Source organism: Diplotaxodon limnothrissa, linkage group LG14 (assembly GCF_057381915.1).
Source record: "Diplotaxodon limnothrissa isolate DT_005_m linkage group LG14, D_limnothrissa_male_GT1.1, whole genome shotgun sequence".
NCBI classification, from domain to species: Eukaryota; Metazoa; Chordata; class Actinopteri; order Cichliformes; family Cichlidae; genus Diplotaxodon; species Diplotaxodon limnothrissa.
Window position 1 is genome coordinate 38,193,835 of NC_140609.1, and position 121,896 is coordinate 38,315,730.

Here is a 121,896-nt window from a genome sequence, read left to right on the forward strand (position 1 = left end):
CTTCTGCCAAACGTCTTCTTTACCACCACAGCATCTCCTCTAATGTAAAACAGAGACACACAAAATCACCACAGACATTCAAGTCTTGTTGCTACACACAACTGTCATTAAACTGTGTCTAAGGTGTTTACCATTACACAAGAGAACTGAAGTGGTTGAGGCAGGCACAAAAAAACAGCAAATAGACATTTTTATACTTTTACATAGTAGCTTCAGCGTTTGACCTACTTCATTCCTTCAAATTGTGATGCACTGCAGTGTGAGGAAATATTTCTACAAGCAACAGACGTGCAAATCAGCATGAGCTTACAGTTAGGCCCATATGTATTTGGACACTGACAAAAGTTTTGTTCTTTTACGTTTATGTTTACGTAAACAAATTCCAATTATAGTTATATATTGGACATGGACATAATGTGTAGACTCTCAGCTTTCTTTTGAGGGTATCCACATTCGAATTTATGGTGGCCTCTAGAGACAAAGCACGTACCAACTGCAAAACACGTACAAAACTCAAAAACACTTACAAACTCAAAAACACTTACAAACTCTGAAGCGCATACAAACTGCAAAGCACGACGTACAAATTCCAAAGCACGTACAAGCTCCGAAGCACGCGCAAACTCCAAAACACAACGGAAGTGCTCCAGGACGCAGAATCATTTTCATGGTGATGAGAATCCCTTTCACAACAGTCAACCAAGTGAACAGCACTCTTCAGGAGGTGAAGAAAGAGACTGCATGAAAGTAAATACAGAGATTTCACTGCAAGGTGCAAACCACTGATAAGCCTCAAGAATAGAAAGGCTAAAAAACATCTAAAAAAAAGCCAGCACAGTTCTGGAAAAACATATTTTGGACAGATGAAACCAAGATCAACCTCTACTAGAATGATGGCAAGAAAAGTGCATGGAGAAGGTGTGGAACAGCTTATGATGCAAAGCATACAACAGGCAGTGTGATGGTTTGGGCGTGCATGGCTGCCAGTGGCACTGGGACACTAGTATTTATTGATGATGTGACACAGGACAGAAACAGCCGGATGAACTCAGAGACTTACTGTCTGCTCAAATCTGGCTAAATCCAGTCAAATTGATTGGGCGGAGTTTCATAATACAGATGGACAATGACCCAAACCATACAGCCAAAGAGTTTATTAAAGCAAAGAAGTGAGATATACTTGAATGGTCAAATCAGTCCCTGATCTTAACCCAACTTCAAACAGAAAGGCCCACAAACAAACAGCAACTGAAAGCCGCTGCAGTAAAGGCCTGCAGAGCATCAAAAAGGAGGAAACCCAGCATGTGGTGATGTTCATGAGTTCAAGACTTCAGGCTGTCATTGCCAGCAAAGGGTTTTCAACCAAGTATTAGAAATGAACATTTTATTTTCAGTTATGTAATTTGTCCAATTACTTTGAGCCCCTGAAATGAAGGAATAGTGTTAATTTTTTTTAGTTCATCACATTTTTATGCAATCTTTTTGTTAAACCAACTGAATTAAAACTGAAAGTCTGCACTTCAAATGCATCTGATTTGTTTCATTTAAAATTTATTGTAGTAATGTACAGAACCATAATAAGAAAGAAAGAGTTGTCTCTGTCCAAATATTTATGGACCTACATGTACATCGGTTTAAGAAACATATCCATCACAGTGTTAGTCTAAAGATGTTTTCATACGGAATGTATATTCATTTTGTAGTATTTGAGTTCATTTTCAACCTTTTGACACTCTAATGCAGCCTCTGACTTAACAGTAATAGAGACAAGAACATTTTGTCCACTTATTTTAGAATATACTACCAGACTTTTTAGCAGAGGAGCATGGTACTCAGGGAATCCTGAATTTAAATGTAGTGGAGAACTGTAACTTCCACTGGGTTTTAAGAAGCATTTAAAATCACAGTTTGGGGCAAAATCAGCAAACTTTTTAAGGTCCTTTTTTTCTTATTAGATTGGAATGACGATTGTTACGGAAGAAGATTAGGGCCAATGGAAAAAGAAAAAAAAAGTGGGGACACCTTTTTTTCAGAGTTTTGTCTTTAATCCCAGAATTCTGAGGAAAAAGTTGGGAAATCCATCTTACAGCAACCAAAACAGTAACATCAACCCATAAGATCATATTTTATTGCAGAGTAGTTAAATGAAATGCAATATCACAAAATAAAAGCTCAACAATGTAAATATTACACAAAACTCACGTGCTCAATTGAATTTAATAAACAGGTAAATAAAGCAGCCCAATAAGTGAACATCTAAATAAATTAGAATAAACAATTAAGTAAAACCCTGATATAATACAATAAAGCGGCTGTATAAAGACAAAAGCTCTATGTCCAAACAGGCCGATATTTCTACTTGAACGAGCCTTAAAAATGCATTTATCAGGTATTTAAATGGTTGCGATTGATTTTCACTCAGGCGATTAGCTCCAAAGTGAGCAAAAAGCTCAGCACCTGTGTGGCGTTTACTGGAACAATGTGAACGTATCCATGGAGAGCGCTGTCGTGACGTAAGCAACAGGTTGAACGGAGCCCCTCGCGGACGCCCAGTGCCCGCACTTCTGTTGTTTCCCTGTCCGGAGCTCGCGCGGCATCATCATCATCAGCGGCACACGCGGAGCCGACTGCGTGCATGTGTGTGAGGCTGCGCTGCTGCACGAGACCACTGCAGCATTCGGCTGGTGCCTCAGAACCCATTTTAAAAACTAAAGGCTCAAAACGAGACGGAGAAAACGGACAGCGGCGGGAAAACTGACGTCCTTCAGGTAGGAAAACCTTAATTTATTTGGGTTTGTTTTTTTTTTACACCGTCATTGGGATTTTACTGCGTTCTGTCATGTCTGTCATGTCATGTCAGTACTGGTCACACACAGTGAATAACGGTTTTTATGTCACGAGCCGCGTCCGTGTAACAGCGACTTTATGTTCTGGCCAGCTGAACGATGTCGCGGTGATTGAGCACCGCACTAAATAGGCTGCGTGGTTCTTCTGTCTGCATAATCCTTACATTGAAAGAGCGAAGAAGACCAGTCATAATATTTATAATTTAAGGTATCTATGACTGTGTACATCTAAGCTATGTTTTAATGGGTTTTAATTTCCCACCATGGACTGGGTGTTTCTTGTTGGGTAAGTTCTAGTTTTATTAATTAGAGTAAAACTGGGAACAATGTGGGCAAGAGTAGACCTTCATTTGACTTTAAGTTGTACAGATTATGCAGCACACTTTGTATTTCACGAGTTACAGTCACAAAAATGCATTTCTTTAGTGTGTTTTAGTCAATTTATTCACACATGTCCAGCAGAGACTGCAGGCGAGTCTGAACAGTGCTGTCACATGTTAGTGGTTACCGTCAGTGTTGATCTTCAGCTGCTTTTCTTCAGTTTGATGGTTGATTTAGTGGCACATGTCGTGATTGATGGCTGTCAGGCTCTCTCATTGCTATCCCATAGTTCAATACAACTCAGTGCAGTGGCAGGTTCCATTTTTTCTTTGAGGACTAATATTTAAAGTTGAAATTAAAGCCTAACAGGTAGAAAAGAAGCTGACTGGTCAAAATAAGTTGTAAAAATCTTTTTTTTAGGACATGATTTATGCATCGATGATTTGCTATTAGAACACTCTCTGGTTAAAGATTTTCACTTATGACTGCAAATCTTTTAACTGTGACTGCAGATGTGTCATGAGGACATTTTGAAATGTCACAGGATTATTGAAGATTTGTTTCGTCCTGTACCAGCAGCCTGCACTACAAAGCACCTTCAGCATACCCAGGATGTGTTTCAGATATCTCACTCTGACATCAGCAGTCAGGCTAAACAGTCACACGAAGGTAGGTATCAACTCAGGGTTTATCAATCTAGCTGCGAGCGTGTTCACATCAAAGCGGCGGCGTTGGCAGCATCTGACCAATTACAAACATCAGTGAGTACACAGGAAGCGATGCGGCTGATTCATAAAGGTAAACTGGAATATTAGACACATATGAAGAGGTTAAACTCACAATACAGATGAAAGCAACACAGCTGCTGCAGAATAAGCAACAGTGTGAGAGAGGAAATGTTTATTATCAGAGCTGCATGAATGTGTGTGCTTTCAGGGCTTTGGCCAGTATGACTGGAAAGGACTTACCATATTAATAAAGTCTAGCCAATTTGAAGCCGGTAAGGAAATGCAGCAGAACTGCTGATTGTGTAAATTGATACTCATCAGCGTTACGGCTCTGTCATTAACACACAAACAAAACTGAGAGATTACATTAAAATGATGTTTAGATGCGTGTAGGGCAGCTTTATTGTTTCAGCTGCTGCACCAGTGGTGTTAATGGTCTGAGAGCGGGCATATAAATGTTAAATAAAGTGGTTTCTAATAATCAGTTTCTTGTTGATGCTTTTCTCATTGAAGACTTTAGATGATATTGAAAAACTGATGTTGAAAGACTTCAGACCCGCATTCAGCTTCTTCTGGGAATATTGGTGCTATTTTCCAGCGGATTGATCGGTCTGTAGGAGGCGGTTTCGTACCTTCTGGTCTCTTACCCAGAGCGTTATCTGTGGCAGAGTGGGTTAGGTCTGCAGCATAAGTTGCTGTGTTGAACTAGGATCTTAAACCTGAAAAGCCAGGGTTAAACCTGTACTTGCTTCAATAAGCACCTTATCGTACTCCGTGGTCAGGCCTCAGGTGTGTGCACTCTGTGGTTGTTTGTGTATTATATAAAGATTTGTTCTATCATCTCTTATTGCTTTGTGAAAATATAAGAAGCAAAGGGTCGCGTCCTCTTAACACTACTGAAGAGAGAAGTATTAGCCTCTGTTTCTCTCTCAGGCGTCTGCAGGTTGATGTGAGGATCCTGCCTGAAGCCATCTCATACTCGGAGTGTCTGGGGAGTAAAATTGGCCTCCATCAATGCTCATCCCACTCTGACCTTTCAGCTTCATATTTCTGTACGGGTTTGTGCTGTTTTATCGCAGATTTTTCTTTTAAGCAGCATACCAAGCTTTAATACTGAAATTTTAAGCAGTTTTCCAGTTATACAGTTGGAATTAGAAGTTCCCCCTGTGCATTGTGTTTTATGAGGTAATGTGGTGCTTGCTGCAGTGTTATTACTGTAATTTTCAGTACACTTTAATCAGATGGGTTTTATTACAGCTGATGAATATTCCCACAGCATAGCAGTAAAAACAATTAAAACATTGTGATATCTTTTTCTCACTGAAGGTGTTCAGTGGACGTGGTGATCATTCTCTCAGCAAAATGTGTAACAGATACGATGGTCCGTGTTTTTTAATATGACACTAACACTGCTGGAGCTGTGGACCAGCACAGCTCTTAACCTTTTTAAAATAAATCTACTTTTTTTCCATCTTATATTCGTGTTTTATCAAAGTTCAACACACATTTACCGTTGCCCATCCAAACATTCATCAGGAATTGTTGAATTTCTGTCTTTGACAGATGCACCAATGAGTGCTCTACATGCGCTTTCATACACGCATTAAACAAACTGGGCTTCCTGTACAGATCGGTGAGTGGATTGGATCTTTCTATAACAGGAAGATGTAAATGTGAGGTGGAAGATGGAGGGTGCTATAGTAGGGCTCGGCCATATCATACCGTTCACAGTAATACCGCTATAATGTTGGGCAACGATAAGAAAATTAAATATCGTGATAGAATATGGGTAAAACACGCATGCGCAGTGCCTTTGTTTTCATACGCACATGGCGGCAAAAGCATGGCGGCGATGGAGAATGAGAAGGGAGAAAGCGGATCGTTGAATGAAACGGATGAACCAGAACTGGTTTGTAAAAATGCTGCAGCTTCAGTGGTGTGGTCAGTCAGATACACAACAAAGCACTATTTTTGGTAGCGCATGCTAGCGGGCCGTCGTTATTACCGTGTTTTTTTGGAAAATACGGCACACTTAAAATCAATCCTTTGATTTTTCTGAAAATCGACAGAGCCCCTTATAATCCCGTGTGCCTTATGTATGAATTCTGGTTGTGTTTACTGACCTCAAAACGATTTTATGTGGTACAAATCTGTCAAATGTTTCAGTACGACTTTGCAAAGCTACGAAGCCGCACCGCTCAATGAATTGTCGGAGCATTACGGCTATCGTAGGCAGGAGCCTCGCGGAGTGATACGTACTGTGCTTCAACATAATGTTACCGTATTGTGTGTGTATAACCTCTCTTTAAGTTTTGTGGATATTATGCTGAGGATATGTCGGCCAGTTTCCGCTGGAAATGCCTTTTGGTTAAACTGTCAGCGAGGAATTTGCATTTTCACTGTTAAATGTTTATATAACTTTAATGCACATAAAAAACAGCTGCTTGTTAAGTGGAAATACATTGATGTTTTGGGGTTTTTTTGCACTAATAAAGTTGTGGAGTTGTAAAGTGTTTTGTCTAGTGTCAATTATATCATCAGTTATATTGTTATCGCAAATTTTCAAATGTATATCGTGATAAATATTTTTGGTCATATCGCCCTGCTCTATCCTGCAGTATTTTGATGTAGAAGATGATAATCTGCAGGCACTCAACCCAGAGTGTGTGTTTAACCACACTCTGGCAAGCATGCAGGTACTAACATCCAAAAAAGAAAGCTTAATGATGACATTAATGTTATTCAAAATATTTGCTCTAGAATAATTTCTGCAATTTTAACCACAAATTTTTGACTGTTAAGCTTTGACAGCAGAAGCCTGATGGTTGTAGCTGTTGCTGTTGAGCTGTGCTGTGATGGTGTTTGGACAATGAGTGAACAGCTGATTGTGCTGGATACAGAGGGCTGCTTTGTCTTAGCTGTACAGTCTCTCCTGCTCACTCATCTGCTGAGCTACAGTGTCTTCTTTTTCTGTGTGGCACACACAGAGGCTTTAAAGATTGATATACTGTATTTGTGCAGCTTTACTGTTGACATTTTGGTTTTTTGGTGCTTATTTTAGTATGTTTAGTATGTTTTTGTTTGAATTTGCTATGTACTAGTTAAAAACAAAACTGGCAAAAGTATACAAAAGAAATGGAAACATTTATATGAAATCTGGCAGATTAACAAGAAAAACACATTTATGAAAATGGAAAATTACACAAAAAAACCTGACATTTACAAGCCAACTTGCAAATTTACAAGGAAATTTACAGAGTTGAGAAAACATGACGAATATATGAGAGGAAAAAAAATGTTGTCTTGTAAAATTGCCAGTTTTTCTCCTAAATTTCCATCTGAGGGCTTTACTCTTTTTTTTTTTTTTTTTTTCTCTCTCCATTTTTATCCCCTTGAATTCTTTTCCTTAAATTTCCCTAATATAACATTGTAAAATTTTTAACTTTACATAAAATAAATATTACATTTAAAAAATCACCTGAGTTATAGGGGTGAGCCTCAAAACCATGTCATGGTATTTCAAAAGAGTTTATGATAATGATATTTCTGATGGTATATAAAAAAAATTTAATGATGTTTTATGGATGCTCGCGGGCAGTAGCATGTGTAAGTGTACGAAAAGCATTTTCCTTCTTTTCCGATGAGCTACTGTCACTGATGACACACTTCCTAATTTGAGGTGTGAATCGAGGTGCCAGCAGCAGCGCTGTAGTGCAGTAGTATTGACACAGCATTATATCCAGTAACACAGCATAAGTCAAATGTAAGCACAAAAGCAGCCTAGTTGGTGTTTTCCCAGGAACATTTCTGTATAAAAGAACTCCTTTAAACGCTTCAGTTCAACAATAACAAAACTATGTTCACTTTGTAACACTTCAGGAGTTGCACAACACTGTCACATAATAAAATCTGGGATGTTGTGTCTTGGGTTGAGCTTTTTAATCAGCTGCTTAGAGCCCTGCTTTTCCACCACGTGACCACATTGGTAATTTGCACAGTTTGGTCCTCCTGTTATATGAAGTGCACTTAGCAAAGCTCAGTGGACTTATGTGTTACCCTTCGGGTCACACATCGCCAGCTGCTTGTATCTCCTCCATCGTCGTCTGGCTTTAGTCTGTGTTGTGCTTTTTCATCCCCAAGTGGTGAAACAGCAGAAACTGTTTTCTTACATTTTTTTTTATTTTTTAATCAATTTGTAGGTGCTGAATTGTCATTAGAGGCTCATGCGGCCCTTGCTGTCAGACATACTTGGGCTTGTCTTGTTGTGCGCACTTTGGAACATGAATACATGCCATTGCTATAGCAACAATATTTTATTAAGTCAGTGTTATCGCAGAAGATATCATGGAAGGGCACAGCCCTACTAAAGCACCAACTGCTGTACAGAGACATAAAACAGCCTTTTTCTTTCACATATTTGAAGTGTCAGTCACAGGCTGCGTGAGAGAAATCAGGAAGGAAGGAAATGAAAATCTAGAAAGAACAAGATGTGCAGATGTCTCTATCAGGAACATGTTGACATTCGCCTCCACACTGTCTGCACATTTAGTCGCAATGTTTTTCCTCCACCTCCACCTTTTCCTCCTCCTCCTCCAGTCTTGTGTGTTTTGCTGCATCATGTTTTACAGATGAAGTCACTCTGTACAGGCAGCCTTCAGCTCTGTGATTGCATTTTTCATCCCCAGCAGGCCTCTCTTCGACTTTACCCCCAGTCTTGGACCACTTGCAGTCAGCTCTACTGCTGGGTGTCTCCAGCAAAAAGAGCTGTGCATTGGGACTGCTGTAACGCATTTGTTTTCTCTTAGCCTGTGTCATTAAACAGGAACAACAAAAAGAAGACACGATTTCCTTGTTTGACTTTTGTGAAACACTTTTTTTTAAATCTATTAAATATTCTTTTATTGCCAATATTTGAACTAATGGCAGTAGTTTAAACATTTAGTCTCTTGGGTGTCTCTAGCAGCTGTCAACTGATTTATATGTCAGAAACTTAAATTGTATTTCCTTATGCCTGCATGTGAATGCTTTAGCTCAGTGAGTAAAGTTGTTAGCGTAGAAATGAAGTCTACAAATCACTACGTTAACAAATGACTAGCCCCCAGCACAGCTGTTTGGACAGCCAGATGCTACATATGGTACCAAGATATTTGTCAGTGTTTGTGGGTAATCTGACATTAGCCAGGAGAAAGCGAGGTTTGTCTAATGAAACCTGTCTGAGAAAACAGGAGTTTGACCTGGCTAATAATTAGTTTCATGTTACATTACTCACACGAATACAGCTGCACTGAAAACCCACAAATATGTGCCCCTATCTGCAAACAAGACGAGGACGACAAACAGAAATGTTACAATAACATTTTCAGAAGCTATTATGACGTTTTGCAATTTTTCCCACTGCCTTTGAAGAGAATCACTAAGCTTGTCTTCCATTTCCGATGGTCAGCAGCATCACAAAATCCCAGCTTTTGTAACTAAAGTAACAAATAAAAAATCCAAATATAGTCTGACAAAACTTCAACTCGTGCAAAAACACATTTCGTGTTGTCACTTCGGTATCTGAGTTTGCATGACCGGAATGGAAACGCAGGTCATCCATCCATCCATTCGCTTCCGCTTGTCCTTTTCAGGGTCGTGGGGGGCGCTGGAGCCTATCCCAGCTGTCATAGGGCGAGAGGCGGGGTACACCCTGGACAGGTCGCCAGTCTGTCGCAGGGCTAACACACAAGGACAGACAACCATTCACACTCACATTCACTCGCACATTCACACCTAGTGGCAATTTAGATTATCCAATTAACCTATCCCCACAAGCTGCATGTCTTTGGACGGTGGGAGGAAGCCGGAGTACCCGGAGAGAACCCACGCAAGCACGGGGAGAACATGCAAACTCCACACAGAAAGACCCCGGCCTGATGTTGGAATTGAACTCAGGACCTTCTTGCTGTGCGGCAACAGTGCTAACCACCGTGCCACCGTGCTGCCCGGAAACGCAGGTTCCAAAAGTAAATACACAGCCTTTACTTGCAAGAATACAAAAGTTCATAGAAGAAGGCAGCTAAATACATTTCAGGCAGAGAGCACACAAGAAGACAAACAAACTTTGACAAAGACTAAAGGGAAGAACATGGCTGTAAATACACAAACACAAGGTAATCAAAAGGTCGCACACAGGAGAACACAGCTCAAACTAATAATACATTAACTTCTGGGAACTAAAATTAATAGAAAAGCACAAGAGACCAAATAAAACAGGAACTAAAGTAACAGGGGTGCAGGAAATTGTCACGGTCCTGGGCCGGTGACCCAGTGTTTTGAGTTTCTTGTGTCTGAGTTTTTGTATTATGCTCTTAGTTCTTTGTTGCCCCAGTTTATTCTATAGTCTAGCGTCTTGGTTTGGCTTTCTTGTATTCTGTTTAGTTTTCTGAGTATTTAGTAGCTGCCCTCTGTGTCTCTTTGTTGTTGTTCTGTTTCTTAGTTGCTCTGTCTCCCCTAGTCAAGTCTGCGTCTGTGCTACTTCCTGTTTTACTTTGAAGGTCTGTGTCTCATGTGAGTGTATCCTACTTTGCTTCCTTGTCTCGTCAGTTCTGATTTCCCCCAGCTGTGCTCTCCTTCTGTGTCTCATTCCCCTTGTTATTTCCCAGTGTATTTAAGCCCTGTGTTTCTGTGTCAGTGTCATGATCTCCCTCATGCTGTGTGTTTCTCCCTGTGGCGCCCTGTTTTGTTAAGGATACTCAACCAAATACAAAGAAAATTCAGAGAATCAAATATAAATAAAATCCATAAACACTAACCAAAAACTAGAATTCTAGAAAAATAAAACATCAGAATACAGAAATAATAATGTAAAATGGTAAATGGCCTGTATTTGTATAGCTTTACTTGGTCCCTAAGGACCCCAAAGCGCTTTACATATCCAGTCATCCACCCATTCACACACTGGTGATGGCAGCTACATTGTAGCCACAGCCACCCTGGGGCGCACTGACAGAGGCGAGGCTGCCGGACACTGGTGCCACCGGGCCCTCTGACCACCACCAGTAGGCAACGGGTGAAGTGTCTTGCCCGAGGACACAACGACCGAGACTGTGGGAGCCGGGGCTCGAACCGGCAACCTTCCGATTACAAGACGAACTCTCAACTCTTGAGCCCCGATCGCCCATTTACAGTCATTTAATGTAAATGAAAAGAAATCCAAATCAATCTAACACTCTTCAGTAAACAGTAAATAAAACCAAAGTCTCTAAAAACATAAAAATACATAAAACTCATTAGAACATATGATTCTCAACAATAATACCAAAATACACAAAAGCTCTGAATGATATAACGTAAGGCATCAAAACAACAAAGTCACAGAGCGTGACAGCCACCTCGTTGCATAGACTTTGTATGCAATCGCCTCTTCCTGAAAACTAAACTTCAAATCAACCTACAGGAGGTTCATGCACTCCAAAGCACGATTGGTTGGTTTGCATTTAGTTAACACAATGATCCCGGGCAATCACACTTAACAGAGGTGTTTATATCTTCCTGGTATTTCTGGCTATATAGTAAACAAAACTGGGTTTACAGAAAATGAACCACATTGGTGATTTTCACGTCAAAATATTTTCTATGCAGGAAAAATCCCAACAATATTGACTTCAGTAAAGCAGCTGTTTTATTAATAAAAGTGGTTCTGTGGTTTTCTGATAATCTCAGCTGACCTGCTTTACATTTCCACTTCTAATATTCCCTAAAGGGACCACTGAAGTTTAGCCTGATGCATATTAACGCCCTGAAATCAGTTGTTTGTTTACAGGAGCAACAAGCATTAACTGGTTTAGAGGACACTTCAGATTAAACAGAAGATCCATGTTGTGTTTTTATCTAATAACTCTTTGTTCTCAGTAATGCAATGCATGCTTTTTAAATAATATATCAGGTTAGTTTATAATCGTTTCATTTTTGATTCAGCTCACACAATATATTCCTCAGTGTTTTGGTGCCCCAGGCAGGTTATGATTTGTCCTCATTAACCATTTGCCCCACCTGTGGCACCTCCAGTCAAAGACACATGGCTCAAGTCGCTGCATTAAATTACGTTTGGCACTGGAAAGGAAATCCAAACATCATGGCTAAGCAGTAAATCTGTCTCACTGGTTTCACTGCATTCATCCTCATCTGTTAGAGCATGCCTCCTGTGAATAGGCTACATATTTCCAGTGTTACCAGAGGTAATAGTGTAATTTTTGGGAGCAGCCAAAAATCTGGTCAGATGTATTGACGGCAAGCAGCAAAGTGAAATACAACAGATTACTAACCTCTTCTTTTTCCAGCAACCTCAGTTCCCCACATGATCTTGAGATTAACCGATATATGCACTCCACTCTAGCAAACCTGCTTTGGTGTCAAAGATGCTACTTAAATGCTAAATTATTCTTGGGTACCCAAATTTTTCTCACATAGCTGTTATAGAGATGCTCAGGGAACCGTCTGAGCAGGAGAGTTGCTTTAACATTAAAATGTATCTTTAAATTTTGAAGAAACTAAAAAGAGACACAAGGACGCAAACCTGCCAGGACTAAGGTTTGCAGGATTGCTGAGAAAATTATACAGACCCACATGTATTAGCACTGGAGCACATTTGACACAATTGATATGTGGAAAAAAGTTGGCACTTAATGACTGTTTGCAAGTTATGATGCCTACATTTGCATGTGGCAAAAATGGTCAGAAACATGTGGCAAGCTTGATATTCATAGATATTCATGTTATCATCATTTTATGGGGTAAACTCCTACAATCACTGATTATTTTTCTATGGTCAGTATCAGTTTTTTTGGAACACCTCAGAGGTAAATACTCTGCACTCAGCAGCTGGAAACAACAAAACAATCAGTACGACACAATGACTGTGTGTCAGCATAATGCCAATACTAATGAAGCTGTAAGTAAAGAGATCTCTAATGGAAAACAAAGCTGTGACTCTCATAAATGTCCTGGTGTCATAGTAAATCTACACACAGCTGCAAAACATTTAAATACGCATGTTAAATTATTTTAGCAGCATACTATCCACAGAGTAAATTTCTTATTGATCACACTTTAGATAAATTTAGACTCTTGTGTACAACATGAGAGCAATTGTTAGAAGTCTAAGTACAAGTAAGAAGGTCCTTGAGTGATAACTTTGTCCTTTGTGTTTGCCCTAAATATCAGGCCTTTTGTCTCAGCAGAGGAGAAGGCCGACCTTGTTTGCTAAACTCTTTCAATGATTTGTCCTTTTGGGAAACTGGAGCAAAGTTTTTTTTTTTTTTTTTTATGTTTTGAAAACTGGAACACTCGTGTAAATCATAAGAATGCTTCCTGATGTTTTTCTGGGTCAGTAGGATCTGCTGTAACTGCAAGGTTTATATATAATTAATAAGTCCTTATTTAATGATGTGCAATGTTGATGATGACGTATAGTTTCTACTGGTGGTGCTTTGCAAAGGTTCTCTGTAGTAACAAAATGTGTGTCGATTGAATGTGATTTGTATACGTTATGGTCACTTTAAAAATGCTTTTTATTATGCGTTTAAAATATCACGAGGAAATCATGGTTAGATATGCTAAGATGATGTGTTCTAGGTTTTCCAGCTAATTGGAAAACCATTAGGTGTAAAAATTTAGGCTATAGTGAAAAATGCGCACCAGAATTTCTTCTCCATTCACTGGTTTTCTGCAGTTCATTGCTGCTGATTTGGTCTAAGGCCTGCTGTTAAACACCTGCTGCTTAAACTGTATTATTATAACATCCACATCAGATCCTAAGCCATCTTCATCCTTAACGTTAAAGCATTTCTCCATCATTAACATCATTAACCTGGGCACACACTATGCATTTTTTGGGGGGGGCGGGTTCAGTCGCGTTATTCAGCTCCAGCTCAAACTGTACGACTGAATGGCAGGGGTTAGAAGTTTGTAGGTCACGATGCATGTTCTCACACTATACAGCCCGATGCTCTGATGTGACTTGAGTGCTCACATTGTGCATTTATACACAACTGCACACACGCTGAAATGGCGTGCTGCTCCGTCTTTTTCACTTCCATTTCTGTGTTTGCGTATGCGCAGTGTGAAAGGTTGCGTTAAATCGGCCCGTGGCACTGCTTCCACAGTGCGATACCCTCACGAGGGGCGACCAGGATTTCAAACAGGTTTGATTTTCTTGTCACCATACGATTGCTGATTGGGAGCTGGTCGTGAGGTGTTAATCGCTTCTCATTACCCCATGTATACTACACGATGCACAACACACGATTAAGGCGAAACTCGGGCCGATCCCCAAAATGGTCACATGACTGGAAAATCGTCTCAAAATGGGCCCAAACTCTCACAGTGTATGCCCAGCTTTATTTATTTCCGGGTCTGAATGCGGTTTCATTTTCTAAAGCCAAGCAAACATGAGGCACCGCTGAGAGGTAAAAATGGTCCAGGCTTTTTCAGCTCCAATAAAATGTAGTGTAGCTGTTCTAACAGGTGTTACAGTAAAATTTAACGTCCAGGCATCCATAAAGATTAATACCCACACTGAAATTTCAATCAGCCTGAGAGGGATTGAATTCTTAGGCTTACGAATATTTGATATCTGGGATCCAGTGAGCCTTCTGGCTGTAGTGTACACCTCGTGTTTTAAAAACTTACAGATCTGCGACTGAGAATGGCCACTAACTCGTTTTGGTAGGAGCTCATGACAAGATAAAAAAACAAGAGCCTCATCCAACCTGAAGCAGGATTAATACATCATCACTTAATATGTATTAAGTGTGTGTAGGGTAGAGTATTAACCCCTTTGTTCACGCTTTAATGCCTGAACATTAGATCTAAAATGAAGCCTGACAAGGCATTCGAAAGGCATCACAACATCAACCATATCAACAAAATAGAAACCACATTTCTTTGCTGTACAGAACTGTGCTGACGGGTTTTAGGTGTGTAACTTGTGTCGGAGCGTCTTAGTTAAAAACTGTTGTTTAGAGACGCTCAGTCCCCTTCAGACAGCAGCACATATGGTGAGGTTCCCACCTTTCCTGCTGTCACTGGGATCAGAGCAGTGCTGCATGTCTGAAGCTGTGTCAAACACAGACTCTTTACCTGCGTTGTGTTGTTCCTGTGGCGCTGCAGCAGTTCAGTGATTACAGCTGTTTCAGGGTTCGACGTGACCGTGACCAGGTGCATTAGGCTGACATTTAAAATGAAAATGGCAGACAGAAACACCCTCCTTCTGTTCTCTCTCATTTTGACCAAAAAAGGCAGTGTTGGTTGTCTGCAAGGATGATAAATGTGAAACTATAGAAGGTTATAGTCAAATGTTATGGAAACTATGCTAAACTTCTAAATCTTCCATGTTAAATAAGATTTAAAATAAGTTAACAAGGAAATAATTCAGACATACCATAGTGTGACAGAGTGATCTGGGATGTTTAAGGAGCGAGAAAAGTAAAGAGCTGCAGGACTAAATAACGAAACGAGAGCGTCGTTGTGAAACAAAACGCACAGCTCTAAGAACTTTATCTGACTTACCTGTCTTTACACATCAAACTACAGCCTTACTGACAAACACAGTTTTTTACAACACCTGAAAGTAAAAAGTTGGTGCTGTAGTGTCGTTGTTGATATAGTGTGCATAAATATAAATAGAAAAGTGTGTGGGCAGGTGAGGTGACCTCAGCTGAAGTTTTTTTTGCCTGTGGCCAAATAAAGTGCTGTCCATGCGTGCAGTTGGATGTCCTGCAGCTAAGGCACTGGCCACAATCCAAAATCTGCACTGAGACAAAGAGGAACTGACAGATGGATAGGTGATGGGGGAGAATGTGGAAGGAAGACTGTGTCAAGACAAAGAAAGAGAGCCAAGGAAGGAGAGGTTGACATAAAGATTGAAAAACCTCAGCAGCACATTTCCCCGTGATCCACTTTTGTGCGTCCTCACTCGTTGGGCAGCGAATTTATCCTCCTAAATTTAACAAGTGCACCCTACTTTTTACCTCAGGAGCTCAGGTAGTGCTCTCTTCACGTCACAACCTGCCTCACATCTGACGCACTTTAGGTCCTAAACCCAGCAACAGACAGAAGAAAAAAACACTTTTATCGGGTGTTAAAACTTTCTGACAGGCTGTGGGTTGAGAGTAACTTTAGACAACAATGGTTTAGTTATGTAAGCCTATAGAAACAGAGCTGTCTGCAGAGTGAAGGGAGACAGTCTGTGGACTAAAATACCAATTAATCCTTCTGCAATTTAACTGTTAGCAGTAAGCCGGTCCAGATAAACAGCTGCTGGTGTGAATCCATTGCGGTGCCTGTAGACGATTAGTTGTTTATTTATTTATACTTTTTATTATTACTCCCATTGGCTGTGACACAAAGCTCACAAGTCATTGGTTACTCAGAAGGTTGGAGGTCTGATCCCTGGCTGCTTCAGTCTGCATGTCAAATATTCTTGAGCAAGTTACAAACCCCAAGTTGTCCTCCGATACGTCCGTCAGAGTATGAATGTGTGTCAATGTTAGATAGAAAGCACTTAAGTAAAAAAAGCAAAGAAAAAAGTGCTTGTATGAATGGGTGTGAAATGATATAAAGCACTGTGAGTGCTCAAGTAGAGTAGGAAAGCGCTATATAAGAACCAGCCCATTTACCACACTTTAAAACAACTAAACTAAAAATAATAAAAGATGGTACAAAAAGGGTCATTTGAAAGTGATGTCTAAATTTCTGCAGTTCCACACATACATGTTTGATCCATGTACACGTGTTGCATGGATTTCCTGTGTTGGCACAAACCTCCCAGTTAAGGCAACCACACTTATAAATGAATGAGTCATAAAACATGTGCTCCCCGGACAGTTGATGAATAATGGCCAAAACCATTTAGTTGTTCTAGGCCAGGGGTGGGCAATTCCAGCACAACACATTCAGTATCTCAGGTTTTGCTTGAATGACAGCATGTGGGTGCTGACTCCCTCGCCAGATATTTACATTTCCTGTTTTTATATTCCGCGTCTCTCTGAATGTACTATGTGCTCACTGTGAACTGCACAATTCACTGAGTGTGGGACAGAGGACTCTGTGTGCTTTTATGTTCTGTACATAACAGCTTTGATGACGCCTAATCGTGGTTTCCCTCTCACACTTTCACCCTGTCATTTCCTCACTCTCCCCTTTATCACTCCATCTGGTCCTTTCTTGTTTGCCCCACCTTCCATCATCCTCTTCACTGCAGTAATAATATCTGATGTCACAGTTGCCATGGGAGCTGTGCGATAAGTTTGCTGGTCGTCTAGTAACAGACTTCAGTCACAAAAATTAAAATGGAAATGACAAACAACACACTGAACTGTGCACATTTTAAGATGGGGATGTATGTAGTATAAAATATATTGCTTATGTTAGCACGTTTTAATAAAGTACTGTCATCTTATTTCACCTATTTCCATTTTGCAAGCAAAATGTAAAGAAATGAAGGGTGCTCAGTGCTTACTGCACATTACTGTGTGGTATAGAGCAGAATAGTTTTGGCTGAAATGAATTGCACATCAGGAATTTCAAACCTGGTTGTAAATTTCTTGAGCTACTGTTTTCATTCTTGTGGAAGAAGCTGTCTTATCAGATCCAGGAACAAATCTAATTTTTAAATAAATCCATCAATTATGTCCACATTAGGGCTGCAGTATCACCAGGTGAAATGGGATTTTCTAGATGTCCTTCACCACAAAACATTTTCTTCTGGGAAATCCCAGCTGCACTTCAATGCCATATTTAATCTATTGAACGAGGTTTACATCGGGTTTCCTGCAACTTTTTGGGTGCCCAGAAAACCTCCAAAGGCAGGTGTCAAGAATCACCCTTATAAGACATATGAACCACCTCACCTGGCTCTATTTGAGATGAAGGAGCAATGTCTCTGCTCCAAACTCCTCAGCTATCTGTGGAGGGCTGTCCACACAGAAGTGATGCAGGAAGCGACTTCCAGAAACTTGAAGTAATGTCATGTGAAATAACAGCTTGCAGTGTGAAGTGAGTCCATTCTTGTGTTTATATGTTAAGGCTGAGGAAACTGTCACTTCATTCTTTTCAGTTGCTACTCACAGCTCGTGACTGTGAACGAGGTGCAGCTTTACAGCGATGCTACTCCAATCCCCCTGAAAAATTGCTGCCATTACTCTGTCTTTAGGGGTAGATGGAGAGAGAGAGACTTGTTCTTCTTCTGTGGGTGTAGTTCAGTCGTTCTGCTCCAGATGTGGCGTGATAGATTAGCTGAGCATGTAGGACATTTGATTATCATAAATCACATGTTTGAGCTGTAGATCAAATACAGGTCAGTGTGTATTTCTGTGAGCTGATCTGCATCTTCTGGGTTACTTTAAGCAGGCCACAGTAATGAAACCAGGACACTCACATGCTGTCTTGCTGAGTCTACTCTTCCTGTGAATACATTTTAAATTGAGATTTCTTTTCTCCCCCTTAGGTAAAGAGTTTGGTGGCCAAAAATCCAGCTTTTCCCCTCTCGCTGTCCTACATGTCTTCTCTCCTTTTCTGTCTCTCCCTGTGATGCTGGGCTGGGGCTGACTGTATGCCCGTGACCAGACTGAAGCTGGGGAAGCTAAAGGTGGTGCGGCGGCAGCTGCTGCAAAGGTACAAAATACCATCACCATTACACTCACTGTGGTACATACAGACTGTAGTTGAATAGTCCAAAAAATGGCCTCTAACCTCTTTTTTTTCTTAGTCATTTTTCCTTGATCTTGAAGGAAACATTGTAAGTTAATATAGCTTCTAATCATTATTTACCAAGGTCCGGTGGATTTAGAGAAAGCATATAATGGAAGCCAAGAGGTGAACTGTGGTACTTCATGAGGAAGTCATGGAAAAAGTTAGGGCAGAGAAGTGTGTGATGGTGATGCAGGACATGTATGAGGACAGTGGTGACAGGACAGGCTGACTGATGAGGTCAGGTCTCTGAAATATGATGTTTGCAGAGATCAGGTGGAAGAGAGCCTGGAGAGGTGGAGGTGTGCACAGGAGAGACGCTGGGCAGAAGATGTTTAAATGAGAAGGAGACAGATGGAAAAGTGAAGATGCGAGGAGCAGAGATGGTGAAGGAAGATGAGTTTAAATAGCTTGGGTCAACCATGCAGAGCAACTGACAGTAAACAAGTAAGGCGAACAGGCAGGGTGGAGACATGGTGGGGACACATGTTAGAGGCAATTTTTGACACAGGAATATCAGCAAGTGTGAATGGGAAGGTTTACAAGATGGTAGTGAGACTTGCTATGATGTTTGGGACTGACAAAAAGACAGGAAGTGGAGAGCAGGGCTCGCAAAATCACCAGCCCGACGTCCCGGGGCTAGCGATTTTGCAAGCCCTGGAGAGGCTGAATATGTTAAGATTTTCATTGGGAGTGACCAGGATAACATTAGAGTACATCAGAGAGACAGCTAAAGCTGAGCAGTTTAGAGATGAAGAAAGAGAGGCAAGGCAACCTCAGCAGCAGATTTTGTTACAGCTGCACTTTTTATGAGGGTTTAACAGAGCCTGCAAAGTTAAAAATAAAACACATCCAGAAAATGTAAACAGCAGACAGGGTTAGCCTAAAGTAGCTTGAATGGAGTGTCCTGAATTATTTTTACACACTGGTACAAAGAGGCATTCAATAAAACAAAATACACCCTGATTTCAAATCTAGAATTTAGACCATTTTAATTGTCATTGGTTCCTCGGGGCTGAACTTAATTTGTTTTAAAGTATCAGAAAATAACTTTTCAAACATCCTGTCTGTACACGATGAGCTTTACACTGTTTTCATGGAGGACTGTTCGATCTAAAGTATGACCATCTGTACAGGATGAGTCACACAGCTTATTTATGTACCGAGATAACCTGAATGCATCATCTAAACTGTGCTATTTTCCTGTGTGTTTACTGTAGGAAATGTTTGTTGCTGGCAGTTCGTTGATTTCAGTAAAATCTCGAGCAACCAGCACATTGTCATGCAAAGATTTATTAATTTTAGATGTTAGTGAATCTGGGTTTTCACTCAACATTATTTTGATTAGATTATTTCACACCCTGCACTATTCTTTGCTCATTTCCAGCTCAGTATTTTCATGTTGGAGTACCTTTGTATGAATCCTAGATTAAACTAATGCTTTTTCATCATATCAGTTGGACACAGTATAACACAGTGGTCACAGGATCATTAAACATGCTGTCACGATTTGAAATACTGTGTACATCCTCACGTTTATGTGCTTTTCTTTTCTGGTTTTTCTTTTTTGAGTCGATGCTCTTGTGTTTTTAGTTTTCTTTTACTCTTTATGCTGTAAGGGCCATCGACTTGTCAGGGGCTGCAGATGTAAAGCTAAATCTGGCACATTTATACATTGACCCTTACTGTGCATGATCCCTTTTTTTTTAAACATTTGAAAACAAACCTTCTGGGCCTCGATGCTTCAAAGACGAGCCCTTTTAGCTCCTGTCTTGTCCTTCCTGACTCTCTTCTGTCCCTTCCGGCAAACACAGGTTTGAACAGTAGGTGGGTGGAAGGCCAAGATTTGGGGTGGGGGGCCAAAGAGACCAGTCTGAAGCCTGTTCCTTTGGATAGCAGAGGTTACCTGCCCATAGGCTTTGTCCATGTTCTATATGAAGATTCACCCCTGTAATAGTACATGACAGAAAAAACATAAATGTCCAGTTTAACACTTCTCAGAAATGACAGTAAAGTGTGTTGCTCAAAGCCTATTTGTAATAAAATTGTAGGACTACAGTTCATTCATAACATGTATTTAATATGTTGAATGCTGTATTTAGGAAAGTGTCATCCTGAGTGTTTTTGTATCTGTATCAGGTATGAACACCAGCCATTTGTCTCCTGCCTGGCTGGCCTCTACGGCTGCCAATGGAGACGATACCAAAGAGCCCGGGCACAGCCGGGAGAGTGCTGCTGCAGCAAGGTACACACACACACACACACACACACACACACACACACACACACACCGTCTGCAACAAGCAGATTGTTGGTTAGTTTGCTGATTGTGCAAAGAGTATTGATTACCCAGCCGGTTCTCCTCAGTCTGGCCTGCTGACTCTGACTGCTTTTTCTATGAAAAAATATCAGTATGTGCATACGCTCTGTCAGCTGGTTTTAATATTTAGTGGTTCTATTTGCACCTGGTAATAAAATACGTCCTCAGCATCAGGGAGTTTGTGCTCCAAATATGAATGTAAACCTTTTTTACCCCGAGAAAACAAGTTCGCCTTTAAACTGTTTAACATCTTCACCAGGAGCTAGCGGAGTATGATACAAATATATTTGATTTTTTTCTTTTGTGGAGTAGAAATGGGATGTTTGATTGAACTTCTGTGTGTTTTACAGGTGGAGTGTGGCAGCTTTGGTCTCCTGATCCTCACCTTTTTCCTGAGTTTTGTGTTCCTCTATTTCTGGAGTGAAGCCCAGAACGACTACATTGACTTTGACTGGTTCGTACTGAGCACACTGACAAACACTGACAAGTGCTCACACATTAATGTTTTGCCTCTGGCACATATGTCTGGAGAGGAAACCTTTACTCTCTATTTTCCAACTGATTGGCAAATGGTTGCTGAAGGTTGCTGGCTGTTGCTGGGTGAAATCAGTCCCAAACAAGGTTCTGGACCAAAAACCTTTGCAATGTCTTTGGTCGCTAGAAGATTGTCACTTTTGCCCATAGTTTGCATTAAAAACACAGATGACATGTCTGCAAACACTCAAGCAGTAGAGAAAATGCAAACTAGTAACTGAGAATGTTTGCCTTCAAAGTAAAAGTTGTCCCTTATTGCTGAAAGAAAAATGTCACAAAAGATGCAACTTTTACTTTGAAGACGTCTCCATTTCTGGGTTGCATTGTACGCTTCAGTTTCACAACCGCTCATTAAGTGTTTGTTGTAATTTTTAGTGCATCCATTGTTTTATGTGATGGAGTTGGGATGTAGCCATAAGAGTAGAGCTGTTTGGAGGAAATAAAGTTGAAAATCAATCGTCAGTGAAACGTTTTTCAGAGTCAGAAAAAGACAACTTGAGCAGCTGTAACTGTCATAAAGCATTTGAATCTCCCACAACATTTGTTCATAAGTCTAAGTACACTCATATGCACTGATTCATGAGCAAGACACACATCTTGGGAGTTCATTCAATCGTCACTGATTTTCACACTTTGAACTTGTATTGAAAAATGCAACACAATACTACATTAACTGGTTATTTTTTTTGTAACAAAACCTAGCTGGTTAGGACTCAAAGAAAACATTGTTTAAGTAAAAAATACAACTGTTGCTGCTTTTAAAGAGCTTTTCTGTTCCAGCTTTATCTGGTTAAACATGTGCTCCACACAAAATATGCATAAAACACATCACTTACAGATTCATGACAACTGTCTCCAGGAAATGTTGCAGTTTTTGTCCACAGGTATAAATGTCCACAGTTGATGACTGTTTGATGTTTTGTTCAGAGTTGGTGTGGATTAAACTGACCAAACACACCATGAAGCACACTTTAAACAGACATGAAGCTGCTGCTACAGTTTTGTTTCTGTCCTTTTGTATCTTCAGGTTTAACTTTGGGAATCTTGGGTTCTGGTTCCCCTGGTCTCTGGTCCTGCTGATTGTTGCTGCGGCTCTCTTCACATACATCGCTCTGCTATTGGTATGAACACCGATTTCAGATTTCAACCCGTCTGGAACCTGGAAATGTAATAGAAAACCAATTTAAAAAAGAAAGAAAGAAAATAGTGGTTGCCACTTTAATTCCCTGGAGCTGCCAAGAAAGCCTTTGTATTACAGCTACAACAATGTTCTTATTAAAGTTCAGCAAGTTTTCAGCAACACCTTATTGGGACCTACTTGACTGTTTGTTTGCTCTCCTGTTACCAACCTGTGCCCTCCTGCAGTTATGCAATAACAGCAAAGCATTGAAACATCACAGATTACTTGTTTGTTTTTTTCACTTTAACTGGAGTTCTTCAAAGCGTTTTATTAGACACAAGTGTGCACTGTGCCTCGGGCTCCATCAGCAGGTCGTTTGACATTTAGGAGCTTGTCTTCTTCTCTAGAGTGACAAACTTATGTAAGACTTTTATATAAAACATGTGAAAGAAAAATCTGTATTAACAGTTGACTTTCTGCTTTGAAGATTGGCTTTGATCAAATCCGTAGAGATTTGACTGTTTTTATTGGACACATGAAAGAAATGTAATAATAAGAAAAAAATCAGGACAAAATAAATTTTTATTTTTATTTTTTTTTAAAGTTCTTGAAGTTAAAGGTTTAACAGATGGTTGCTTTAATCAGCTTTATAAAACGCTAATATTAATAGATAGTGGATATTAAGAATATTAATGTCTGACACTCTAAGCCTGTTCTGCACCTGTTGTTTAGGTGCTGGCGGTGTGTTTGCTTTCTGAGGGCCAGAGGTTGTACCTTCACTGGAGCCACAAGGTATAAATACAGAAATGTAAAAGAGCATGAAGTGTTGGTTTTTCAGGTCTCCGTTGGTGTGCACTCACATACGTTGTATTTTCTCGTCTTCCTCTCTTTGTCAGTCTGGTATTGTGGTGACGCTGGCGTTCTCCGTCACAGCCACCGCCATCCTCTCTGACCTCTGGAGCAAAGAATGGAAGACTCTCCTCCTCTCTCTGCAGGTGAGCCACACCAGCCAATCACAGCAAGGAGTGATTCGTTGTTTGGTTTTGTTTTTTTCAAATAATTAACCACAGTTTATTAAACATTGTACAGTTATTATTGTAGTCATAAATATTAGCAGAGAGATTTGTACAGTTATGTTTATTACGTGCTGTCGCTTTCTTTTTATATTTAGGTCACAGCACCTTACCTACATGTGGCTGCAGTGTCATTGATGGCGATTCTTTCCTGGCCAATAGCATTACATTTCTTTCGCATGAACAAGAAAGGTAAGGCATGTTTTGCACTTTAAAAATAACACTGAAAGTTGGGTGGGGCATAGACGGTGTAAAACATGGGTTCAACCGTCTTAGGGTGAAGACAAAATGGAAATGTCTCAAATCTGCCATCTTTTAATGGCCAGCAGGGGGCGACTCCTCTGGTTGTGAAAAGACTTCGGGTGTTCGTTACTTTACAAAGTTTCAGGTCAAACTGAATAAAGCATGAAGTTAATTTAGTAATTTATTCATTCATCACTTGAGTTACTGACTAATGACTCATTCCTGGAGCTTGCAGTGTCTTCAGTTTCTCAGTCTGATCTGCTGAAGTTTATCATATTTGATTTTTTTTTGTTATTATTTTATTTCACATTTTCAAAATATAAACCAACACAAATCCCAAAACAAACAAAAACAGACCGTCTCAGATGTGTTCCAGAAAAAACAATTAATTCAAGCAAACATGCACTTCACAGAACACCACAGGATAGAGCACCAAAAGCTGGAGTTGATGAGAGTTTACAAATCTGGGTCCAGTTTAGTCCAATCTGGCCCTCGCAAAGTGTTCCAAGAAGGGTTTCCAGACACTCAGAAGAGAATCTTTTGAGTCTTTGCTGAACTTTTCCATTTGTATTATGGACACCATGTCTGTTACCCACAACTGAAAGACACAACATTCCCTCGTCATATCTGATTTTTAAACACCAACATGAGGACAGTGCAAACACTCAGGTCGATGCTTTAAAACAGAACCTGGGTGATGTCTTTGTGCATGTCTTTCATACTGTGGGTGATTGTGCATTTGCAACACTGAACCTTTCTTAAGCATCTGATTCAGTTTTTACAGTGGGGCAAAAAAGTAGTTAGTCAGCCACCGATTGTGCAAGTTCCCCCACCTAAAATGATGACAGAGGTCAGTAATTTGCACCAGAGGTACACTTCAACTGTGAGAGACAGAATCCACATGGTAGGATTTGTAAAGAATTTATTCGTAAATCAGGGTGGAAAATAAGTATTCGGTCAATAACAAAAATACAACTCAATACTTTGTAACATAACCTTTGTTGGCAATAACAGAGGTCAAACGTTTACTATAGGTCTTTACCAGGTTTGCACACACAGTAGCTGGTATTTTGGCCCATTCCTCCATGCAGATCTTCTCGAGAGCAGTGATGTTTTGGGGCTGTCGCCGAGCAACACAGACTTTCAACTCCCGCCACAGATTTTCTATGGGGTTGAGGTCTGGAGACTGGCTAGGCCACTCCAGGACTTTCAAATGCTTCTTACGGAGCCACTCCTTTGTTGCCCGGGCGGTGTGTTTTGGATCATTGTCATGTTGGAAGACCCAGCCTCGTTTCATCTTCAAAGTTCTCACTGATGGAAGGAGGTTTTGGCTCAAAATCTCACGATACATGGCCCCATTCATTCTGTCCTTAACACGGATCAGTCGTCCTGTCCCCTTGGCAGAAAAACAGCCCCATAGCATGATGTTTCCACCCCCATGCTTCACAGTAGGTATGGTGTTCTTGGGATGCAACTCAGTATTCTTCTTCCTCCAAACACGACGAGTTGAGTTTATACCAAAAAGTTCTACTTTGTCATCTGGTCAGATGAAACCAAAGTAGAACTTTTTGTTGAAAGTCCGTGTTGCTCGGCGACAGCCCCAAAACATCACTGCTCTCGAGAAGATCTGCATGGAGGAATGGGCCAAAACACCAGCTACTGTGTGTGCAAACCTGGTAAAGACCTATAGTAAACGTTTGACCTCTGTTATTGCCAACAAAGGTTATGTTACAAAGTATTGAGTTGTATTTTTGTTATTGACCAAATACTTATTTTCCACCCTGATTTACGAATAAATTCTTTACAAATCCTACCATGTGGATTCATGGATTTTTTTTTCACATTCTGTCTCTCACAGTTGAAGTGTACCTCTGGTGCAAATTACTGACCTCTGTCATCATTTTAAGTGGGGGAACTTGCACAATCGGTGGCTGACTAAATACTTTTTTGCCCCACTGTATATGCTTGATTTTATAGGTTTTTAATCATATCTCGTATGTAGATCTACATGGAAGAACTCGTGAATCAAAATCACATGAAAAGTAGTTAAATATTTGATAATGCTACACCAGAACTACACCCTTTAAAAAAAACTATGTTTTTATGTTTTATTATAATAAAGGGAACAAAAAGCACATTTTTGTCTCAGTTTAGAACTTGTTCTCTTTTAAAAGCCAGAGTATCAGATAGTTGGGAAAGAGAGAAGAATAGAAATAGGTATATGCAGCCTATCAGTACAGTAACTGAAAGAGAAAAAAGGCTGAAGGATCTTAGGGAATTTCTTTATTGGCTTTTTGGCTGCAAAAGTTGTACTCCTGAGCAAATCCTTCCTTTTCTGTCAAAGCTTATCAACCTGTAGATCTCCCTCCAGCCACCGTTAGGCACAAAAGGGTTTTCATTTGAGTAATTTTCCTACAAACTGAGTCTGTTTTTATTGGTCTCGAGGTCATTCTGATCTCGTGCCCTGCCAGCTCTGCCCCTTTAGCTGCCATCTGTTTCTTTTAACCTGTCTTCAGGTTGCTTTCTGTCTTGTGTCATGTCCTTTCCTCTCTGCTGAATGGCTTTGACCTCCGTGTCTCTTCTCTCTCTCTTCTCTCTGTTGGTACTTTCTCTTGTTGCTATGGTGATTTAGCGGGCAGAAGGATGCAGACTCGTGTCAGGGGTCTGTGCTAGCAGAAGCAGATTGTGTAATATGGCTTAGTCCTCTTTAATGTTTTGAGATAAACATCTGGACAAAGTTAAACTGGATACTGGGAGAACTATTAAAGCTATTAAAACCTGTAAAATGAGCCATGTGCCATACGTAATAATTTCCAACTAGCGATTAAGCCCAACAACTTATCAGGAAACTGGATGTCCCATAGTCATTGCCTCCTGTTGGTCATTAGAAAATAATCCAGACTTTGAAGCTATGTGCGTTTATTATACTCGATTAAATCTATGACTTTATTTAATTTAGGATTGGTTTAAACATTGGTAAGGATTCCTGTGAAAGAAAAGCAAAATGTCTGTCCTCTATTTTGATGATGTTTGTAACAGTAGCTGATGGTTTCTGATGGTTTTGGGCAGGTTGTTCAAAGAGGAGACAGACGGGGCAGCAGTAGGAGTGTCTGTGCTTAGTCATGCTGAGACTCTTTAGTGGGAGGCTGACAAAGGAGCACCTGTTGACATTTCCCAAAAGGGCAGAATTTCTCTCTCTATTAATGCCACAATGACCACAAAAAGTCCCACTTAAATCTGGCTTTTATCTGTAGCAGGGAAGTGTAAAATTGGCCTTCCTTCCTTGGTCAAATGACTCAGCAGTAGTCATAGCTCTCGTGCATAGATATATATACACATAGAGGCCACAGCAGGGCTTGCCAACGCTGTCTTGCTCGGGGCATTAATCCTGTTCCTGTGCAAAATACCAAACCTTTGTTCTGCTTTTTGATGCTCTAATGAAAGACATGGAGTAGCAGCACTGGTGTGAGGATTTTGTGCAACATTTTAATTATATATTTTACTAATTTGATGCAATACTTACACTGTGACCCAGTGTGGTATCAACACATAACTGACAACTTAGAAAGATCACATTTTAAATTGAATTTTTAGGCACTTTCTTATTAGCGGTGGGTCACAAAAAACACAACATGTTCCCTTTTTTTTAGTTTAATGTACAAAAAACATGCACACGGCAACACGGTGTGGCAAAGAGGCATTAGCTGAAAATGTAGCATAGCTCGGTATGGTTGAGGACACTTGACAAATGGAGGGCAAAAGAGGTGGTAGGTCTTTAAAGCTTAAAAACTATCAACAGCAGATGAAGAAATGGGGGAAAAAAACCCATCAGAGACTTGACACAGAGAGATGCATTTGTTCTTCAGTTGAGCCAAGTCTCCTGAAGTCTCTGAAAACTACTTAAACAAACTAGAAGAAAGCTACCAGAGTGGGCTCGGGCTTTATAAAGGCAGCCATACCAAATATTGAAGCTTCTTAGAATCGTGCAAACTCTGCTGTGTACATGTATGGCTGCACTCATTTCCATCTTCCTAGCAAATTATAAAGAAATGTGGGGTCACTCAAGATTTGTGCACAGTAATGTATAACCAAAGATTTTTTTTAAATATTTTCTTTCCCTTGTTAACCTGACTCAATAATAAGTGATATTCTTGATACTAATAAATTGATATATTAAATACAGGCAGTCCTCACACAGTTACAGATTTATTGTTTTTGCTGCAACCGTCTAAATAGTCCTTATTCTGGTCTCACCTTTTAATTTGACCTGCACAGAATAAACCGGTGCTGCCTGCAGAGTTTCTCTAAATGAAACAAACTCAGAGCCTCGTTTATTAGTGAAGACGTGATTTGTTTCAGCCTAGTTGGAGGCAACTTACCCCTCATTAAAATCTTAGTCCTGCTGACCTCTGGTGCTTTATTTGTCAGCTTTCTGTGTCGAACAGACGAATTCTGGGGTAACATGGTGTTCGGGGTGGATTCAGAGGGTGGGGTGATGAGTGGGGTAAGATATCTTTTATTCATCAGGGAAGACAATTAAAAAAGGCTATTCTGCCTGTTGTAAAGTTTAAACTATACACAGTCTTGCATGAAGTTACTATAAAAACTCATAGAATAGTCTTATTATTATTATCTGTATTTAAGAGGCTACAATTCAGGTCTTTGTATTTGCTCTCTGTCCAGACTTCCCTGTGTTGCCCATATGGCTGCTGTTGTTAAGCACTATGTTGATCCTATCAAGAAAGATTTACTCCATATTATCCTGATTAAGTTCCAGTTTCTACTGCATAGCACTCCTGTAACTGTGAAGTTTTATGCTTGTTAGTATTAGGATTTGTTTACATGTGAATTGCACAAATTACAGCAGAATGCGTGTATTTTATGTGCAGAATATTTGGACAGTAGTATGCAGTAGTACGCTCCTGTTTCATGACCGTTTATTTATTTTTGTGGCATTTAGTCCGTCAGGTGGCCGTCCTGGGACTCTTTCTGTCCGTGCTGTTCTCGCTCTACTTGGTTCCTCTGGGAATGTACTCGCCCTGCATCAAAGAGGCGGGAACTCTGGGACCTGCCCCTACTCTCATTGGGCACAGAGGAGCTCCAATGGTGAGGCTGAATTAAACCATTATCATCTGATCTGATTTTGTTTATTCCTAAAGTAAGTTTGCAAAATATTTTAACTTGTGTGATTGTGGATTAGCCTCCCTTTGGGTAATGTACGCATCATAACGCTGACATCATCACATCAAGAATCGCAGTGCAGTTATGTAAAAATAGAAAACAATGATCCACGCTGCAGTTTCACACCTTGCATTTCCATCCACTGGGACAAATTGGACCCTTTGCCATCCTACTTATGGGGCATTTAAAAAATAAACTGCCAAACAGTTTTTTGACTTTGCCCTAAAATAAAGTCATTAAAAAAATTTCCACTTGGAGTTAAAGTGGACATTAAACACCACGTGTACAAAGATTAATTTGCACCATGAAGCCCTGCTCTCACAAACTTGCATAGATGTAACATAGCAGCTCATAGACTTACATTATATTAGAAAACCAGTGAACCTCAGTGGAAAACAAGATTAAAACTAACAAGTCTAAGAGGGTCACTTTGGTGCTCCCCCTGGCTACAGCAAAGAGTTTCATGTTAAGAAAACAAAGATGTACTGTCCACTTTCACTCTGTGTCTCCTAAACAGTCAGTGTTTCCTCGTTGTTTGGCTAGCTGTGAAACGGGAAAATCCACCTGTTGGCTGTAATGTTCATGCAGGTGGCAGCAGGGAAAGTGGATATTTGTTATTCAACATGCGTCTGAGCTTATTAACATCATAGGAGGTCAATTCTGTCGTGGAAGTAGGTTTCCATCTAAGTTAATGTCAGCTGTGACAGTTCTAACAGTTGTGCTGCTTGTTGTAGATCAGAAATAAATATAAACAGCTTATATTAAGTTGTGCCCAGTAGCTCAGCAGATACTCTAAAGCTCATGATGTAATGAGGAAAAGAAAACAGGCTGATATCCAGATTGACGTTTTGGAAACTGATTTTGCTTCTGCAGCATCCTGTGTGCAATCCTGTTAGAATATGTCTGATCAGGGCGATGGTTGGATCCTGTTAAATACCCCAATTCTTTGATCTTTGGGCTGAAAGAAGAACAACACTTGGTGTTTAATGCTCAATCAACAATCTCTTTATACCATACAACCCTTTAGGCATAAACGTCCGGATGGGAGATTTGCACAGGAGGGTGTCCGGCAAAATCTCGAAGTGTCTGACTGTTTCTCACATTCTTATAGCTTCGGCCCCCTTCCAGACTAAGCCTAAGTTATGACCTTGGCTTCCTGTGCAGTATGTTTTGTTCTTTCTAATCAGACAAATAAGGCCATGATTCTCTGCAAACAGTATTTCTTATAAATCAGTAGTATCATGCATCATAAAACAGTGCAATATCCCCTTTGAGTTTTTCATCTCGGAATAAACAATCAGTTACAATCAAACAATCAATCTGCTGGTCCCTCTCTAGTCTAAACAAGTGTTTCAGTAACTTTCCACTAGAAGATGGTCCCCTCTTATCTACTTTCTCCCAGGCAAGCGTGAGCAAGAGTCTACAGCTTTCTACCCCCAAGGACACGTAGTCTAATGCCTTTATTTTCAGGGCCGTGTCGACTTAATACGGCACTTTATGGTTATATGGCATTTTAGTTAATATAAAGCATAGCATGGAATTCCATTCCAACAATCCCTTCTGAAATTGTTGCTTGTTTTTCTGTAGCTCGCTCCGGAGAACACTGTGATGTCTTTTGAGAAGGCAGTGGAAGCTGGAGGAGAAGGACTGGAGACTGATGTCACCATCAGGTGTGTCATCCTGCTGATTTTTTTTATCTCACTCTTTTATTTATGGAGCATGTGAATTGCACACAGTAATGTCACTGCTGTAAAAACAGATAGATCTTGAATTTAATCTACAAAATTCATTATAAACTTGACTTCCTGGTTACAAGGACCAGTCTCAGTGTTACAGAGTTACTTAAAGTAAAATGTCCCAGCAGGTCTGATGGTGCTCAGGATAACTGCTGGTTCAAGCTAGTTCAGATGCACCACTTGAGCTGCGTCGTATTGTATGCCCATAACAAGCGTAGCAGTCTTTCTTTCTTAACCCTCCTGTTATGTTGGTTTCCAGGAACACCGATTATGCTCCTGGGTTAATTTGACCCGGGGCAAATTTACTCATCCAAAAGTGTCAGAAACACTGGCATTGATTATTTTACAATTTTCTTTTATAATTTTGATTTTTTTCGTTTTCTGTAATGATGCAGATGACATGTGACATCTCTTCTGTTCTGGGTCAATCTGACCCGCAACATAACAGGAGGGTTAAGCTGAAAATTTCCCATCTTTCACTCTAATATGTCAGTACTACTGCTACCTCAACCCCTCCACCACCCCAGCATCCACCTATAACCTCTGACAGGATGTGTTCTCACCAGTCATATATGCTGGCATATGCTTTATTTATCTCAGAGGCTTATTTGGTGGGTTATTTGTTTGCTGACAATAGGAAGAATCAGTGAATAAGTGTGTCTCACACCAAAAGTGTGAAAGTTTGGAACCTGGCATGTAACTTAAAATCCAGACTGCAGATGGCACGAAAAGATTGCTCATCTAAAGCCAGCCTCACATTACAGGATTACAAAAACTCATGACTGCAATCGGTGCATCCTTTGACACTGACTGTTACCTCTGGGCGTTTCTTTAATGGTAAAATGATCAGATCAATCAGATCAGGTGATCAGTGAACTACAGCCGAGTCTCTTGAATTACACAGATCAGATGCTAGCACGCTTCTCTCATTGCTGAGGTGATTACTGCCATGCTAATCCAATTAGCGGTGAGCACTCCCGTGAGCCTACAACCAAACGTTTAGCGCCATTTTACAACCTGAAAACAGGAGGATCAGCTGCATGGCTCAACATCAGCGGGTTAGCTTAATCCAGTGCTGTTGAGTCTGGTGGTGCTTTCATAAGAATGAGTTGTATTTCTATGTTGTGCATGATACTGGGCTCCTGTTGTGTAACTACACTATATAATGTCTTTCATAAGGTGAGCTTTCTGGTAGGAGTGCAGCGATTTCTTTTTTTTTTTTTTTTTTTTTTTTTATTCCTTCGGCCACATCAACAGATTTGTGAAAGAGGATTGAAGCTCAATAAGTGCAACTTACTGAGAGTCTGCAGGGCAGATTCTGGGGTTCAGTTTGTATCATAAATCTACATATTGTTGTTATGAAGTCATATTATCAGTGCTGACCAGTGAATCTGGTCATCCTTACTGCCTCTTCACTTCCTCTTCCCTTGTATCACTTACCCTTCATCTTGGAGTCCTACTTTTCCTTCTTGAATCCTCGTGTTGTGACTCACTGAATATTTCTTTCTGTCTGTAGTTTTGATGGTGTTCCCTTCCTGATGCACGACTCCACCCTGAAGAGGACCACTAACATCGCGGAGGTTTTCCCAAACAGGACACACCTCGACGCCTCCATGTTCACTTGGACCGAGCTGCAGCAGTTGAACGCTGGTGATTGGTTCTTATCGGTATGACCAGCACGCACGCAGCTCAACACAGAGCAACAGCAGCATGTTGTTGGCTTAGAAATGCATCATCTGTACAGAAACTACTGAAGAAACACATTCCTACAGATATTTAGAATTCACAAATGTTGTTTGAGTTCCTGCTGGCAGTGACTGACAGATAAACAACTAAGCCAAAGAAAAAGACAGAAAATGTCCCTCTAAGTTAAGAGCAGGTGAAATTCAACCTGATTTTTTTTCCTCTCACCATCACTCTGCTTCTCACTTGCAGAGGGATCCGTTTGGCACCGTGTCATCCCTCTCTGCGGCAGACCGCTCCCAGGCCCAGAACCAGTCTATTCCCTCACTGGTCCAGTTCCTGGAGGTAGCAGCCCGAAGTGGTAGACTCGTACTGTTCGACCTGCGCAGGCCACCGCTTGGACACCCATACAGTCTGTCATACATCAACACCACTCTACAGGTGGTACAGGCCCACATCAACTCCTCGCAGGTAACTGATCAGGATTAATGTATCTGCACTTTGATTTAAAGATAACGTTAAATTGGTTTAATGGGGATATTTTTGGTTTCAGTCTAGTGCCGTTCTGCAAACACAATCAGTGCATTTATTTTTCCTATTGTTAATTTTTCCTGGTGTTGTTTGCTCACTGTGTTATGTGTGGCTGTAGGTCCTGTGGCTGCCATCTGAAGACAGGGACCAGGTCCAGGCTGTGGACCCACACCTGCAGCAGACCTCTGGAGAAAAGGCTTCTATCCAGGAGTTGACAGACGGACACATCACCAGACTGAACCTGCACTACAGCACCATGTCTCAGCAACAGATCCGGTACAGAGCTGATAAACGGCATACATTAAACGTCTGTCTTAGGCAGTTTTAATTAAAGATTGTTAATCACTGCAGCGGTAATTATTTCAGAGTTTCTTCAGATTTAGGTTGTATTCGTGTCAGGAGAGGCCACATGCTCACACTCATGAATTATTAACCAATACCAGGGCTGTTAATGATTTGAATTGTCATTTTAACTTGCATAAATTACTCAAACAACACATTAAAGATAAAACAAATATTAACCAACACAATTTTAATTGTGAGTTTAATTATAATCAAGCAGATATAAATAATAGCATTCATTTGAATGTATTGGCTGTCATCTTTGTGACAAACAAACAGCAACACAATCAGCTGCTTCTTCAGGTTTTGCCTGACCCGATGTCCTGGTGATGGAAGTTCTGCTCTGTGTTTCTTCTTTTTATGCACTGCAGAAAAACTATTCATGCAAAATCTGATTTCTAAAATACAAATTAAACATAGTTATTTGTACAAGTCTGTAAGTTCAGACTAGAAAAACAACAACAGATATAATGGCCTGCACATAGTTCAAACATTCAATTATGCAATCACATCCATCTAGTGGCAAAACAACCCTATTTATACCAACTGGGAGAAACTTGACATTTTGAATTGGTCTCTTGTGTTTGTGCATGTGTGCAGTTATGTAACCCAGATACAGATGGACGCAGCTTCCTCAGTGACTCCATCTCGGTGCTTGTAGAACAACCTCAGGGAAGTGAGAGGGAGATAAAGGGCAGGTGTGAGAGATGCTCATCGCCGAAGTGAGGAGAGGAAAGTGTGGATAAAGAGGAATTTGTTCAGTAGAGGCATGAAGGAAGCAGTGGAGGAGGTACAGACGGGTCCAGCTGAGAGGAGAATAAGAGAGGGAAAGAAAGATGGTGGAGTGACTCACATACAGACAGTTTTCAACACAACTTACACAGGCGACTGAAATAATCTTCCACTGTTACAACTGATTCATCTTCATGAAAACGTTTCAACTGTTATTTGTCACCAACGGTGACGGGTGGAATGAGTCATACTGTTATTGCCTGATAGGTTTTAATCAGAGCATAAAGCATGCGGTCAAACTTTTACAAGTCTTTTACAGGCCACTGACTCACTGGAAAAACTGCAGTAGAATGTATGAATACCAGAGTTAAACTTAACAGCTTTCTTTTTCATCAGTAACAGTCTTTCATTAAATTTAAGGCTGCAAATGTGTGGAAAAGTTAATCCCTCAGAAGCCCACGTCTTTGTTGGTATGAGCGTGCATTAGTGCAGATGGAATTGGCAGCTTGCACATTTGGAAAAGCCCGATCAATGCTAACAGGTTTCAGAGCAGCATGCGCTCCCATCCAGGCGATGTCTCTTTGTCAGAGAAGGCTTGGCATGCTAAACTGCATCTCTCTCTCTCTCTCTCCCCCCCCCAGAAAGTACCAGTCAGTGAACATCAGCACTAACCTGTATGTGATCAGCCAGCCTTGGCTCTACACACTGGCCTGGTGTGCTGGAGCGCAGTCCGTGACCACCAACTCCATCCACATCCTGTCCAACATCAACAAGCCGCTGTTCCTGATGGTGAGCAGATTCAAACCTCCAATTCTTTTATGAGACAGTCATATTAGACTTTATTAACCTCCTAGGACCTGGCGTCCACATATGTGGACATCAAATGTTGGTTGTCTAGGCCAAAATACTACATTTTGCTCTACAAGGGCCTGATATCTAGGGATGGGTATCGTTTAGGTTTTATCTGATACCGGTGCCAAACCGGTAGTTTTGAAACGGTGCCGGTGCTTAAAGAATGGAGAACACAAACTTTGTCCAAAAACCTCTCATGTTCAGCTGTTTGGTTTTTTTTTGGTTTTTTTTTTGTAAAAAGATAGCAATGTTAGCCTTTTCTGCAGCTATAGGGCATATATGGTATCACTCTTGGCTGGAAGCAGTGCTTAAACAATGGAAAAAACACAAAACTTGTCCTAAACCTCTCATGTTCAGCTGTTTTCCACTTTTTCTTTGGTCATTTTAGTCTTTTTGGCCAGGGTGAAGGGAGTATCTGCCATCAAACAAGAAGACGGCCGCATGTAACTACGACGGTGTTTGCTAGTTCACCTTACATGCATTAATTTAATAAATAAAATAAATTACACACGAACAACATTAAGCTACTCACGCAGAGAAGAACGGCTGCTGCTGCATCATCATCCGTCATCATTTCTGCTACACTGGCAGGGCTAGGGGCCAGGACTCTCCTCTTCAGGTTCTTGGGGGATGTTGCTAACTCTGGGTCCGATAACAGGCAACCCACCTGCAGTAGATGTGCTCGCTGTGAGGTCTGGCAGCAAGCTATCAAATACGGGTGCATTTCTCGGCTTTTAAAAAAACGCTATGCGTCGCCAGGTATTTCATCGGATTTGAGGTGTTGCCTCCTTTGACAGTATCACAGTATCAGCTTAAAGCACTTGTTGCAGGCTGCTGAGTTTGCATCTTTTGCTGTGAAGTACAGCCAGACTTTTGACCGCTTGGCCTTGGGCATTTTTAATCTGTAGCTCTGCCCTAAAAGAACGTATGTACCTAGGCCCGCCTACTATCCTTGGAAAGGTAAAATGATTGGCTAGAATCCAAAGTGTATGACATCTCAAGAAAAAAAGCACCGAAATGTGCGCTGCTTTTTGGTCTGGTTACTACCGTTCATGTCAGAACCAGTGCCATCATGGCACCGGATACGGTACCCATCCCTACTGATATCCACTTACGAGGACATTATACTACCACTGTTCTATCAAAATTTAAAATGAATGTACTCATATGTGGATGTCAGACCCTTGTAGAGCAAAATAAGGTAAAAAGATAATTCTTTGTTTTTCCATTCATCGGGTCCCAATCAGCCCAAATAGAAAAGATAAATTAAAAATGCATGCCGTGAAAGAGTTCGGGTCTTAGGAGGTTAAAGAAACCAGAAGGCTCTTAGAACTTAGAAACTGTTAAAAGTAATAGGATTGGTTACAAGCATTTACATGTAATATATTTCATGCTTCATTAAAGAGTTATTCACAAGCTGGCACCACATACTCTGTTAGATATGAAAGCATTTGTAGAAGATAATGGCAGATTGTGTAAGGATGAACTGAGGCTGCGGTTTGGTGAAGGCCTGTGAGGGGACTGGCAGCAGCTCCCGAGGAGACAGATCCCCATGTGCTAATGACAGAGAAGCAGAAGGGAAGTGTCTGAGCTGTGGTCCCTCTCCTTAGTTTCAGATAATTACCTCCCATTATGTCTGATGAAAACAGTTTTTAGGCTTGTGTCAGCAAGCTTCAGGTAGGGCTCTGAGTAATTCACTAAAAACGTCTAAAATTTGTTGTTATCCACTGAAGCTTGTGCAGCAGGTGTCGTGTGTGTTTGGAGATTGTACCTGTGAGCATTTGATTACATAAACCTTCTCTCCTGCTCCAGCTCCAGTGTAATTATTATTTTAATAAGAGTGTTCAGTCCGTTTACCATCACTGTGCTGAATAATCGTATTAATGCTCAGTCTCCTCCATCTGTGACCCAACAAATCTCAGAACTCTTTGTTTAATAAATGTAATAAATCCTTTTATTGTGTCTCTCTAGACCCCAGAGGAATATAGTCTGATGTGGATTCTTACTGATGTGGTGTCAGCCTTCCTCATCACTGCAATTTTCATATTCCACTGGTAGGAACACACACACACACACACACACACACGAGCCCGTTCAGCTATCTTAGTGAGGACCTTCATTGACATATTAATGGTTTCCCTAACCCTAACCATTAAAAATGAATGCCTAACCCTAACCCTAAACCTAACCATAACCTGTGCATAAGCTGTGCTGGGCTGAGTCGGTGTGGCTCACTTTTGTGGAAGCAAACATTTTGTTTCTTCACACAAAAATAATATCGGAATATTTTTTCGTTCAGCTTCAAGAGATCCTAAAATTATGTTTTAATATTCTGCGTCTAATTATTTACTTTAATCTCTTCTTCAAATAATAATTATCTTCAAGTATAATATTTTTAAAATATTATAAAAATGACAATAAAGCCACATTGATTATATTTATTGATATTTGCACACATTTCACAGTATGTGACGCTCGGCGGGTTTTCTCTTGATGTAAGATGTCAGTTTCATTTAAAGATTTATTAACTTTGATTATCTGTCTAGTCATACATTACGAAGTAATGAGCTACTAAGAACAGCATTAATAATGATAAATGCTCCTTTTTATCTAAAGAAGCTGCCTTTTTTGTGCTTTCAAATATTCAGCCACGATTTGTTTTATCAACTCAAACTGAATTTGTCATGAGATTGTGTTCACAGCGAGATCACGAGGGGTTAATTTAGATCTGAACTCAAGCACAGCTTTTTCAGGTTAGCTATTTGTGACTATAACTAGCAGCCCTTAGACTGAGGATATGAAGAGAGTTGGAGTCTTTCCTGTCACACAGACGATGCTCTTCACCACAAAGAAAATCCTCTGTGGTTTTATTTGTACTTTTTTTTCTGCGTTGCCCCTTTCATCATCTGCTCCTTCCTTCACTCTTTGTATAGGCGGGCTTCAGTTGAGGCTCGCCCAGACCTCCTCTCACATGTGTACACATCAAAGCTGCTACACGCAGCAGCCTCAAAGCACAGTGGTAAACACAGCAGCACACCAGGTTACGCTCTGCTGCTCTGATCTCTGTTTGCGGTGTGTGTGTGACAGGTGGAGAGAGCGAGGCCTGCCCTTCTGGTCCGGCAGCCGGCAGACTCACGAGAATGGACCATACAGCAAGTTCAGGACAGGTATAACAACGTTTTTCTTGTACACAGTGCTGGATAAATGTGAAACATCAACTTTCAGCAGATTACACACGTGTTCCAGTAACTTTGTCATGCTTTGTCCCCGTCATGGCTGATATTACCTGTTTTCTGTGATACGTTGAAGTGTCCTTGGGCAAATACTGAACGCTTTATTTCCCCTGATGCTTCCATTATTGTGTGACTCTGTGAGTGAACGTTAAGGTTCAAAGGTCAAAGTTCTGCATGATTGGTGAATCTGCAACTAGACAAGACAAACTGATGAAAACAGATGTAAACATCTGTGTCACTTTCATCCCGGCTGAGGTTTAGCTTAGACTTTAAAGGTGCTGCTAGTCTGCATTCATTGAAGACTGTGTTACATATTCAGGGGTTTTTACTACATGGAAATTAAATGTTTGGTGATGTTGTCATAAAATTAGGTTGTCCTTTTTAAAAAAAAATTAAATTTGGTATTTCATTGATTTACACGTCATACTCATATTTGGTTGGTGAACGGTCAGAAATGTGAGGAAAACACTCAGATTTCTGCCAGTAGTGATAGTCTCACAGCCTTCACTTTGTTCAGTGATCGTGCTTAACGGCTGAAATAGTCACCCACACAGTGCTGTTGTAGCTTCTTATGTAGCAGGCTAGCCACCAAGACTGTAGCTATTTCATGAAAACATCTGTGCATGCAGTGATCTCCTGCTGTGTGTCGTATGTGTCATGTGTGTCAGACTCCGCCGAGATCATCTGTGTTCGCTGGAGCGCTCTTCACTCTGACCCTCCTCCTGGAGCCCTTGTCTCCCTCCCCCTGGTCTTCAACCCATGACCCCCCGCATGTCAGCCCTGCATGTCGTCCCTCCAAGAACCTTGTATGAGTCATGAACCCTGTTTTTAATGTGCATCTTTCTATGTTTCCTGCTGAAAAACTGCTTTCCATCATCCATGGAAATCATATGAAACTCTGTGAAACTACAAAGATCATTAGCTGTTATGAAAGTTTTTAAAAAGTTCAAGAACATAGCCCCTTAAAATTAAAAAGACAGTTCAAGATCATCTTGTCGTGGCGATCGTGGCTCAAGAGTTGGGAGTTCGCCTTGTAATCGGAAGGTTGCCGGTTCGAGCCCCGGCTTGGACAGTCTCGGTCGTTGTATCCTTGGGCAAGACACTTCACCCGTTGCCTACTGGTGGTGGTCAGAGGGCCCGGTGGCGCTAGTGTCCGGCAGCCTCGCCTCTGTCAGTGCGCCCCAGGGTGGCTGTGGCTACAATGTAGCTTGCCATCACCAGTGTGTGAATGTGTGTGTGAATGGGTGGATGACTGGATATGTAAAGCGCTTTGGGGTCCTTAGGGACTAGTAAAGCGCTATATAAATACAGGCCATTTACCATTTACATTTACCTCCGAACTGTTTCAGTGCAGCTGCTGTTTTTAGATCACTCTGCAGATTCAGTCCTTCTCTGTGAGCGCTGCCACGTTAAAACAGCACTCCTTCAATTTTGGTTTTTATTCTAAGGAAGTGCCTGAAGTTTCACTGAGGCAGAGCTGGTGAAAAGGGTGGAAGAGGAGGAATAAACATCGCCTCTGTTCTGTTCTCCCTCAAACACCTCAGGATGTTAGACTACAGTCTTTTTTGGAGGGGCGGTGCCTCTGATCTCTGTTTACACCTGATCTAGTGCCTTTACGTTTGCACACTGTGGACTTGTCAGTTTAAAAAAATGTTGACAATGGCTCGGTCATATCTGGACACCCAGCTCTTATGATAACGATCTTTCACTGACAGTGTCAGTCTGAAACAGAAGTTGTCTGCTCTCTCCGTCCTCGCTGACATTGCAGACTGCCGAGGTGGTCACAATAAGGATAATTTGAAGCATTAGCATTTTTTAGGTGGTAGTTATATCTGAAAAAGATCCTCACTACCATTTGTCACATCAGCAGTTCTTTTGACTTCACTGTCAGATGAAGACTCTTCATGATGTGACACAAAATTTCTTTTCTTCGCAAAAAGTTCCACGAGCACATCTCCTCCATCCCCTCATCACACTCTGGAGTTTTTAATGTGTGACACTGAAACGGCCCAAACAGGATGTGGTTCCCTTTGAAAGAATTTTGTTTTGTGACTTTATGTTCTGCAGTAAATGACTTCCTACTGAAAGGACTGGAAATAAGAAAAAAGTAATTTATTACTCATTGTGCAGCTGCATATGGCAGTAATATGTGATTTGCCAGAGTTTGTGTCACAGCACGCTGTTTGAGACCCGCTGCTGTACAATAATTACAAATTGGAAAATAATGATCTGCAGGATTTGTGCTTGTGTATCATGCACTTACCTCAGTAGTGTACCCCGTCATTTATGCTGTCCTTCCTTCTTTCCTTAAGTCCTCTGACCTCCAGTTTCACCTTTGTATTAATTCCCACCATGCTGACACCATGTGACAGTATAAACTGTTGTCGTGAACTCACTGAACACTGTTTGGGTTTTTCTGTTTTGCAGAGCTCAGCGATGTTTGGTCCATCTCCAGCGTCACTGTCCGGCCTGATTTACGGAGCATGCCTACTTCACCCAGCACCCCTCACCTGCCCACCATCACAGAGGAGTGAGAGGGAGGGAGATTAAAAAAGGAAGGTGCAAGTCAGGAAAGGACAGATAAGAGATGGAAAAAGTCCTTGTTGAGAGTGTGATGAAGGCCTGTCAAACTCTCTGATCTTAAGCTTTTGTTATTTAATTATTGTTGCTTATAATAGTCAGTCTATTACTTAGCATCAGTTTAACACCCACAAAATCGATGTGGATTGATGGGACTTGACAGTGTGAGCAGCCAACACAGCATTTGTCTTCACATTTTGATGGAAAACTCCGAGCAGTGCACAGAAATTTGTGACACCACCTTTTAACAAACAAATGAAAACTAAAAATGTTTGGAAGTCATGACAGAGAGAGCAGAAAGTAGACGGCACACTCTATTCTCCATCTGTCATCCTCTCGGTCTGTGGGTGGGCCGCCTGTGGAAGACGAACAGCTGGAAATAAAAAGCCTTCATTCATTTCCCATCAGAGATGAAGCAAATGGACTGTGGACACGCGCCCTGGGGTGTCCGTTTCCATACTGTAATCTCATGATGCCATTAAATTCCTCAAAGTGAGGACAGTTAAAGACGAGACCAGAGGATGAGGACGTTTTCATTTCTGGTCATTCGGCACGGTGAACGAACAAAATAATGAACGTCTGCAGCTGCAGTGATCCATCAGTCACCTTTGTGTGTCTGCTCGCTGATGAAGGACCGAATGTTGATCAGAGACGCTCTGTGATAAACTGTAAACACAGAAGAAATGAAATGGACTCTTACATATGAGCTGTGCTTTTTCATTTTCAGCTGTACAGACATCAGGTGCATCAGACAAAAACCTTAAACCATGTCTTAAATGATCATTTGTGTGTCTGAATTGCTAGATTCAGTGTGTGAACTCGACACTGTTGGACTGACAGAATGAATGTAAACCAAAGGCTCGGGAAGGGTACAGTTCATCTGTGTACTAAAGTGAATGTAATATTAAGTTTCCAAAAAGTATGCAGATTTTTGGCTGTATGTCCAACATGACATTTTTCCCAGGGTCAGATCTGTTTTACCACCGTGGGGAAAAAGTCATTTAAATTAGTTTATATATACATATATCTCTATATATTGCTGGTTAGCTTAATCTATAAGTACTATAGCATAATTAATCAGTAGGTTTATTTTTTTATAGTAATAGTCTAAACCTGCAATTAATAACTAGAGCTTTAAGATAAATGTAGTGGTTTAAACGTCCTACTGTAGGCTCCCCCTGCATGCTGCAGGCATCACTGCTCGAGAGAGACGGCGGCTGCTGTCAGCCTGCAGAGGTTTACAAGGAATCTGCAAAATGTAATGATGGTGACAAACTAAACATTCAGTTTGTCTGCATCCAATCAGCTTTTGTTTTATCTTATTTCAGTCGCTCTGTCACCGTGTCAAACACACCTGGCGGTGGATGGTACCAGGTGTGAAGTTAGTTTTGTAGATCAAGGACTCTCATTGGCTTTTTACCTGTACTGGTTTTGAATGTGATTGGGTCAACGTGCCACTCACAGCCCTTCATCTTTGCTGTGTGTGTGTGTGTGTGTGTGTGTGTGTGTGTGTGTGTGTGTGTGTTAAGTCTTTTACAGTTTATGGATCCATCAGTTTGCTGGGGTCCACTTTGGTCCAGGTGATGTAAATTTTCTTATCTGATATAAAGCAGGAGTCTCCGTGTGGAGGCCTGCGGGGGCGGTTGGGCAGACTTTGAGCAGACTTCAGAGACATGAATGAACCGCTCTGTGATGTCTGCAGCTGACTGTGTATATTCCCCACCACTGCTCTTCACTCAGATTCAAACCCAAGTCTGCTTCAGTTTGTCAAAACAATCACTCACAAGCTTTTGAAAACCCCTCTTGCAATGCAGAGAGGTTTATAAGTTTAGTGGCTTGACTGAAGCAATTCAAATGAACAGAGTCGCACCTCTTCCAGGTTAGGTGATCACATGGTTAAACAGACCTGATGTTGGGGGTTATTGTGGAGCAGGCGCTGCAGAGCCACCAAGAACAAACTTGTTTATGGTGTTGTGTTGAGTAAAGTGGGGGCTGAATCTAAATCTAAGCTCCTAAATCCTTTTAACCGTCCGCATGGCTCTATTTTAGTCACACTGCCTCCCTCATTGCCTCTCCTTTCAGCAGCCTTGTGGACTTTCTTTGATGTGAGAATACTGACTGCAAGAAAAGTCTGTTTGTTAGTAAAACGTGCCAGCGGCACAAACTGCCCGACACGCGGGGTTTTTTTTTTTTTTTTTTAAACTTGCTGCTGGTAATTTTATTTTGGTGTCTCATCAGTGCCAAGTGTGGTATCAGTGTCAGAGAAACCAGACTACTTTAATGAGGTGATAAGTGCAGTATCAGCGTTGTCTTCAAATATATACCCAGTATTTCCTGGCTACACACTGCTGTAAGCGGATTTGTTTTTCATCACTTTGATCGCACATCATACGTAAATGTGCCGGATTCTTATTTAGAAAATACAAAATAGTTTCTAAAAATTCTCCAATGGTGACTCATTATGCTAAAAGTGCAGTCTTTGCTACAAGCACATGTTTAATGGACCAATTTCTGTGTGGAAATGTGAGTAAAAACAAAACACTGGAAACCTGTCGACTTGGCGTAAAAAGTAATTTGCTGCTGTTTTTTTTCTTTTTTTGTACCTCCAGTGCTTTTATCCATCCTTTATTTGCCAACTCCCGTCTGCAGTGCTTTATGTCAGTGTCTGCAGGCTCAGCTCTAAACATTCAGGGTGAAGAGCAACAGGACAGAGACAGTTTTGTTGGCTTTGACCAATCTTGTATGTTACTCCCCTCCTGTCCCCTAATCAGGGTCGTAACACTGATAATGAGAAGTAAATTAAGTGTCTCGTGTCTTAATTAAGGCACAAAATAAGACTTTGTACCCCTCAGCAGTAAAAGCCTGATGGGACGTTATCGTCACCCTGCCGGGCAGGCCGGTGGCATGGACACAGTTTGTGAATGGAGGAGAACGAAGCAACATTGTTACCACGGGTGCATCTTCTGAGAGGTTGAGGGTAACGCTGGCAGCTGTCATTATTTTCCTATAGTGTTAAAATCTGCACAGTTTTCAGTAAATGATAATTCATTTAAGTACTCTCCTCCAAAAATCTTCAAAAAAGTCAGAATTAAACAGGACAGCTGAAATCTACCACTTATATATGCAACGAGGCAGTTGAAGTCTGACACCAGGTGTCCTTAGCAAATTCAAACGGTAGTTTTCAAAAGAGGGTTTTGTGCCAAATTTCTCCAATTTTAATCAATTCATAGATTTGAATAAATGATTTTGTTGGAAACTTGGAGCTGCTCTCGAGCAGACTTGCAGCTTTCCCTGTTCTGCACCACACTGGACTCCCATGTTGGGCCCACAGAGGGCTGGGTTTGGTCCAGCAGAGGGCAGGGAGACACAAGACCTCCGAATGATTAGAGCTCAAACAGTCACGATGCACTGTAATCTGAATGTGTAGTTGGTGTTTGACAATGGCTGATCTGCTGTGTAAGCTTGATGTTTTAACTAGAGATGGACCGATCCGATATTACGTATCGGTATCGGTCCGATACTGACCTAAATTACTGGATCGGATATCGGAGAAAAATAAAAAATGTAATCCGATCCATTAAATATCACGAAAGCACCTCACAAAACTTGCAACACGCCGTAACTCACCTCAGAACGTTAGCACGTCGGAGCAGTAGGCATCACGTGATAGAGCGGCTGTGGCATGCGGGACCTGTCGGTGGTCTGGATAGCATTTGGAGCTTCGCTAGCAACCCGGCATTTCATCTCCGACAAAGTTATCCCGAGAGAAGTAAAGCAAGTGTGTAAGTCCATCTCTGAATGTTTGTAAAGCATTCCTGCGTTAAGCTTAACGAGCGATATATGGAGCGACTGCCTCTTCTTGCTGCTACTTCAATCATGAAACTGCTTAACGATCAGCTGATCGGCTTTTCTGTCGCGAGTCCGTGTCTCTAGTTTGCTTTTGGCCCACTTTGCACCAGAAAGAGGAAACCAGCGGCTGAACAACAGCAGCACGTTTAAGCTTGATAAGCTGTTGTTAGAATTTATTTAATATTACTTTCTACTCGAGGATCTTTTTCTACGTAGCTGACGGCTGGTAACTGTGCAGGGGCGGATCTAGCAAAGTTTAGCCAGGGGGGCCGATAGGGCATGAACAGGGAAAAGGGGGCACAAAGACATACTTTTCTTTCTTATTCTCATTTAAAATGTCGAGCTTTTAATAAATAATTATCTGACACCCAAAGTTTTAATTTGATGTAAAAGGAATAGAAGTCAATTACTGTATATAGTGACTATTAAGTCTAATATATATACCCTAGTAAGCTATAGTACTTTTTCCTTTGGGAAGGTACCATCTGTGCAGTCTGCAATTTTGTTGAAGAAAGATGTTGAATCTATTTAATATTTCTTGAAAAATAATTGATTTCTGTGCATTTTTTTTTCACACTGCATCAAATTAAGGTTGATTACGTCGATTAAGCATCATGAGGTGGAGCGTGAGGGGTGGTTACTATTTTTTATTTATTTATTTTTGTTGTTGCTGGGAGTTGGAACCCTATTAGTTAGGTTGCTTAATATTTATGCTAAGTACTCTTTAAAATACCAGAATAGGGAGGATGGTGTAGGTTTAAGTTTATTAGATTGATCAGTATTGCTGAACTATGAAATATTTTTTTTTGCATACAGGTATAACAGAATAGTTTTAGTGTAGTTGTTGTTTTAAACTTGAGTATGAACTTGCAGACTTGCAAAATGCAGCAAGATATTTTAAAAAACACTTGTTGATTAAAAAAACACTATCGGATTCATATCGGTATCGGCAGATATCCAAATTTATGATATCGGTATCGGACATAAAAAAGTGGTATCGTGCCATCTCTAGTTTTAACTAGTTTCTGTAAACAGCCGTTTTTAGTTGAGAGTAATACTCGAGCATCCAGAGGAACTGCTGGAATTTCACAGGACAGGCAGCAAACAAACAGCATCAAAGAAATCTGTGTAATACGTTTATCAACATGCTAATTGCAAATAAAATCTACTCAAAATCATAAAAACATAGTTGATATTTTGTGACTTTTGACCAAAGAAAGCTACGAGAGTAGCTTTGTGCGATTGATGCCTGAAAATCCAGTCCATCCTATTTGTCTTACGGTGCTTTGCTGGTTATAGCATTTATGACGAGACCCGGATTCTTCATACAGAAATAATTATCCACTAATCATTAATAGGTTTTAAAAAAATCGATCGTTACCACCAATAATGGGCGGACAGACGTGTTTAAGTCGGCATGTGTTTGAGAAACCCCCTTTTATGCCAGTTTTTCAGTTAAGAAAAAAGTCAACAAGCAGCTGGGCACACAGCGCCATCAGCAGGCAGTCGGGTCGTCGCACTTTGGCCCAGCAGTGGGTCCGTTTTACAAGCAACTCTTACAGTTTATGCTAGAGACAAAATCCAAATGGTTCCTGAAAGATGAGAACTGTCCAGCCAAAACTACAAAATGAATTCAGGCATCCTGTTTGATACTTTAGGTGATAAAGTTTAAGACTCACTGAGACTTCAGGCCTCTCCGGGTTGAGGGGTTAAACCGTCCAAAACAGGCCACCTTTAATAAAGACTGATGATCTGGATTATCTGGTGCTTGGAAAGATTTCGTTTCGTAGTCAGTGCAGCGTCTCTGCTTTGCTGTCTTCATTCCTGCAGGAGTGCAAACATTTTTAAGCGGGTACAACTGAGGCTGTCTGTTAGTTGTTTGGTTCGTCGATCCTGGAGGGGTCCTGTCTGCACACCGAGGTTCTGTTCATTGGCTGCTCTTTAAATGTGACTCATCTTTTAATGTTACGGATGTAAGAGACATTTACAGGCAAAGTGGGACCTCTGAGGTGTTAAATGATAAAAGTCACTGAAAAGAGCGAGAGCATCAAATCTTATGTATCGCTTAGTGTTGTTTTTGAATAATGAGCTTCACACTTGGTGCTGAGAAGTGATCTGTGATATAATGTAATATTATAAAACTAGTATCATAGTTCAGATGCTAATCTTTCAAAATGTTAAATATGTTCTGGTTTTTTTACATTGTGCTGTTCTGACCTGCAATATTTTATTTTAAAGGAAATTATTTTGCTTTACTGTAACTTATCTGATGAAATGCTGCCGTCACCTGGTATTAAACATTACAAACAGAAGGTTTGATTCTTGAATTTTACAGACACGCAGTACAAAGTAGCAGTAGACCAGAAATCCAACTTTAGTAAGACATTTTAATCTTTTAGTATTTCAGACGTTTGACTGATCATACTTGTTTTGAATATTACAGTAGTGAAATTAATTAAGTTGAATCCAAATTTACTGAGTGCTTTGTACAAAAGTGAGAGCACACGTTACAGAAACACTACAGGAAGTCAGGATGATGAGTTACACAATCAGAGTCAAAACACAGACTAATACTCTGAAAACAGAAACACAAAAGGCAAAAACTTCAAACGCGAATGTATCAAATGGGCTGATTGGCACAGTTACAAACACCAGAGCTGGTTACCAGAAGAATGAAGGGTTCAACAGGTCGACGTAATGAGGTTAAAAAAAGAACCAGGCTGGAATTTCAAACACAACAAAAACACAATTATCATGTAAACCTTAATAAATTGTAAATTCAGAGCAAATAACTATAAAAAGGTTAATTAACTATCAACAGTGTTTACTGATTGTGGATAGGTTTGTTGCAACTTTATGATAAACATGCAGATCATTTTTATTACCTTTACCTTCTGTTCAGTTAGATTTAGTGGATCATAGTTTAGGTTAAAATATCAAACTTAGCGACTCACACCGAGCCCCTGCACCACCAGACCGACGCCACCGGACACTCAAGTCTGAGACACCAGCAGCTTCGACATAAATTTATTACACAAACGAAAGTCAAAAACTGAACCATGAGACCTTTATTGTAGTATTTTTAATTGATATCTGACTTAGCATCTGTACCTGCAAGAACAGTGAACAGTGAAACTGAGTCTCTGTACATTTCCAGGAGCTCAGCCTTGATATGGAGCTACGCGTTTGCTTCTGTTAAATTCATTAGTTGTTCTCATTAATAGGACTTTCATGAGCTAATCTATAGTTACTCAGTAATGATTTGCTAATACTTAGGTATTCAAGTACAATTTAACCAGAGTACAGGTCTAAATGGATTTTGCATCTAAAACCTTTAATATGTATTAAAAGGGAACTCAAACTTAATATCCATAGTTTGCAACTTCCAAATGTACTCTTATTTTACTTTAACTGGGAGTTCCAACAGAAATCAGCAAGTGTGGTTTTTCTTTGTACCTCGTAAACATCAAAAATGATGATGATTGCCGTGGCGTATAACCAGAGTAATGGCGACCTTTACAGGTCAAAGTGTGTATTTAAGATTTATGTAACAGTGAAAATATCAGCATTTTTAACAGCATGTTTTAGCAGGAGAGGACATTTACTTTGTGTCTTCCTTCTATATTTTTATATCCCCCTTGCTATAAGGGCTGTGTAACATCCAAATTTCTCATTCGCTGGATAATAAAGATTTAAAGACTTACAAGTAGGTAGGCAAAGTTTACTTTAAACCAGGGGCGGGGGAACTCTAGGTCTCAAGGGCCAGTGGCCTGCAGGTTTTAGATGTGTCCTTGATTCAATACACCCGATTTAAATAGTTAAATTACCTTCTCGACATATCTTGCAGTTCTCCAGAGGCCTGGTAATGAATTAATCATTTGATTCAGGTGTGTAGACCCAGAGTGAGATCTAAAACCTGCAGGACACCGGCCCTCGAGGACTGGAGTTGACCAAGCCTGTTTTAAAGGCAGGAAAAAGTGACGTGACTGATGGTAGTTTGTTTTAACTCAGGGTCCACATTACTCATCAGGACAGTATTGGCTTTGATCCTGATTAGGTCAATTCCAGTTCAAAAGATAGAACTCATCCATATTAGGAAAACTGAGATTCAGCTGGAAACCCCATAACCAGCTAACAAGTGACCTTTGAGAACATTTTTACAAACTAGAATGTAAAAGCCTCATACAGGAAGAAGCAGCAGCTCTCACAGAAATGACGCAATACAGGCAAAAATGTAAAACTGAACAGTTGTAAAGAAATAAAAAGTGTAAACATAAACCATGAGTATTAAAATAATCCCCTGTATTAAACTGTGACACACTGAAGTCATTAACCTAAAGATTAAAAACATGTTACAGGTCAATTTAGTGTCACAAAAACAACAGAAAAGTTTTAAATAAGCTCAGAGGTGTGCTACGAAGGACGTTCACCACAGCCAGGTTTTCTTTGTGTCAGCTGGACAAAGAAAAACCTGAAACCAAAGTCACGTCATGTGACTTTATCCACAGAAAATGATCCCCGTGAGTGACACCTACTTTAAAGTCACAGATGATAAAAATAGTGGTACAAATTTGAATATTTTAATTCAAGCCAAGCGCACTCTGCGCTGCTGATTATTTCTAACCTGACGGCTGCACATCAGAGCTCTGAAACCTTAAACTGGACACATTTAAACAGTGAAATACTTGAATAATCTTAGTGTGTGTTCTGGGTTCTAGATGCTGCAATTGCAGCAGTGTAAAGCAGACTAAACTGTAAATGAGGAGCACTTATAAAAACATTTCCTGTATTACCAGCTGAGTACATGCAGATTCACATGTCAATGCCATGCAGAGTTTATGCTGCTGTAAGTTTGTCATGGTAGTAAAGTGCAGCTTAACAAGTTGCATATCAAACGTATTCCCACAGCAGAGGATTCATATTGCACTTAAAGCATGATGTAAATATGAGTCAGTGACTTAACTCTGAGCACAAAACCTGCTCCTGACCAGGTTATTGTGCCAGTTAAACAGAGCCACTTTCATGACAGAGGAAACTCTGACTTTAAGCTCGACATGGCCCACTAAGCCATCGTAGTACACCCCTCTGGCCTCCTCTCAGTTTGGACCTAAGGTCAGGGAAAGAACTACTAAAAACAAATGATGAACTGGAACCCAATAAGAGCAGACGATACACATGAACATAAAATCTCAAATGTGTCTGACCTTGACTTCCAGGAAGTGTTGTATCAAAGAAAAGCCATAAACTTTTTGACTTTGAGTATTTCAAGATGCTCAAAAAACAAAAATCACTAAATCTGCTGTAAGGCTCTAATTTACACACATGAAACTAACGAATGACAAATGTGTGTTTCAGGGTATTTACAGAGTTACCAGCTAAATTTAAGACCTTTTTAGCCCTTTTATTAAAAATTAATATACAGTCTAATATCAGTTTGAAAATCATTGATGTTAAATTTACTGAAATGTAAGTTCCTGTTAATGCTGCATATGAAACTACAGCTATTTAATCATCTGGATAAGATGGACGGATCGAGTAATTCAAAGAACAAACATTTACTCAGTGAGAGATGAGAAAATATACGTCTTTAAAAGACTACGCTGTTTTTACGCTCTCAGGCTGGATGGTTTTTGTGATCTCAGATAATCTTTTTCTACACTCTGAGCTACTTTTTAAAATCAGCCTCAGTTTGATGAGTTCTGACTCTTCAGCCTCATGTCTCAGCTGAATGTTTCTGTGCATTTTAACTCCTTCTGGGGTAATTTAGATGTCTGCAGAGTTCATCAAATTATTTGTGAAAGTGCTGAAGAAACAAAAGGAATCAGCAAGAAATGGCCTAAAATAATTTATTATCTGTGTATGTATTAAAACATGTAAAGGAGTAGTCAGTCCATTAGTTTGACCTAAACATGTACAAGTGAACTTTAATGGATGGATTTGATGAGCTTATAATGAGGCAGGGGGTCCCCACAGGTGTGACATCTGAAACACGTGATATCGTAAACATTGGGCAAAAGTAAGAGGCTTTAATGCTCTCTAAAACCTGCACAAACCCTGTTAACAGTCAAATATCCCCTTACAGCAGTCTGGCGCATTAGCGTGTTGCTATGCTAATATGTAAAAATGCTCAATTAGAAGTCAGGTTAGCATAAAGTGCTAATACAGGGTCATGTTCAGGGTCACTGCAGTGTGTACTTAAGGCTCAGACCTGACGATGACAGCGTCTTCTTAAGGTGACGCAGTCAGAAAGGACAGTTCAGAGGTAGTCATCCTCACTGGACGGCTCGTCTTCATCATAGCTGTAGTGGTAATTGTTGCTGGGGCCTTCGCCGGGGTCGCTGCTGCCGCTAGCATTCGAACTCTCCCAGGTGAACTTTGACCCTTCTGTGCTAGCAGAAGGACTGCGGCTCATCCTCCAAAGGTGGCTGGTAAAGGTCCGCCCCCAGCTGCAGTGCTGGCCAATAGGACGTAAGAGGCGGATGAGCTCAGTGGCCTCCTGCCAGTAAGAAGTTCACTTGCTGTGGCCCCGCCCTGACCGGTGCTTGTTCATGGTGGTCAACATTTGGCTGATGTAGGAGGTCAGCAGGTCATCCATCTTGTAGCCCTGAAGGTTTAATCACACAGTCAGCTGACCTCTCCACTCCAATCACATTTTTTATTATAGTTTTACATAATTCCCTTTTTTTTGGTTTCATTTAAGTGGAAAGAATAAATAAACTGATACAATCAAGTTTAACTATACTATAAAACAAAGCTACAATGTCTGTGAAGGTTCTCAGTCATCCAGGTCATCGTAGTCAAAGGAGCTTGCAAAGAAAAGCGTCTGGACTTCTTTAAGTTGCTTGAAGACGTTTCACCTCTCATCCGAGAAGCTTCTTCAGTTCTAAGGTCAAATGGTGGAGAGTCCCACATTTAAACCCAGTGGGAGTTTCCCCCCACAGAGGGACAAAAGGACCCCCTGATGATCCTCTAATCGCCTGAGCCAAGGTGTGAAACTGGGTGTGGGTCCCAATCAGCCAGAGTTTTGGGTGAGCTCATTGTGAAACCTGGCCCCACCTTATCATGCGAATTCCTGAGGTCAGATGGCCCAGGATGTGAGTGGGCGTTAAGGCGTCTGGGGAGGGAACTCAAAACTGGATTATAGATGGCAGAGAGTTGGTGTCGTAAACCACCGCCTCTGTTCAAAGACGGTCGCTCACAGTGGACATAGATGGCTTCTTTCACTTCTCTTTCAGCAGCTGTACAGTGCAGCGAGGAATGCCCAGACCTCTACATTGGAGAGACCAAACAGCCACTTCACAAGCGCATGGCACAACACAGAAGAGCCACCTCCACAGGACAAGACTCAGCAGTCCATCTGCATCTTAAGGATAAAGGACACTCTTTCGAGGATGCCAATGTTCACATTTTGGACAGAGAGGACAGATGGTTTGAAAGAGGAGTGAAAGAAGCCATCTATGTCCACTGTGAGCGACCGTCTTTGAACAGAGGCGGTGGTTTACGACACCAACTCTCTGCCATCTATAATCCAGTTTTGAGATCCCTTCCCAGACGCCTTAACGCCCACTCACATCCTGGGCCATCTGACCTCAGGAATTCGCATGATAAGGTGGGGCCAGGTTTCACAATGAACACACCCGAAACTCTGGCTGATTGGGACCCACACCCAGTTTCACACCTTGGCTCAGGCGATTAGAGGATCATCAGGGGGTCCTTTTGTCCCTCTGTGGGGGGTCACTCCCACTAGGTTTATATCTGGGACTCTCCACCATTTGACCTTAGAACTGAAGGAGCTTCTCGGATGAGAGGTGAAACGTCTTCAAGTAACTTAAAGAAGTCCAGACGCTTTTCTTTACAAGCTCCTTTGACCATAAAGCTACAATAAACAAACACACACTTTCTACTGGAAACAAATATCAAACAATAAAAAAAATAAGATAAACTAATGTTTCAATAATCATGATAGACTCAGGTTTGTGTTTATCGCTTATTTCTAAGTCTTTTTTTAGAATTCGTGAGACTTTCCTAATTTAAAATTTTTTTTTAAGTTTATTCAAAAAGAAAAGATTTTGGGACTGTAAAATGCTCCACTCACCACCGACACTTTTAGAGCTGCGACAACAATCGAATCCTGCTTAAGCCTTTCATGCAGCGGTCCCCAATCCCCGGGCCGGTACCGGTCCGTGAGTCGTTTTAGTACTGGGCCGCGAGAGTTTAGGCTCAGGTGTGAAAATGTATGGCACACACACTGGTCATTTAATGTTACTACAGATGTGTGACGCGTTTCATTGTAATTGTTATTTAACCCTGTCATGCATGAATGATGGCAACCTCAATCAGGACTTTTTTCTTAAGTAGTTTTATTTATCTTTTTATGCCTAAAGATGAATAAAAATAACTAAGAAAAAAATCCTGATTGAGGTTGCCATCATTCATGCATGACAGGGTTAAAAAGTGTTGTATGAATAAAATACCCACAGGACTTTCACTGTGAATACTCGTAACGCAGCAATGCTCCACCTTCTAAACCTCTGACTCCCAGCTCAAGCACCTGAACTCTTAGTAAATCAAACATAGAACAAAAGTAAGTGTGTGTGTGTTTAAGTGTTCATTGCTGGCACCCACCAGTGAGGTCTCACACAGCAGTTTGCTTCCTCTGACCAGGTTGCCGATGGTGATGTGGAAATAGGTGTTCCCGCTGCTCCAGTTGGAGATCTTGGTGAAGGGGTGAGTGGTCAGGATGTCCTGCAGACACAGAGGTCATCAAAGCTACTGCACCGGCTTAACAGGTTAACGAGCGCAGCGGCTAAAACATAACCGATACGTATGCCGGGAGTTATGATTATTAACGAACCTTTGACTTGGGGTCAATGAGACTGACTCCATGCTTGTTGATGGCGATCAGCAGGATCTCCGGGTAGTTGGGCTCTGTGGTTTGCTAAAAGACAGAAGCCACATGTTAGGATGGGTAAATATTCACTAATCATCTCTAACCTTACATGTAAAACTGTCGCGTTTCTCTGTAGTTTGTAGCATAAATGTGGACTCTGTTTGTGTAATCAGGTGTTTCAGATGGCGGGCGCAGACTACACAGCACTGATTCTTCCATCCATCATCATCCCGCTTTTGCTCCTTCATGTTCACAGCTGTAAACAGCTGGCAGAGTGCTCGGCGCTCACACTGGACGTGTTGGTTTTCTGTCTGTTATGGCGCCCTGCACAATCAAACTGACCTCTCATTAACGTGAAAGTTATTATTGATAACTAAAATAAACACACATCTCAGTTTGTAGCCAGCATTAGGAGGCGTTGGAACATTTGTCTGCATAACTACAGCCTGTGTCATACCTGCTCTGAACTTTGCCCTTAACAAACAGTACCCATTACTTTAACTGAGAGAAAACTAAGACTGAAAACTAATAAAAACTAACTGAAACAAGTAAATCTAACTGAGCCACTAACACAATCTGTAGTCAATTTGATGTAGATCATCCACAACTACTGAAGCAGCCTGAAGGAAAATGGCAGAATGATTATTTATTGCCTTATTTTTCTGTGAATCAGCCTACAGTAAAGTCTGCATGCTTCACCTGTCTGCGTTTATTCCAATTTCGTTATTTTTTACTTTGAGGTGGGAGTTCGAGAAGTCCAGAGACGTTTGACAAAGACTTTGTCGGTCTTTTCCTCTGATCATTTTTTTAGACTGTGGCTGTGAAAAATACTGGAGATCTTGCAGGATAAAGTCGGTTTCTATTGAAATGAGAACATTCGGAGATTTCAGCCACAGTTGCCCCGGAAACAGCACGAGGTCGCTGATTGCTTGAACAAACTTTGTTTTTTTACACATTTGCCTCAAAACAAAAACACATTTAATTTAATGTGAACACTTTTTGGTGATGTTAGACATTCGTCCTTCCTGGCATCAGCCAAACACTCAGGTTACACTGTGGAGGTGACAAGCTCAGGCGCGTTTACCTTAACCTCAAAGAAGGCGGAGCCAAAGGTCGGCCATTTGTAGATGACCTTCAGAAACATCAGTTTGGCCTCTTCCCTCGATTTCCCGGCCTGCTTGTTGAAGTATGCAACAACAGACTGCGTGCGTGCGTGCGTACACACACACACACACACACACACACACACACACACACACACACACTCTTACTAAACAGCAGCAGCACAGACTTCAGCACAGAAACAACAGCTGTTCTTTTCTCAAAGCAGCTGATTTGTCAAACTTTAGATGATCTCAGCAGAAACACTGATCAGTCTGTACAAACATCTGACTTCAGTAACTTTAAGTAATTTTTAAAAAGCTTGTTTTTTGTTTTGTTGGGGGAGTTTTACCCTCTTCCAGTCATCTGGTGACATCTGGCGGATGAGGTCCTGGGGAACCAGCTCCCGAAGCATCTTGGGAATTGTGGGAAAATGGGATTTGTCATCTTCGAACTTGACGCGATAGATAAGCGCTGCGAGCTGGAAAACCTCCTCTCGTGAACATTTGTGGTAGCCACGCAAGTATTTAGGCAGCTCCTAAATCAGTGCAGAGATGGTGAGAGAACAAAGAGACGCTTCGTTAAACTGTTGGTGACAAAATGAAACCGCACACAAAGACCAGCTTTAAAATGAACGTTTCCAACACTGGACGAGACGCTGTCATTTTGAACAATCATGGAGGTGTACAGATGTGCCCATGCTTTTTCAAAATAAATTGACTAATATATACTGATATGTACTGTGTGGCACATGTAACAGGAATAATCAGCTTCCTCTCCAGTGAGTTCTTCTGTGAACAGGGGGCTGCTCATTTATGGCAAATATAATCTTTGTGGGTAATTATTTAACACGACTCCTCAGTCTTGCTGTGCTGTTAGTACTTTTAGCTCCTCTAACCAGCATTGGTGAGCTCTGCATAGCAGCTCTAGTTCTCCACCTGCTGCAGGTTCTGGGGTTCTGCAGCTAAGAGACACGAGCCCGACCTGACGGCCTGCAGCTGAACTTTCAGAATAAGATCCAAGGGATTGTCCAGTAGTAAGTAGACGCTGTTGTCTCAGACAGATAGGAAATAATGTGATTACATGATATGTGCCCCACTAAAAACAGAATCTTAACGTGGAAAGCACGTGCATAGCTATCGTCTTACACAGGAAACTGTGTTTAACTGATCTGCGTTTCCAGTCGGACTGACAGTAATGACTGGCACGTGGATCAGGAAGTCTGGGGTCAGATATAAGTCCTGAAACATGCAGGCCGAGTCGTTCTCAGTGCGTCTCTGGTAAAACTGACCTGGTAGTAGTGGAAGATGGAGTCAGCGAAGGAGTCCTTCCCTGGAACCGTGTTAGTCCACAGCTTCTTCATGAAGAACACCTGATAGGTCAGAGAGGGAACGATTCCTGTACGACGAGATGGAAGGTCGAAGGTCAGCATGAACTGTGATTCCATGTAACTTTGCAGTTAAGCAAACCCCAACAAACTAACGGTGTATTCAGCACAAACACACAGGAGTTCAGCTGGAGTGTTTTTACGGTTTCTCAGCCAACAAATATTCACCGAACAGCCAATGACGAAGAAACATTTTCAGAACTCACCCGAGTCCAAGAAATTAAGTTTAAACTTCTCTATCTTGTCATTTTTTCTTCCATCTCTGTTTAAGTTTTGAAAACACTGCACGACGTGAACTTGTCCACCATTCTGGGCGTGTGGTGATCAGGATGATAATGATGCTCGATAAGAAGGCCCCCGGTCAGCTTGGCCACCGGCAGCCGCTGGTCGTTAACACAAGCCAGAAACAGACTGTTGGCCTTCAAAGTAAAAGCTGCACCTTTTGAAACGTGTTGGCTGATCTTACTCGCTGCTGTATTCTTAATGAATACCACGTGATGTTCAGTTTATAAATCACTCCCATTAGAGTGGAGAGGATAACAAACCAGTACCTTCAAAGAGCCATGATGGCAACAAACGCTCAGCTTCACTGACCAACAACTGACCCCACGGTGGCTACATGCATACATCTGTATATTACACAGCAGGAATGCCTACTCCTCTCCATCTGTTTTTGCTTTGAATGTAATCAACTTGTCTTATTTCCTCTGAACACAAGTCTGTAACACACACACACACACACACACACACAGCCGGTGTATGTGGTGAAAAACACTGTTTATCATGTGCGCTCTAATCAGAGATCTGTCATGAAGGTTACACCGAGAAGTTTTGTGAAACTGTTTGATCAGCATGAAATCTGAAGTTTGTTTTATTAAATATTAACTTCTCATTAATATTTCACAGTTTTGCTTTTAAAAGTTCTGAACTCAACCCAAAGATATTTTAAACACGGTACCGACCGTCTTTAGCCGGCCGAGATTTCTTGATCCAGTCCGTTAAATGTCTGACGAAGTCAAAGAAGAAATCTCCCTCAGGTACACTGATCACCTGCAGAGGGCACACACAGAAACATCAGCGTGAAGTTAATCAAGAAATTAAACTTTGTGAATGAAAGATTTGTGTTGTTATAGAGAGCAGCTGTAATCATTGAAGTGTTAAATGCAAGACTCAAAAGCAATAATTCATCAATTTTAAGAGGCAATGTTTAAACTGTTAACAATCAAAAGAATTAAAAAAAATTAATTCAATTGCAATATAAAAGTGACATCTACTCGACCATATAGCGGTAATTTTAGAAACTTACAGAAATGGTTTGTAAGCTGCACACAGAATCATAACTGTGTCCTTAAGACATTTAAATGTATTTGTATTTAGAAACTTTACATTTTCGTGTAAAAACTGCAAGTTCCTTCTGTTGAGGACGTGTTTTGTGGTTAAGGTGGAACAAACTGTAAAGGAACAATAGTGATGACTAGTACAGACATCTAATAATCCCAGTATTTCTTTAGAGTTGTGTACTGGTTTGAGGAAAACCTCCTGAAACCAGTAAAGCTGTAATACTCTGAGGTTCTGAGAAACCATCGTTGACCTCTGACCTTGTCCGAGATCTTGACGAAGAGGCTGAAGCCTTCGGGAGATTTGAGCAGCAGTCTGGTGGAAATGTTCTGACAGAAATCCTTCGCCTTGGTGCTCGACTCCACCTCGAAGGCCTGCAGGTGTGAGACCAACACGAAGACTCATTTTTCAAACACGTTTATTTACAGAGAAAGTTTACACCTGCAGGCTTGTGTGTCCGACCTCGTCTGTGTCGTCGGGGAAGTAGACTTTATGGAAGATTTGGGTCGTTTTATGTTGGATGGCCTCCACTTCCACCAAATGAGGAGGGTACTTCCTGGATCCATTTCTGTTAATGATGACAAAAAGCAGCAAAACTGGTTGGAAAAAAAATATGTCAACACCAAATACGATGATTGTTTCAGGCTGAAAGTCTGAGGTGTTACCGTAGCGCTTTGTGCACCCTCTGCATGCAGTCTCCAGACAGCGGGTGGTGCTTCTTGGACTGGAGGTAGCGCTGGATGTGCGGCAACAGCACGTTACTGGGAGGAAACAACCCAGTGCACAACCACAGCAGCTCCCAGCCTTTCTCCTCACTGTACCTGCAGCAACACAACACTCACCTTCAGCTTCTGCACAGAAAAATTTAATCTGCCTGCAGCCACAGACTGAATGATGACTGTCCACTGAATGCAACAAGTAATGTGAACATTTAGTTTTAACTTCTTCTACTCAATTTGTTTTGCATAAAAGCACTTTTGCTTCATTTCATGGACAAAGCAGCATCTCTGGGGTTTTTATAGGGGTGGGTTTTGATTATCGATTTAGCGATTAAAATCGATTCTAGCTTGGATAACGTGATATCGATTCATTCAAATCCTGAATCAATTTTTAAATATAAATTAATTTTGCCCTCAGGTTAAACCTCAAAATTTCAACAACCACCGAACAGCTAAAACAGTAAACGAGAGCAGGAACACGGATTCTGCACAAAGACATAAACACAAAGCGCGGACCCGCCGACGGATCAGAATCAGTGAGCTGTCGGCTTTCTCACCCGACGGCACGGACACGGTCGGGGCTAAAAGCTGACAGCTCACTGATTCTGATCCATTGGTGGGTCCGCGCTTTGTGTTTACGTCCTTTTTGCACTCGATTCTGAAGCTGCAGGTTTTATGGTAAATGGCCTGTATTTGTATAGCGCTTTACTAGTCCCTAAAGACCCCAAAGCGCTTTACACATCCAGTCATCCACCCATTCACACACACACATTCACACACTGGTGATGGCAGCTACATTGTAGCCACAGCCACCCTGGGGCGCACTGACTTTATCTCTCTCCAAACAATATTGACCGAACCAGCAGCAAAAGAAGATCCAAACTTCGCTTCACATAAACATCGTCATGAATTCACTCTGACTTTTGCTGTTTTGCTTCCACCACGATAAAAATCACACTTCATGCAGAGCTCTCTCTCCCTCTCTGTACTTCAAGAACAGTTTCCCGTCTAAAAATCTGTTTTCTGCATTATTCGCTTGCTTATTACGCACACGTCTACCGTTGTTTACAGCGCTGTCGGCCGCTGCTTTTTTCCCTTTTACTTCCGAAAAGAAAGCCTCATTTCTGCCGTTCAATTCTGAACAAATTTAAACTTTTTAAAATTATGCAAAATTGCAAAACGCTCAGCTGTGTCTCTAATCAAACCTCTGTAACTTTGCTCTGCTTCACTTCAGCAGCATCAGCCAATGTTCATGTGTTGATTAATGGTTTTCTTTCGTTTTTGATCTACTGCAGAATATTTTTATAAATCCCAGGCCAGGAAAATCACCTTCATGTTTTTCTGTGTTTTATCCTCAGCTATTTTGACACAAAGGCATCTGCTGTGATGCTCACACCTTTGATAAAGTCTCGCAAGTTTCAGCTTTCTTTTTAATAGACAAAAAAAATATGGACATGTACTGATGCGTGATCAGAATTATAATATTTCTGACTGTCTGAGGATAAATTTCTCTGAATCGAATAGAATCGAATGGTGGAACGCATTGATTCTAGAAATCAGTGATGATACCCAGCCCTAGTTTTTTTAATTAAATCAGTGGGGGGAAATACAGTTTCTCTAATGGCCACTAGAGGCCGACTCCACCACAGGTTGACAGGCCGGCACAAAACAGCATCATTGTCTATTTCACATCCCCCCAAAAAACCAACAAAAATCTGAGTTTCATCCACGTGCACCTCATCGTTTTATCCTTAAAAATCTGTAAATGAAAGTGTGACTGAGGTGAATTTACACACTTGACGTGATTGTCTGTGAGCTGTTTGATGATCTGACAGTAGATCTCATCCTTCAGTGGTTCGGCCTTCAGCGCCCCTTCAAAGATCTGGTCCGTCAGCTCGTTCACCGAGCGAGTTCGTTTGGACGGGTAGTCGCCCATGTACTTCATGATAGGTAGGCTCTAGGTCAAGGAATAACCCTGACACATGTACAATATAAAAGCAGATTATAAAAGCAGAGAGATTACAAGAGCTGAGACTGTGGCAGACGTTTAACTACCAGGGAGCAAAAAAGGCTTTTTAAGTTTTTACCATTTACCAGATTTGACTGGTGATTCTTTACATGCAGTTTTTATGGACAGGTGGCCGCTGAAATGAAAGTTATTTTTGATCAAACTTCAAAGTAAACCCCCAGGTAAATGTGTAAAGGTATCAGAAGTGGCAGTAGGTTCTAGCAGAGTACCCTGACCTGCTTCTAAGAGGTGTTTCTAACCTGCATCTGATAGTCTTTCCCTTACAGTGTAAAATACAAACGATGTAATAACAGAGACAAAACTCAAACCATGATAGAAACGCAGAAGATCATCTAATTAGAATGGCCCTAAACTCTGAGAGAGATGAACGCCGTTACTGTTAACGATGAATGCTTGTGAATGTTGTGAAAACATGTCTGTGGGCTTAGTCTGAACACAACATAAGCTCAGAGTCTGCTTGGTGATCCACCAGTCGGCAGTTTAAAGGATATCTATAAAAGACATGCAGGCGTCCTGAGCCAGCTCCTCGTGGCTGACGACCTTCTTCAGCAGCGGCTGTTTCAGCGGCTCTCGGGTGCAGCTCCACAGCTTGTCTTTCCCGCGATTCTTCGTGACCATCACCCGGCTCAGGGTGTGTTTGGGAGGAGGCCTGACAGGAGCAGGTTACACAGAGATCGCAGGACTCAGGAATGAAGGCAGAGGATCATCAGAACAATAGATATTTGTTTTTGAAGCAAGAATATCTATCTATCATGTTTTTTGGTCTGTGTACCTGAAGTAGTCGTAGGAGAACTCCTCCAGCGTGTAGGGTTTCGTTCTGTCATCAGTTTCCACCATGACGACCTGCGAAACACGAACCGACTCCTGACGCTGCTCGGGCGTCATGGTGACCAGCGCCTGATAGTTCGGATCACATCAGACTGCATCATGTTTTGTGTAAGCACAAAAGACAACCTAACACAGCAGCATCTGTGACATCACAGTGGGCCATCTTTCATATACAGTGTATGATCTCTAAACTGTTAAACAGGAAATGGGAACATTTTGTAATCTTAAGATGTAATAAAAACATAATTTTGTGGTTATTGTGCTTTTTGCTGTTGTGCGTACAATCTCAGCAGTCCTCTTTTTGTTTTTTGCTTATCCTGATGTTTGGCTATAGTCTCCTTTAAATGCTGAAAGCCCATTTTTGAGGCAGTTTGATGCTCATTAGGTGGTTGGAGGAGTCACTAAGGTGGCTCTGAAATGACTGAAAGTGCCCAGTAATCACATTTTTTGTATTCTCAGACGTTTTAGGTATGTTTTCCTCCTCACCACTATGTCCTGCTGAGGTCGGGTCATGGTGGGCAGGACGTAGACGCAGTCCACTGGGAAGTCTCCCTTCTGATTGGTTCGTTCGTTAACACCGTGTGCCCAGCCAGAGTTGAGGACCTGCTCGCCGGTCTCCTGGTCCAACAGGATCAGGTCTCCTTTCCGGAAGCTCAAGAACGTCGACTCCTCTCCAGCTGAGGAAGAAAACGGCACTTTGTAAATCTTTTCCACACTGGATTTATTTCATTCCAAGCTGAGCGTGCCTCTCTGCTCAGGACTCACTGGGGTTGGGGTTGTCCTGCAGAGCGACCACAAACTTTGACCTCTTCCTCAGACCCTCCAGGAAGGTCACCACCAGGTCCCGTATGTCCTCTGCGTTGTTGGAGGTGAAGGTGTACTCGTCTCCTTTGATGGTCGCTAAAGTGAAACTCTGACCCTGCAGCTTTCCTCCCCTGAAAGAACAAAATATGCACTGACCAGCTTCGCTGTCCAGGATGACGATGAAATTTACATTTAAGTTTAGGCTCCACTTTATACGCTGAAACTCTTAACCCCTCATTCCTCACTCACGGCCCTCCGATCAGAGAATCATGTCATTGGTCAGGTGACTACAGGTAGACTCACCTGCTGCTGGAAACTGCAGTGATTTCTGGGAAGGAGAGCTCTAAGAGGACCTGTTCCTGCTCATCTACAAAATAAACTCCCGTCCAGTTGACGGCGACGATGAGGTCGTTTTTAGGCAGACTGGGACCTGAGAAGTAAAGATCAAAATAAATTTAAAAAAGAAAAGAACTTACAGAACCAAGAGGTTAAAATATAAATAACAATTCTGAATAATTTTGCTTTAAACAATATCCGTCTTTATTTTCGTGTCACATTGTATCAAAGTTAGTGGAATGAAAATCACTGATGGCAGACTGGAGGTGCTACAGCAATGCCGCTGGTACTTTGCATAACATTAAAGGGTCATATCATGATATCAGTGCTACAGCAACCCTATGCAGGCACGTTTCCTAGTGCCCAAAAACAACACAAGCCCAGGAATGTCAGCTTATCTAAAAAGGGAGCTACTTCAACGACAAGAAGCACAGTACTGAAGGTGGAAAAACTGATGTGTTGCAGCACTCGAGGCAAGAAATGCACTCCTCATTTGCATTTTTTGAGATGCAAATGAGGAGACTTCACTCAGGCAAGTCTGCTGGACCAGACGGAGTGAGTCCCCGCGTCCTCGTGTCTGTGTCCCCCAGCTGTGTGGAGTCTTTCATAAACTGTTTATGCTGAGTCTGAGTCTGCAGAGGGTCCCAGTGCTGTGGAAGACATCATGCCTCATCCCTATTCCAAAGACGCCACGTCCCAGTGGCCCCCAGGATTACAGGCCCGTGGCACTGACCTCCCACATCACGAAGAGCCTGGAAAGGCTCATCCTGGACCAGCTGCGACCCATAGTAAGACCACATCTGGATCCCCTTCAGTTCGCTTATCAGCCTCGTCTCGGAACTGAGGACGCCATCATCCTTTCTGTCATCGTTGTATTTTTACTCAGTTGTATATAGTATTTGTATTCTATTTTTATCTTATTGTATATTTATTTTATTTTATTCTACTGTATATAGTATTTTATTTTATTCTATTCTGTACAGTTGTGTACTGTATTTATTCTTATTGTATTCTAATTTTTGCCTCATAACTTTTGCACTGTCCACTTCCTGCTGTGACAAAACAAATTTCCCACGTGTGGGACTAATAAAGGTTATCTTATCTTATCTTATCTACCTGCTCAATCGTGTCTACACCCATCTGGACCAGCCGGCGAGCACTGTGAGGGTCATGTTTTTTGACTTTTCCATTGCTTTCAATACCATCAGGCCGACCCTCCTGGGTGATAAGTTAGCAGCGATGCAGGTGGATGCTTCTCTGGTGTCCTGGATTGTTGATTACCTGACAGGAAGACCACAATATGTACGTCTCCCACAGTGTGTGTCTGACAAGGTGATCAGCAACACAGGGGCACCACAGGGGACTGTCCTCTCCCCCTTCCTCTTCACCCTCTACACCACAGACTTCAGCCACTGCACAGAGACATGCCATCTTCAGAAGTTTTCTGATGACTCTGCGGTGGTTGGATGCATCAGCAGGGATGATGAGACAGAGTACCGGGCTGTGGTCGACTCCTTTGTCACATGGTGTGAGCAGAATCATCTGCAGCTCAACGTGGCAAAGACCAAGGAACTGATCGTGGACTTCAGGAAGACCAGGAAACACTTGACCCCTGTTTCAATCCAGGGGGTCAGTGTTGACATTGTGGAGGACTATAAATACCTTGGAGTACACATTGACAATAAACTGGACTGGGCTAAAAACACCACAGCACTTTACAGAAAGGGCCAGAGTCGTCTCTATTTTTTGAGGCGACTGAGGTCCTTCAACATCTGCCAGAAAATGCTGAGGATTTTCTATGAGTCTGTGGTGGCCAGTGCGATCCTCTATGCTGTTGCATGCTGGGGGAGCAGGCTGAGGGTCGCAGATGCCAACAGACTCGATAAACTGATCCGTAAGGCCAGTAATGTTGTGGGGATGGAGCTGGACTCCCTTAAGGTGGTGTTGGAGAGGTGGATGTTGTCCCACCCACTCCATGACATGCTGGTCAGTCACAGGAGCGCGCTCAGTGAGAGACTGAGATTACCGAAAAGCACCACTGAACGACACAGGAAATCATTCCTGCCTGTGGCTCCCTGTACAACTCATCCACTTAACACACTGTTTACTGCAACAGCTACACCCTTCTTGCACATGTTCTTTTTCATTTATTTATTAATAAGTGACTTTTATGTATATATATGCCTGCATATATTGTGCTATTCTTAGTTAGTGTATTGTCTGTCTCCGTTAATGTTTGTTTATAATGGAGCACTGTAACGAAAAATAAGGATTCTGATTCTGATAAAAACAAACTGCTGAGCATCACTGTAGCGCTCGCCAGCTGCACTGCTTTATGACAGGAGGAGCAAGCAGTGGATGGAAATGACTGATGATGGAAAAGCAGCTCCTTAAGAGTTTACAAAGGAGTTTTTCCTTCCCACTGTCTCCAAGTGCTTGCTCATAGGGGGGCGTCTGACTGTTGGGGTTCTCTCTGTATTATTGTAGCATCTCTACCTACAATATAAAGCACCTTGGTGCTATATAAATACAATTTTATTGAACTGAGTAACTTCAGTCATAGTTGAAATAAACCTTAATCAATCATTTTACCAATAATCAATAAAACTGTTCAGTATTTTCACACTTTAACTAAGTGTCACCAAAGTTGTTCAAAGTAATTTAAAAAAAGTTTCACCTGAAAACTTGAAGGCTTCGTAGAAACGAGAGAACAGCAGAGGCCACTTGTGGCGAGCAAAGTCGACCACTTCCTCCTTCACCTTCTGAGGGTCAAATCTCTTCTGGGTGTAGATGCTCTGAGCACAGAGATGTTCATTACATTTACATGTGAAAATAAAAAAATATATAAAATAAATGTATTTATCATACTGCTACAGATAATGTCCAAGCTGAACATCTTAGCTTGGATATGAAATTTCAGCGTTTCAACAATTTAAGCTGCGGTTGGCCCTAAAAGACAAACAGAATCACGTTCATCTACAAGCCGGGCTAAAAAGACCTCTCCTTCTTACTGGTGATAATCACCTTTTTATGAGCAGCCATGATGAAGTGAGCCCACTTCTCCACCGATCTGGAGGTGGTGATCTCTCTGTCCGGGATGTAAGACGGGATGAGGCTCAGCAGGCGCTCCAGGAGGATCTCTGAACCGTAGTCAATGTAATACTGCTGAGAGGCCAGCTCTGCGAGGTCATCCTGGAGACACAGAGACAGAATAAATAAAAAAAAGTTTGTCCTGCCTCCTGTTCAGCCAGCCTGACAGTAATCAGTGCTCCTAACACGTGAGCGTTACCGACTTCTTACCCTTATTAATAATGCAGAATATTTGCAGTTCCTCTAAGGCCCACAGAAGGCTGACTACAAAATGTTATAATGTCCACTGTTGGAGCAGAAATGTTTCCCATGCACTTGCTAAACACTATTCTTTGAAAATAAAGGACGTGTAGTCACCCTGTCACAGCGGTATTCTCCAAACTTGACGCCCCTGACGGTTTGCTGGTAGATCAGGTTGGTGGCGACCTGGTCTTCTGTTGGCTCGTGCCACGGCGTAAAGATTTCTTTCCTGAAGAACAGCCGCCAGGGGGCGTTCCTCTCCTGAGCTCCCTGCTCTTTGGCGTACTGCTCGCACTGCGACACGGCATCCATCACATGGTCGCTCCCGCTGCCTAAAGAGGAGACCTGCAGGACGAGATCAGAGGTGCAAACTGGTGACTGTTTTTTCTCCAACAAACAGAGAGGTTCACATCTCTGCAGTGGCCACAAGATCTGAGAAAGATCCAGATGATCCAAACTGTTCCAGAGCGTGAGGCCTAACAGGTGCTAGAAAGGAGTATCATGCCTTGGAGCTCATATGATGCCGTGTGCGTGCCCACCTTGTCAAACAACGCGATGTACAGCGAGAAGCCAAAGCGGTCTCGCAGGTTGATCTTGTCGGACAGGGCGCTGCAGAGCTCCTTTGCTGTGGTGGCCGAGTCTGTCAGCAGCGTTTTGGTCGTGCCATCCATGAACGTCACCGGCAACATGATGGGCTTCTTTGATTTGGTGGCCTGGACGTTGATTTCACAAAAAGAAACAGTTCCAGTAAACGGTGGGTGAAGTCACAATGGCCACGTCTGTCTTTTATATACAGTCTATGGTTTATACCTGCAGCTCCAGCCAGGACGGAGGCTGCGCTCGCGTCCCATTCACAAAAGTTCGTCTTAGACGTTCTTCACAGTATGGAGCGTAGCCTGGAGGCCCGCAGCTGATGAAGTTCCTCAGATACTGCAATCAAAACAAACACAGATGTAACGTCATGGCTAATGTGTAAATGCCAACACAAACGTTGGACGTACTGACCTTCACAAATTTGTCTGATGGAGCGAAGCAGCCGACACACAAAGAGATGAGGATCCAGCCGCGAGCGTGAGAACTCTTAGACGGGTTCTGACTCAGCTGCTTACAGATCTGACAGTAGATCTCATCCCTAACACACACACACACACACACACACACACACACCTCAGAAATATCAAAGACATTAACAGAGACCCAGCAGAACTTTATGAGACACATTTTATGCAGATTAACTGAAACTGGATGTCGAGACTTTGTCCTGATGGTGAACGCTGCTTCATATTCACAGCCAGACACACACGTGTTCACCAGCCTCTGCACTATTATTTACTCTTTAAAAGAAATCATGCCGTTTCATTAAATTACCATTTAAAATGTATTTTTATCTGCATGGCTTTATTAACTCATTCAACGGCATCTTCATGTATAAATTCAATTCACATCAGGTTCATTTGTGAAGCACCAAATCACAACCACGTCACTTTATACATTGAGATGAATATTAATGTACAACAATGATAATAAACATACGGCAAATATGACAAAATGATGACTAAAAGAAAAATCAACGGGATGACAGCTTAGATGTCCAAAGAGATTCATCTTGAATTTAAGAGCAGCTTTGAGTCCGTAGACCGTCGTATTGTGTTAATCTCCCATATGTGACGTAAACGTTTTTATGAGGCAACAGCTCGATAAAGGAAAATTTGAAAGTATCTGCTTTTTAAAAAACAAACAAACTTCAAATTAAAGTTTCACTGAAAACTGGAAAATTTTAAACTTTCACTTTTAAATTTCAAAGTGGGCCACAGCGCTGTGACATCTGGGAAGGTCTATTTTATCAAATACACAAAGGGCGGCTTAGATACAAGTTTTTTCCTCCACATGTCCAGTTTTTATATCCAAGGTAATTTTGTGTAAGTTTGGGAAACTACATGATGACCCTTTGTTTGTTTGTTTACCTGAGTCCTGGCCTCAGGATCCCGTTGCCGATGATAAAGTGAAGTTTCTCCAGGTTGGATGTGGGACGATCTTCCAGCATGCTGTTGCCATGAAGACCGTACTCACCATCGTTAAGGCGCTTGGTGACCTGAAAAGCATCAGATTACATGATTATCTTAATTTGTCTGTCTGTTAGCAGAATTATTCACAAATATATGGATTTGACCCAAAATGGACTTGAAATTGATAAAATATCTTCATCTGCGCTTGAGATAAAATCTGACTTCATGTTTTTAACATGAAGTTCAAACCCAGATTTCCTTCTGCACCAGAAGCACAATTTTCAGTCTCAGACTGCTCATGTTTAATTAACAGAAACAAGACCAGCATCATATCACCCTCCCTCTCTCTTACCTCCTCGGTGATCTTGGATTTCTTCTTCAGGGTGAGGGACACAAGTTTGTGTCGGACGCTGTTCTTCTTGTGGCTGTCAGAGTGAGGCGTCTGGAGGTGAGAGAAGGAAATCAGCTCACAGAGATCCCTTACACAGTCACTGTGACCTGCACCCTGTTATTCCTGATCTTTGGAAACTATATGAAGTAACAAATGTTAAAAACAGATAAGTTACATGAACACACTGAATAATAGCTCATACTTTATAGTCAGTATCACAGAACCACCAGTTAATCTAAGCTAGATTTTGAAACTTCTTTAAAGGAAATGTCACTTTTAGCTCATGTTAGCGTTTACTCGCTCAAACCTTTAAACTCCGTCACTCTTCCTCCTCACCTCTCCCTCCCCTTGCAGCGCCTGCAGCTCTCGCTTGTACGTCTTTTTCCCCAGCGTCTCGTAGATTTTGGTCATGACTGGGATCTTCTCGCTGCCGTCGCTGATGGCCGTGTGGTACTTTGGCTCCGGGAGATCGCCCATGAACCTCAGCACCGTGATCCACACCGCCAGAGCAGCCTGAGCAGACACGCAGGGCACAAGGAAACAAAAGGTTCATCAGGTGAAATAATTGTTCCTTTGTTGGTTCGTTCTTGGCTGGTGACAGGTCTTAGTAGTCGCACCAGTCATCAGCATCATGGAGCACAGACTGTAACAGCTGCACACAGTCAGAACCTTTCTGCACTCATTACGTCTAAATTAAGTTAAGGCTTAAACCTGAGAGACGAGCAAAGCTCGCTGTAGAGCGACAGCCTCGTGTGGCCTTTTTCAAAACTTCTTCAGTCGCTTGCAAAATACATTTTTACTTTTGCGGGGTCAGAGGTCAGACCTACCAGCTGGTCCCCCTCATCGTCGTGGAAGAGCAGCGGCTGTTTGAGAGGTCGTCGGGCGTAGGTGTGCGTGGTGGTGCCCTGGAAGTAGGTGGCAGCAAACTTGGCGAACTTGTACTCTGATAAATCCTCTTCATCATCGTCCTCAGGCAGAGGAAGAGCCTCATCCAGATCCTCCTCCTCCAGCTCGTGATGGGTCCGCTCCAGATCCTGTAAAGAAGGCAGTAAATTCTTGTCTGCTGAAGTTTCCAGAAGTTTTTCAAATTCTCCAAATTTTCCAACTTCAAAAATCCCTCAAATCTATCACTGCGTCTCAGAAACATGCTCTCCTGCAGCACTGTTATTGGAAACAGGTCATTCTTTTTAGAGAAAAAATTTACCTCACACATTCTTATTTATCTAAAGCTGCGATTTCACTGGACTTGGTTATCTCTAATAATTTGAAATAACTGCCAACATGATATCTGATTTTAATGCCCTGTAAATCTGCCATGCTGCGTATTTGAGTAAGCAGTCTTCATGTGTCCTGTGAACATGCCACACACACAGACGATGGCATTATTAACGATCGAGGCTTAAGGAGTCATTTTCCGTCCTCCTGATCAGACACCTTTGCCAACAGGACACAGTTTTACTGATTACACATGTTGGGTAACTATCTTTGGCCTTTATGAGAAAACGGTTCATTAATAAGAGGAAAACTTTGGTCGTGTCACCTCAAAGCCAGCTGGGGCTTGCCCTTCCTGACCCGGGAAAGAACTGGTGGTCCCCAGGAAGCCGAACATCTTGTCCACCATGTCGGAGTCATTGACAGGCTCCGTGCGGGCCTTCTCCATCTGCTCGACCATCTCCTTCTTCCTCCGAGCCTCCTCCTTCTCCTTCTTCTCCCGCTCAGCGTCCTCTTTGGCCAGCTGAGCCAGACGCTCCTGAAGAAAGAAACATTGCACTAGATCTCAAAAATACAGAACAATCCAGTATGTTTCTCAGCACAAGTGTGATGATGAATTATTATTATCCACTTCCCTGCTCTGCTTCACTGATGTTTTAAATGTTGTCACATGTTACATTTGTTCACCTGGTGTTTGCGTTCAGCCTCAGCTTTCGCTCTCTTTGCAGACATCTGGTTCCTCAGTTTGGCTTCTTCAGCCAGACGCATCTTCTCGGCCTCCAGCCTCCTCCGGTACTGAGAGGAGAAATGAAGGAGTCCACCATTAACGACTAAATCAAAACTGCAGCAGCCAGCTGCCAAAACATCCTCGGCACAGCAGCAGAGGGCAGTGCAACTTCTGAATGACTCTTTTTTACACAACAGTGAACAATGTAATGACACTTTGAGGCCGAGCATTAATTTAACAAAGAAATCAAGAGAAGCACAGAAATCACAATGTATGAAAAGATATCAAATCTATCAAGCTCTAGATTTTGTAAACTGATGACATGAACGTGATCTCATCATCTCTAAAACTGAAAACTTGTGTGTAAAATGAGTTTTATGTATATGTGCAATGTTCTGTGTGTGTGTGTGTGTGTGTGTGTACCTCTGCCTTCAGCCTCTTGTACAGTCGTCGAGCGATCATTCCTCTCGTGTAAGCCTGGATGGTGATGACGGCCCACAGCCGGTGCCTGAATGCTCGACGCACCAAGAAGCCGCGACAGCGACCCTGGAAGGCTGTGATTCGCTGACGGGCCACGTGATACGATGCGCACAACTTCCTGGAACGAACCAGAGCTTGGAGGCGAGAAAAGCCAGCTCGCATCTGAAAGTAAAGAGGAGGAAAGTTCAGCGAGTCTTTGCTTTGATTTTATTTTGTTTCCACTTTGTTCAAACTGCTGCTCGATGCTCACAGCTCCATAGTTCTTCCTGCACTGATATCCTCTCCACGTCTTCTGGATCAGCACTGCCGACTTCTTCAACTTTAAGAAGTTGGATCTGAAATTGAAAATAATCAGAAACGATTATTTATATGACCTCTTGTTTTACTGTTCATACAAAGAGAAAAAACCTCTGAGAAATAGTTATAAAGAGTCACAGAGAGACTTGTTCGTCTTATTTTCTGCTTTCAAAGAAAACAGAACAGTAAGCGATGCAGCTAGCGATGACAGTCATACTCAGGAGATATGTGCAAGTGTCAGTTTTAAGCAGGTGCAGAACAACACCGCAAGCTACGGTCCGAGAGCGTGATGTTTGAATTCTACTCCGGGATAAGAATCACTGGCAGCTGCATAAAATAAAATAAAATCTCAGTCTGTGAGAAACGCTGACGACCCACCTGTCCTTGAAACCCCGAACCACCTTCTGGATGAGGATGACCTTGTCTGTGATGGCCTTGTCTCTCTCGATCTCCAGCAGCATGTCGTGATGATCCTGGACAGAATAATAAACACACTCCGTACGCTTCTGTTTCTCTGCTCTGACTCAGTTTGAGAACGTTTTAGTGATGATTTGAGACATTTTACTCAAAACCACAAAAGTCACCTACTGGTCCTGGAGGAAAAGCCAGGAGGAAGTCAGTAACTTAAATGAAACAGAGCAGCTGTCACTTCCAGCTAACGTGGCAAAATATAAATATCTGCTTTCTAAAAATATAAAATGTAAGACACAGGCAGGATACACAAGCTTTAACCTGACAGTTTTCAACTAACATGACACACAACTAAATGTAAACACCTAAAGCTCCTTCCCGTCATCTGTCCACCCGCATGCAGGCTGATCTGACCACGTCCTGTTGGGGAAGTGTGGGCACTGCTCTGCTTTCACCCACTGAACTTTCTCCTTCCTGCTGTACTTCCTGTCTGGCCGAGCATCGAGGCCTGAGGGAGATGAGCCTCGACTCCACCACAGTCAACACATCTCAGTGCTCCACCCCCCAACTTATCAATCTAAAACACTTTAAAGGTGAAAGTGTCACATTATATCCACTATGATTTAAGGGCTGAAGGTCCACCCCCTTCACCGAAATTACATTTTATTCCCAGGAGCGATCTTTGATGAGCGCTTTGAATGCAGGAAGTAAAGAAAATAAAAGGCAGAAACATAAAAATGAAGATAACGGCTGTGCTGCAGAGCGACGATAAACAACAACAACAAAAACGCTTTGACAGGCTGTGCTCGCCACGTCAAACTACATTGTGGAGCCAGATGATATGTTCTTTTAACCTCTGTGTGGGGACGGCCAGCTAACAGACGTGACCTCTGACCTGATCTGCAATACATGTTTGTATAAAGTAGGCAGATAGACAGCTGGAAACTAAAACACGCAGTGTTTCCCATCAGCAGACGTGTGGACTGGAAACAACCAGAGCAGATTCACGGCTGGGATGAACCACAGCCGAGCGAGTCAGAGACGAGAATGTAAAGAAGTTCTGGATAATGTGGAAACATTTCAGTGGAAAGATAAGAGAACAGTAGTTCACGCGATGTGCTGTGCCAGCCGCTTAGCCCGGGCATCAGTGTTTTTTGAAAATACAGCGAGCCCTGTGAAAAGTTTCACACTGGTGCTGTTAGCAGCTGTGTGAAGTGGCACCTACAAATCTGAGACTTTGAACAACACCCTGCAGGCTTTTCTGCCCTGTGTGGACACACGCCTGCATGCAGGAGTACCTTGAGGAAGATCTTGGTTTTTCCCATCTGCCAGTCGTCGTCTCTGCCGAGCACGGCCTCAGCGATCCTCTCACAGGTTCCTCTCAGGTCCTCCTGATGGAAACAGAGACGGTATCAACCAATATATTTTATTCCTGGACTCTACCAGAGTAGCTTTGCATGATTCACAGTTTCCAAAATAATCCTCATTTATCTCATTCTGAGCCTCAGTGTGAAACAAGCTCTTTAAACCCTTCAAACAAACTTTCTCCAGACAGGCTGGTCCTCAGAAAAAGACGAGGGCGGGGCTTCTGTGCTCACAGAGCTGTGTGTCCAAGATGATCATATAATGCATATCCTCTCTCGCTGACATCACATGGAGCAAAGAATAGAAAAAAACTGTCTGAAACTGAGTGTTCAAAGAATTCTATAGCCTGTTTCTAAATCACAGGGATTACATTTGCAGGTAATCCCTGTGATCCCAAATGTGTCCAAAGCTTGAGAAATAAAATTTCTTTTTCTAACAAAACCCAAAATTACTTTCACTGAATTTGCCAAGTTTGAGCAAAATAATCATCAACTTAATCACAACGAACGCAGGTCAAACCACTGCGTTAACTGCAATAACAAGTCAGGTATTAAAAATACAAATGTTTTCAAAGTGACACACACACACACACACACACACAAAATATGACCTGTGAAGCGTCACAGGGCGGGGTGGAGGAAACAGAACACGCATGTTCCAAGAAAAACAGGCAGCTGGTGGGAGTGTGGGAAAAACTGCACAGTGAAAACATGTGTGGCACCAGAAAATACCCTCATGACAAACTCTCGCACACACAAACCCACAACAAAGAGAGACACTCGCTCACTTCCCATAACAACGCCGCTGGGCCCGTGTCACACAGAGGCTACACAGCAGGCCACCTTCCCTAAGAAGAAGCTACAGCTGCTACAAAATTACTTATCCAAGCTCAGATAAGTCCAACACTTTATTCCAATTCAACAAATTGTTATTATTATTTTTTAACTGAAGTAAATGCTGAGGTGATCCGCAGCTTTCTCAGACCACAGTTTTACACAGATGAATACTGTGATAAGATTATTCTCTGCACAAAGATTTTCACTGAATCTCAAAAATGCTTTTGGTCCAATTGGAGAGATTTTAACAGTTAGACAACAACTGTTTATTTAAACCACAAAAAGTTCAGAGTTGAGTTAAAAGGGGCTGAATGCAGCCACGTGATCCCCGGTTAGATAAATGCTTCTAGCATAAAACTGTTGATCTCCTCCTACAGCCTTTTTGTGTTTTTTGAAACTGCCTGATTGGTGTGGCCACAAAAATGGAAAGATGCGCATTATTCTTTTTAACTTTTACTTTCTTTCTTTTTTTAAACTTCCTTTAACTTTCAGGCAGTTACTCCACCGTCAGGTTTTTATTGTGACAACTGCAATTTTCAGATAGTGAGTATTTAAATCGTTTTAGTGTTTCTGCGCCTACAAACCAGATTAGGTTCATGTTTAAACTGAAGCATAGAAAGAATAAAAGACTTTAAAAACTGATTTAAAAACTGCCCGACTATGATGACGTGATTCTATTTTTTAGCTGATTAAAGTATTGAGTTACTAGTTCTTTATTATTTTGAGTTTAAGTGATTTTATTTATTTCAGTGAATATGTAACCGACTCGACTGTAAATTAGTTAAGTCATTAAGTCACATCATTAAGACAAAGAAAGAAGCGACAGGTGAGGACCGCCTAAAAACAGCTCTGGTATAAAATCGAATGCACTCATGATTCCAATCTTCTTTTGAACTTCCATGACACCATCTGTAAAAACCATCCTGATCACGAGACGTTCCTGATCCGTCCCGTGTCCAACAACAACAACATGAGCTGCGCTGTGTGAAAAGAGGACAGTTTCCAGGCATCAAATGCAAGAATCACACAGTGAAACTTTTCTTTTTCTTGAAACTGGACGTCAACAGTGATGAGAAACTTTGCTTCATTTATATTTGATGAATATTTTTTGATCTTTACTTTTTTGCCACGTTTTCCAATAAAAAAAAAAAAAAGAGAAGCTGGAGTACCTGGAGTTGGGAATACATAAATTATTCTGGGTGTGTTGATTTAAAACACCCAATAATACGGTGCGTCTACCAGACCCATCAACACACCTGTAGTCACTCTACCTGTTTGTACGCCGGTTTGACTCCAGGCATGAGCACCCGGTAGCGGTCGACGAACTCCACGAAGGTGTAGCGGATGGGATATCCAGCACGGCGTATTCGGATGGTCTCCATCATACCCGAGTACCTCAGCTGACGCACACACAGCTCCCTGTCAAACAGCTGCAGACAAACATGAACAGTTTTTTGACAAAGTCCCAGCTTTGGCTGAAGAAGCTGAGAAAGGTTAAAGGTCATAGCTGCAAAGATTTGGTACTTTGAGGCAGTTGAGAGAAGACATGACGGGCGAACTGGGATATTTTATTTAATCTATCAACATGAAACTCCTTTAGATCACTACGTACTTTTATTTTTCTACAGTTAAGTAACCCATTAATCATTTCCCCATTTTTACTCCTCATTGTGCAGCTTAACAGCCACTCCACTTTCTCTCAAACAGTCCTGTTTGTCAGATGAGGTTGTGGCTTTTTCTTCATCACTCATTTTCAGCTTCTTAATTACAGTTTGAACTCTGCTGACCGGCATTCTCATTTCCCTGATTATATTTTCATATCCGTTTCCTGTTTTATAAAGTTCAACTATGTTCTCCAGCAGATCCTTTGAGAAGTCCAACATCAGTGCAGCACTGGAAACGTGCAGGAGCCCAGAAACTCACAGACCTCATTACAAGCAAACAGATCACAGGTGAGAACGATCATCTTTAGTAGTCATTTAAACCTGTGTGTGTCAGCATATGTGGATGGTATCATGCCAACACTTAAAAATAATAAATGATTTTACTGAAACCACCAACCATGAATGAAAAACATTTTTGTAGCATCATTCATATTTTCTGAAAAAATTCTGCCAGGATACATAAACATATGAACTGAACTCAGGATACAGGTCAGGTCCAAACGTTTGTGCTGCACTGTAACATAAACTCCCCTCAAACTTTCAGCTACAGCACAGCCTGAATTTAAAGACATAATCTTTATTTGTCACAGCGGCTGTGGTAACGGTCAGACATGGAGAGAGTGGAGAGCCATGGGAAAATACGGAGGGAAATTAAGTTATGGGAATGAGATTTACAGAGAGAAAAACAAGCAGAAGCAGATTTGATCCATTTCTATCGATTAAGTTTTTAATCTAATTGATTAAAAACTTTTTCATGCAATTTTGCTCGTGAGGATGACTCCAATATGTTTTAATGACAGGAAGGAAAACAAAGAAAACCTTGCACACTATGAAAGGTACAAAGCATAAAAATAGGTTTGTAGTTTATCAGGTATCTGCAGGGTTGGACCGAAAAAATTTTAAAAAAAGTTTTCTAATGCAAAACGAAGTAAAAATACTATTTACTATTTCACTATATCATGTTAACCTCTACAACTTCTTCATAACTAAAGTGTGCCTCCTCTGCAGCAGAGTTTCTAATGTCCATTAACTTCTGAATCAACCTTTTTTACCTTTTACCTTCGTAATTCATCTCAACACTGAACTAAGCAAAGCCATGTTTTGCCTCCCTGTGACTGCAGTCTTCCAGTAACTGCATGTTTTAACCTCGACTTCTATCTGCGGACAGCGTGTCAGACTCACCATCGGCTTCTTGTATTCATTGGGTTTGATGCAGCGGACGAAGAACGGCTGACAGACGCTCAGAGTTCTCATCAGCAGCTCCAGAGATCTTTTAAACTGGCTGCTCAGGGTGGGCGAACGCTTCCTGGTTTCTGCTCCCTAAAAACACACACACACAGCAACAACCCTGTTAGAAACAATGAGGACTCCTCCTGCTCTTCCTGAGCTCGGACACCAACCTCTTTCCTCTCTGAACAGCAAAGTTTGACGCTTCAGCTTCACTCAGTCAAACCTGCTGACTGAGCAGCGACTGCTTCACAAGGAAGGAGCTGCAATCAGTTAACTGAAGCATCAATCAGCTCAGCCAGAGAAAACTGTTTTAGGCCTGTTTTTAAAATTATTATAAAACTTATTTAAATTAATCACATCATTTAAATTAAAGTAAAATGGCATCACACAACAATTTGATTTTAAAAACAACAATAACATTCTGGTTATTTGTATATTTAAAGAAATTTCTTGAGTTTTGAGACCTAATTTTAAAAAAAAATTGCGATATTTTCCTCCAGACTATGAATAAGCTGATGAAAATAAAATAAATAAAGATTTTAAAATAATTTTAATATTATTCAGCAACATTATATTATTTAAAATTAAAAGTCTAAAAAATAATCACGTTACTGTCCATTAATAGTTACAGCTTATTGCAGCCATAGTTTGACTATTTCAACACACACGACAACTTGTAAGGCTACCGGAGAATCAATAATAATAATAATAAATGATGATGATGATGATAAAGAGCGAAATTTGAGAAACAAAAGTTCTTACCAGAGTTTCGTGAGCACAGAGCAAACTGAGCTTTGTATAAAGAGAAAAACTTTCTAATATTTCTCCATCCTGCGTGTTTGTACTTGAGCCTCACTGAGGTGGAAGTGAGTGTTTCCGTCGGTGTTTGAGCCGTTTACAGATCACCTGCTGCCTCCCTGCGCAGGCTAAACTCAGCGACCTGATCTAAATCTGACCCCGTTCACTCACTTCTACCTTCAAGTTACACCAGCGCGCAGCTTCACAGCACGAGCTTCTGCACCGATCAACACCGTCACATAAACCTCGTCACCGCCTGTGGAGGTGTTCGTGTGATAGAAACGTTACTGCCCTCCGGCGGTAACAGGCATCTATTACAACACTGCAATTAATACATTCAAGTGATAAAATATAAATAAAAGTTATAATTATATTAAAAGCAAATTAATGCACATGTCTGGATTCACCACTGGTTTGATTATTAAAAACAACTCGAATACTAATATAATCCATGTTTATTAACAGCTTTAGGTGGAGCAGAAACCTTGCTGCCCTTAAAACTTTAAAAAGTAATCATTAGTAAAAATTACATTTATAATATGTCAAGTAGTTTGCTAAAGCAGCATCTGATGTCACAAAATAATGTAGTTTGTCAGTGTAAACAAACAACAGATAAAAAATAAATAAAATAAAGGCTCAGTGGGGTTTGTTTGCCGTACTTCTGCCCGCAGTCGGTTTGTGAAAAGAAGTTACGGCTATATGTTATTGTTAACTGCATTAAATTTTTGGTAATATTTACTAATGCTAGGTTTACCTCGCTGACTCAGTACTAACTTTGAATTTGCTTAGCATCACGGCTTTGTTTTTTTCTTTCTACATAAGACTAAAACACTTTTAAGGCAGAAAATAAAAATGATCGGTGAGCTACGGTATAATCTTGTGACATTACTCACAGATGAAAGCACACAGAGTAGGAAAATAACCACCATAGTTGACATGGAGTTGTATTCATCAGCCTTTTGGTTGAATCTCATTCAGCTATGACAAACGTATGTGAGCTATGGGATGTTCAGACCATGTTTGAAGTCAGAGAGGAATCAATGAAATGGAAGAAGATGGTAAAATGAAGAGGATGAAAATGCAGCGCTGGGATGTTTGATTTCTCATTTTTACCTTGGAGGGAGCTGTGGCTGAACTAACAGGAGCGTAACCACACAGAAACTGGCAGAAGCAGCACACAGACATGCAAATGCAAACAAAGAGACACACAGGGAGGGAAGACAAAGAAGTCAGACATGTTATTTTGGGCTGGACTTCAAAGAGAAACATGCAAGTAAACAACAGCATGCAGGAGAAGAACAACTCAGAAAAACTTTCTGCAGTTCTCAAATTAACGTGTCACTCAGTCAGGAGGTTCCTAGATGGGGTACCGCTGCATTCAGGGACCCAGAGAGCACACTCGCTGTTATCAGAGTTGCCAGGTTTGTGGTTTTCCCACAGCATCTAAATACTGTCTACATCTGATCTGAAAAGTAAATGTAAATTTAGTAACACAAATCCTAAAGTGGACGTCTTCGGTTTATTTCCATCCTTGGGTTCTCATAGCTCAAACAAATCCTTATTTTTGATATAGTGGGTCTTGATTATGGCTGCCTTCTTCTCATTGGTTGACCCTTACAAAAAGCAGGTGGGTGGGGCCCATGTGCCTAGTATAAGACACCAGGGCCTGTTTATTTGAAACTCTAGTCATGTTTTATGCTTTTCACCAGAGTAACAGTATGACAGAAATAAGGGAAAGCAGGATCTGCTTTGAACAAGTTAGTAAGTTATTAATTCTGCAAATTGTTACACTAACAAACACAGAGAAACACAACCTGCTGTAATGCTTCCTCACTCAGCATCCACCAATCAAGTGTTTAGTTTAAGTTCCAGTTCAGGGCCTGGTTGGTGATAGTTCTGGTGTGGTCACACAGGCCTGACAATGGTCTTCTAGTTAATTTCCTTAATACATGTTTCATGTGTGTGTGTGTGTGTGTGTGTGTGTGTGTGTGTGTGTGTGTGTGTGTGTGTGTGTGTTACCATAGCTACGTCAGCCTGGAAGATTTGTTTGATGAACTTGTTTTTGGAGGAGTGAACCAGCTGAATGATGTCGCCATACAAAGTGTCCCTGTTCTTCTCCAGGAAACCTGCAGGACACACAAGTCAACATCTTGGAAACATCAAAGGTTTAAACATTGCTAATTTGACTTTACGACATTTATTTGTCAGTGGTGATTACGATGTATTTGTAGAAGTTTAAAGGAGTTTAAAAAAAATTATAATAATTGTACAAGATCTGACATAAAAACATTCATGAAAAAGACATAAAAGATTAAATTTATGATTTCCTGAGAACTGACATGTGGATCTATAGAAATGTGTAATTTGGGCCCAAATCCAGTGAAGAAACTTCCAGTTATAAGTTTCAGTAATAGGTTTGAAGAAATGTTTTCAGCTCTGACTTAGTAAAACATTTTTAAGTGGAAGTGGTGCTTCCATGCTGTTATTTCTATTTCAGCATGTTTTAAATACACACTCCGGCTAATGGGATAAAGATCAAGACACGCGGCTACAGGCAGCAAACATACAAAGCCCACCACTGCACACGATTTCGAGCAAACATCCATCCCGCATCAGTTTCAGGTTTAAACCAGTGACTCGTGTGACTCTGCATGAAATTGACCTTTGAATATGAACCACTAAAGTCATAAACAGAAGGTTTAAAGAGCAGGTTGGTGGAGCTTTGATGCCCACAGCCAGAGCTGTGCACTCTCACTTTGACATAGACTAGAAAAACATGGTCAGGTGCGATACTTGTACATACACTGAGCTCATTAGGTGAAACTTTGGTCAAAGAATTTAAATGCAGGATTTTAGGCTGTATGTCGTTTTGGTAGTTTTATTTAGCCAGAGATCAGAAAACCATCCTGACTGGCTTCATAAAATCTCTTTTACTGTACATTCAAACAACGGGAAACTTGTAGTAACTGCATCTTTTAGTGATGTGGTGTGTGTGAAGTGACTCTGACCTCTTGTTTCATAGTAAACCACTCCAGCAAAGTGTTGGATGCCAAACTGAGTCTCATAGTTGTTCTTTGGAGGGATGTAGTTTGTGTTGAGTTTATGCTGAAAGTTCAGCTTGTTGAGCATGGTGGTGTCTGTGCCCTGCAGGAGACAGGCAGGAAAATGTGAGAGTTTAGTTTAAAAAACAAGGCTTCGAGTCTTTAGGCCACATGGCGGCAGCAGAAACAAGCTGTGAACAAGCTGCTGACACCTTATTGACTAAAATCTTCCACACACTGTTTGTTGGAGTTGTAGTGAAAACAGTGTCCAGCATGCTGTGATTCAGTGCTGCTTAGGCTGCTATGCCTCAGGACGCTTTACATTTAAAAACAAGTTTAAAACCTGGTAAAAAACAAAAGGTTTTTAGTTTCTATGGATAGTTTCCCCGTTTATATGAGCTGTAAAGTGGATGATTCTTGTTAAAAAAACATACAGATCTATTGTTATTTTAACTGCCAAGTGTGCAGTTTGCTGTGTTTAATGGAAATATCTGACAGATAACCATTCAACAGACTCAATTTTCATTATTCTGTTACATCAAGAAGGCAAAATACAGTGTTGCTCCATCTGTGAATGTAAAGCCAGTGTTTTGTGCGCCATTTTTTCACTGATCTCCTCCAAGTCTTAGCCAAGTTAAACAAATGTGTCCTAATATGTGGTGGTAAAGTTCCCCAGCATCCATGTCGTCATCATTTTCATACAATATAAATAACTCATTTGGGCCAACATTAAAATCTATTCCTCTATTAATCTATATTAATTTTACTGACAGTAGTTGTAGGCTCCATGTCACCACTATGTTACAGATCCAGGAAGTCAAACAGGAAACGGGAGATTTCCAAATCTTTTGATATTAGGTGGATTTTGAAATTTGACAAGTTGATGGAAATTAGGTCTATTGGAAGGTCGGTCTGGTTGACAACAATTAGGACATCATGAACTTTTGTGTTTGTGTTTTATGTGTGGGAACTCTTCTATAGAAAATGTCACCTGTGTGAGTGAACTGAGAACCGCATACATGGTTGGTTCCTGTGGGAGGAGCTTAAGGTGTCCAGTCCGCTTCATGCCACACTTGATTGCCAGGTTTCCTTACATTCTTCAAAACGCAGACTCCATGAACCAATAGAAGCTGTCACAGTAGCCATGTTTCTGCTCAGTTTGTAAGGAGCACAGTGTTTCTGCTTCTCTTGTCCCGAGAGCTGTACAACAGTTGTGTAGCAACTCTTTTTTTAAATGCTTCTGGTGTCCTTCAGCTCCTGCAGAGAATTTCTGGTTCTTTGGTTGCTAAATGCTCCACTGCTGGTGCACGTATACCGTCATCATTACAGAGCTGAACTTTGGGGAATCAAAGACCAGGTGAGACAAATATGGGAGCGCATACCTTCGGAAATTTGCTCTCCTCGTCGATGAGTGAGATGATGTTCATGGGTTTGATGGCGATCATGTCCAGAGCGTCCTGGTTGTCTGTGAACTCAATGTGCTGCCAGTTGATGTTCTCCAGGTTGTACTCCTCCTGCTCTAGCTTGAACACATGACGCACGAAGAACTGCTGCAGGTTCTCGTTGGCAAAGTTTATGCACAGCTGCTCGAAGCTGCAGGAACGAGGACGAGAAGTGACGGAAAAGCTGACAATGCTGACAGAATAGTTCAGTTAAACTCAATATGTAGTGATGCCAGTGGGTTTCACAAAATAAATACATAAACAATGCCACAGGCATAAGAACAAACTTTTTAAATTAGGTATTTAATAAAAACCACACAGGGTATAAAATATGTGCCAGTTTCAACAGAAAGTACTTGTTAGCATCTCTCATTAGCTATAACACAATACATGTGTTGTGTTATTTTTCATGCATTCATGGTGATCATTTAGAGGCAGGTCACATGGGTGTGGGCGGTGATATTTAAAGCTATTAGTGAGCACCTCACCTGAAGACCAGGAGGGCAAAGGGTACATATGAATGCCTCTGTGGACGTTACACTTCACTCACAAGGGATTTGTAGCTGGCTTTGGAAACCCCTCAGAACAAAGATTTAGTGGGTAGGGTGGACAGCATCACTATGTGAGAGTTAGTGTGTAATGTACCTGTTTACTGTGAAGTTTTCAAAGCCAAAGATGTCCAGGAGTCCGATGGAGCGTCTGAGCGCTTTGGGCTGAGATGACGGAGGCTTATAAATGGCTGCATTGATCTTTTCCACGATCCACACAAACAAGCGACCGTAAATACCCTGCGCGCACACACAGACAAAGTCACAGTCCAACACATTAAAGGTCCCCAATGAGGGATTTGATCTCTAGTAGAGATATTATGTGCGTGTTGATCACTGTCTCAGTCTCATTCCACTTCTTGGTGGAAATGCAAAAATGTGTTGGAAGAGGCAGTGAAGAAAACCATTATTCTGCAAACCTGCAGGTCGAAATGAAACATGGCAGGATGTAAGATACTTAAAGTGTTTGAATGGCTCTGAAAATGTGTTAAAGGAAAGGAAATACAATGAAAAGGTTCACACCAGAGTCTGTGTTGGACAATCTCAACTTATTCTCTTTTATCATCTCTGCTACGTGGGGCTTTTAACCCCTTTAGTTCATTAACTTAAATGAATAAAGTGTGATAATTATGAGCTGTACCTTAACAAAAGCGTCCCGTACATCCAGAGCTTGTTCCATGCTGAGAGGGGTGGAGACCGTCTCTCCTCTGGTGATGAGTGTTCGGCTGGTCAGACAGTTCATCAGATCCTTAACGTCCACCTTAACACACAGAGACACATAAACACAGGAGCTCCTCAATGAATCTCCAAAACATCCAATCAAATTTACGGTTTTGAAGTACTGTGAAATAATAGCGTAAAACTGCTTTTATTAACACCTGAATGGAGGTTTGATTTGAGTGTCACTGAACAGTGACACTGCTAGATTAGACTAAAAGAGAGAAGGGTGGGTGGATAATGTGTCTGAGCACAATGGGATCTTTAAATTAGGGTGAAACTGCTGGCCAGTTCTACTATTATTTATTTTCTATCATATATATACTGTCACAGTGGTGGATGATCATATTAAACTTCACCAGAGTTTTTAAATAATGAAGGCAGTGGACGTAGGTACAAAACTATGGGTGTGAATATAGAAGTCCCGCCCACTTGTTGCCCATCCATCTGTGTATGAGGGGCATCTAATCAAAAGAAGGAGGGGCAAGAAAAGCAAAACAGGATGAAAGAGGATGAAAAGGTGTGTGTGTGTGTGTGTGTGTCACCTCTAATAGTGTGGCAGAAGTAGTGAGATGAGGGCTCCGCACCACCTCACAGGCATCAAGGTTGTCATAGGTGCGTGCTGAAAGGTCAAAGATCAACAGAGTGTCTAAAGAAGTTTTCTTTATAAATAAAATTAAAATCACAGATATTTTTTACGAGGTGTTAATTATGTCTGTACTTGTGTGGACTGCAAGGACTGGACACTAAGAACAATACTCACAAGGAAACATGGCTACAGGAAGCTAAACACAGCGGACGAGTAAACAGTAAATTCCTTTTCTGGTAATATTTTTCACGTTACCCTCGTATCTCAGGTTTCCCATGTGCAGTATAGCAGCCAGCAGCTTAGAAATCTCCCAGTTCTCCTTGTCAGTGAACATCAGCACCTGAGCAAACAGACCCAAGCAACAATCATTACCTTTCAGTGTCTTTCAAATATAAGATGATAAAAACAGTATGTTGGTGATATTTAAATAGTTGAATACACAATATTAACTTTAGGTAAAGCAGCACACACGTTAGTACCTTCATTGCAGAGCGGATGTTGGAGTACTCCTTCATATCGTTTCGGCCATCACAAACGGTACAGTTACCCTGCAAAGAGACGGAGGGATGGATGGGGATCAGAACAAAGTCTTTGTCTTTTCATATTTTATTTACTTTTTTTTAATCCTATTTTTATTTGATATAATCTCTGTTTTCCTGATTGGCACGATCCCCTAATAAGAGACTATTCAACAGCTGTAAAGATCAAAGCTCCTCTTGACCGATAAGGCGACTGATCAGCCAATTACGCAGCGTGAGACAGTAACTCACGATGGTCAGGTAGGTGTAGTCTGTGGCTTTGCTCAGCCCCAGTTTCTTCTTCTCATCGACAGTCATTCCCTTCAGCATACAGTAGAAGATGTGGTAGTTTCTCTCATCGTAGGCCTGTAGAGAGAGGAGAAAAGTCAAATCAGTGTTACACCACTACATATTATAAAAGATAAGGTAAGGCTTTGCAGACTGCAGGGATTAATTCATCATAAGATAGAACTGACTTTTGGCTATTTTGTTTTACTTTAAGTCAAGATGATAAACAGAATGACGTTTTTTATGTCACAGTTAGTTACTGAGAAAATGCTCAGGAGTTTAACTTTGAGCTGATCAGCTTCGGACTTACCTGTCGACAGACTCGGGATTTCTCCAGCAGGTACTGCTCTATCTTGGCTCCTTCTATGGCTCCTCGCTTGTTGAAATGGATGTCAATGTATTTCCCAAAACGAGATGAGTTGTCATTGCGGATCGTTTTTGCGTTTCCAAAGGCTGGAAGAAAAACAGAAAACACCAACAATGCAAAAGACATTTCTGTCAAGGTCTGATTGCCCACTGGGAATCTTAATGGAGACTCTTTAGGAATTATCTTCTTTCTTGGCTGTAAATGTTTTCACTGTGTGTTTTCAGTAGATTCACTGAAATATGAGAGGAGACTCAGACATGTGAGCATGTAGCGTGGTGTGTTGTTTCACGATCGTCTTTCTCTCAGGTGAGACATTCACGCAATGCTGGATTGAAGTGTAAATGACGCCTGCTTTGCACTCACAGTGCACTGCACATACGTAATAGGTTGCCTGCTTTTATCATGACGGCTATAAAGTAGATTGGCTTATGCACAAAGAATCACGGGGTCACATTTTATCATTTTGCCCAACATTTAAGCCAAATAGAGTTGATTTTTGATCACAATGAATGGCTAACTGGCAAAGAATTGACCAAAGATGTTGAACGACGTATTAATCTTGCTAATTTGGTTTCATCTTATAAGTAATTCCTGCTGATTTAATTAACAATTAAATGGAGGTAGATGTTTCATGTGACCTGTCCTGTCACTGCACTACTGCAGACCTCTATCTTACAGTGTTTTGCTCTTCTGATCATTTTGAATTTTGTTATAATACATCCAGTAAATCTTATCTGAAGCTTTAACTTTCAGGTAAAGCTTAAAATTGTATTAATGAAGAATATTTTTTAATGAAGTAATGTACATGTTTAAAAATAACTTTGGTAGTCAGCACAGTCTCAGTCTGTGCTGCCGGGTGTTGATGTTGTAAAACCTTCAGCTGCAAGATTACTGAACTAACATGTCTCTGTTACAACTGTGAGAGATTAAACGTAAATGCTAAAGTGAATCCACAACATCATCTGTGAGTTTGTCTACTTCATAGAGATTTTCTTCCAGATAATGAGTTAAAGATCACTTTTCTCTCTCTGTGTGTGTGTGTGTGTGTGTGTGTGTGTGTGTGTGTGTGTGTGTGTGTGTGTGTGTGTGTGTGTGTGTTACCTTCTAGTATAGGGTTTGCCTCCAGGACCTGCTGCTCTATCCAGGAGTGTTGACCACTGATGGCCGCCAGAAACTGAAGGATCAGTTTGGTGCTTTCTGTTTTTCCTGCTCCAGATTCACCACTATCAAACCAAAACAACAGCGAGAAAATGTGATCATGTTTAAGAAAGACCAAGAGGTTGTTTATCATTTTAAAGTTTCTGATGATTCTACGAGATCTTCAGCACCTACATTTTTATCAGTTTCTTATTTTTCTTGTTTTTTCTTCTTTTAATCACAAATTTTAATAATTTGATAGAAAATAAAAAAGATTAGATATTAGATATCTGACTGACTGACAAACCTTTTGGTCTGCATGGTTAAAACTCACATCCTTGCTGTATGATTGCTGGTTTGTATTTGAGCCACCTGCAGTCTGAACTTTTCCTAACCTGATGATACAGCACTGGTCGCGGTTGTTCCTCTGCATGTTGAAGTAACAGTTGTCAGCAATGGCAAATATATGAGGTGGCATTTCACCGATCTTCTTGTTGGTGTAGAGGCGGATCTGGTCAGCCATGTAGATGGGCAGCGGCTGGTAAGGATTGACAGCCACAAGGATGGAGCCTGTGTACGTCTGTACAGAAAAAACGAGGATGAACCAAATTATGTTTTTTTTAGGTCACCCAGGTGTTGATGTTTTGGACTCACACTGCTGGTAGCTGATGTGTAAAAGAAGATAAGTACTGAGTAACTACAAATCCTACAGACATCATCTTCTCCTCAACATGCTATACTTGGAAAATTCCTCCAAGGACTGTCAAAAGACAGTTCCTGGGTCCAAACCAGAGCAAGGCAAAGTGTAATAAGAAGCTAACAAATAGTTCAAAAACACATCTTAAAACTGAACAGCCATGAACAGGTCAGCATTTTATGTTTCATGTTTAAGGATTAAAGCACCTGTCAATATCAGATTAAAGTCTTTCAGTTAAATTTGAGAAATTATCAAAGAAGCCAGCCGAAGATCCTTTAGTAAAATGTCCACAATACAACGTCAGAAATATTACAAAAAAATGTCATGCGGCTGTCTGTTGCCGAAAGGATCGAGCAACAAGCCGGTGCCGGTTAGCGGGTACATGAGCTGACACAGGTCGAGTAGCTCAGATGTTGAAGGATGACAATGAGAACGTATCATTGTTCGCCATAAGAGAACAGAAAGCCATGTTGGAAACATGGTGCAGCTCTCAGTTTGGTTACTGTTAAGCCAAAGTGAGTTACTATAGTCCCTGCGCCAACATGACACATCCATCCATAGTGCATATAAGAAAAGAAGTCCCATCAAATACATGATGTCTACTGAAACGTGCAGCAAACACGCTGTATACTGTGATCGAGGCCATGCAGCGTGCATTAAATCCATGCAGTGGGTGCATATCCTTGTATATTTTTTAGCCTTTGTCTATGCTTGGGTTTCAGGGGCTGACTTACCCTGCCACCACAGTTTGTCTTCAGTAGAAACAGGAACAAATAAAGGAGGGTAACAAACAGAGGTAATGAGAAAATAAAGCAAGGAAGGTATTATGATGACAGGAGAGGAGTGAGAAAAAAGTGACAGAGAGTTAAAAGAGTAAGGTGACGAATAAAGTGTTAAAAAGCTGCTTAAACAGACAGAACATATAGCAGTAGGGTCAAAATAAATGAGATATAGCAAATTCTATATAAAAATGAGGTTTGTATTAAACTTTAAAGCCTTTTAAAGCCTTAAACTTTAAATCACAACGACAGTTGCCTTAAGACACTTTATGTTGTAAAGTCAAAACGCTGCAATAATACAGAGTAACCCCAGTCAGATAAACCTCTATGAGCGAGCGCTTGACGACAGTGGGAAGAAAAAACTCTCTTTTAACAGGAAATAACTTCCAGCAGAACCAGGCTCAGCGAGGGGCATCTGCTGCAACCCATTGGGGATGAGGGGATAAATAATCAAATAAAAAATTAAGAAAAGACTTTATATAAAATTTTGTTTTAGTGCAGAAGAGCAAATATTTGTTACTCTGTGTAGAAAAATCTTTTTAAACAGTATTAAAGGGATTAAATAATGAAGGTATTTCTATTGTTGGAGTTCCATCCATCCAGCAGGATGAGGGTTACAAGTGTGAATGATTTAGTTTGTACTCTACATAGTTGTTGGTAGAGTTTCTTTAATGAGCAGAATTAGGCTTTTCATATTTAAGCATTGCTTCTGCCTGAGCCTGTTCAGTCACTCCTTGGTTCCAAGTACTGATGACAATTTCTAATATATCAAACACTACTTCCTGCCACAGTTTGAGTCAAGTTGTAAGTGTAGTGTAATTGTGAAGAGTAGCCATAATGGTGAGGAACTGGGAGCCTGTCCAGGGTAAACTAGATTCAGTAGGCTCAGCCCTGCAGTAATCGCTGCAGTAATACTCACATATATGAGTTTTTCTCTGTATCTGATGAGCAGGTTACGGAGGATACCAGCTTCATTGAGGTCTCCCAAGCGAATCATGTCTTCCACCCCGTGGATGGAGGTGGGATGCATTGGCTTGATGTTGGTGGCATTTTGGGGGGAGATCCAGTGCTCCTGAAGGAGGATGGGAAGTTAAGTTGAGAAAGCACATTGGAAATTCAGGACATTTTTGATCCTAAACAAAAAAAACAAAAACGTTTTTAATGATCTCAACAGTCACATGGTGTCTGTGATTAGTGTTAGACACTGACATGCTTCCCAAGACATGTTCTTTAAAAAACAAGTTTTATTTGTATGTAAGTGCTTACATTTCCTTCATCGTCCACCACTTGGATCTGTCCGGAGTCACAGAGTTTGACCACTGCGCCGATCGGCACCTCAAACTCCCGACCAGTCTTCAGGTCCAACCAGACATAGTCGCCCTGAAAGGAAGTCAGACAGTCAAACCGAAATCAGGATGTTAGGATTTTGGGAGTTAAATCATTCAGCGTCAGAGTAACAGAGTAAGTATCAAGGTCAGAGTAACAGCAATGTCAGATCACATGAGAAATCAGCCAGAAGCAGAAAGAAACCGTGAAGCAGCATTGACAGAAAAGTGCGTTAATATGTGAACTCATCATGAAAAACAATATTTTTCATCAAAACTTAGAACCAGCTCGTGGTCTGAAGAAATCAGACTGTAGGTTAAATAATTCCTCAAAGCCTTTCGAAACAAATCTTGCCACACAGCAGCAATCCTTAAATGTCTTTGAAACTTTTATTTTAAAGGCTATGAAGACAGAAAACCTGCATTTATAAAATGAAAAGTAAAATCGAATAATACAGTTTAAAAAAATCTGCTGACTTCGGCCCAAAATAAAGCCAAATAAAGCTTTTCCCCCTAGAAGTTAGAACTTCTACCTTCATCTCTGTGTTACAGGCTTCTGTACGTGAAATTAAATTATGGTTTCTTTGAGAACTGTTTCTCTTTAATAATGTGTCTTATATACCTTTACTCTACACTCGACTGGCTTTTAATACAGTACCTGCAGCAGACTGACAATCCTTGCTTTGCTTTGAGGGTTTCTGTCTGACCTTTAATCAGTTCCAGACGTTTCTAGTAGGTTACCACTAGACCCAGTTTTTAGGTTTAATCCAATTTACATAAAGATTTTATGTTAAGCCAGTAATCTAAAATTTCACAAAAATTCATTGCAGCCATTTAAAATGGTACTCAGTAGTTTGTACGGCCTACAGAAGCTTGCATGCCTGATAACATCGGGGCCTGTTCCTATGGAGACAATAGATGGTGTCCTGGGATCTCCTCCCAGATCTTGACCTCAGATCAGGGCATCGCTGAGCTGCTGGACAGTCTGAGGTGCAACCTGGCAGAGTTGGATGGACCAAAACATAACGTCTCACTCAGCTGGATATAAGTCAGCTGAGCGTGGCTCCTCCTCAGTGGTATCAGATCCTCCATCCTCCATGTGCTGCCGGCATACTCTCACCACATGAGGCGTATCGTGCACCAGGAGGAACCTGGGACCCACTACAGCAGCGTAGGGTCTGACAGTAAGTCCAGGGACTTCATCCTGATACCTGATGGCAGTCACGGTGATATTGCCTAGCGTGTAGTGTCTGTGTGTCCGTCCATGGATATGCCTCCCCAGACCATCACTGACCCAATACCAAACCAGTCGTGCTGAATGATTTTACAGCTATCTTAATGTTCTCCACAGCTTCTCCAGACCCTTTCATGTCTGTCACACGTGCTCAGGATGACCCTGCTGTCATCTGTGAAAAGCACAGGACTCCAGTGGTTGACCTACCAATACTGGTATTCTATGGAAAATGCCAGGCGGGCTTCACGGTGTTGAGCAGTGAGCACAGAGCCCACTACAGGACGATGGGCCCTCAGGTCTCATGACTTTTGTTTCTGATTGCGTGGTCAGAGACATTCACACAAATGGCCTGTAGCTCTGCCAGTGCTCATCCTTTTCTTCCTGTCACAAAGGACCTTATACTGGTCCCGCTGATGGCTTGAGGACCTTCTGCGGTCCCTGTCTCCTGGAATCTCCTCCATGCACTTGAGACTGTGCTGAGTGACGCAGCTAACCTACTGGGAGCGGCAATAATGATGTGCCATCCAGGAGGAGCTGGAATACCTGTGCTACCTCTGTAGGGTTCGGGGGGGGGGGGGGTGTCCACCTGTAAAGTTGTTCCTGTTTTGGGGGGTGTGTCATTGTTGTCTTTCAGCATTAACAGTCCCCTTAACTGACCAGCTCAATGCTCACGAAGTTTAACTGAAGCTTACTCTGACTGACAATTATTCCCTTAGTGTGTTGAGCAGTGTACAACACTATGAGGTCTTTAAGATACTATTGATGGGGGCTTAAAATGCAGCTCTTTGTACATGAGCAGGGGATTCTAAATTAAATTCTGGATTGAACAGGGAGAGAATGAAGAGAAGCTAAAATGGGAAGCATGAGTAAAAGAAGTATACACACATAAACAGCCATGTTAAAAACGTAAACACACATGATCTCTTCAGATGACCCATGAGTCAAAAGTGACCCAGAACAGAAAACCATGCATAATTATTTTAACACACAGTTCTGCAGTATTACATCAGCATTCTTCTCGTGTATAAGAAAAAAGGCACACGTAAATAACAAAGCAGGGAGCAACACAAATGCTACAGATAAAAGCCATGTAATTATGACTCATGAGACTTAAGACACAAGCAGTGTCAGCATACCGGCAGCAGAGTGCTGTGTTTCATCGCAGTGTTGACGTTGCGTATCAGCGCCCATTTGGCCTGATCCTTCTCATAAAGCTCCACATAATCCCGACGCTTGAACATCTTCACGTGCACAGTGAAAACTTACTTACAAGCACGCTCACAGTTATATCCAGAGGTAACGGTCTAGAGGCGATACCCACACGTATGAGAGGAAATGTTTCGAAATTGTTCAGATGTTCATTGAATTTTAGTTTCTTGCAAAATTCTCCAAAATCTTCAATGTTTAACAAACGAAATTCCTCCCAGATCACAGGCACACATCACCTCTGTTTGTCTTCACCGGGTTTATCTAAAAAAAAAAAAGTTGGGGTCGTGGGGAAAAATAATTCCAAGAAAAACAGGTCGAGTATCAGTCCTCTTACAGTCAAACAGCTCTGCCCAGACCAGGGTCCTGTTTTCTGACCTTGCTGGATGTAAAAACTTCAATAAAGAAATCAATTTGAAAATGTGCAGTAAGTTTCCACTGTAACATTTTGGGACCAACAATCCTCCTGCTCTCTCGCTCTCTCCCAGACTCTCTACATCACATTTTGTTAACCCATCCCCTGCTGCCCATGGCAACCAGGTGTCACTTCCTCCTCAGGTGTGTCCTATGGTGTTGGATTTCTGCCTAGATAAGCCCACTGCAGGCTCCTACTGTCATAAATACGCTGTAGTCACCACAGGATGCATCACATAAGTAAAATAATGGCCTTTCACTTTCAGCTTAAATTTGAGAGGAGGGTAGAATTTGGTCATTTCAGATGCTGTCATGGTCCTGAGTCGGTGACCCAGTGTTTTTGAATTATTAATAGTCTTTGCTTTCATTATTATTTAGAATTTCTAGTCTCTTGGTTTCTGTGCCTCCTGTGTTTCATGTTTAGTTACTCTTGTTTCCGTGTTTGTTCCGTCTGTTCCCCTAACCAGTCATACTCCATGTCTGTGTGTCTAGCCTTGGCTGTGTCCCAATTCAGGGGCTGCATCCTTCGGAGGACCCAGCCTTCGGCGTCTATGTGGGGCTTGTCCTTCGAAGACCGAGAAGGCTGGAAGTGTGAGGCTGTGAAATTGGACGGTCTAGCCTTGAGATTTGTATCACCAGCTGTCTCGGTGGAGTTAAACTCAGCTGTCTGCTCCTTGCTCACTAAAATATATCAGGACGTGAGTAAATTCTTGACCATCTCACACTTCTGTTTAATCAGTTTTCTGTTTGACGTTTATTCAGATGTGTGAAAACTATAACTTTAATCTCAGCCAAACCGATTTACTCAGGAACAAATGAAACACTGAAAAAAGCCAAACTAGCATTTTTAAGTTATCTAAGTGATTTATATATCATGTTTAACCTGAGTAGCGAAGGACTGCGCAGGTCTGAAAACAATGTGCTGGGAGTCCAGTGTTCTCGCCGGCTCGAGTGAGCCTTGACCACCCAGTCAGCTATCGAGCTGGTGGGTAACATGTAATATGTGATGTCTTGATAAATCAAGCAGATATTTGAAGTTTACAAACCTACTTTCTTGAAAATATCTTAAAAGTTTATTTTGTGACCCAGAAAGAGTAATATTTCAAACTCTTTAGTCGTGCTCCTCCGCCATTGCTGCATTTTAAAAGTATTTTTATATTATTATAAAAATATTATAAATAATGATTTAAATAAAAAAGTATTGAAAATAGTAATAAGAGTAATATTAAAACTAAGTATTTGCCGCCATTGTTGGAAACTGGAATTTGCTGGACCACGCTATGAATTCTGGGATAGGTTGGGCCACGGAGGATACACCCAACCCCCCCTGAAATTCGGCGAAATGAAGAATGGGTCGGCCGCATTTGGAGCAGCCTCCTAATTGGGACAGCCTTTGTCGCCTGGCTGTGACATAATAGGCCAAACCAAAACGGATTAAAAGTTTGCACATAAATAAATGACGAGTGAAACTTGCCCAACCACAAAGAAACTCGTTGAAAAGAGATCTGATGAGATCTCTTTGAGATTTGTCTATAATGTTAAAGGTAAAAAGTAGCTTTTGAGTTGTAGGAAAAAATGTCTCTTTGCATCTAAATTTGGTGAAAATGAAATGACTTACTGTTCCAGACTTACTCCAGAGAACAACGTCTTTGCAAATAAATAAATGTCAGATTAGAGCCAGACCTTTCTCAATGTGAGGCAACGCTGCTGACTGCTTCATCACTGCACTGCATCAGTATGTGGGATCAAAATGTTTTTACTGTCCAGAGGCTTGTACAAATAAAATATCTGAACGGACTGGCATAAACTTTGATATGAATAATAATCTGTCTTAAATGACCCACTGACCCAGACTTTTTTAGTTTTGAGTGGATGGGTGGAAAATTTAATTAGCTTCAACTCTAAAACATCCTGTCCGCCATTATTATTGTTTTTGACGGTTTTCATATTGGTTTGTTTATCTTCTTCCTCTCCAACTACAGAAGAATGCCAGCCGTGTTCAGCATGAGACGTGAGCTCTGACTCAGGGGTGAGTGTGTCACCATGAATAGCTGTTTGAGTGTGCGTTACATATAAGTCACTTTAATTAAGTAACTACTCCGTCTAGCCAACTGAGCCACCTGAACATTACACCACCAAGCATCTGTCACACACACACACACACACACACACACACACACACACACACACACACACACACACACACACACACACACACACACACACACACACACACACACACAGAGAGACCACATGCTGAATTATTTAACACAGAGGATCTGTTTGGTGTCTGTCTGTCTCTTAGTTTATATTTCTTGTTGTGTGCCGCTCTCTTTCTCTTTCTCTCTCTTTCCCTTCATTTTCTTTTCCATGTTTCCTTTACTGCTGTTATTTCTGACAAACAGCTGTATGTTACAGTGCTGAACACTTGCTGTAGGTTTGGATGGTAACTGATGAGCTTATGGAAACAGCACTGAGATCAGAGAGATGAGTTTGTTACTTGAACAGAAATCTAATTACACGACTACAAACAAAGTTTAGTAAATATTATTTCTCATATGCATAGACTAACATAAACATTTTTTCTTTAAGCAAATTTTTTTTTTTTGAAAATTCCTAAATAGAGCGATTTTAAAGACATTTTGCAGCCAATTTCAGCATTTGCATTGCATTTCTATTTCTCCATGAATCTGAATATTTCCTGCATCTCTGTAACACAGTATAATGAAGTTATCTGATGCATCTATTCCAATGTCTCATCATGGTGATTCTGAAAGTGTTGGGAGACTCATTTTCTTTGTGACTGTTAAATGACTGTTAATGTTAATGTTAATGTGAAGCTATGAAAATGTTTTTAAAGAACTATAAGATGAGACAGATTTCTTCCTTGAGTTTGTCCTTTTAGCTCCGCTTCTTCAGTTCACCTAACAAGCATTTATTTGGGCTAATGGAAGAAACTGGAGTACCCACAGGAAACCTATGCAGGCACATGGACATGTACAGAACTCCACAGAGAAAGACCCCACCCAGGCAGTGACTCCTTACTGCAGTGGGTTATACATCTGCCTAACAAGTGAAACACAAATAACTTGGCAGCTGCTCAAAAAACTCCCAAAATCAAATATGTGGATCTACCTGCTGATAATCTGAGCTTCCCATTTAAATACCAAAACCAACAATTCCTCAAACCAGGCTCACACTGGCCTGTTGCCCAGTGTGAGCTGGGACAGGCTCAAATAGGCCCTGTAACCATGTTTCAGGGCAGTATTCCCCCCACGGCAACCCCCAGTCTCACATTAACAGCTTTATATAGAAGTCATTCAGAGATCAATGAAGCCCCCAGGTCAACTAACCAGACAGCAAATGGGGACATGACCCACTGAACAGCACTGGGAAGCTCGTGTGACCAACCAGGATATAAAACTCTTTGAGCCACACACTTCATTCTGCACAGTGTTAATACTATAGTAATCTCAGACATACAGTTTTCAAGTTTTCACACTGACACCCCACTCAAAGCTTCTGTTTACAAGAAGCAACCAGTCAGAACAAAACTGTCTTAAAGGGAGAAGGAGGGAAGCTTGTTTCAGACAGAATAAACTGAGAGCCTTAAAAATGCATAGAAATTATTATTTTGAACTGTGAATCATGCAAAGCTACTTTAGAAGAGTCAAAAAATAAAAACTCAGAGCAGAAAATTAGCAAAATAACTTGATTTAAGGTGCTTTAAGGAGGTCTGCAGGTTTAGAAGAAACCATTATATTTATAGAGAGCATCTTTTCTGTGCTTTTTCAGTTGAGGGGAAGTTAGAATCAGGCAGTCTCATATGGAAAAGTTATATATAAATCTTATAAAGTTTGTATCTGTCTTGTGTGAAACTTGTATGAAAGCATACAAGAGTGAAAACAGATATAACATTCTTTGAAAAATTATTGAAATGAAACTTGTATGTTTTGAATACTTACTAAAGAAATATATGAAAGTGGCCACTTTCATGAGTAAATCATATAAGCCTTATATGATTCACTATATGAAGTAGGCCACATCTGATGCAAGTCTTTATAAGTTTTTTCTATTTCTTTTCCATATGTGGTTGTCTGGCCATCATAAGAAATAACATTAATTCAAGCAAAACATGTAAATTACTAGTACTTGTCTTCAAAGATGATTTAAAGACTCAAACTGTTGTCAAACTTGAGCTTCTACACAAACATGAAAAATATGTTTTGCCAAATGGGCCTCGTCTGCAGACACATCAGCGCATTATGTCCTGCCAGTTCTGTACTTTTTCCAGTTTACATGAGACTGTAGAGTAAACTACAACTTCACTGATACAGAACACAGACTCATGAAAAGCACATACGCCCTGACGTCTCATTCTTTGGACAAACGTGACTGAGACGAGCCACACTGATGTAATGTCCATGCTGCCTGCAGTGGATGGGTGTGTGTCATCACCTCTTTCATCAGGTAAATAATTCAGGCCTGACATGAGCCAGGTACTCACTTGCAGCTGCTATGGTGTCTCCTGTGTGGAAAGGTAACAAAATGCAGATAGAGGCCTCTGGATGTCAACTATGAACCACGGTGTCCCCACGTACTACCCGTATGAAAACAGTTATTCCTGTTTCAAATGATAAACTATGAATGTACGTCATTCTGCTCCCCGTTCTTTTAATGGGGTTTAAATTTTGTAAGTGACTTTGTAACAATGCTTTTGGTAAGTAACCCACATTTAGTCTTTTCCTTGAATAAAAATGCAAACAATAAAGAAAACCCTGCCCGAGGATGCTGACTCCTGTCACACTTTATCCTCTAAACCACAAGATGTCATTTTATCCCGTCATTTATTGACTGACATGATGCATAACATGGGGTTCCTCTCACAATAGAATTTTCCTTGACTTTTAGGGCAGCAAGCATTAAGTAGCTTTGATATCTGTTATTTGAAAACATACACACAAAATCTCTTGTCAATGAGATTCTTAGTCTAAAGGCTCCGGCCAAGTCACAGCTGTAACTTTTATGCGTCTTGTTACTTTCGAAGGTTCACTTCAAGTTACACAAACTGTTTCCAGAGTGTGTGAGTATCATCTCACCACTGCAGACTGCACAGCGTCCGTCTGAACCTCTTCTTCAGGTGAGTCTGCCCTCTGCTGGAGTTTTTGAACATTTTAGTACCAGTTAGTCTGAAACTGTAGCTGCAGGTTACGTTACTCAAATTGTCAACACTGTCACCAGATCTCAGTCCAGTAGAGCACCTTTTGGGATGTGGTGGAATGGGAGACTCACATCGTGGACGTGCAGCTGACAAACATACAGCAACTGTGCGATGCTGTCATGTCAAAATAAACCAAAATCTCTGAAGAAGGTTTCCAGCTACTGGTCTATGTCATTAAAACAGTTCTAAAGGTAGGATGGAGTCAAATCAATGCTGGCAAAATGTAACTAAAGAAGCCACTGACTGTGTTTCTTTAAAACCTTATTTAACCATTAGGGGAACTTTTAGGAATTAGAATATATTTTGTGAGAATTTCCTGGTCGATATTTGCAGCAATAACCTGGCATGATGTCAACAGAAGGAGAAACCAGAGCTCCTATAAACGATAACCTACATAGTGACATGCAAACTCAAGACTGAAGGGCCCCAAACCTAGGACACTCTTAAGAGAACTTACACACGAAAACCACACACTGCCGATACAGCTAAACAAGCCTCCTCACATTTTGATTATATGGGAATAAACCAACCTAAAGAGACATTCGGATCATTGCAGAAATCCTGAATAATCCAATAATTTAAGACAAAGGCGGACGAGACAGTTATTAAGTGAATATACGAGCAACAAATGCATTTACAGCTAATTTGCATTTAGATTGGAGTGACAAATCAAAGGTCACAGGATGAGATATGATGATATGCTAATTGTGCCATAAAATCATAAACAGGCTCTTCTTTTTGCATCAATGAACAAATAAAAGCCCTCTGCAGCGAGCACACAGAGAAAATAATCTTTGAACAATAAATTCACAAGAAACATTCATGTTGAAAGAGCAATAACACAGCAAGTTTTTACACAGTGCAACTACAAAGACTGAAACTGTGTGGCAAAAGCTTATAGACTCATATTCTCCCACAGACTGTGGATTCTCCAGGTGCCACAGACAATCAGAAATGGAGGACAAGCTTGTTGTTGCCACCTGTGGGCAGCTGAATGATTAAACTTTGATTTCCTGCAGAGACAGGACAAAAAAGGGGAGCTTAGATTCTGAATTCCAGGTTTTTTATTTGTACTTGTGAAGGAAGTGCTTAATATTAATATGTGATTGGAAACTTAACAAAAAATAATTTTACAAAATTTAAATTGTTTAATGTCTTGCACCTTTGCACCTCCTACTGGCCTTGCAGTGACAGTGTAAGAGACTGTGAGTTGCCTGGGATCAACTGTTCATTGTCTACAGCTGAGAAGCTGTGGATATGGTACGTCTCAGGTTGTTTTCAGAGGGACACCACTTCTTTTGAAGAGTGCCATAAAAGCTAATATTTCTTTGGCAAATTTAAGTCATTTATCATTCGTCTTTTAACTCCATTTTTGATCTTGTCTAGATGGTTAATGCATCGTGCTCATCAGGTGGGCTCTGGCTATGCCTCTAAGCTGAACTGTTTAATGTTTCACGTACCACATATTAGCATTTTATCACATCAAGTGAGTGTTTTTACACAGCCACTCTGATCAAACTGGCGTTCTTAAGACCCAGTCTTAGAGGCCTGCTTGGAGATATACCTGCAGCTTTAGGTGTCTTGTTACCCTTTCTGTGAAAATGGTTCCCTAGAAGTTATGCAAGCTCTCTCCAGAGTCTGTAAGTATCATTTCACCACAACAGTGTCTGTCTGCAGGTTGTGGTCTGCCCTCTGCTGCTCTGCATGAAAGTTTTACTACACCACTGTCTCACAACTCAAGCAGGCGTGTTTGGTAAAGAGCAGATATCTCTGAATTATAGTCTATCATAACTACTGGCGTCTGTTTGATGCTCCCATAAACATTTAGGAGGTTGATGGATGTTACTACTTTCACCAGAAACAGAGAACTATAACATAATTACATAACATTATTAAAACACAACATAATTATAATATAGTCTCGTATCTAATAGTTTATAATCTTTTTGGATGGATAGTATTATATGGACATAAATGGGTTTTAAAAAAATAATTCTTCAGCCCATGGCCACGCCCACTGTGTGCAGCCAACCACACACAAATAATGGATATGTGCCTGCTGATCTGACATCACAAGACAGCCATCTTCACAGACCCCAGAGTTTCCCACAGTCTATGAACTGAAGAGCATCGTTGAGAGCAATTCAAAGAGGCTCTTTGTGGCTTCACAAATCAATAGCCTGGTCTTAGGCCCCGGAGGAAGTAGTTTTCGTCTGAGGATTGATTCGTTTAAACATCTGAGAACTGAGCACCTCACTCCCCAACACCTCCCTTAAACTGTGAAGCTTCAGGATGGAGGACGTGCAGTGAGGTATGGGGAAACAAGGGGACAAAGGAGGTCATAGACAAAGAAGGTGGGATGGTGATTCCTCAGCAGGTGATGACTGATTGAACACAGAACACAGATTCTCCTTGGTGTTAATGTGATGGTGCTTCAAAGTGAAAATTTATCCTGAAATCAGCAAACATATGCTAGATAAATGGATCGTTTCACATAAGACTCTTAAGAGATACCTGAAGGTCTTGAAACACTGTCATCGAAGGTTTGGGCGTGGACGGAACAATTTATTAAGGAAATAAAAATGATTAATCGCAGATCACCATAACAGTACAGTGGACAAATAATGTTAAATGTATTTATTTAATGAAATCACGCTTCAGTTGGTGTAACATGTGCTCCAGCTGATATTTAGAAGTAGACCATTAATTAATTAGAGCTATTTAACGTAAATAAACACAGGTTGGGGTGAAAGAAGCCAAACAAAAAAGCCAAAATCCTACAAGAGCATTTTGTACTATGTAGAAAGGATAAAATAAACTATGAGAAATGTCAGAGAGATTTATTTGATATGTACATAAAGTGTAGTAGGAGTGATCTTCTATGTGTATGTTTTTAAGCAATGATGCCGTTGTCTCAGGTCATGTGCACCGACTCTCACTTGGACTACTGACCCAACTCAGGGCTTTATAGGTCACCATGTGACCTGATCACAACGTTCCCTCTTAAACTTTTAAAGAAAAGACTCAAAACCTCTTATTTTTCTAGCAGCAGGTGATAACTCAGCATAAACTAAAACACACAGCAATTTGTGTTTATAAATGACAATCATTCAAACATCCCCTAATTGGACCTGAAGTTTACCTTGATGAGGGTGGTGCATTTGTAGCTGAGGCGGCGTATGTTTGGATCCCAGCCCTCCAGCGCCCAATCAGATCCCTTCCTGTTTATTTTCATTGCCATGGTTACCACATTAACACCTGCATACTGCTCATCTACAGAAAATCCTTCATGTTTAAAAAAAAAAAAAAATCTTTTTCAAGCCAGATTTGACAAACGACTGCTGATCGGGACTTTTCCAAAGTAGAGTAATAAAAAAAATATGTACATAAAAATTCCTTTTTCCATGTCGTCTTCCAGATTCAACAGTTGCTTTATTCCACGGTCGAAGTAAAAATGTCCTGCTCCTGAATTATTTCCCCCAACTGTCTGTTTTTCCTCCTCACATAAGAACCTAAAAAATGTATTCCACTGACTGAGTAAATCATGCCTCCTCTCCTGTTTAGTTTGGTTACACCTTTGCAGACTGGATAAAAGTCAGAGTGTGTCTGACGAGACAAACATTCACAGAAGAGATGGGTGGCGTATTATTGAATGTATTTGCTTGTTCTGTTGGCTCGCCCCATTTGTGCCTCTGCAGCAGGGGAACGCTGTCAGGGCTCATTAGCTGATCAGAAAAGAAGACAAGTTCAGTAGCGCATTAACTAAGTATCAAAGAGGTTGATACAAAAGTAGTACACACACACACACACACACACACACACACACACATACAGCATCTTGTTTGATTTGACTGGTCTCCCTGTTTACAGTGTGTGCATGCTTTTTAAAGAAAGAGTAAATAAAGTGGGAACACTGTAGCTTCAGATGTTCTTTCTTCTTTCATTATTTTGTGTCATACAGTATATGTTGTTACAGTGGTGAATGTTTGTGTTAAACATGACAAAAGCTTCACATGAGGTCAGCTTGCATGCCAGTCCCTCTGTGCCAAAAGCTCCAGCTTAAGAGTACTCCAAATGCTCTGTTTCATATGTTTTACTCTCATTTCTGTCTGATGTCACTGATTGCACGTATCCATAGTATGTTCATCGAAAGTGCACAGTTTAGCCCTACTAACCCAACCGGCTGTTCAAATCATGCAAACCTTTTGTAGTAGAGTGTAACAGTGAACGATTTGGAGCTGGAAAGGAGTATGTATGTGTGTGTGTGTGTGTGTGTGTGTGTGTGTGTGCGTGTGTGCGTGTGTGCGTGCGTGCGTGTGTGTGCGTGCGTGCGTGCGTGTGTGTGTGTGTGTGTGAGAGTGTCTGTGTGCGTGTCTGTGTGTGTGTGTGTGTGTGTGCGTGCGTGCGTGCGTGTGTCTGTGTGTGTGTGTGTGTGTGTGTGTGTGTGTGTGTGTGCGTGCGTGCGTGCGTGTGTGTGTGTGTGTGTGAGAGTGTCTGTGTGTGTGTGTGTTTTCACCTGCTGTAAAATGACCATGGCCCTGGTTTTTATCCTTATGGTTGGACATCAGCAGTCACCTGTAGACTCTAATGAAGAGAGTGAGAAATAGATTCGTTTATTCAGAGTTTGCTATAAATACATGAAAAATGATAATGATTCAGATCATCTCACAGTGAACTCATCATTATGTATATCATTATGAATTATAAGGTTTTGGGTCTGATGTATAATTAGAAACAAACAGAATAGACAAACTGTATTGAAATAAATAGAGACTAATACAACCTCAACTAATTTGTCAACATGGCGGCAGGTTGTAAAGTAGTGCCCGAACATCTGAGAAACTACAATGTTATAAGCTGCCATACTGATTAATTATAGAAAGTGCAGAGGCCTTGAAAATTACTTGTTCCCATTTTCAAATACTCACTCAACAAAGTGATTAATAAAACACTTTTATTAATCATGTATCAGTAAAACAGACGTTCACTGATAGAAACCTTTATAAAGGGCTCCAAGGGGAAAATAACTACTTACAAATGGCACAAAAATGCCACATGAAACTTTGCCAAAGTTCATTAAGAGAGCCTAATGAAAACTGGCAGTGCATTCTACGGTCAGATGAACCCAGAATAAATGAATCTGGGTCAAATGAGGTCCAGAATGTCTGGCACAGATGAGCTTGGGACCATCACTGTGCAAAAACATGGGAGAGTGAGTGCTGGTATGAGTGCAAAAAAACAACAACACACAGCAGAGGCACCTGAACAGTATTCTGTTACAGTAAACAGGATAACTGGGTTTGTTCTTTTCAGGTCACTCGCATGCAAACAGTGTTTATGCATGTGTATCTGTGTGCATGGGAATTAGTGTTAATAAATTATTCAGGCTCCTCTTGATGAAGCTTCAGGCTGATCCTTTGACTTTTTGACGTATGACAGCTGCAACACCTCAACCTCATTAGACGCTTTGTTTGGGTTTCTCTTTGAACCGCAGCACAGCTTGAGTTACACCAGAGCTCTGAACAGAGCCTGGTTCAACCTTTAAGACCGCCATTATATCAAATCTAAATGTTCTCCGGTGAGTCAGGTGTGCAGTGCACTTCAGACAGGATGTTGTTTGATTTGCCTTCTTTTCATTCACTTCAAAAGTTTCCTTAATTTACATCACAAACATTTAACATCTTTTACCAAACTACCTCTAATTGTCTAATTTTAACTTTGTAGTAATCAGTGGTTTTTCTATTATGGTGTTATTATGGTATAGAAAATGTCTTCAGTTTTATTCTTTATTTTGTTTATTTTTATAGAGCTGGGAGGAGGTTTTTGGATTGGTACGTCTACATAAGTGACTAAAATATTGTCACCTTAAACTGAAGCAACAAATTCCTGTCTGAAAACTGAACTTAAACAAACAAATTAAAAACTAATGAAAGGTACAAAACTTTAATACCTATGACCTCAAGAAAATTAAACAAATAAATAATATTGTAATATTTTCAAAAATAAGCAGGTAAAGCCATGAAATCTTTAGCACTTTTGAAAGAAAACATTACTGTAATAATTGTCCAAGTATAAAATAAATGCTTTTTGAATAAAAACTGTTATCAGATAAGTCTAGAGGAATAAACAGAAAGCAGGAATAATACAGCCAGTGTCAGCCAGACTACAGGGTGTAAATTGAAAAAGAATTTAATTCCAGCTCGATGTCTATTGTTGCATTTAACTTCTTTTGTCCTTTGTTTCTCGAGTCTCTCTCCCTCACTGACCTTTGCTAATTCTTCCGGGACTTTAAAGGTCACAAAAATGGTCTAATAATAACAACAGAGAGAATTACCATCACATACATGTCATACAAACACATGAAATGTCTCTCTCTCTCTCTCACACACACACACACACACACACACACACACACACACACACACACACACACACTATCAATATTTCAGCATCTAATTACCCCAGCAGGGGGCTGGGACAAAGGTTGTGTGCAGTCATGCCGTGTATGTCTGCACGTATCAGATGTGAAACATCCTCCAACGGTGAGGCAATGTTTAGACGGACAGAAACAAAATGATAAGGGAAGAAAGAAAAGCAGTGATAGGAGTGACTGTAAAAAAGAAGAAAAGGATGTAAATGGAGAAAAAACTTGGAGTAAATAAAGGGAAATGTGAAAGAAGAACGAAGGATGAAAAGCAGGAAAAAGAGTCAAACAGAGAGAGAGCAAATATTCACAGATAATTAAAAATAGGAGGACAGGTTAGGCTGTAGGAGAGGGTGAATAAAGAAACACCTCTCTCTAAACTAGCTGCAAAAGTATGCAAGCTACACAAGAGAGGCTACCTCCATGTTTAAATGATTTATCACAGCTTGTGTCCTTCTAGCAGGGCCTTCGAGAGAGGACATTTGAAACAACTACAAACGTGTTTTGAGCTGCAAACACGATGTGAGCATATCAGTATTTTATATCATATCAGTTCTGAAAGTAAATTCTGGTTTACAGCCTTTTTAGCAATACTTCCTGCCAGTGCAGGGGTTAGTTTCCACCTCACTTCCAGTAGTTACTTTATCTAGTGAATGTTTAGTGTCTGTTTTTGCTGTTAAAGAATGAGGAATGTTACAGGATAAAGCACATGCCCGCCCCTCCCTGACCCTGATTCTGCTGAAGGTTTCTTCCTGTTAAAAGGGAGTTTTTCCTTCCCACTGTCACCGAGTGCTTGCTTGCACCGAGTGACTGTTTTTCTCTCTGTTACTGTAGGTTCTTTACCTGACAATATAAAATGCTTTGAGGTGACTGCTGTTGTGTTTTGGTGCTATATAAATAACTCTGAATTGAACTGAATTTGACTTCATGCAGCTTTAATTCTTTTAAATACCAAAGAATTGCACTAAGAACTGAAACCACTAAACCCTGACTCGTCTCTCTCCTCATGACAGTGTGGAAGCTGGATTTTTGGTTTTAGAAGACTTTGACACGGCTGTGCTTTAGAGAGCGGTGCTATTGTCACCTAAACCTTATCAGCCTGAATAACCAGAGCGTGCTAACAGTCTGTGGACCTAAATCTAATTCCTGCTTGCCCTTCATGACCTACTGATAGGCCTGAGGGAGGTACTGCATACCCCCCACTGAGTCAGGCACACTGGCTAAATTAAAACCCTTTAATTGGACAGCTGTGAACTAATATGGTCCAAAAGGCAATCGGTTTTGGGTAGCTTTCCAGGACAGACCCACTTGAGAGAGACTGGACATTTTAGTTACTGTGACAAAAAACAAACAAACAAACAAACAAAAAGCTTCCATTTACATAATTTAAATGAAAGATAATAATTTAAATGAAAAACTGTAGACCACATGATCAATGCGAAGTCTCCATCCTGCATAGTTTCTGTGTTTATTAAATTAGATATATGAAAATTTAAGCATTTGTAATGCATCCCATGCAAACATGCCTTTTGCATCACATTTGGTTTAACACATTTAGCTGCTGTGTATGCATAAAAAAACAACAAAATTCATGTGACTCATGTAATTTAGGACAACCTCGATGGGTGTTTGCCGGAGCTCTGCAGGCCTCATTTCTCCTCAAGAATAGCGTTTACAAAAGTGGGTACCAGCATGACGCAGCCAGAACCACAGAAACTCTCAAGATGCATTTTGTGTAATGCAGAAAAAAACTAATCAAGTCGAGAGCATTTATAGAGCACCTTTTAAAGCAACAAATGCTGAGCGATGCCGACGGTCTAAACACATAAATGCATCTATAACACATAATAAATCAACCACTGCCAGCTAATCAAGATCAAATTTAAAACAAAGTCAAACTTGCATTTTTAAAGTATTAAAAGTAGTGGCCTGTTCCTAAGCTTAAGGGTGGCAACTGAAAAACCAAAATCCTCCTTTATTTTAAATCTGGATGCAGGAACCAGGAGCATCTGGTCAGATCTAAGCAAACTGGTTGGGACACGAAAGTAAACAAGTCCCACCAAGTTATGAAGGAGCCAATTATTAAGAATATATTCCCTATATTTTTGACAGTGTCCTGCCATTTAGTAAACCAGAGGAGCGAGCTTCAGCTCAACTTTATGTACTCATTAAGCAACTTTCTTTATTCCCCCTGATGAGATAGTGTCACCAAAGAGCCCATTTTACTAAGACAACCCCCCCCCCCCCCCCCCCACTAATTTATTTATGGATTAATAAAGTATTCTGATTCTGATGATTCTGATGAAACCAGAATAAATACCAAATATACACTGAACTCTACTTTAAATATTTCAATTGTTTCTGCATGCCTGCAGACTGTACTATATGAAAAACACATCTCTTACAGTGACAGTATCACATGTCATGTCTTCAGCTTGATTCTTTGCCTCCAGAAAGACAAAAAGAAGTCAAATAATTCAGCTGATGCTGTTGTTGCTCATATTAGCTGGTTGTGCTGAAACATTAGTGTCAACATGACCTTTAGGCAATGCCCAGTTCAGGAAATATGCATTGTAATGTGCAAATTAAAGATAAAAGTATAAAAGCTTGTGAGTACCCAGGGAGGGAGCAGGAGTAGCAAACCTGCAGCACTTTATGCTCAACATTTAAAGATACTGCAGGTTTGATACATGCAAACAGTGTGATCAGTAAGAATTGAAGGAGGAGTGTTAAAAAGGAACCAGAGATTAATCATGTGCAGCTGAACAAAGTATCAAACAAAAAAACAAGGGCCAAAAGAGAGAGACCTTTTTACTGACACCGATCCCACAAAATAACGTGTTTACATTTGAAATACGATGTCCCGAAACAAGTCACACTTCAGCCAAATATCATTCATATGCTGAATTTTCCAGTGTTTAAATTTGAGGGAAAATTGTTCTGAGAGGCAGATGTTCAAACATGTTCTATTTTTTTGGTCTATTTTCTGTATAATAAAAGTGGTTTCTGTCATGCATTTAATATTATTATTATTAAACAGCCTGATATGATACCAGTGCAAAAAGCAAATAGCATTAAAGACGCAGACTAACATCCCTGCTTATGTTTACATGATTTCTGAACAACTGCTGTTTGATGAATACTGCAATGCTGAATTTGCACGGGTATTTTGTCTGTGTGATTACTGCATCGATATAATTCAACATGTTGTAAACTTGTTAAATAGTTCTCTTAATATTTTAAGAAATAAATAAAGACATGCCACCTGGAACACCATGTGGGAACACATGGTGTTCCCTTAAATCACACACACACACACACACACACACACACACACACACACACACACACACACACACACACACACACACACACACACACACACACACACACACAGATTTAGGAGATTATGAATAAAGCCAGTATGCCTCTGTAAGCCTCACCAGTTTGCGTGATCTGAACACTTCTTGCCTCTTCTGTTTCACTCTCCGTCTCCTGTTGATCCACTGCTGGTCTCGTTTCAGACGTCCTGTGTGGTGGATGGAAGGATGAAGAAAAGGAAAAAAGACTGAAACTGTTGTTAATTCCACAGTGTGACACTTTTTTTGTCCTTTCCACACCTTTTCTCGTATATATGCTTATTTCCAGTCTCTAACTTTCTCAGTTTCTTTCTCTCTTTCTTCTTCTGTTTGCTTCCAGTGTTAAACTCTCATACATGACTAATTCTCTTCTTCCTACATCTGTTTTTGCACATTCTCTCACTCTTCCTCTGTGAAGTCATAAAGAGGTATAAGAAGGGCTCCCTTCTCCTCCCTTCCTCCCTCCCTTTCTTGCCGGTATTAAGAGTGACACGGCAAGCTGCTCATTCACTGCCACTGATCCCTGTTTCCCTGTGTGAGAGAGACAGAGTTAGTGGGGGGTGATGTGGTTCAACATAGAGGAGGTTGTAATTAGACACAACATACACACACACACACACACACACACACGTCGGGCAGAGAGAGAGAAAATGTTGCAACAGTTGCATCAATGCAGACAAAAGAAAATCGTTGCATGCACTACTTTCATAAATAGGCTGCAGTAAAAGTCTATTTCTGTCCTTACGGGCACAGTCTATACTGATGTGATCTCCTAAGGGCTGATTATTGGACCCCAACATTATGCCCATTTAAAGGACCAAAAAGCAGTAAGAGTACACATTTTTACCACTCGTAGATTTTATTGTGCAGTATCAGGAGAAAGTCTATGTTCTCCTAACATAAACTGGGCTTTCTCCAGATGCACTTGTTTCCTCGTACAGTCCAGAGACATGCATGTTCGGTTAATTAGCAGTTTTCTTTGGGCTGTAGTTCCACATGTGATATTTGAGTGGCCAGCAAGACAAGAAAAGTTCTATCCATTTCCAATTTTCTGCAACAATAACAATACTTAACAGAATTAATGAGACTCATGTAACGAACTCTAAAATATCCACTTTCAGTACTACTCTCCAAAAGGCACAAAGCACAAGGGTCCAACTAAGTGCCTCACACACAGGATTCACTTTGAGCACCTTAACGATCCAGTGATAAGCTGTTAAAAGTACAATAAGAGAGAGCAGCAAAATGGTTTGATCAGTCAGAAGATCAGCCAAAAACATGTACTGAGTTTATATCAAGCTAATCTTTAAGTTTAAAAGTTTCAGGAGCAGTACAGATTACTTCTGAATAAAACGTGAGAAAGCAACTAAGATGCATGCATCTCCCCATATTTTTAGGAAATGTCATCTTGTTAATCGGTATGATGATTAAGTACATGATTAAATCTCTTCAAGCACATTTCATTTGATATTACTAGTGAAGAGAATCCTTCTTCAGGGAAAGGAAATATGTGATCTTCTCTCTTTGAGTTACAAGTTGAACAGCTGTGAGTGAGCACCTGAGAATAAGAGCACTATTAGTTACATTTAATTAAACACATACTGCTATAGCTCAACATTTTATTTGCCAGTATGTACCATTGTTTTCCAGCTCTGTTATATATTAGAATATTAGAGCTTATGAATATTTATGATTCACAACAATTTGAAAATGTAATCCAAAAATCTAATCTAATTATTATGTGTGATCTGAGTTTATTTTTGCATTGTTAGTGTGTTAGTGGTGTTATTTTCTTTGTCTAAGTGCATTTAATTAGACTGCAGTATACTTATATGCAGTATTTAAAAAATAACTATACTACACTTCTTTAAACATACCATTTAGATGATCAACTTTGTGACAAAAACTATACTTTCACTATTTTAAACAATTTGCTTGACTATTTATATGAAATTAATATTTTTTTGAAAAACTGACCTGGACAGGCTTTCCACATTGCTGTTTACGGTCCTCTAGTGGCCACAGTTAGAAACTGCAACATACTAAATAAAGATATGATAGCAAATTAAAGCATCGGAGAAGGTCTTTCACACTCATTGTGCATATAATAGGGAGAAAAACAATTTTTTAAATAATTTTTAATATTTTTTTTACTAGGACTGAGGGTCATGCCACTGATGTAGTCAAACTCAAATATACGCAACAGGCATATTCCTACATCCTGTAAGATGTTTTTGGAAATTGTGCAAGATTAAAATTTTTGAAGGACAAAGCAAGAGGTGGGTACTAAAAGATGTTTTGGTAAAAATTTGAGTTATTCTTGACACGAGCCGTCGAGAGCATGACGTCAGTACGTCGTCGCTGGGCGGGGCGGGGTCGTGTTGTTGTTGCTGTTGTGCTGAACGTGAAGCCTCTTTAAACACACGATTCGCGCTTATTTAAAACCTCAGATAATACCATCATCATCTTCATCTCCGTAACGGGCTCCTGAGTCTAACTGTTTTTTCCCCTCGCCTTTTTATCCTGAGTCAGGATGGGAAGCTGTTTAACTGTGGGGCCAAACGAAGCGTTGGTGGTCTCCGGTAGGTGTTTCCCGTCGTGTTGATGGAGCGAGCTAGCGGGGATGGGGAGAAAGTAGCTAATAGTATTAGCTGGCAAACTAAACCAGGTTTGGCATTCGGTTTTTAAAATAAGTGCAGAGCGAGCCAGTGCTTTTAGAGCACACAGTTACTGTGTAAAGTGAATAAATTAGCGGTCGTGTGGTTTCAGAGCTTAAAAGCTGCGACGCTGATCAGGCGGTGCGTTAGCAGTGATTTGGATCATGTGATTGAAAGGCATCGGCGTCTCAACGCAGATATGTGAATAGGTCAGGTTTTTATGTTTTATTGATAACAAGTGTGATTTATTAATAAGCGGATTTGAAAATCAACAAAGTGCATTCACTCAAGTATTGTACTTGAGCAGAAATTTTCCCTACTTGAGTATTTCCATTTGGTGCTTCTTATTTCACAGCTAATGGAGAACGGTATGTCTACATTTATGTCACAATAACGGGTTAATTTTAATATTTTACAAGCTCTAAACACATCGTTAAAGATGAAATCATTGGCTTCCAACCAATCTAATGAAGTAGCCGAGAACTTTTACTTTTACTGCATTTTAAGGCTATTTTTATGTACTTCTTCTCAAGTAGATTTTTCCATGGAGGATTTTTACTTAAGTAAATGATGTGAATACATCTTCTACCACCGTTAATGAGCATGGTGTAGCTAAAAGTAACAGGTTTAGTCATCCTGAACCAATTCTAGCCCTTTTAATGACTATAATTAATTGGTAGAGATATCAGAAAAAAAGACCCCCCCATGTACATCAGAGTATACCAGTGTAAAATAACTCAACGGTATAATCTGAAGAACATACAACCTTTCTAAATTCACACAATTAGATTAGAGTACTAAAAAGTCATATTGATAGAAATCTTCTCTTAGAGGAAAAGACACATTGAAGGGCATTAGATAAATATTCATTTTCTTAACTGCACATCTGGTTGGAGTCATGGCTGAGTGGAGCCGACATTGGGTGAGAGGTGGGGTAGGCAATTTACCAGGCCATCACAGGGCTTAACGCACAGAGACAGAAATCATTCACCCTTAGATCTACACCTACAGCCAGTTTGGTGTCGCAATTTACACCCACTTACATTAATTAATAAATATATGAAATAAACATTATATAAGAGGCTGGGTGGGGTGGACCCTGTCCCAGCAGCTCATAGGGCGAGAGGCGGGGTACACGCTGGATAGGTCGCAAATCTGTCGCAGGCAGATTGGAAAGCCACGGTTGCCAAAATTGGTTCCTGGGAAATAGAAAATAAATAAATTATTCGGTAACTCTCTGAAATCTCAACTTTAATTATTCAAGAACCCGATGTATTTATTATGGCCTTTGTTTGAGAACAACAGCTGGATAACGTTTCCCCATAGTGTTTCTCCCCTTTGGCTTTTACACATGCTGTGTTTATTATCAAAACCTGTTTTTACTGGCAGGTTTTGAACAAGCCCTCTACTTAAAGTAATGTGAACAATAATGATTATAGTGGTAAAACACTTTTCTAAAACAATGCTAAAAAGGCTTAACAGGGACCTAATAAGCTCAGCGCATATCTTTGGACTGCATCATTTAATGTTATAGTCAAAGAATTTCTGAAGAGTCCTGATGGCGCTGTCCTCTTTCCGCAGGTGGTTGCTGCGGCTCTGATATCAAAACCTACGTCGTAGGAGGATGGTCCTGGGCTTGGTGGCTCATCTCAGACGCCCAAAGGTGACAGTGTGCTAGAAGCAATGATGTAAATGTTATCTTGAAATATAATATGGACCAAGCTTTCTAATTAGACCACAGCGAAAAAGATTAACCACAAGAAAGTCAATTGCATTATCTGAAGGCCATCAAAAGGCAAAGTGAGGAATGGAAGCTGTTCTCCCACACTTTGTCTCATATTACACACAGTGTGTTTCCAGTCACATTATATACAAACATTTCCTCTTACATGACTGGGGTAGTGTTACTGAGAACTAAATGTATTCTGCTCTCTTAATGTGCAGTGTGCTAAGTGCATATCTCACATAAATGTTTTGTGAGTTGTCATAGATAAAATGTTTTATTGCAGGATTTATATTTTACACAGAACTGAATGGTCAGCAAACCCTTTGTGAAATGCTTAATCCCATCATTTTAACTTTAGCTTTGGCTAAAGTTGTTATACTCATAATTCAAGTCATAATTGAATAACTGAATCCTAATAGTTCACTTTTGTTAACAAACAAAAGTGATCTGTGAGTAGGGAATTGCCTTAAAGTGCAAAGAAGCTGGTTTTTGTTCTCTGGTAAGAGACATCGGTTTCTAGTCACAAGTAGATGCAGTGCTTCAGCTCTGTGTTGAGCAGTGTCTGAATAAACTATGAATGGAAGTTAACAAAACACAGCTGCATGTGGACAGTGTAAACAAACTCTTTGGCAAACAAGTGCTTCACACAACCATCGGACAGGTGTGTTGAAATGTGAAACTAAGCAGGGTGGATCCATCCCCAACGTACTGATTCTTCAATACAATTCAATTCAGTTTTATTTACAGCCACGTGAAAAAGAAAGTACAGCCTTAATGCCTACATAGGAATTAACAGGGTAAGTAGCAGCCAGGTGCTGCAAATTCAGTGCGCTTGATTAATTGATCATCAGCAAGTGTGAGCACATCTGTAAAAGCGGGAGTTTTGGCATTGTAGTGGTCAGGATCATTCAGGTGTGTGTATCGACAAATCATTAACACAGTGTTAATACAATCTCCCCAGGAGTGGGTATCCCACCTGATTCACCGCACCTTGCAATGCTCTGAAAGGCTGCAACACCCCCCCACCCCACACCAAGTGTTGTTCTCTCTAAAAAGAGCATGGCAGCACAGCCTAGGTTTGTAAAGCTGCATCTAAACAAACTAAAAGACTTCTGGAGCATTATCCTCTGAACAGATGAGACCAAATAGAGATGTTTTGCCATAATGCACGGCACCACGCTTGAAGAAAACCAAACGGAATATCAATACAATGCTTTACCCCAGCTGTTAAGCATGGTGGTGGGGGTGTGGCAGTTTAGCCACCGTGCAGTCATTGAGTCAACCATTAACTCCTCTGTTTACCAAAGTGTATGTGAGTCAAATATGAGGCCATCTGTCTGACAGCTAAAGCTTTGAGTCGTGGTACAAGACAATGATTGATATGCACGTCAGCAAATCTACAACAGAATGGCTGAAAAAGAAAACAAAGTGTTGCAGTGACCCAAAGTTCAGACCTCCACCTGACTCAAGTGCTGTGGTAAGGACTTATGTATTTAAACACATATCTGCAAATGTCAATGAAGTGAGGCAAACTTGTATAGACGAGTAGACTAAAATTCGTCCTCTATGATGAAAGAGACGGATAATCATACAGAAAGTGATTACTTCAAGTTATTGCTGCTAACGGTGGTTATACGAAATACTGACCTGGGGTGCACTTACCGCAATCAGAATCAGAATACTTTAATGATACCTAAAGAAATTATATGGTTACAGTTGCTCCAAGACAAAAACAGTAACACACTGAACTAAATTATAATACAATATATTCCAAAGTTTACAAAATATAAGAAATGGCTCTAATATATACACAAAGCTCAATTATAAATATCCAGAATATCACAGAGGTGACATTTTGTTGTTATTTGTTATTTTCACTGTAGAGGATGTGCAATTATCAAGGGTGTAACTATTGCGCTGTGTACTGTGCATTAGATGGATGAGTTGTACAGCCAGAGGCAGGAATGATTTCCTGTGTTGTTCAGTGGTGCATTATGGGTAATCTCAGTCTCTCATTGAGCGTGCTCCTGTGACTGGCCAGCATGTTATGGAGTGGGTGGGAGGTATTGTCCAGCTTTGTCCTTATCTTGGACAACATCCGCCTCTCAGACACCGCCTTAAGGGAGTCCAGCTCCATCCCCACAACATTACTGGCCTTGCAGATCAGTTTATTGAATCTGTTGGCATCTCAACCTGATACCCCAGCATGCAATAGCAGGGAGGATGGCGCTGGCCACAACAGACACAAAAAAAACCCTGAGCATTATTCAACAGATGTTAAAAACCTCAGCCGCCTCAGAAAATAGAGACGACTTTGGCCTTTCCTGTAGAGTGCAGTTTATTATCTATGTGTACTCCAAGGTATTTGTAGCCCTTACAATGTGCACATCGACCCCCAGGACTGAAACAGGGGTCACAGGTTTCCTGTTGAATGAACTGGAAAAGTCGAAAAACATGACGCTCACAGTGCTTGCCGGTTGGTCTAGTTTGGTGTAGACATGATTAAGCAGGGAGATGATGGCGTCCTCAGCTCTGAGGCGGGGCTGGTAAGCGAACTGAAGGGGATCCTGATGTGGTCTGACTGTAACAGGCTGCACACAGAAACTTGCACTGCACTGCAGAGAATCATGTAAAAAGTGTCTTTTCATAAGACTTTGACGAAAGGTCTCCTCAATGCCAGATAGAGACACTCAGCAGTCAGATGATCCCCTATAAATAAAGACTTGAAGATGGCGTAGAGGAAGAGCTCCGAACCGGAAGAGACTTTCACAACCATCTGCTGTGACTGGCTGGGTCAAAAAAATTTTGCTATAGTTTTGTTTTTGTTTTTTAAATAAATTTTCATGTACCACGATTATACCGTCCAGGACATTTTAAATCTCTTTTGCAAGAGTGTCTTACACAAATTGTTATATGCACAGTAGACACACACATAACTATAAAGAATGAGGTATAGACTCAGGGTTTTCCTTCTGCATTTTGGGATCTTTCAAGGAAAAGATGCAGGAATTTATCAGTTTTCAGTAGTTTTGCTAATTTTGGTTTCTTTTACTCCACTAAGGGATTTTGTGTTTGTCAAATGTTCAGTAATAACAGGTAAATCTATGGATTTCTGTTAAATAACACAACACATACTGCCTTTTACTGAGTGAGGAATGATTGTGCTCAAGCCCAAACTTACTGCCCAGAGGCCCATTTGAAGGCAGGAATACTCTTAGTGTTAAATATTTAAAGGTTCCACCTGTTGCTCTATTGTTTCAGAGTCTTGAGGCGGGACTGGGCTGCCTAATAACTGTGCCTGTGTTTGTTGCTGTAGGCTAAGCCTGGAGATAATGACTCTGCAGCCAAGATGTGAGGATGTGGAGACAGCAGAAGGAGTAGCTATCACTGTCACAGGGGTGGCTCAGGTAAGACCAGATCCCAGCGTCTTCTCTGTGAACGCTGACACAAACACTTACACTTACTCACTCAAGCCGAGCCTATTTGTCAAACATCATCTGTTATCAAAAGTGTCGTGTTCTGCTGCAGTGCTTTCTGATGTTTTCTGAAATGTGGCCCTATAATCTAATGGTGTAATTCCAAAGAAAAATCAATCAGTGCTTCCCAACAGACTGCCTCATAATCAGCAGTCTTATTTATTTATTTAGTAAAATGACTTTAACATACTTGATGAACCCCTTTAGCCACAAAAACGATTGTTTTGTTCAGGAATGCAAGGGAATAACTGTAATTTGGCATCTCCATTAAAAAGTAAAGTGTGCTTTATTATTTTTGTCCAGCGTTTTTGGAAATAATTCAATTATAATTTAGCATGAAAAATATAATGATCAAAGAGCTTGCATATATTGGTTAGTTAGCCATTAGAGAAAAAAATATTTTGGTAATTATCAATACTGTTAATTTAGGACTGCTGTGGCATGAACCTTGGACTGGGTGATGGTCTAGCAAATGTGTTAAGTACTGTACATAAAGGTGGGCACACTCAGAGCATCACAGTCTGTCTATAACAAAACTGCACTTCTGATCATTCACAGAAGAAAACATCAAAAAAGGCATTTTGGATCAAATTTACAGTCGTATCATAGGTTCCTGGTCAAAACAGCATATAAAAGCATGAAAAGGTGTTGTTGTATTTTTATCTACATTTTCTTAACAGGCTCATCTTCTAGCCAAACAACGTTGGTGTTAGCACATTCATTTTCAAAATTCTTGACTTAAATTAAATGAACTTTGCTTGATTGTTTAAAATTGCACTGATGGCACTCTGAGCCCATGTGCCATGATTGCTTCTCAGTGTAGAAAGCTTGCTGTGTAAACACACTGTAAGTGTGTCTCCTTCAGGTGAAAGTCATGACGGAGCAGGACCTGCTGGCAGTGGCTTGTGAGCAGTTTCTGGGTAAATCAGTAATGGAAATCAAAGGTGTGCTGCTGCAGACTCTGGAGGGACATCTGCGCTCCATTCTAGGTGTGAACAGTTAACACTAATCACAACAGTAACACTACACATATATAGATTTTATTTCAAACAATATCATAGTTATTTTATTAATTTATAGTTTTAGCGTTCTTGGTTTACAAGTCCAGAATAGCTCCTCGTGCATGTATACAACAGAGGAAAAGAAGCAAAGTATTAAATTGATTATTGATTAGTTCCTGACTTTACTATACAAGTTAGCCTTAGTTTGCCTTTTATGTGTTATACATATTGTGTTAGCTTTTCTGTTTGAGGTCTGAATTAGAGAAGAAAAGTAATATATAAGTTCTGTATAAGTACTCGAGATGCACCAGCTTATTCAATGTGAAATATTATTTCCACAAGGAAAGACATTATTAAACTTTACAGTTTCCCTCAGTCTGCAGAAAGTTAAAGAATCTTCTGCTACTGGAAACCTTTACCACCTTTACCTGACATACCAAACAAAGCAGGTGGTGCAGATTTATGTACTTTACATTTTCCAGTTTATAACTTCTCTGGAGACTTGAACTCTTTTCTATTTTCCTCATAATGGATTTGATCCTTTGGCTGCACATACTGAGGCTGCTAGCTTGTGGCTGTTTCTGAGCTCTGGATAGCTTTAGCTTTAGCACTTTTCCTTCTTTCAAATGTTAAGCTGGGCGAGAGTGATTTTAAATGTGTGATTGGAGTTGTTGTTTACCAGGGTTTCTGGGGTGGGCCTCCAGACTTTTTTTTGTCTTGACTCACAATGAGTAGCTTCCACACTAATAACATTAAAATTACTGTGTGAATTTGATTGTGATTTTGAGCATTTGCCTCTGTGCACATGCTGAAACGAACGGACTTGGATTCAGACATATGTGAGGCTGACTGAGAACACTGGCAGTCGTCAGACTGTGGTCTACTGACCGGTCGATCTCTGATTAGTACCAGCAGCTCTGTGCTGACCATTTATGCTACTTGAGTTCAAGGGGTGATGCATTTCTCTGACAAATTTCTGATGCAGTGACGTGAAATAAAAAAATTAATTTGGATCAAAAATAAAGCTGCCCCGCATCGAGCTGCTGGTAGTTTGTTAAAAGTGAATTGCAGGCTAAATGATGTTGAACGATGTGTCTCTTTTGCAGGTACTCTGACAGTGGAGCAGATCTATCAGGACAGGGATCAGTTTGCTAAACTGGTGAGGGACGTAGCAGCTCCTGACGTCGGCAGGATGGGCATCGAGATTCTGAGCTTTACCATTAAGGTGAGTTAAAGGAAAATTAAACGAGTAATATAACAGAAGAAGTCAAATAAAAACAAGAATATTAAGTATTCATGTAAGTATATAACTACTTAAACCATGTAAGCGCCGTTGGTGCTCTCCATTTTGCCTCAGTGTGGATGTGCAAGAGAGATGATGCAGAGTATCAAAACTTTAGCTTTAAGCCACATTTCTTCAGTCAGAAGAAATGCGACACTGAGACGGCGACATGTGGGACAGACAGTCGTTCAAACATTAATCAGCAGCCTTCCCATCTTTCTTTTTAGACTGTAGTTTTGTAATATTACTGAAACTGAAAAAGGTCTTTCTCTGAGCTGTTGATGCTGCTGGTTATTAGAGTAGTCAATCCTAATGAGTTTAACTGGTTTTTATAATTGACTGGACTCACCCTGTGGAGTTCACTGTTGCTCATTAGAACTAATTGAAGTGTGTGGTGTGGACAGAGCGGCTGAGGTTAGTGCTCTGCTGAAACCCAAAGTCCATTTCTGTAACATCTTTTAGTCCATGTCAGGATTTCTGTAACACGTCAGATTCTGGACTTTAAAATATGATTGAATGTTACATGTAGAAATGAGGCTGTTTGAGTGCCACCCTGTCATCTGCTTTCTTTGCACCCACAAAGGCCCAGCATTTTTTAATCTGTATGTTCTGTTTTATTTTGGCTTCGTAACCTTGTTAATCACATGAAAGATGTTGATATACGCCACACCCAGTTTAATGTTACGTGTCCTGTGGTTCTGTGTTTTCAAAGGATGTGTATGATAAACTGGACTACCTGAGCTCCCTTGGAAAGACCCAGATTGCAGCTGTCCAGAGGGATGCAGACATCGGTGTGGCCGAGGCAGAGAGGGATGCTGGGATACGGGTAAGAAAATCTAGCAAGCTTGAAATTGATTCTTCCGTGCACAGAGACCAGCTGTTCACAGCTGTTTCTTTATTATCACCTTAGGAAGCCGAATGCAAGAAGGAGATGATGGATGTTAAATTCAAGGCTGACACCAAGATGGCTGACTCCAAACGAGAACTGGAGCTGCAGAAAGCTTCATTCAACCAAGAAGTCAATGCTAGGGTCGGTACTGAATGTTTCGTTTGCACTTACAGGTTGTCTGTGTACAGTTCAAATAAAAATACTTGTTATTATACTGTATTATACACTGCTTTAACCAAACTTATGGCTGTTCCCAAAAAGTGCCAGTCTGTATTAAATCACATGGTGTGTAAACAATTTACCTGAAATCTGCAGTTAGAGTGATTAAAATCAGAAAAACAACATGTGCTCTTTTGATCTGAAGTAATGTATTAAATTAAAACTTCAAAATGTGCACGTGTCAACACAAACAGAAACTGTTGCCTCAGATGTAAATGCCTTAGACCACCTCTGTGTTGATGTTTTCAGAAAGCAGAGGCCCAGCTGGCATACGAGCTGCAGGCTGCCAAAGAGCAGCAAAAGATCCGGCTGGAGGAGATTGAGATCCAAGTGGTGCAGCGGAAGAAGGAGATTACAATTGAGGAGAAGGAGATTGACCGGACAGACAAGGAGCTCATTGCCACTGTAAAGAGGCCTGCTGAGGCCGAGGCCTATAAAATGCAGCAGCTGGCTGAGGGCGAGAAGTGAGTGAAAAGACATTCAGTCAGATTTAGGAATGCGTAGAAATGGCAAGATCCCCAAGAATGTACCACAGCTCTCGTCAGACATGATTAGCAGCACATTACCTCCCTGATGTAAAATATATATTTATTTTGTTGGTTTAATCCCTGCAGAATCCTACAAAACAAACACCTGGAAAGTTTGGACTAAGGAAGCATGACTGTGTTTTTAACGATATATTTCCATATATGTTTTTCCTTATTGAAGTGAAATGTATCGTGTAATTTCCAGGTGCTCTGTATGAAAAGGTCTGTGCATGTCTAATTGTACTGATTTGCAAAAAGCTGATATTCCTGTGCATCCACCCGTAGAAGCAGAGCAAAAGAGATTTGAAATTTATCGTGTGCTGCTGTGGGCTTTATTTGAGAAAGGAAAGCTGTAAAAACTATCCCACCATCCAAAACTTGTGCATGAAGACAGATTAACATATGACACATCACTAAGAAGCAAATTGTCTCAAAAAAGTTGCATCCTACCCACTCAGGAAGTGATTTTGATAACAGCAAATATAACTTTAATGTTTCCCTGCCTCAGGCTGAAGAAAGTGCTGATTGCCCAGGCTGAGGCCGAGAAGATCAAAAAGGTCGGTGAGGCGGAGGCTAGCTCGATTGAAGCGGTGGGAAAGGCCGAGGCTGAGAAGATGAGACTGAAGGCTGAGGCCTACGAGCAGTACGGAGATGCAGCTAAGACAGCTCTGGTCCTCGAGGCCCTGCCTAAGGTAACACACAGATATGTGCTCATACAGCTCAGGCAAAGGAAGAGAAGAACTTGGATGTCATTTTACAAGCATCACCCGGCCCGAGGTTGATGAATTGGAAGCATTTTTCTTTTTATGTCCACGTGAATTTAAGCACAAGTTTTTCATCACTTCAGTTTCATCACGTTTTGGTTGCTTTTAACGCTTTGGCACAAATGTTATTACTAAGAATTCAACAATGCGTGATCGCAAAGAACCATAACCCCAGTCTATTAAAAAAATCCATCTGTACTGCTTCCAGCACTGCTGTCAACCTCAGCCATCTGCAGAAAGCAAACATCGACTTCTGTTGGATTTCCCCTCCTGCGCCAAACTCACTTAACTTTCATTTGGAGGATCGTTTTGTGCTAGCATGCTAGCTGATATTTCTGTTTGCTTTTGTAAATTCACAGAGTTATGCATTTTGAATCGATCCCCCAGAGTGAGACTGTCGGTGCTCAGATCTGCTGTAAGGTCTTGAAGCGTCTGAGGGGAAGACATTCAGGAGAAACAACCTGAACTGTGGCAGGTGCCATGCAGTGCTTTGGCCACACAAACACACTTTAAGCTCACCTCCCATCAGATTTCTCTCCCTTTGACTTTGAGTACTCATTTCCCCCAAAATTCAATTCAATTCAATTTTATTTATATAGCGCCAAATCACAACATAAGTCGCCTCAAGGCGCTTCATAGATACAGAGAAAAACCCAACAATCATATGACCCCCTATGAGCAAGCACTTTGGTGACAGTGGGAAGGAAAAACTCCCTTTTAACAGGAAGAAACCTCTGGCAGAACCAGGCTCAGGGAGGGGCGGGGCCATCTGCTGCGACCGGTTGGGGTGAGAGAAGGAAGACAGGATAAAAGACATGCTGTGGAAGAGAGACAGAGGTTAATAACAGATATGATTCAATGCAGAGAGGTCTGTTAATACATAGTGAGTGACAAAGGTGACTGGAAAGGAAAAACTCAATGCATCATGGGAATCCCTGGCAGCCTACGTCTATTGCAGCATAACTAAGGGAGGATCCAGGGTCACCTGGTCCAGCCCTAACTATATGCTTTAGCAAAAAGGAAAGTTTGAAGCCTAATCTTGAAAGCAGAGATAGTGTCTGTCTCCTGAATCCAAACTGGAAGCTGGTTCCACAGAAGAGGGGCCTGAAAACTGAAGGCTCTGCCTCCCATTCTACTTTTAAATACTCTAGGAACAACAAGTATGAAATGCAAGCCATTTTTGGCACACTTGGAGAGATTTGTCAGAGGCAGAAGTGCAGATTCCCAAAATCTTATGATCTCACATTCTCTGGCAACAAGCCTGCTGTCCCATGGCAGTTAGCAAAAAGTCCAGAAATGGTGGACCAAATTCAAAACAATCGGCCTTCCAGCTGATTTAAGTTTAATGGACCTGGAAAAGTGTTGATATTTGATTAGGTATGGGTTATTTAATATATAATGAAGCTTTGGCCATGTCGAAACCTTCAACAGAACAAAAAGTTGGTATTTTTCTTTAGGCTAGTCTAACATGTCACATAAAACACCAGAGCTGGATTATTTCCATCTTACTGTAAATGCTTAACAATGTCTTTGCAGATTGCTTCCAAAGTGGCGGCGCCCTTAGCCAGGACGAATGAAATTGTCATTCTGAGTGGCGAGGGCAGCCGCGTGACAGGCGAGTTGAACCGCCTTTTGGCCGAACTTCCTGTGTCGGTCAACGCTCTCACTGGAGTGGATTTGTCGAAGGTAACATCTTTATATCATTTTATATATGATGCGTTCCTGTTAACCTTTGTGATTCAGCGTGTTGGATTTAAGTTTTTGTTTCCAGTGTGAACCTAAAGGACGCTGAAACCAGCGAGGTTGTACTTCAGTTAAGCCTTACAAATAATCTGTTCGATTTTTTTGCAGATCCCTCTGCTGCAGAAGGTGACCGGCTCAGCTTAAGCCTGAAAACCGAAGACTCCACATGACTCCAGTCTCTGTTGTATGCACTCTCATAGACTGCCTTTAATACACTTGAAGATTTTTGTTGTTTTATACGTATACTCTGTATACCAAGTGAATTTTGGAAACCTCTGGTGCCTTACTTTATACAGGACCAGAAAATCTGCATGCACTGCTGCTCATTCAAAGATTTTGATTTTAGTTTAAAACTTGAATATTTTGTGATGGATTTTTATTTGTTGTGTTTGAATTGTATTTATTGGCCGGCTTGTATAAAACACAATTGAACAAGAGAGCTGATATTAGACTGAAAGATGAGGCAGATTATATTTGTTATTTATTATATCATAACACCTACTCTTTGGTAATTATACACTGAGGCCAGTTTGTACATTCTTTATGTTTCAGCCCTTTTGTTAATTTATATACCTCTGTTATGCGACACATCTGTATTCCACAGATAATTTCAATCTTTTGTTTCTCCAGTGTGTTTCATGTTGTCATTTTTACCAGTGAAACACTGTTTATGTCTCAGAAGTTGAGACAAAGGTGCTCTCAGTCTCAAAAGAAGCCCTGTTGATTTTTTTCAAATCTCCACCTTCAGTCCTTTGCAGACTTTTTGTCTGCTCCCCTCTGAATGAAGTTTTTCTCTCCGCGTCTGTTGATATCAAGCATGACACATTTTAACATAATTTATATGCTGACAGGGAAACGGGTAGCAAATTCTTGTGTTAATGTGGTTAGTGTGTAATGTGTATGACTTTTTTGATTTTTAATATATATATATATATATATATATATATATATACATACATACATACAGTGGGTTTTTATGTAAAATGTAGCTGCTGGCTTGGCCTTGATGAAAAGTAGAAAAATGTGGCTGGTGAAATTACAGAGAAATTGTGAAAGTAACCGGTTTAGAGAACCCAACATGTTTATATTGCGTAAAATGTGAGGCAATCGAATAGATTTAGAACATGAAAGGCCAAACAGTGATGCCAAATAGAACAGACTGACTTGATTTTTAGTGTATCAGAAGGAGGGATTGTGCATCTGAGGACCAATGTTTAATTTGACACTACAGTTACCTATAGATGCTAAGCCATGTTTAACAGAGTGTCAACAAACCAAACGTTCACATTTCAGAGAGACACTCTTCTCTGTTCAGCGTTTCTACATATCTGCAATTTCTGAACTGTGGCATCAGATATGAAGTGATATTCTAGCGGGGTACACTGGATAATCAAACTTATCATAAACAATGTTATATCTGTTAAAATTTGTAATTGTCACAGAGCTTTCTAGTTTGGAAGTGTAATCCACTGCCGCTGCTCACAGAATCCGTCCAT

General features: G+C 40.9%; 3 protein-coding genes across 4 annotated transcripts; 2 read left to right on the forward strand and 1 right to left on the reverse strand.

Moving 5' to 3' along the window:
- The first annotated feature begins 18,485 nt into the window (after positions 1 to 18,485).
- On the forward strand, positions 18,486 to 40,736 carry LOC146619403 (glycerophosphodiester phosphodiesterase 2-like). The gene is made up of 16 exons (XM_085370941.1): positions 18,486 to 18,547; positions 20,762 to 20,867; positions 21,293 to 21,396; positions 22,504 to 22,597; positions 23,329 to 23,388; positions 23,493 to 23,591; positions 23,768 to 23,861; positions 28,873 to 29,018; positions 30,681 to 30,763; positions 32,346 to 32,496; positions 32,765 to 32,983; positions 33,162 to 33,319; positions 34,759 to 34,906; positions 36,941 to 37,023; positions 38,057 to 38,136; positions 40,630 to 40,736. The coding sequence occupies exons 1-16, from the start codon at positions 18,486 to 18,488 to the stop codon at positions 40,734 to 40,736; spliced, it is 1,794 nt and encodes a 597-aa protein (XP_085227067.1).
- A 10,406-nt stretch (positions 40,737 to 51,142) lies between these two features.
- LOC146619404 (unconventional myosin-VIIa-like) lies at positions 51,143 to 99,574 on the reverse strand. Of its 2 annotated transcripts, XM_085370363.1 has the most exons (51): positions 90,629 to 90,733; positions 88,200 to 88,313; positions 87,853 to 88,005; positions 86,889 to 86,906; positions 85,853 to 86,037; positions 85,422 to 85,543; positions 84,264 to 84,406; positions 83,918 to 84,031; positions 83,627 to 83,695; positions 83,403 to 83,487; positions 83,104 to 83,180; positions 82,482 to 82,601; positions 81,939 to 82,081; positions 81,234 to 81,444; positions 79,819 to 79,954; positions 78,830 to 78,936; positions 77,924 to 77,971; positions 75,965 to 76,102; positions 74,390 to 74,548; positions 72,216 to 72,308; positions 70,885 to 70,979; positions 70,460 to 70,544; positions 70,153 to 70,371; positions 69,690 to 69,797; positions 69,331 to 69,540; positions 68,618 to 68,824; positions 68,127 to 68,303; positions 67,752 to 67,841; positions 67,358 to 67,485; positions 66,399 to 66,525; positions 66,204 to 66,323; positions 65,933 to 66,106; positions 65,511 to 65,738; positions 65,088 to 65,255; positions 64,741 to 64,858; positions 62,031 to 62,157; positions 61,689 to 61,858; positions 61,410 to 61,600; positions 60,868 to 60,992; positions 60,587 to 60,744; positions 59,863 to 60,016; positions 58,013 to 58,168; positions 57,810 to 57,915; positions 57,608 to 57,721; positions 56,972 to 57,059; positions 55,914 to 56,020; positions 54,975 to 55,160; positions 54,606 to 54,722; positions 53,486 to 53,569; positions 53,257 to 53,376; positions 51,143 to 51,235 (listed from the first exon to the last, which is right to left on the reverse strand). In XM_085370363.1, exons 1-51 carry the CDS (start codon positions 90,731 to 90,733, stop codon positions 51,143 to 51,145), a joined length of 6,690 nt encoding a protein of 2,229 aa, XP_085226489.1. The 2 variants fall into 2 exon arrangements, with proteins under 2 accessions (XP_085226489.1, XP_085226490.1); XM_085370364.1 differs by lacking the exons at positions 77,924 to 77,971; positions 86,889 to 86,906; positions 90,629 to 90,733 and adding an exon at positions 99,476 to 99,574.
- An 8,921-nt stretch (positions 99,575 to 108,495) lies between these two features.
- Positions 108,496 to 121,319, forward strand: LOC146619405 (flotillin-2). Its single transcript, XM_085370366.1, has 11 exons — positions 108,496 to 108,698; positions 110,355 to 110,436; positions 113,816 to 113,906; positions 114,841 to 114,964; positions 116,083 to 116,201; positions 116,971 to 117,084; positions 117,169 to 117,288; positions 117,616 to 117,830; positions 118,402 to 118,585; positions 120,194 to 120,343; positions 120,509 to 121,319. Exons 1-11 carry the CDS (start codon positions 108,650 to 108,652, stop codon positions 120,542 to 120,544), a joined length of 1,284 nt encoding a protein of 427 aa, XP_085226492.1. The 5' UTR covers positions 108,496 to 108,649; the 3' UTR covers positions 120,545 to 121,319.
- Positions 121,320 to 121,896: the final 577 nt, after the last annotated feature.

Excerpts from the sequence above, each read along its gene's own strand:
- LOC146619403 (XM_085370941.1), top strand. The coding sequence starts at position 18,486 with ATGCCCGTGACCAGACTGAAGCTGGGGAAGCTAAAGGTGGTGCGGCGG. Across the intron at positions 18,548-20,761 it reads CGGCGGCAGCTGCTGCAAAG|GTATGAACACCAGCCATTTG; the intron begins GTACAAAATACC and ends TATCTGTATCAG. Across the intron at positions 33,320-34,758 it reads ATGTCTCAGCAACAGATCCG|AAAGTACCAGTCAGTGAACA; the intron begins GTACAGAGCTGA and ends TCCCCCCCCCAG.
- LOC146619404 (XM_085370363.1), bottom strand. The coding sequence starts at position 90,733 with ATGTTCAAGCGTCGGGATTATGTGGAGCTTTATGAGAAGGATCAGGCC. Across the intron at positions 88,314-90,628 it reads AACACAGCACTCTGCTGCCG|GGCGACTATGTCTGGTTGGA; the intron begins GTATGCTGACAC and ends ACTTCCTTTCAG. Across the intron at positions 79,955-81,233 it reads AGGAGAGCAAATTTCCGAAG|GGCACAGACACCACCATGCT; the intron begins GTATGCGCTCCC and ends TGTCTCCTGCAG.
- LOC146619405 (XM_085370366.1), top strand. The coding sequence starts at position 108,650 with ATGGGAAGCTGTTTAACTGTGGGGCCAAACGAAGCGTTGGTGGTCTCC. Across the intron at positions 110,437-113,815 it reads CTCATCTCAGACGCCCAAAG|GCTAAGCCTGGAGATAATGA; the intron begins GTGACAGTGTGC and ends TTGTTGCTGTAG. Across the intron at positions 116,202-116,970 it reads TTCTGAGCTTTACCATTAAG|GATGTGTATGATAAACTGGA; the intron begins GTGAGTTAAAGG and ends GTGTTTTCAAAG.